The 144,179-nt window shown below is 33.4% G+C and overlaps 4 protein-coding genes and 1 long non-coding RNA gene across 12 annotated transcripts in view; 2 read left to right on the forward strand and 3 right to left on the reverse strand.

Annotated features, from left to right (window-relative positions):
* Positions 1-2,512: 2,512 nt before the first annotated feature.
* RhoGAPp190 (Rho GTPase-activating protein 190) lies at positions 2,513-48,587 on the forward strand. Of its 6 annotated transcripts, none has more exons than XM_089710164.1 (39): positions 2,513-2,643; positions 3,109-3,248; positions 5,036-5,148; positions 10,891-11,035; positions 11,322-11,527; positions 11,887-12,129; positions 12,373-12,473; positions 12,645-12,860; positions 13,073-13,235; positions 13,849-13,958; positions 14,541-14,727; positions 15,279-15,394; positions 16,035-16,184; positions 16,656-16,758; positions 17,093-17,231; positions 17,913-18,019; positions 18,169-18,263; positions 18,889-19,044; positions 19,691-19,835; positions 20,238-20,344; positions 22,617-22,807; positions 23,249-23,405; positions 24,361-24,479; positions 24,794-24,871; positions 25,785-25,829; positions 27,935-28,044; positions 28,634-28,726; positions 29,320-29,397; positions 30,564-30,654; positions 31,770-31,881; positions 37,267-37,379; positions 37,635-37,726; positions 38,061-38,168; positions 38,392-38,466; positions 39,158-39,293; positions 39,944-40,075; positions 40,810-40,948; positions 41,659-41,866; positions 44,954-48,587. In XM_089710164.1, exons 2-38 carry the CDS (start codon positions 3,185-3,187, stop codon positions 41,855-41,857), a joined length of 4,734 nt encoding a protein of 1,577 aa, XP_089566290.1. In that variant the 5' UTR covers positions 2,513-2,643; positions 3,109-3,184; the 3' UTR covers positions 41,858-41,866; positions 44,954-48,587. The 6 variants fall into 6 exon arrangements, with proteins under 6 accessions (XP_089566290.1, XP_089566296.1, XP_089566294.1 ...); XM_089710166.1 differs by having other exon boundaries at positions 2,527-2,643; positions 3,088-3,248; XM_089710167.1 differs by having other exon boundaries at positions 2,527-2,643; positions 3,114-3,248.
* Positions 48,588-49,047: 460 nt separating this feature from the next.
* On the reverse strand, positions 49,048-91,635 carry LOC149477650 (uncharacterized). Of its 3 annotated transcripts, none has more exons than XM_089710251.1 (7): positions 91,435-91,635; positions 57,846-57,949; positions 56,525-56,613; positions 55,741-55,871; positions 54,727-54,846; positions 50,140-51,339; positions 49,048-49,589 (listed from the first exon to the last, which is right to left on the reverse strand). In XM_089710251.1, exons 2-7 carry the CDS (start codon positions 57,914-57,916, stop codon positions 49,428-49,430), a joined length of 1,773 nt encoding a protein of 590 aa, XP_089566377.1. In that variant the 5' UTR covers positions 57,917-57,949; positions 91,435-91,635; the 3' UTR covers positions 49,048-49,427. The 3 variants fall into 3 exon arrangements, with proteins under 3 accessions (XP_089566377.1, XP_089566378.1, XP_089566379.1); XM_089710252.1 differs by lacking the exon at positions 91,435-91,635 and adding an exon at positions 69,443-69,964; XM_089710253.1 differs by lacking the exons at positions 57,846-57,949; positions 91,435-91,635 and having other exon boundaries at positions 54,727-54,841.
* Positions 70,553-73,951, forward strand: LOC149477651 (uncharacterized). Its single transcript, XM_089710281.1, has 3 exons — positions 70,553-70,876; positions 71,563-71,952; positions 72,291-73,951. Exons 1-3 carry the CDS (start codon positions 70,714-70,716, stop codon positions 72,776-72,778), a joined length of 1,041 nt encoding a protein of 346 aa, XP_089566407.1. The 5' UTR covers positions 70,553-70,713; the 3' UTR covers positions 72,779-73,951.
* A 5,861-nt stretch (positions 91,636-97,496) lies between the features above and the next one.
* LOC149477652 (uncharacterized) overlaps positions 97,497-144,179 on the reverse strand; it is a 166,813-nt gene continuing 120,130 nt past the window's right edge. Inside the window, exons 18-35 of the mRNA XM_089710302.1 lie at positions 118,489-118,569; positions 118,083-118,254; positions 117,344-117,463; positions 113,173-113,280; positions 112,249-112,378; positions 111,117-111,305; positions 110,245-110,448; positions 106,517-106,665; positions 105,973-106,035; positions 105,435-105,561; positions 104,854-104,982; positions 104,450-104,542; positions 103,705-103,822; positions 103,260-103,372; positions 102,944-103,016; positions 99,652-102,870; positions 99,077-99,152; positions 97,497-98,471 (exon numbers count right to left, since the gene is read on the reverse strand). Of these exons, the coding sequence (XP_089566428.1) occupies positions 98,441-98,471; positions 99,077-99,152; positions 99,652-102,870; positions 102,944-103,016; positions 103,260-103,372; positions 103,705-103,822; positions 104,450-104,542; positions 104,854-104,982; positions 105,435-105,561; positions 105,973-106,035; positions 106,517-106,665; positions 110,245-110,448; positions 111,117-111,305; positions 112,249-112,378; positions 113,173-113,280; positions 117,344-117,463; positions 118,083-118,254; positions 118,489-118,569 (5,195 nt within the window). The 3' untranslated portion in view covers positions 97,497-98,440. The remainder of the gene's footprint in view (positions 98,472-99,076; positions 99,153-99,651; positions 102,871-102,943; positions 103,017-103,259; positions 103,373-103,704; positions 103,823-104,449; positions 104,543-104,853; positions 104,983-105,434; positions 105,562-105,972; positions 106,036-106,516; positions 106,666-110,244; positions 110,449-111,116; positions 111,306-112,248; positions 112,379-113,172; positions 113,281-117,343; positions 117,464-118,082; positions 118,255-118,488; positions 118,570-144,179) is intronic.
* On the reverse strand, positions 108,662-109,353 carry LOC149477653 (uncharacterized). The gene is made up of 2 exons (XR_016317549.1): positions 108,900-109,353; positions 108,662-108,702 (listed from the first exon to the last, which is right to left on the reverse strand). It is a non-coding gene; the product is annotated as an uncharacterized LOC149477653 (long non-coding RNA).

Here is a 144,179-nt window from a genome sequence, read left to right on the forward strand (position 1 = left end):
GTGAAAGTCAAACGATTTGTAACAGTATGGCACTTATTTTTCCTGTAAGTTTGAGGATCAACGAATATAAATACAAAATTTCAAAGATCTAGGTGTTGGAAATCTTCACTTATATAAATTAATAATAAATTTATTTTTCAAGTATGACAGCACTTTTTCCCCCTACTAGAAGTATGGCAAATATAATAATGGTCACATTTTATCAAATACTCTCCAAAAAGCCAAATGCAATACTGGTACAAAAAGATAGGCGAAATAAAAAAATTTTGCAGATTTTCGGCGGTATGGCGACCATTTGGAATCGTCCGAAAAGTATGGCATGGCGATTTTCGTAAATGGCTGCACGACGATGGTTACCTGTGCAAAAGTTAGCTTGGTACAAATGGTTGAATAATTGTTTTTTTTAAATCAACACATTCGCGTCGGTATGGCGGGCTGTAAGTTATACCGGAAAAGTATGGCATGACACTACCGCCTACTTCTTTTTTATGGGCTATCGGTAAATTCTAAAATTTTTGTGTTACAAATCGTTTGACTTTCGCTATTTTTCCGACGAGTTCGACTAACGCCCACGCGACTAACCCACCGGTACCAGCGTTCACACCATCATTTTTCTTTTTGTCATTGCGTACTAAGACCCCTGTAGAACCGCCATCCTGTTACAAATGACTCGAAATTTTGTGTCAGTATCTCCCGGTCTATTGGTATATGTGCAGAAAGTACAATGTGCTGCTTTAAAAATAGTAAGTAACTATCTGTTTGCTCAGGTTTCGTCCGGGTTTTCTTGAGATATGGGTTTTCTAAGATCTAGAGATATTACTAAAATGTTGTATTGTTAATGATTTTCAATTTTTGAAGTTAAACTTCTTTAGCGGCGTTGGGTATTAAATCTTAAACTCGCGTCAGGACACGTGACCTGATCGAAAAAGCGTAAGACGGATGGATATCAAACATGCTCAACGTTAATAATCAAGTTTTCACTTCTGCCGGCACTCCTGGAGTGCAACCCATCTTTTTTTTATTTATAGTATTAATTATTTTATATGGCACGCCTTTTATACTGACTAGCTTTCCGCCCGCGGCTTCGCCCGCGTTTTCAAAGAAAAACCCGTTCCCGTAGGATTTCCGGGATAAAACCTATCCTATGTCCTTTCTCGGGTATCAAAATATCTCTATACCAAATTTCATGCAAATTGGTTTAGTAGTTAAGGCGTGATTGAGTAACAGACAGACAGACAGAGTTACTTTCGAATTTATCACTATCACTACATAGTATAAAACAAAGTCGCTTTCCCTGTCCCTATGTCCCTATTTCCCTATGTCCCTTTGTACGCTTAAATCTTTGAAACTACGCAACGGATTTTGATGCGGTTTTTTTTAATAGATAGAGTGATTCAAGAGGAAGGTTTATATGTATAATAACATCCATTAAATAGTGGAAAAGTACTGTTATTTTTGAGGTTTCTAATGTGATGTCGTAAAAAATTACATTTTCTCCGCTACACATTGCAAACGCAGGCTGAACCCTACGAGTTTTATCAAAATAATGTACTAAGTATTATACACATTGAAAAGGTCTACAGAAAAGTCCGCGATGGTATATGTCTATCTCTTATGGATAACCCACAATAACTTTTTTTTGTCATTTACTTTTTACGACAAATAATGGCTAATTTTCGATGCGATTTTAACCAATACAGCATTAATCTTTAACCAATTAAATACCTTGAATATATTGTTAATTTAATATAGATCTATATGGCCCTTTACACCGTATGATTTAAGTGAATATTTTCGAAGATATTACAGATTTAAAAATTGCGGGACGTAGCGTTTGCGGCGGTACCGGCCGGCGAAGCCGGAGCGGGCCGCTATATTATTTTTATATACTACGTTCACAGTTTTTATGTAGTGTATTTAGTATCAGCATTGCACCCGTGCGAAGCCGGGGCGGGTCGCTAGTAATATTATATAGTATGGATTATTAATATAATAAAGTCGCCAATATATTAATTGCCCAGTGAGTGATCAATGATTATATTTTTTTCTCGTTAAACATTTTCGTGTGTACCTTAGGCTGCCTTTTCATCTGCAAGAAAACTTGCGCAAGAAATGTCCGACAGTCTGTCTGACAGCAGCTTGCAAGTCTACTTGCAGGTGGAAACGTGGAATAAGACTTGCAAGCTGCTGTCAGACAGACTGTCGGACATTTCTTGCGGAAGTTTTCTTGCAGATGGAAAGGCGGCCTTAGGTGTGTACTAATTATTTATTAATAAAGGATTAAAGTCAGTATCTAATAAGTTGTAAGTGTGAAGTGAAAAATACATACATAATTATTTTTTTCTTATACTGTACATTTAGCTTTTTTTTAATTTACTATGAAATACATTATGAATATGTTGGAAAGATTAATTTATTGTTATCATTTTAGCGTGATTTTGACTCTATCACAACTAAAATATAATTTTATATGATCTCTATGGCTATTTTTTACGTTTTTTAATTTTTTAGTGGCAACTCTGTTCTGTACAAAGCAACGCGAGTAGTGTCATTTTGGAAATAATTGCGTTTTCTAAAAGAAATTAATCTCAATTTAAACATAATATAAATACCATCCCGATGTGATAAATAGTTACGTTAATGGTAAATCAAAACTATATTTGTTACATACAAAAACATTGTTATTGGATTCGAGTTGGTATCTTCATACAATTTAATGTGTCAAAGTATACGGGCATTTATTGAGACCACAATAAATTAACACTAAATTATTTCTACTTAACGTTATGATAAAAGCTCGTTGTTAACGATTTTACTGTTCGATAAATACCTAGCTTTTACCTTCATGTAAAATCATTAATTAATAGTCTACCGTAATTTTCACATCTGGTACATCAAACTCGAAATTCTAAATAAATCTAGCACACTTCTCCTTCATTTAAATAAAAATTGCTATTGTTACATTAATATTCATATAATAAAATACCTGGGAAGTGTTTCCGTTTCTCGCCTCTTATATTCTCGGTGGTGTTATCTATATTATCTTTTATATTTACTCTACGCCAAGAAAACATATAATTATCATAGTTTTTGTTTGTTTCATTCAAGTGCAGGTGTGTTGTGATGAATCTAACAAGTGATAGAGTTATTGTTGCTCTTATAGAACGGTTAATGTGATTTCAAAATGGCAAAAAAATCTGATAATACAGGGGGAAAATTAGTAACAGTATCTGTTGTTGGACTTTCTGGTAAGTGGAAATCTTTTTCATAGAAAATTTAAGGTAATAAATTCACACAAACCAATAGGACACTTGAAATTATGTATGAGAATTCATTCATTTCATTCATTCATTCAAGACCCTAATTAAACTATTTTATGTAATAATCATGATGAAACTGAAAAAGTCTCATATAAATTAAGCTATGAATAGATAGTATTGATAAAAAATATGAATAAACCATACAGATGATGTTAAAATTTTTTAATAAATATTTAAGCCCATGAGCTTGTCCACTTGAACATATTACTAGCTGGAGTCTTGTACACACACTTGATACCAGGATTGCCCAGGTGCTCATCTACATTATAATCTATCTCTGTAACAAAACACATTATTATGTGCTTAGCAGTTTTTGTATGACAGAATAACAAATATCCTCACAAACTTTCAAATTTATAAGCTTAGCTAGATAAGATGATAAATCCATACTATTAATATTATAAATGCGAAAGTAACTCTGTCTGTCTGTCTGTTACTCAATCACGCCTTAACTACTGAACCAATTTGCATGAAATTTGGTATATAGATATTTTGATACCCGAGAAAGGACATAGGCTACTTTTTACCCCGGGAAATAGGATAGGTTTTATCCCAGAAATCCCACGGGAACGGGAACTATGCGGGTTTTTCTTTGACTGCGCGGGTGAAGCTGCGGGTGGAAAGCTAGTAAATAATATAGGAATAGATATGTATAGCTATTACATGAAATATAGCCAGTCAATTGGCACCAATACTCTCCGTTACATCAGACTATTGTTATCTCATCTCACAGTTTGGACTTCCTGTCAAAGCTTCCTTTAGCACTTATCTGCTGTGATAATTTCAATGATTACTCTTGAGATATGCGGTTTATCATGTGATAAACGTCTCATCATAGTCTGATTCATCTCAAATTTGTTTGCAAGATAAGTCTGAATGAAATAATGTATTAGATTTCATATAGGTGGTAATTGAGATTGTATTTTTCATGTAATTTTGAGGAAAGAATGTATTAGATTTCATATGGGTGGCAATTGAGTTTGTATTTTGCATGTTGATTTGGTTCTTTGTAGAGTAGAGCTAAATAATTATTTTCTCACATTGGTAGCTGTTTACTGCTTTGATTGAATATTGAATTGAATATGTATTAATACAATAAGTATTATTTAAAAAAAAGGATAAAGTTTTTCTATTAATTTTAAGATTTAATTTACAATTAAATTGCATATTATCTATTCAACTTTTAACCTTATATTTATTGTAGTTTATTTGATGCACTAGCAAGTGCAACCCAACTTTCATATGATATGAATGAAGATGTAAATTATTGAAATTGTATTTAAACACATTCCTATCCTGTTAGGGACCATAGCGTTTTATTAATAATACTGAATTACAAATTTAACACATTACAATATTTCATTAACAAACACATGCAGGAAAAATATGTTCATTGGGAGAAAATTCAGCATTATTCATTTTTAATGTGCTGCTAACTACTGTTAAATAAAATATAAAATATTGATAAGGTTATTTTGACCGTCTCCTTGGTACAGTGGTTAACGCGTGAGGGTAGAACCGAGAGGTCCTGGGTTCGATTCCCGGTGGAGATGAAGAACAAAAAATGTCTTCGGTCTGGTAGGACACAGAAAGCTGATCACCTACTTGTCCCTAAAGAAAATCGATCAGTGAAACAGATGTATAATGCATCTGCCCCTTACCCCACTAGGGGACATGTTACTTCACTTTTTATTTAATGTAAATACAATTTGCAGGCACAGAGAAAGAAAAGGGCCAACTTGGAATCGGCAAGTCGTGTCTCTGCAACAGATTTGTTCGAACTGATGCTGATGATTATAATGTCGATCATATATCTGTGTTAAGTCAGGTAAGAATATTGTTATTATCTATACTTAATATTATAAAGCTGAAGAGTTTGTTTGTTTGAACGCGCTAATCAGGGGAACTACTGGTCCGATTTGAAAAGTTCTTTCGGTGTTAGATAGCCCATTTATCGAGGAAGGCTATAGGCTATAATATATCATCTCGCTAAGACCAACAGGAGCGACGTACTGCGGGTAAAACCGCAGAGCACATCTAGTTATAAAATAGCTTCCCACCAGTGTATTTGATAGAGTTATTTATGATTATAGAGATATTTACATGTTCTAATTCACCAAAATCAATTTATTACACACAATATCAAATCTATTATATGAATTAGAATTTTTACTTAATTTATTGGTTCAGTAATTAAACTTGATGGTCATGGGGAGACTTTGATGCCTCCCCGTCATGCTCACTGTAAAGAGTGCGAAACCTCGTGTTAAAAATATACTTAATGAATAAATTGCGTTCTAAATCATTCATATAAATTTTATATATTCATGTACAAACGAAAAAGAAATTCAACACAAAGAGTATTTTCATTTCATAAAAATGTAGTTCTCAAAATTTCGTCTGGAATTTGGCGAGCATCTATAAACTTCGTTGAATATTGAATTAATAATTTTAATTGTATGTACCGTTGGCTTTGATCAAGCCAGTGTAATCATGTGTAACGGATTAATTGAAATTGGATAATCAATATACATATATATATTTGATATTGTACTTAGATACTATATAGATAACTCCTTATTAGTAGGTTCTTTTTAAAATACGCGAAGAGAAGGTTTTAAAATTATCAATTGATTAATTTAATACATTATGAGTTTAAAATTTATCGTAATAGAATACGTAATCTTAGAAGTTCAAAGCCTTATCAAAGCATCGAAAACAAGTCAATAACTGCGTTAAAAACAACCGACTTCAAACTTGCACTTGCAACATTTACAAATACAGACAAAAATGTTCATAAAATAAAAACTACTGGGCCTATCCGAATAAAATTTTTATGGGACCAATTCGACACCATCCCGCATCGAACAAAAAAAGAATCACGTAAATCGGTTCAGAAACCACGGAGTAATCGGTGTACATACATAAAAAAAAAAAAAAAAAACATACCGGCCGAATTGATAACCTCCTCCTTTTTTTGAAGTCGGTTAATAAGCCTACTTGACATTTTTCATTAAAAGAATTGATATAGGTACATAATATGTATAGCCAAAGATATGCCCTATATATCGTCATATTATACGTTTTTATTACGACAAAGCAAAGTGTTTTTCTCCAATCCCAAACCTACTATAAAAATACGATGAATCTATTTTATCCATATAATTTTCAGACATTTTCATGCTCGAATTATAAAGCTATATTACCAAGTGTAACCTTGCACTCATTGTGCCGTGACCGCTGTCAGGCTGGTCTAGTGGAAAAATGACCAAGGGCCTGTAACTAATACCCATTGCCATGCCGCGCCGTAGAGGGTACGAGCCGTGTACGCTTTTAAAATTGTAGTTACAGTGCTCCAAAAAAGGTTTCTTTTAATAAATAGCCTATTTAACAAGGGGAAAATGTATCTTTCTTATAATTTTTAAATGCCGTAGCGTAGTTTTTACTTCGTAACAATATTCTAATCATATGTTCTAAATTTAGTAAAATATTCGTTTAAATTTCTATGCATACATGTATCATGGGCTGGCTGGCATGGGATATTTCTGCGTTTTACTTAGCACTTAAGTGATTCTGTATACCTTTTACTAAAAATACAAGTACATACATACTACATACTATCAAGAAATGAAATGAAAAATAAAACGTCCATAGACATTATACCATATAGAGGTTATTAGGTAGTGAAAGCACAGTAAATAACACACATTTTTACGATAAATTTTTTGTATAACTCTTCCTGTAAGAATAATACACAATTTAGGAATTGCCCTCATATAAATAACGTAGCTATTCCGGGCTTATTTCAACATTAAAAATATACCGTATACAAGCGAGTCCAGTTAACAAGCTAATGATGTTTAAACGACGTTTAACTTGTTGAGCTTAATTATGGTGTTAGTATTCTTACTAGAGCATTGACTGTTATAGTTCCTACTTGTTAAATAATATATTGAAGACCAGACCTTGCTACTACGTCTCTTGTTTATAAACTTCAAATAAAATATTCACGTTTTTTGCCTAGCGATTATAGCTGCATATATTTCTATTACTATGTATAAAAAGAAAAACTATACAAGAAGTACAAATTGTATACAATGATGTTAATTATAATTTATAATACTAGAACAGTTACAATAGCTTAGATGATATTTCGCAACTATAACGAAGAGAATAACCATTGTCTTCGAATTATGCAATACAGTTAACCCGAAATAAAATTCAACGGCGCGTAGGAAAGTTCATTGTTTTATATGAATAAATGATAACGTAATATACAAAACAATTACGTAAACGAAATATTAAGGTATGATTTATCTTTTGAAAATGTAGGGTATTTTCGCAGTGTTCTGCTACGGAAGGGAGGTCGTGCAGCATCCCGTGTGCGGGCATCCTGTTTGAGAATATAGGTGCTACAGAATTGCGAAATAAAATTCGCAACTGAATATGATCTTATACGAATTAGGATAAGAATTGTGGTCAAAATTCGACTCTCTCACTGTGATGACTCCCACGACTATCATACGTTCTTTTGCAAACATCGCGAACCTACGATATTTTATGCATAATACACTAGATACAATATAACGTATTTGAAGACGACCAAGTGGGTCGTAGTATTTAGTACTTATATAAATAGAAATACATTACTAATTCACGCGTAGTACACATTCACGATTCATGTAAAATAGTCCGTATATTTGTGACCCTCTCTAAAATGCCGTATATCTGTATGAAAACTTGAAAGGTCAGCGATAGCTATTTTTCCTCACGTACCGGTCAAATGTGGCTACTTGACCACATTTTTTTACTTTTTCTTAGCTAACTTATTTATATTAAACTTTTATTAACATTTTATGATTTGTTCATGTCATGAATGATTTCATCATTCACTTTTACTAGGTATTTCTTTAAAATATATTGAATCTGACATTATTTACAAATAAACGTAATACAGGTCAAGTTGACACTGATGTGGTATCTTGACCTTGCACATCAGTTTTCATAGGTAGATGCTTAACATTCTTGTTTTAGGCTAAGTTGCTATTACTTTTTAATTCTTCGACTTTTTAAATATTGCAGCCCCAAGCTTTACAATAAACTGTTAGGCTCTGGCTACTAGGTCAAGTTGCCACGGGATTTGTAATGATTTCATACAAAGCATTACATGTCGGATAGGGTTGTCACAAACAAGACACAAATTTTAATGAACTATTTATTTATTAAACTAAATTTAATACATATGTATATGTATATTACTTAATACTTATAGGTATTTATTAATAGGTAAGGAAACATTTATTTTTCATTAGAAATATGCTAAATCGTTGTCATCAAAGAGAGTATAAGTATCTGGATTGTCCGAAATTTGCAGCAAATTTATTGATTTTACTATGCAAAACTCGAAACAGATAAAAAAAGGAAAAAATGCAGTCACGTTATTTTTTGTGTCAACCCTAGGCGTAGGTCAAGTTGCCACGCAGCGGTCAATGGCAACTTGACCTAACCTGAGGCATCAATGCCCAAGCAAATATTTCGACAGATGAGCCTAAAGTTGGATAGTTCCCACTGTAAAATCAATCTCTAGGGTTTATTACACAACATATCAAAACTGTACTCACCTGAGATGTGCAGTTTAAGCTCTACAAACATAATAATACTGACACCGGCAAAAGATCCTTAGTCACAGTCACACTTCGATACGTTATATTGCGAGAACCAACAGCGTTACCGCTTTAAAATTAAAATATGTTGCCAATTAATATTTTAAAAACCTACCAACATCGATACGTTAGGTCAATTTGCTTTCAATTCTACAAAATTTGATATTTTGTTGTTAAACGGAAGGTGTGGTCAAGTTGCCAAGTAAAGGTCAAGTAGCCACATTTGACGGTACATGCTTGGAATACAAGGCTCTTATTCTCGACGTAACTACATCTAACATTTATACGATTCGTTATGTCCATTTAAAATACATGAATGTTGAAAAGAATGGCCAACTTTTAAACAATTATTTCTGTAAGCGGATTATCCGATTAGAAAAGATAATTATTTACTAAACCTTAAAAAAAGTCGTAATTTGTCTTCCACATAAAGAAAATTGTACAAGATTTATAACTTAACTCGATGTTACATAATAAGCCGTAACTTAAGAACTGTACAAAGCTAACAATGTAACTTATTATACGTTCAACAATAGGTTGTAGACGAAGCGAATCAATCGATTCAAGCGTAATCCGGCTTTGCTTTAATTCATGTTTTCAAAAGATCTTTCATTTAATTTGATATATGATATTAATTCACAATGTTATCGTTTTCGGTATCAGAATGGAAGAGCACGCAAATATTAATGTTCAGAAGTTCTGCATAATGAACATAATACAGTAGCACCTCTATAAGTCGAATATCAAGGGAGACGCCAAAAAATTCGAGTTATAGAGTTTTCAACTTAAGGAGGATTTCGACTTAGGCGGATTTTGATTCGACATAAAGAGTTTGAGGTTTATTCTTATAAATTTTGAGTTAGAGAGGTAAAGTACATTAAAATTCAACTTGCAGAGGTGACAAACATGTTTTTATTTATTATAAATCAACATTATTTCAAATCATTTAAAAAAATAAAAAATATGGCATTAAAAAAGTCAGTATTTTTTTTGCTTTATATAATTTTGTTGTTCTCTAGCATTGTCTAATCTATAAAGAACAGCATGGAGCGCATGTACTATTCACGTCTTCTATGTCATCTTAATCATTAGTATCGGTTTTCTGAGCTACTGAATCGATAATTTCGTCATCAGATACCTACTTAATGCAAACACGTGTTTACGTGAGTCATAAATTTTCATAAATTTATTATCGCATACTCCTAAAATGTTTTCTAAGAAACAATTATAGTGTACTGCACTGTCGGCAAGTTGTTAAAGTCCAAATGATCAAGTTATAAAGATTGTAAAATAAAATGTTGCCATGTTCGAGATACAGAGGTCAAATTTAATTTTTCGAGTTACAGAGTGAAAATATGTACCAAAATGGCTTGGAGGGACTCGGTGATTATTTCGACTAACAGAGGGCCAAAATTTCAAGTTACGGAGGTTTTCGGGTTTGAAGGGAAGGGAACAAGACATTTTTTCGAGATTTGGAGGTTTTTGACTTATCGAGGTTCGACTTAACGAGGTGCTACTGTATATTGACAGTAACTAGAAACTTTCAACTTTTACTCTTATAATATTCAGTATATAGACTACTTAAAATATAGCTGTAACTCTGACTGTTTTACATCCCAGATCAGGCAAGGCGTTATGAATACTTTCTCTAAAAATAATAGGTACATGTTTATATTTATGATCCTCTTCAATTTAACACATTTACATAAAATGTGTGAATACGCTAAAAATAAATTATTTTATAAGCTTTAGTAATAGCGCTGTTATCACTAAATTCGTCTACCCAGCCAGAATTTGATGACACGTATGATCGAGCCCACACTCGCTTTACCTACGTTCAATAACGAATCGCTTTCATTATACACGTTCACCAAATAACATCGCTACTATCAGACTATTCATTTCAGTCGGACTTCAGCGGTCGAGTGGTGAACAATGACCACTTTTTGTACTGGGGCGGGGTTCAGAAAGAGAACGATGAACAGGAATTCAGGTTCGAGGTGCTCGAACAGACGGAGTTTGTGGATGATGCGTGCTTCCAGCCTTTTAAAGGTAAAGTTGATCTATATTTTGATTTGATATTGTTCGCCGTGGTAAAGACGTATTAAGTGAGGGATATATTCGAATTTTCTGGATGTTTACATAACCAGGGAAACAAGATTTAACTTTAGTTTTTGTTTTACTTTCTTTATTTTTATTAGGCTTACATTACAAATGTATTCCATAGTTAGTGCAAATCTTGATATTTTCAGGATATTATTGTAGTTTTCTTGTGCGTATTTATGATACAAAGATCCGAACGAATAAATTTTGCAACTGGATTACGCTTTTTTTGCAGCGGTGGGTAAGACGGAGGCGTACGTGAAACGGTGTGTGGCCACCAAACTGCAGTCCGCAGAGAAACTCATGTACGTGTGCAAGAATCAGCTCGGCATTGAGAAGGAGTATGAGCAGAAGTATATGCCTGATGGAAAACTGTCTGTGGACGGGTTCCTCTGTGTGTACGATGTGAGCCTCGTGCCCGGGAGAACTTGGGAGAAACAGGTAAGATATCTGGTAGATTATTGGCAACGACTTGTATTATATTATATATATTGTGTATATATTCTTGTATATATTCTTCTTCGTAGGGAAAATAAATAACGTTATATTGATGTGTTTTGTCGTTTATTCGGAACTATCTTCTACGATAATATTATCGGTAAATAATCTGCTTATTGTTATTTTTAATAGTCACCAGTTGTGCCAATTTATCAGCGAAAAATTCATTCTTTCATTTGTCATTGTCCACCAATCGATTTTTTAGTGTTGTAAAACAATCAAAATATCGATTTCCGCTATCAGTAGAATCATAGTTTCATATTAAGTAAGTATTTCAATTTATTTGACAAAATCTTTTCCAGAACGAAATAACAGCGGCCATCCTGCAGAACATAATCAAGCTCAAGAAGCCTGTAGTTCTCGTAACATCTAAAAACGACGAGGCCTGTGAACAAGGGGTCCGCGAGGCGGAGCGTTTAGTGCAACGCAAGGAGTTCAAAGGCTCTATACCGATCGTGGAAACGTCGAGTCATGATAACGTGAATGTGGATCAGGCGTTCTTCCTGCTTGCACAGATGATTGATAAGACGAAGGCCAGAATTAAGGTAAATTTGTTCTGGTCGTATTTAAAAAAATAAAGCTCATGGACTGTGGTTTAGAACTTTATTTAATAAAAAAAAACTGTATATTGACTATGTATTATTTAGTATCCAAAAGATCAAAATGGGTCTGTCGTTAAAAAATGCGTGTGTGTCGTCTTTACACAGACATTTAAAGCGCTAGTCTATACCGTAATAACGCACAGACCGTTTACAAAAAACGCTCTTAACATTTTTTTATTGTTTTAGGTTGCAAATTATGCCGAAGCCTTGAGGATAAGACGAGAACATCTAGACTTCGTGACTGAAGCTTTCACGCAACTTATCAGAATACATGTGCAGGATCATAAGTGAGTAATAAAAATTAAGTAACAAACATCAACATAATTTGATTTAAACAATTTATATGCGTCCTGTTACAAAGATATATGTTTTATTGAAAAATGAAGAATGTTAAATTATTTTAGATTATTTACTCGATATTTTTAAAGGTATTTTATTATTATTTTTTATATTTTTAGGGAAATGTGGTCAGCTGCGAGTAAGCGATTATGCCATTATCCCGAATGGACCAAATTCGTACAGCAATTTGGCAATGATGGCACTCAGGTTGTCTTCCGTCGACATATACGCCGTTTGAAAGAGGAGCGATCGGCTAAAAAGCTTCGCAAGCAATTGGCGAAACTGCCGCAAGTTTTATCGAGAATGCAGCTATCTACTGAGGATTTGCAAGAGAAGTGAGTTTAAAGTGCTAATAATGACAGTTTATTTTAGAAATAAAGTAGTCAAAAATCATTAACAGATATATTGAAACATAATTATTATAATAACTGCAAAACTTTTGTCACACCTGAAAATATTGTAACATTACTTCAGTACGAATCCATCCATCTGAATAAATAAGGTACAAAAAAAATTTTTACTCAAATATATATAACCATTCCTATAGCGAATGGGGCGCAATAGTACGTCAGATACGCACGCACCGCGACTTCACGGTGTACTTCAGCGAGGGGCTCCGCCACGACTCCGCCTCGCCCTCCGCCTCCGACGCGGACAGCCCGCTGCCCGCAGACACCACGTTAAGAGTGGGGGAACGGGCTAGGTACCAGGTACGTGTGTAAACTGTAAAATTATGAAAAATAACAGGTAGGTATGAAAAAAAGATAAGAGTGTAAAAAAGAGGCAAAAAACCTAGACCCCCTTTATTTTTTTTGTACGTATTTGGGACATTGCGAGCGGGCGAGCTGCCAGGAGCGCATAGATTTGCAGGCAATCATGACGTATTGGGCGCTATAGTATGCTAGATTGCAAGGGGCTCCGCCACGACTCCACATTGTCAGTTGGAGAAAGGGCTAGGTACCAGTGTAAACTGTAAAGTTATAAAAAAAAATAGCTTAGACAGGAAAAAAAAATAATAATAGGGTAAGTGTAAAAAAGACCAAAAAGCTTCTTTATTTTGTACGTATTTGGCACGTTACGAGCAGGCGAGGTACCAGGAGCGCATAGGTTTGTAGGCAATAATATGGGGCGCTATAGTACGCCAGATACGCTACAGCACGCACCGTGATTTCACATAGTAATTCGTTGTTTAAAAATTTTCGAAATCTGTTCAATAAATCGATTATACAACAAAACCTGAACTTAGGTTTAGGATAGATTATTTTATTATCAACGTATCTGTACTTTTAATGTGAATAAACTTATTTTTAATACTTGTTACAGACATTGGGACAATCACAAAAAATCCCTTACGAGATCTTGGATACGAACGAAGCTGCGTCCGTCTTCAAAGCGTACTTGCATGAAGCGCAAGAGAAACAAAGGAATTTGGAGTAAGTTTTATTTATTTTTCTATTACAATATGATAATTATTTTTAATAACAAATGCCAATATTTGTTTTTCAAGCTTTATTTGCTAGAGACAACTTTTTAATTGGTTTTGGTCATTTATTTTACCTTCTGTGATTTGACATACTCTTATGCGATTTTTACTATCACCTTTTTAATTAGTCATGAACGTAATTTTTATTCAGAATTTATAAAGACGAATTCTTCTTTATTTTCTATCAACAATAGTTATCATTTTAGGTTACCATTTACATTTAGGAAATTACATTGAACTTAACTATAATCACTTATCAACAATAGTAATAATTTTTATTAGTTAACCATTTATATATTCAAATTTACTGTACTTAGGGCTGATTTTTCAATCCTTGGATAAAACTTATTCTTCGAATAATGTATAAAACTACCATTTTAAACACGTATTCTGATTGCCCGTATTTGACAGTTTACGTGACATTGTAATATTATCGTGTAATACTTTATTGGACGGATAAGTTTTATCCAAGCATTGAAATATCGGCCCTTAGTAAATTTTATCAAATTACTGACTATTCCTCTCACACTAGATGGTGCCAACAATTCAAGCGGCTTCTAGAAGAGACCGGTTACGTGACGCCGGGTAAGCAACTGTCGGAGGTGCGCGTTTTATTGATGGGTCGAGAGTGTTATGAGGCATTGTCAGAGGAACAACAGCAGAGGGTGTATGATGAACATCAGAGGGAGATACAGAGACGGGCTAAGCACAATTTTCAGGTGGGTTCGTGTGTTTGTATTCGTATAAAATTCAGATTACGGCCTTAATAATAAAAAGTTAAACAATGGATAAATTTCAACCATTTTCTACCATAGCTGTGTCCTGCTCTTGCTCACATGAAACGTCAATCATAAAAACAAGACAGGTTATTGCAATAACTAATCCATTGCATAGCGAATGGGTAACATTTTATTAGTAAGACCGTTAATGTATGAAAAGTTCTAATTTTTACAAAGTGAAAATATAAGCGCGTTGTTTCTATCCTGGGATGAGCAACCTTTTCCGAAATTTTCTATTGTCATGGCACAGTTCGTATGGCTTCTGATTTCCACATTTGTTTTTTTTAAATGTATATCTATACCAATTATTTTAAATAGTTTCCCACAATATTAATCTAAAATTTCTCAGGTATCATCATAACCTGTAATATTAAAAGTGTCGTCAAATTGATTTTCGCCAAAATATATATTTTTTTTAAGTATCTACATGTTTTTTATAATGTACTCGTTATTTATACGCAGTAAAACTATATTAAATATTTTTATTTTAGGAGCTATTACTGGAGCACGCAGACTTGTTCTATCACTTCAAGAGAATATCACCAACCGGGACCATCACACAAGAGGACATTAAGGAAATCACTGATGTACTGCAAGATGACTTCCGGTAAAATACGTACCGTAATTTTAAATAAGGGCTGGTTTTTCAATCCTTGGTTAAAACTTATTCATCGAATAACGTATTATACTACCATTTCAAAAATGTATTGTAATTGTCCGTATTTGAAAGTTTACAGGTGACATTATAATATATTCGTGTAATACTTTATTGGTCGGATAAATTTTAACCAAGGATTGAAAAATCGGCTCTAAATGTGTTGAAGCATTTTATTATACGACAAGATTAATTATTACTCTTAGCTTTAGATTTATTGTTGTGCACATGTTGTGCTTTTCTGATGTCAAATTGTTTTTTGGGATTTCTGTGACTGTCACAATTCATCGTTTTTATTTAAGTAACACAAATTTCGTTTATGTAGTGCTATTTTTTCGGTCTTTGAGCATAACATACGATACTTCACTACATAGTATAAAACAAAGTCGCTTTCTCTGTCCCTATGTATGCTTAAATCTTTAAAACTACGCAACGGATTTTGATGCGTTTTTTTAATAGATAAAGTGATTCAAGAGGAAGGTTTTAGTATATAATTTATTAGGTTTTAGACAAAGCGGGCGAAGCCGCGGGCGGAAAGCTAGTAGAGAATAATGTATTCGAATTTCCTGTATAAAAACATTTTCGTCCACAGATACAAAATGCTGGACCGCATGGAGCAAGACAGGAAGCTCATGCTGTTCCAACACCTCGGGTTCGTGCACTGCCCCATGCGGGAGCACTGCCCCGCGGGGGCAAACTGCCTGGACGCCACGCTGCCCGTCGTGCTCAATACTAGAGTGGGGTGAGTGACAGACAGACGGACATATACACAATTATAAGTAATAATTTATACATAACAAGTAACAAGTAAAATTCTATAAATATGAATCTTTTTTGCTTCGATCACAGCATCACGCGTGAACGGCTGGACCGGTTTCGATAGTTATTTTTTGTTATTATCAGGAGAAGGATCTTATGAAAGAAAATCTTGAGAAATATGCTCGATAAATACTTAAAAATGAAGAAAACTTAACGACTATTTAACTTCATGCTGACAGATCGTGCGACAAGACAACGTTTGGTGGGTCAGCTAGTAGTTTATGAAAACTATGAGACACGCTCAACTAATTTAATTATTGTATTGTCACTGATCCTTGAAATGTGTAGAAGTTTGAATAAAACAACGAACGTACAAAATTTACACAAATGTTTAAATTAATTTTCAAAAAATTAAATTAAGTTAATAGTTAATATTGTTATATTATAAAAATAGGTCGTTGACGTCAACGGGCGAGTCGCAGTGCACAGCGGGCCCGCCGGCTGCGCCTTGGGCTCTCACTACGGACTCCAATCAGATTAACGTCATCATATTGGGGGTAAGTTAATGGACTTATTATAATAAATTTGTCATTATATTATTTTATTTATTTATATACCTATTCTTTGTATAGTCACATAAAAAACACAAATTTTACACAAAAACAGGACATTATAAAATGCTTTATTAATAAGTATCAAGATATTGCCAAAAACAACATTTTTTACGGTTATATCATTTCAATCTTCTATTATAATGGATATATCTATAAAATGAAATGAACATGAATTGGTCGATTTTACAAATAATTCAATGTACTATAAACAACTATATTCACTTACTTACATTTTTTTAAGTTGCCCTGAAATAAAAGATTTATTTAATGTAAACAGGTGGACGAAATAGCATCGGAGTTCGGCAAGCGTCTGATAGCCGGGTGTGACGGTGACAAACGTGTGAGCGTCAACGGTGTAGCGTGGCGTTTGGATCAGCGGCGTCATACTGACGTGTTAAGGGATTATGCTCCTAATGGTACGTGGAAAGAGTAGTACTGTAGGGACGAGTATTGCTCAGCAAATATTTTGATAAATGTTGCATCAAGTGTCTCATAGACAGGTGCGACGGCGGCACAACAACGTGCTAAGGGATTATGCACCTAATGGTACGAGGGGGACGAACTGCTTTAAGGGCTATTATTTCTCAGCAAACATTTTGATAAATGTTGCATCAAGTGTCTCATAGACAGGTGCGACGGCGGCATAAAAACATGCTTCGGGATTATGCACCTAATGGTAAGTGCATGGCCAAGTGTAGTAGAGGCGATTATTGTAAAGCAAACATTTTGCAATATGTTGCAAAATGTCTCATGGCCTGGTGCGACGGCGGCACAACAGCGTGCTACGGGATTATGCACCTAATGGTACGTAGGGGACGAACTGCTATATGGGTTATTATTTCTCAGCAAACATTTTGATAAATGTTGCATCAAGTGTCTCATAGACAGTTGCGACGGCGGCACAACAACGTGCTAAGGTATTGTGCACCTAATGGTACGTGTATGGGGAACAGCTGTAGGGTCGATTATTGCTCGGCAAACATTTTGAAAAATGTTTAAAAACATTCGCAAAATTCGCTTCAGAGTTGGACTCTCAATGTAAATGCAAAACAAATGAAATAGTAAAATATTTGTAAATGATGAAATCTTTCTTACAGGTTATTTCTGTGTATATCAAGATCAAGAGTCATTCGAATTTATAAGAAATTGTGCTGAAAAGACACTCCTGTCGAGTTTAGAACAAGAAGATAAATTACCCTTTCAGGTACTTTTTTTGACTGTTTCTAATAAGCTTAGAATTGAAATTTAATATACTTGAAATAATAAAAAATTGTTATTTAATAAGTTACATTTCAAATCTTATTTTTTAGACAGTAAATATAGAGTTCTATAATACTATTTTCTATGATACAGGGTTTACCATTGGTGGTTATATTCGTGCAAGACGACGGTATGGATAAGAAAGAGGTCGCTCGCTTACAAGAGGAGGGGCAAAATCTTGCTGATAAGTGGGTTTGATGTTTTTTACATTTATTATCTGGTTGTCATAGTAGTGGTAGTAGTTAGACTCTAAATAAATATTTTATTTTCGCTATTTAAGACTTTAGTTGTATGTCTATAGACAGTAAGTAAAGATAAATTAAAATTGATAACAGATGATAATATATTATGTGTTACATCTTCATCTTACACTAATATGTGGAGATCGTAACGACTTCTTTATACAATTATTTTAAGCTATTGCATAGCTTCTATCGCGGGCCTTGAGCGCGGGGACCGAATCCAGAAATTCCGCAACGAAAAACCTCACTCTCCCCACTCCGACGGGCTCGGAGGTGTGGCTTGAAGGCATAGCATGCAATAGCTTTACCGCGGCAGTCCCCGAGTGACACACGTCTTTTTTAACGTGATAACGTTTTTAAAATCGTTTTAGTCGGGTGACATGTTCAGAAACTTGTGTCACACCAAAACCTCACGAGCGCGATCGCAGGTATAACGAGAGAGAGACGGACCGATCTCCCGTCTCAACTCGAGCGCTGCCACCAATAAGACGTTATCACGTAAACATCTCGATCGTAAACCTACTTTACAAACAACCAATTTTTGTTTATCTAATAATACATCGTGTTTCAGCCTACACTGTTCATACATGGAGGCGTCAGTCGGCGAACTCGGTACAGAAGCGTTAACAGCAGATGCTGTACAAGAACTAGTTCGTGCTAATCGTGATAAGGCGAGCTACGCGCACCTCTATCGTGACTTGATTGTGTGCTACGACGCGGATATACGGTGCGTATAGTGTGTACATACATGCAAACAAGTACGCATATGCATAGTTGTACACAAGTATAAATACACACGCACACAAACTCACGTAGCATACGCAAACATACACAAGTACGCTTTCACGCATACTAATTACTATTAACATTTACTAATTATACTTTACTCAACAATTTATATTCACGCATACATACAGACACAATACGGTAGTAAACATACGCACACATGCTGACCTGCACGACGTCACACACAAACATTCGTATGTGTACAAAAATACTGGCAATCCCGTTCTCACGCGCGTATGTGCGTCAATGTGTACGTCATACCAACGTACGTAGACATGCACGGGTTTGTGGTTATTTTGAAATCACACACTTAAAAGCTTATGGTCTTACCACAAAACAATTTAAACACAGTCTAAAATTAACAATTTAAACCAGGGACCTGTCACTTTAATAGTTGTCTATGTGAAATACGACGAAACCAGATTAAAGAGAACCCGCGCTTAAAGTTAAACCCTGTCTAAAGTTTTTTGTGGTAAGACAGTTATTCTCTGTCTTAACTAATTACTCCCGATATGGACGTGCTTATTCCAACAAATCCAGAGAACTATTCACGAACGTTTTTTTTTTAACATTTTCCCTAATTACAGGATAATGGTGTGCATGTTCTGCGACGACCCGTATTCGCCGGACCGTGTGCTCAGTCCCCTACTATTGCATAGAGCTTGTTTCCTCACCGGTGATAGGTCGATTGTGATTGAGACCTTTCTGGGCGATTCTAAGCGGAAAGTTGAAGTGAGTTAAAGTTTTTTGTAGCTCTTACGAAGCGTCTTGTATCATAAGGATTGGTAATCTTCAGTTATAAGTTTATCGACAATATCGAATAAAACGCGTTAAGAAATTGCAAGCGACGAATTTAAATTTTCTTGTAATATATGTATACAAAAATAAAACAAGTTTTACATGATTTTCACGATGCAAATATGCAGCATGCAGCAATTATTTAACTTATAGTACACGTGGAGTACACGAAGGATTAAATAACTGGAGCTATTAGATTTTTAGAAGTTTGCAATTTTGTATCACTGGATTACTCGGTAGACCACGTGACTATTGTAGCGTTAAATGAAAATCATAATGTGATTGATCGGCATTTTAAATAGAATAGAAAAATGTAACAATATGAAACTATTACAGGTTATAATATCAAGCTTCCACGGCGCCAGTCAGTTTAGAGAAGAGTTGATACATGGTTTTATTCTCATCTATTCCGCTAAGAGGAAAGCCAGCTTGGCTACTTTGAAGTAAGTGCAAAGTATTGAATATTGATTTAATTAAACCACGGCTTGGTTTTGTTGCAACACAAGCTCTTTCAAACATTGTTAAAAGTAAACTATCTTGTTTCTATATTGTAGGTTTTTATATAACGTTTATAATCGCTTGTACATTTTTGTGTCTCTAAAAAATTATAATAAAATCAATGATGTACTTGTATTATCAATTAGATATACTGAAATACTTTTATTTAGTCAGGTAGTAGACTGGGGTAGAAGCCTTTGAAAATAATGAAAAGATAAAAAAAATCGCAGTCGGATGAAACCCATTAGAAAAGGAGGAGAATATGATAAAAATGTAAGGAAAAATAAATTACGGTCAATCCGAGTTCGGGAAGCGGGAGGGGGGAGCTTTTAAGAGAAAAAAATGGTTTCTCTCGATTTCCGACAAAACTACAAGTCCTATAGAAAAAAGTTCAATGGCAAAGTTGTAGGTAATTAAAAGTTCTACAACTTTTGTATTCACAATTTTTTCACATAACCTAAAAATTTAGGTGAAAAATTCAAAAAACCAAGTTTTTGGTCTTTTATTTCTATCTACTTCAAAATTTATTTTTTTTCTACGAAATTTGGTGGAAACTTACTTTATTATGTCCCAAATACACTGTAATTTATTTGATTGAAAATATTTATTTTTTCGCCTTATTTTGAATTAATACCAAAAAAACAACCTAATTTTCAATCGAAAAGTCACCCGTCAAAATATCAGCTTTTTTCAAAAACTTGGGGTGCCTTTTATTCATTGAAATCTCTACTTTCATATGGTGTAAAAAAAATAAACACCACCATAGTAAATGTTCTCAGGAAATGCATACAAACAGTGTGATAATGAGCTTTTACTAAATCAGGCATACTTCTTGAACTCTATATCTTCTCTTGTATAGGCTTTTCGGTAATATTTCAAAAGAAAAATAATTATCTGTTCTAAGTTTAATATTTTACAGCATATTCAAAAGCAAAATGATGTCGATAAAAAAATTTAGGTAGTTCGAAAAGTGTGCCTGATTTAGTAAAAGCTAATTTTCAGACTGTTTGTATGCATTTCCTGGGAACATTTACTATGGTGGTGTTTATTTTTTTTACACCATATGAAAGTAGAGATTTCAATGAATAAAAGGCACCCCAAGTTTTTGAAAAAAGCTGATATTTTGACGGGTGACTTTTCGATTGAAAATTAGGTTGTTTTTTTGGTATTAATTCAAAATAAGGCGAAAAAATAAATATTTTCAATCAAATAAATTACAGTGTATTTGGGACATAATAAAGTAAGTTTCCACCAAATTTCGTAGAAAAAAAATAAATTTTGAAGTAGATAGAAATAAAAGACCAAAAACTTGGTTTTTTGAATTTTTCACCTAAATTTTTAGGTTATGTGAAAAAATTGTGAATACAAAAGTTGTAGAACTTTTAATTACCTACAACTTTGCCATTGAACTTTTTTCTATAGGACTTGTAGTTTTGTCGGAAATCGAGAGAAACCATTTTTTTCTCTTAAAAGCTCCCCCCTCCCGCTTCCCGAACTCGGATTGACCGTAATTTATTTTTCCTTACATTTTTATCATATTCTCCTCCTTTTCTAATGGGTTTCATGCGACTGCGATTTTTTTTTGTTTCAAAAATTATCTACTCTAGTCTATAGTAAACATTCTATGTCACATCTTGTTTGTGTTTGATTGTTTGTAAACTGTTATTATTTAATCATTGTCTAGCTATGTTATGATGGTTAGATTACGCGTTTCAATGAAATCATTCGTAAATATGTATACAAATGAGTTGGAGAATTATTTAATTGTAGGTAGTTAGTTGTGATACAGTTTTCTAGGTGATTAAACGCAATTGAATCATGTTAAATACATCTGAAGATATTGAGAAGTGCGTGAAATAATTTTATGAGTTAAAAGTGAATAGGACATATCAATTTTGTTGTTGTTTTTTGGATCATATAATTATTTAAAAGTAGCCTGGCAAACGCACCAGGCTGCGAAGAGGTTGCGGGCAGGTGAAAAACGGCAACCGTGATTTTTTAGTATCTCTATATAACTTGCAGTCTCAATCTTTATAAATTTTGACTGGCAACCTAGATATATATTGTCCTAATTATTATAAATATACATAAAATTTTGGTTTTAGCAAAAAAACTATGAACGCACTAATCCTGGTGTGGGATCTCGTACTACTAGAAGATTATGGTTTTAGTGTATTCTGAAAATTATACTAACCGTTGCTAACTTCACGTTTCCAGCGCGTTCTCCATGAACATACCGAACTTGCCAATCCAAATGGTGGCCGTCACAGACGGTGGTGGGTCAGCAGCTAACACGTTCTTCGGTACAGACCTCGGCCACGCGCTCATTACGGATGGAAATGCGACTGCGGATCGACTCGCAGCTCACTTCACTACGTACACGTATAGTAACACTGCGGAGACTAAGGGTGAGCGAGTTGTCACGTTTGATGGCAATTTTTTGTGTGTTTAAGTGTAGTGGTGATTAAAAAAAAGTGAAGATTTTTGTGACACAATCTTGATAGTTAGATGATATTTGAATATCATATAATTTAAAAACTAATTTTTCTTAATTATTTTTAAGTTTAATTATTTGTATATTGGTCTAATTTCGGAAATGAGTGTGTAAGATAAATTACATACATAAAAGTTTTACTTGTAATCTATTGTTTAGTTGACATTTATTTGCTTGAATTGCGATGAAAGCGTAAAGGTTATGTAACGTTTTCTTTTTTCGGTCCACTATTTGAACCATTTAGCGGGTTTTTTTTTATAAAAAATAATTTTTTATGTGCATTACGAATGATTGGCTCTATAAATTCTGTTTTTCTGTGCTCACGCTCAAAATTTATATCTTTGTCCCTATCTAGCGGCGTTCTACACGCCGTTCTTCAAGGAGGTGTGGGAGCGTAAGGGCGAGATTGAACGCGCGTTCCGCATGGAGCGGTCGGGCGGCGCGCGGCACAACCACAACCTGCCCGACGTGGCCGCGGCCCGCCCCGCGCCGCACCCCTACCGCCTGGACACGTGAGTGTGACGTCACCGCAACCTGCCCCCCACAGATCGAGCGCCAACGCGCAACCTGCAACCTGCCTCTAACAGATCGTGCGGAGTTCCGCATGGAGCTCGCAACCTGCAACCTGCCCCCAATAGATACATACAGGGTGTCCCAGGAAGCTGGCAGATAGAGGACCTAGATCCTATACCTCCTGGCTTCAGTATATCACTACTTTTTGGGACACCCTGTATAAAGCACATATCATATTTACCATTATTCACACATATTTCAAACTAGCTGCGCTCCGCGGTTTCATACGCATTGCTCCGCTCCTGTTAGTTTTTGCGTGGTGATATACAGGGTGTCCCAGAAACGGTATACTAAGCCCCAAGGAGGTTATAGTTTTGCATACGCTGAGTACGTAAAAAATACTTATAAAATTCCAGACGTATTTCTTTTTTTTTTTCAATTGGATGAATTCTTAAAACTCTATGTGTACAGTGTACACCCATAACAAGCAACCCGCCCAACTTTGCCACCAGCACGTGAGCTATCGTTTAAGATTATGTTTTCATAGACAAAATGCTCACATTAGAGAAGCGATATAATATACCGGCTGCGCGAAGCTAGAGACGAAAACATGGATTTTAAGGAAAAATTAAGCAAAAAATTTTTGACGTAATTTTACGTGATCAGTGTATGCAAAACTACAAGTCCCTTCGCGCTTAGTATACCAATAATGGGACACCCTGTATATCCTATTTCCTTCCTCGATGAATGGGCTATCTAACACCGAAAGAATTTTTCAAATCGGACCAGTTCCTGAGATTAGCGCGTTCAAACAAACAAACAAACTCGTCAGCTTTATAATATTAGTATAGATAAAGCTTAGCGATGAGAACACTTCAAATCAGCGAAAACAATCGATTTATAAAAGTAACAAGAACACCAGTTCAAACAATTCAAAATTTTTTATTTTTTCAGGATGGAGCACAAACTGACGAATTCACTGGATTTACTGATTGGACCCGACTCACGCGCTGACATGGAGTCAGAATACAGCGATACTCTAAATAATTCGAAGAATAGAAGTTTTCTTAAAGGTAAGAAAATAGGTATCACATACCTTTTTATTATTGTCGTTTACTATCAATGTAATATCTAAATAGCCTATATAAAAGTTACTTGGATACTTGAATAGAACTTCAAATAAAGTCACTGTTGATTTATTGAAAATTAATTACTTTTCATTTTTATTGCGCACTATTTACAAATGACGACTGTAAATCGTATGAATCAATGTGTTTTTTTTATATCTAGCAAGAAATGTGCTATTACATATACAAATCTGTCTCGTAATTGATTTTTCTAAACATATATTTTTATTTCAAAATAATAATACTAATGAATTTTGCAGGTTTCAGCGTATACCCGCCTCCGAGCACGCCTCCAGAGCCCGCGCCGCCCGACCACAGGATGCACGCGGATTTGTCGCGTGAGTTGAATATATACCTTATAGTAAAGTAACAAAGATGAGTTTTGTATGGATAATATTTTACGATTAAGGAAATACTTTATTGCGCAGTAACTAAATGGAAAGTTTTGTTCTGTCTTTGGTAATAGATTGTTTAGGTTTTTATTTAAAATTTACATTACAAGAGCGTCATTATAATTATGAAAAGAAATAGCAGAATATAGGTGCAATATTTGATTTGTAACTGTTTATCGTCGCTATAAAAAATTATCGGATGTTTTATCAAACGATTTCAAGTAACATTGTAGTTAGTTAGCGTGAGTGAGCGTGAGTGAGCGCAAGTTAGCGTGAGTGAGCGTGAGTTAGCGTGAGTGAGCGTGCGTTAGCGTGAGTGAGCGCGAGTGAGCGTGAGTGAGCGTGAGTTATCTTGAGTGAGCGTGAGTTAGCGTGAGTGAGCGTGAGTTATCCGAGTGAGCGTGAGTTAGCATGAGTGAGTGAGCGTGAGTTAGCGTGAGTGAGCGTGAGTTAGCGTGAGTGAGCGTGAGTTAGAGTGAGTGAGCGTGAGTTAGCGTGAGTGAGCGTGAGTTAGCGTGAGCGAGCGTGAGTTAACCGAGTGAGCGTGAGTTAGCGTCAGTGAGCGTGAGTTTGCCTAAGTTAGGGTGAGTGAGCGTAAGCCTAGTATACCAACAGTGGGACACCTTGTATATATTAAGGATATATTTTTCAATTTGGTTTATCAAACAGTAAAACAGTAAGAAATATAAAACTTGAATCTAGATACAGGTATAACTCCGTAACCGACAACATTATCCATAGATTAGATACACACGTTTTTGTGCGTGCAATAAATGCGTATCTATCATTTATTATACGTATTATAAAAGTTTTTGTTTTGTTGAATTAATGTTAAAAAAATGATATTGTTATAACGCAGCGGACCTCAACTGTTCGGAGGACTCACTCAGCACGCACGAGTCAGGTGATTGCATGGTCGCAATTGCATACCGTATTTTTATAGCGGGAAGGTTCATTTTTGCGTAGATGGTTGTTTCGTCGATTTTGTACTCGTGATTTGTGCATGATTATATTTAAGTAGAATAGATTAGATTATATTAAGTATTATTTTTAATATCACGAAAAAATTACGGTTTTTGGACTCTTGGTTTTTTTAAAGCATGCTTCTTATAATCTTATTTATGTAATAAGTGATTCGAAGTTTTGTAAAATAGTTTTTTTATGTAATTAATTGTAATTTGAAAAGCTTTCGTTAAGTTATTCACATAATGCGTTTATATAAATTTTGCACATTAAGGTACACCTGCAGTTCTATACGAGTACACAGCATTTCATAAGCGTATATTATTTTATCTTCTATTTAGATCTTTGATATACACCGTATCCGGTAATTAGTACGGCTGATGATGTCAAAAGTAAATTAATTAATTAACAAATAAAGTAATAACAATACCTCAGTTAAAGTTTTTCTATTTTGAAGATTCAATCTATTTAACATTTTATAGGAGCTTACTCTCCCTAAAGTCTAGACAACCTGTATTACTACTTTTAATTTGTTTGTAGTATGTACTTACTGGACACCCTGTATAATAACTTTTGCTATCTAATTTTTTTTTATGTATGTAGTTGCGTATACTACTTTATTTCCACAATAATTATAATTTTGCCTTATTAAAAATTAACTCGTATTTAATTACAATAAATATTTTTGAAGTGAAAACTTCTTTAGCGGCGTTGGGTATAAAATCTTAAACTCGCGTCAGGACACGTGGCCTGATCGAAAAAGCGTAATGCTACGGCCACACTACCTTACCGTCTACCGGGCTGTTACCGAAATAATTATGGCATTAAATTACCGTCTAAAGTACTGCATGAACTGGTGTGGTTACACTAGAGTTTACCTAGATATGCCGGTAATTATTGGTATTAACCGCAGCAAAAAATATTAGTTAATTAATATATAATATGGTTTCTGTAATAATTCACCAAGGATTCTTTTTTCTTTTTCAAATCATCTATTATACTTGGAAATGAAAAATTTTGTTTGATCCGACATAAAAATCGATGTGTAGTAGGTACACTGCGATTTTTATAGTTCTTCTGTCGGGTATCCCAAAGAGACGGTTCAGATTAGAATATAATGAATGAATGAATGAATGAATGAAAACGCTTTATTGTACACCATTACAAACAGGAAAAAGACATACATATACAGAAGAGAGACATGCACAAATGGCGGCCTTATGGCTTTAGTAGCCATCTCTTCCAGGCAACCAAACACAAGATAAAAAACATAAAATCATGACAGAGGGTGGTGGTAAAGCTGTATTAGATTAATAATTAAAAAACAAATTCAAAAAACAATATACATAAACATACACATACATAAGTAGGTACATAAAAATTATATTATTATTATAAATAAAAACATATATACATATATATATATATATATATATATATATATATATATATACATAAAGCATATATTAAATAAATATCATATTAAAAATATATACCTAAATACAATAAGTTATCACTTTTTAATGTAATGATTATTCAGTAAACGTTTGAAAGTCTCGAAAGTTTGAGCTTGAAAGTTTATAATTCCAAAAATTCGAGCGCCATCGAGCGCTTTTTCATTTGAACACTCCATGTCGATACGTGCGTCGCCGGCGAGCTCATATTGCACACTGGACAAACGGTAGTGTGGCCGCATACGCAATAATTACCGCGGTAATCTTCTTTGATGTGCGAAAGAATACCGCCGCCGGAGCTATTGCCTACCGCCATTTGTCATATTGATTGGCATTGTAGAATTATGGCCATAAGTCGTGGTTACACCTAGGTGTTGTTAAAGTTGTGGCAATAATTATTGGCATATCACGGTAGTGTGGCCGTAGTATAAGACGGATTTTTTTAGCCCTTATATTCCATGCGTAAGACGGATACCATTCCAAAATATCAAACATGCTGAACGTTAATAATCAAGTTTTCACTTCTGCCGGCACTCCCGGAGTGCAACCCGTCTTTTTTTTTATTAACATTAAATATATGTATTAAATACAGATGGCGGTGGTCTCTGGCAACCAGCAGGTTACGGTCCGCGTGCGTTCACAACGGGCCGCGCTCGGCCACACCCACCTCCGCATCGGCCGAGACATTCGCAGACTTTGAAGGTAATATATTACATGAGGAATAAGTTTTCATTTCTTTTTATATTATATTTACTTACTTAAAACAAAGAATATGTAACAATATGTTGTATAAAAACGGAAGCTGTCTTCGCAAAACTTTATTGAATTATTTTTAATTCCGTCTCGTCATCAATTTTTTAAATTTTTATAATACACTAGCGGTCCGCCCCGGCTTCGCCCGTGGTACATATTTACGTTTTCTCTACATAAAAACCATCCTCGTACTTCAAGGAATATAATAAAAAAAGAATTATCGAAATCGGTTCAGCCGTTCTCGAGTTATGCGCTTACCAACACATTTTGCGATTCATTTTCATATATAAAGATTTAGAATAATTTTAATGCTTAAAAGCTTAAAAATAAAACATTGTTGAGATAATCTGTATGATGAAATGTGTCATTTAAGTTTTCTATATATTGAGCAACTTTGGGCAATAAATATTCTCAGATTTTTTTACAAAAGTGCCGTTTTTGTTAGACCTAATTTGCTATTCAATTTCGAAGATTTCACTTCAACGCTATCAGATTCATAATGAACCTTATAACATAAGAAATAACGTCATTTTTCCAGCAACCGGGTAAACTAGACATGAACAACTACACGATGGTAAGCGATGCGCTCCAACACATTACCATTGGACCAGCGCATTCTAGAGATAGAAAGGTAATTATTAAAATAAATATATTTTCATGTAAATAATAATATCATGATGTAGAAAACATTTAATCGCAACTAAATTTTATAGGTGTTTGTGTCATAGCAATCCGGGTTTTTTCAATTCATATGTAAAATCATTTTATGCATTCATTAATACTGGTTTAACATTTCATTCGCGAAAACATTGATGCATTATATCACTGGGAGATAATTAAACAAATATAATTGATAACATTTTTTCCATACATAATTACGTACCAATTTCGCTGTTACTGTGGTCAGACTTTGTTACATAAATAAATATTAGTTTCTATCTACAATTGTAATTAAATACATAATCTTCTCAAAAATTTCTGTACTCGCAGGTGGGTTTGAATTTCGGGTGGGATTTTGTTGTATACAAGAAAAATATATTTACTTATATAAAATTTCAAATCACGAAATTACAAATTGATATTGTTGCTTATAAAAATGTGTTAAATACTCAATTTTTGTTTAATAAACGACTGGGACCTTATCAAGATAAAGAGTGTTCAATATTTCCAAAAGTTTTTTTTTAAAAGACGAAATAAATATATAAAAAACCTAAATCACGCCAGTCGTACGGGCCGTCCGGCGGGCACCACCACCCGTCCGGCGTGAGCTCGGAGACCGAACTCGACGCGCAGTACGCACAGGTGCATATATACATTCAAATGCATGCTTTATGTGTTTGTTCGCTTTACATTACTCAATTACACACTTACCCACGTACTTACTTGCTTTTGACGTGACAACGTCTTATAATTCGATTGAGCCGGCTGCACGCACGAAAAAACATGACTCATGCGGCGTTACCTCGCTCTGAGGCGTTCCATGTAAGGCTTGAAGTGCAAGCGAGAGCGCGGAGCGAGTGACAAAGAAGCACAATCGGACGTTGTCACGTTCAACTATCAACTAATTTTTTATTCATAAGTATATTTTGTGCATGCTTTTCGTGTTCGCTTTACATTACATTAATATGTATATTCTGATATGCTTTGACGTCTTCTAAAAGCTGTGTGGCTCATTTGTTATGTTGTTCTAGTATTCTGATGTGTCTTACATTTAGAACTTTCGAATTACATCTTTTTGAGCCCTCTCAACATTGGAGTTCATTTCCTTCGACGTTTATTCTTTTAGTACTTCTTAAATTTCCTAAAAAAGATTTGTTTGGCTCCAAATAAATAAATACAATTTGAGAATGGTACTGTATATGCTTATCTATAGATATCTATAGACAAAACAATTGAATTGAAGTTAGCGCTGTGAAACTGTGACAGTAAAAATTGCGTAAAGACTGTTCTAAATTTTTGTTATTATGCTATACTAGATTTCCGCCCGCGGCTTCGCCCGCGTTTGCAAAGGAAAACCCGCATAGTTCCCGTTCCCGTGGGATTTCCGGGATAAAACCTATCCTATGTGTTAATCCAAGTTACCCTCTATATGTGTGCTAAATTTCATTGTAATCGGTTCAGTAGTTTTTACGTGAAAGAGTAACAAACATCCATACATCCATACATCCATACATACTTACAAACTTTCGCCTTTATAATATATATTAGATTCTCTGTAATATTTGTATTTGCATATACCTTTTTACTTAAATAAATATTATGCTTATTTTGCATGATGACTTAATTGAATCTTTCTTCGAATGAATATTATTATTGATATTCTTAGATCCCTCGCATTTTCTATCAGTTTATTTATAGTGAATTATTATATCTAACTTATGTGAGATACAATTGCAATTCGATTTAAAATTTTCCGTGTAATTTTCTAGCTTTTATTTTCATGTTAATAATAATTTTTTATGTCATAGATTAAAGAGACAAACGAATATATGGAGGCGCCATCTATGACCAGACTGAGGAGGCACAGGAGACATGAAAAGACACCCATGCATCAACCATGTAAGTTTATTTCGATTATTTCTAAAATATTTATTCAGGAAATTAAGGTTCTATCGATTGAAATATGAAAATGAATGAGCAATTTAAATGATTTTAAAAGAAATACTATTTTTGTAGATTACTTAATGAATTTGTTTTGAATAGAAAACAATTAATTATTTAATAAATTTTATTGTTCAATATAACTTATTTCAACAGTAAATCAGAATATTTACATATTGCATTTATAATAGACTACAGGCCCGTGTTGAAAAAATTATGGGTCATTTGACCCACCAGGTGACCTATCTAGAACGATTTAAGAGCATAAAATAATAAGATTCAGCACTATGACGTCACTTGTAAGCTGTCCACCTGAGTGCAGATGAGAATTCGAAGGTTCAGGTAGAGATTTTCTCCCCTTGTCTCCATGATTTTTGTACGGCGTTGCGGAATAATTGATTAAATGTAGTATAGAAATAGTATGACACAGATGCCGTACAAAATCAAATGACCAAATTTACCTCGGCAACTGTCGAAAAATAAAAATAAATTCCGACTTTGTGGACCACCATTTTTGTACGGCATCTGTGTCATACTATTTCTATACTGCTTTTAAGCCATTATTCCGCAACGCCGTACAAAAATCATGGAGACAAGGGGAGAAAATCTCTACCTGAACTTTCGAATTCTCATCTGCACTCAGGTGGACAGCTTACGAGTGACGTCATAGTGCTGAATCTTATTATTTTATGCTCTTATATCATTCTAGATAGGTCAGGTGGTGGGTCAAATGACCCATAATTTTTTCAACATGGGCCTGTAGTCTATAAATACAGTTTCTTTACCTAGTCACTGTTATTATATTATTATACTAGCTTACCGCCCGCGGCTTCGCCTGCTTGGTCTAAAACCTAATACATTATATACTAAAACCTTCCTCTTGAATCACTCTATAAACCGCATCAATCCGCACAAATCCGTTGCGTAGTTTTAAAGATTTAAGCATACAAAGGGACATAGGGAAATAGGGACAGAGAAAGCGACTTTGTTTTATACTATGTAGTGATTTAAGAAGACATCATAAACTCAAATCCATGTGAAAAAACCATAATCGTGTGTGTGTATGTGCGTAGCGTTCTCGGAAACGGACAGCTCCGGTTCTAGCGAGGCGTCTGGCGGAGTGGCCCGCGTGCACGCGCGTCGCAGGCACAACGCTCACCACGCGCCCAGGCATTATAAGAAACGGTATTATTTTCTTTGTTAAATACATAATTATAATATTATGGTACTATTTGACTTTCTAAAAAAATTATGAAAGCATGAGATGCTTAGTTGTAATTGTTGTTTTTGAAGTGAATTTCTTTATCGGGGTTGGAAAACATTTTTTCGTTACGCGTGACATTTTTCCGTTACGCGCCATCTTTTTCTTATCCCTACTGTTGGCGACATAATTTGGACATATATAATCTGTGCAACTTACAGAGCCACCTGGCAACACTGTTATTCGGGAAGACATCTTTGATTTACATTTTACACGGCATTCTATACAATCCTTTCTGTTAATTACTATTTTACAATTGTTACATTAATAAAGTACATACGAAAGAATTATTACTTTCTATTATCATACAACCCGACATACATAACAGATTGGCGACGAGTAAGTGGAAATTCAACATAAATTATCAAGTGAAGAACATCGTGCGTACATTGACCCATGTGCTCCTAACACCTTTTCCTTTGTTCCAAGGGTTCCACATCCCCTGATGATAACCCGCTTCACAACCTCCTTTTTCCTTTACAATAATATACAATACATTACAAATACGCAAAATGGAACAGCAATTGGGGCAAGTATTATCGCAAATGTTAGAAACTATCCGAGGAATTCAAGTACAACAAGCGCAATTACAACAACAATTACAAAATACGGATAAATCGGTGAGTGGAATTACATTACAACCATACGACGAAAACAATGAAAGTTTCGCATCGTATTTACAGAGGTTAGAAAATTACATTAACCTAAAAGGCGTTACAAATGATAAAACAAAATCACAGATTTTTCTGAACTGCATTGGTCCTAAATACTATCAAGTTTTACAAAATATTACAGCACCTGATTCTCCGAAAACCAAATCATATTATGAACTGATACAATTATTGAAAAACCATATTGCACCTGAACCTGGTGAAGTAGCCCAACAGCACAAATTTTGTTTACGACAACAATACGAATGTGAAAGTATTGCAAATTATGTTGCTGGTTTAAAAGAACTAGGGGGAAAATGTAACTTTAAATGCGCAAGCTGCGAACACAGCACATTTGAAACTCATCTGCGAGTACAATTCATACGAGGTCTCCGGAATTCAGAAACAAAAGAAAGATTATTACAAGAAAGCTCATCTACAAAGGTTGATGATTTAATTAAAATTGCAATGGCGATTGAGACATCTAAAGCTGAAACAAAAGAAATGTGTTCTGGTCAAGTAAACATTAACAAAATTTCAACTAAATCAAATCATTTCAAAATTAATACAAACATACATAAACCTAAAAATATAAATACATACAAAGATAAAAATATAAATAAATCATACAGTTCATATAACGAGAAGAAGAGAGAAATAAAATGTTTTCGATGTGGCAAAGAAAACCATACAGCAAGGCAATGTCGTTTGAAACATAAACTATTTTGCAAGAAATGTAAGACAAAGGGACACATACAATCGGTATGTTTCAGAGAACAAAAACAAATTGAGTTAGTTCAGGATCAATTCACCGAGGAAGATGAAATATATGAAATACATAAGATATTTAACAATAACATACAGAGTGATAAATTTAACATAACCTTACAATTAAATGGAAAAATACATACCTTAGAACTGGATACAGGCGCTGCAGTTACTACATGCTCGACAAATTTTTATGAAAAATATTTTAATAATCTGAAACTTAAAGATACATCAGTAAAGCTAAGAACATACACAGGAGAAATAATACACCCATTAGGAACTTGTAATTTAAATATTCAGTATAAGAACACAGTTATTGAAGGAAGAATCTTTGTAATTGACCGCAAAGTAGACACCGTAGTTGGAAGAGAATGGCTTAGAAAATTGAACTTAAATTTTGAAGTAAATTCAATATACAAGGAAGAACAAGACATAACAGAAAAAGAATTCAAAAATAAATTACAAACATTATTAGAAGAATATAAAGAATTATTTACAGAAGAAATAGGTGAAATTAAAGATTATCAAGTCGCATTTAAATTGAAAGAAGATGCAGTTCCAGTTTATTTAAAGCCACGTCCAGTACCATTTGCATTGAAAAATCAAGTAGAGGCAGAAATTGACAGATTAGAAAAAGAAGGCATATTAGAAAAGGTTACATACTCACAGTGGGGTACACCAATTGTTCCTGTGATGAAACATAATGGAAAGGTACGCCTATGTGCCGACTACAGAGCTACATTAAATAAAAACCTAGAAAATGACAACTATCCAATCCCTCGAGTTGAAGAGATATTTTCAAAGCTCAGCGGTGTTAAATATTTTTGTACATTGGACATTAACCAAGCGTATTTACATATGAAGACAAATGATGATACAGCAGAGATGCAAGCCATAAGTACATGTAAGGGTACATACAAAGTAAGAAGACTGATGTTCGGTGTGAAAATAGCACCAAATGTTTGGCAAAGATACATGGATCAGACATTACAAGGATTAGAAGGTACAGCTTGTTTTTTTGATGATATCGCTTTACAAGGACATACATACATACAATTACTACGAAGAATCCGAAAGGTATTTAATAAACTTAAAGAATGTGGATTACATCTAAACAAAAAGAAGTGTCAATTTTTTCAAAAATCAGTTACATATCTTGGACATAAAATAAATGAAAAAGGATTACACCCTACAGAAGAAAAGATAAATGATATAAAGAATAGCCCACGTCCCACAGATGTTACATCTCTACGTACTTTCTTAGGAATGATAAATTATTATCAACAATTCATATCTAATTTGGCATCTAAACTAAATCCTTTATACAAGCTATTACAGAAAGATACAAAATTTACATGGAATAAAGAATGTGAAAAAGCATTTCAAGAGTTGAAAATTGAGCTATGTGGAGAAAAAGTACTTATACCGTTTCATGAGAACTTACCTGTCACATTAGCTACAGACGCATCTCCTACAGGATATGGAGCTGTTTTATCACACATTATGCCGGATAAAACTGAACGACCATGTATAGCATTTGCATCAAGATCCTTAACTAAAGCAGAGAGAGGTTACAGTCAGTTAGATAAGGAAGCAGCAGCCCTAGTATGGGGATTAAAGAAAATTTTTCCAATACTGTTACGGCAGGAAGATAATACTCATTGTAGATAATCAACCATTAGCTAGAATTTTACACCCAGAGAAAGTTACACCAGCTACCACAGCCATACGATTAGTACACTATGCAAACTTTTTAGCAGGATTTGACTATGAGATACGATTAAGGAAGACTACAGAACATGCGAATGCCGACTATTTTTCAAGAATACAGTATACAGATACAACTGAAAGGAATGAGACAATGACAGACGATGAAGCGTTCTACCTAAATCAAATTGCAGAAATGCCAGTTTCATTAAAGGAAATAAGAGAAGCTACAGCCACTGACCCTGAGTTACAGAAATTATACATAGATATACAGTCAGGAAGAGAAGATACAGGAAGACTATACGAATATTCACTACAAAACAATTGCATATTTTATGGCATAAGAATTGTAATACCTAAAAAGTTACAACCTCAAATATTAAAAGAACTACATACAGCTCACACCGGTATTGTGAAAATGAAGGCATTAGCCAGAAGCTATGTCTGGTGGAAGAATATAGACATAGATATAGAGAACATGGTAAAGCAGTGTAAAACATGCTGTTTAATGAAAAACAACCCTACTAAAGTACCTATACACATCTGGGAATATCCGAAAGAACCATGGAGTAGAATTCATATTGATTACGCAGGACCATTCATGAATCAATATTTTCTTATTGTAGTAGATGCCTACACAAAATGGTTAGAGGTAATACCTACTACTTCTATCACAGCTACAGCTACTATTAATATTTTAAAGAAAATCTACACTACGTTTGGCTTACCAGTTACCCAAGTATCTGATAATGGAAGACAATTTAGATCAGAGGAAATGTTAAGATTTTTTAAGGAAAATGGAATACAAGCAAAGTTTACAGCACCCTTTCACCCATCTACAAATGGTCAAGCAGAAAGATATGTACAAACGGTTAAAAATAAACTTAAAGCAATGATGAACGAAGAAGGATGTGTACAAGATAAGTTACAAAGATTTTTAATGATGTATAGAAAAACACCTAATAGTTCTACAGGGCAGAGTCCAGGAGAAATGATGTTTAAAAGAATATATAGAACAAGAATAGATTTAGTGAAAAGAAAACAAGAAGTTAGAGAAAGCAACAATGAAGAATTAAAGGTATACAAAGAGTTTAAACCAGGAGATAGAGTACAAATAAGGATGTATGATAGTAACAAATGGAAATTTGGAAGAATATTAGAGAGGAAAGGAAAATTACATTACAAGGTGGAAGTAGATGGAAAGATACATCACAGACATACTGATCAGATAATAAAGACATCATGCTTGAGTGAGAATATTAATACACCAGATACTTACCGACCAACTTACCTGCAAGAGAGTTCACCCACACCAGCTTCACCTGAAAAAGAATGCATACAACCTAGCCCTACAGTAATAACACATACACCAAGAAGATCATCTATACAGCCAGTAGCAAGTCCAGGAAATTACCAACCAGAAAACCTTGTACCAGAAACAATTCCAGATACACATGAACCTACACCATCCAGAATTGAAATCCGTCGTAGTACTAGGATGAGAAAACCTCCCAATAGATTGAACCTTTAAATTTATAACGAGGGAGAGTGTTGGCGACATAATTTGGACATATATAATCTGTGCAACTTACAGAGCCACCTGGCAACACTGTTATTCGGGAAGACATCTTTGATTTACATTTTACACGGCATTCTATACAATCCTTTCTGTTAATTACTATTTTACAATTGTTACATTAATAAAGTACATACGAGAGAATTATTACTTTCTATTATCATACAACCCGACATACATAACACCTACCACGCGTGATTCGATGTATTTCTGTTAAGTTGCATATAGTAAATTATTTTTTGAAAAATAAGGTCATAAAGAAGTTTCACTTCTTACGTGTGTACACTAGTACACGCACACATTTTTTTTTATATAAAGCATTTCGCTTCACCTATCATAGAAAGAAAATGGAAGACGCAATCTTTCGCGTCCTCCATTTTCTTTGTCTCTAGACTTTAGGTAACTGAAGTCTCTTTACAGTTCCAATAGTGGAAATTATCACGCAGCTAGATAGCTTATATTAAAGATTTTGTAACTTGTACAAATATATAACATCGTTCGTTCGTTCGTTCGTTACATATTGTGTTGTAGTGGTGGTAGTGGTGGTAGTGCTCACATATAGTTTCATTTTCATAAGAATGTAATTTTAATGAAGTGTTTTTCTACAGATCGTTGGGCAACTTAGTAGCGGTACAAAGCCCTCGCGTCCCAAAGCTGGGAATGTTTGTGGGTCCGCCGGAACTGCCCACTGGGTATAGGGCCAGGACGCAAGAGGATAAAGGTAGGAATGGTATTTATATTTAATATTTAGTTTTACGTATGTACCTATAGATAGCTACTTACTAAATGATTGTGTCATATTGAGGAAGTATTGGTGGGTTAATGAATTTTAATTATTCAACTTTTTAAAAGAAGAAATAATCTATGCTTCACACAAATAATAAAAAATATGACCATATATGGATGACCAATCCTATTTTTTTACTGTATGTCAAATTTATTTTTATCAATATAGACGGAATGTATTTTCTTATAGCGAGTGAATCAAGTGAGGGTAGTTCTGACGGTGAGACGTCTCGACGCACAAGACCGTTGCCGCCACCACCGCACCATGAACCACCTCACAAGGTAAATAGTTTATGTGTACAGAAAATTACATCCAAAATAGTTGCTGTTTTTGCGTAAAAAGCAATGATAATCTTCATATCAATACCTACACACGTACTCTTTACGTAAGTCATATAACAATTGTTTGAAGTAATAGGTAGAAATGTATTCAATGCCGTACGGAGTCAGTTATATTCCCCGTTTATTTTCGCCTATAAAATCTTTAAATTTCATACTTTTATAATGGTTGTTGATAACGCCTTTAACATTTCTTATCATTTACTAAATTTTTATCAACATATTGGTCCTTCGAGCCGGATCTTCCACAAACATACAAACAAACATTTATTTGCAGATGCTATCGGGTGACTATCCATCATCCGCACAAGACAACTCATCGTCTTCCGCGGCGGACTCGCGTCGACGCCCGCAGGCGTTTAGCAAACACGATCGAAGACATAAGGTGAGATATTTTATTTGAATTTTCATTGTATAAAAAATATGTCAGAATGAAGGGGATTCATTAATACAATCCAAGGTTTCTTTTAGGTATTAGGGTGCGTTTCCACCAATAATGTGCGAGGATGTGTAGCGAGGAATGTGTTTGTAAATAACCAATAGTATCGCTTCAAACAATAAACATTTAAACTAAATGAAGTAAAAAAAAAAAAATGTTTTTTTTTCAGGAATTTAAAAACAAGGACAAGAAGAATTCGTCGCAGCTGCAGAATACTGCGTCGCCGCAAAATTGGGGGCCACAGGTATATTTACAATATATTCTATTTACTGATTTTACTATCATTCGAATTAAAATCGTTTTGTAAATGTGATTCCCTAATCCAATTTGAAAAAATAAATAAATTACTATGTTGTTGTCGATGGCGATAATGATGATGAATAAAGTGGAAATTAACAATGTTCATGTCGACAATGATGATAATTTTACATTGTTCCTGATACAGTATTTTTTCCAAAATATAATATTACATTTGTTTGATGGTATATCTTAATGGTTATACGTGTGCGAATGTGTGTTATCTTCGAATGTAAACTTAATAATATAATTATTTAATTGACTCGTGAGTTTTTGTAAATGCTGAAGCGTCGTACAATGATGGTGAAGATGATGAATAGGATAATTTGTTTAATGAAAATGTCCATGTTAACGACGATGTGCCTGTTGACGATGATGATATCGTTATTAAAGACTATATCCCTAGTATTTTCTAGTGTTTGATTTTACGCGAGAATTATTCATTTAGAAATTAAAGTACATTTAGAACACTTTACAGCGAGCGTGGTCACGGGGAGACCGTGTAAAGTAAAGTGTTCGAAACGTCGGGAAAATAATAAAATGAATAAATCGCGTTTAAAATCCGTTAAAAAGTCTTTAATTTCTAAATGACTATATCCCTGTTGACGGCGATCATGTTAATAATATAGTTGTATCAGGGCGCTCACGGCGTGCCGCTGTTCGTGGAGAAGTGCGTGCAGTTCATCGAGCGCGAGGGGCTCGCGTCCGAGGGGCTGTACCGCGTGCCCGGCAACCGCGCGCACGTCGACATGCTCTTCAACAAGTTCCGCGACGGTCAGTCTACAAACATCTCGAAATGTTTTCGTTACAGACCATATATACAACTCTCCGACGTCATTCATCGGGATTCAAAAATAGAAAGCATACCTAATGGTCAAAGAGCCCGTGGGAGATCGTTCTTCACCGATCTGATAACCAGATGAGACGTATTTTTATTAAAATATGTTTTTTATAAACAAATATGCCTTTTTAGCTTTATAACATATTGTCTGTTTCTTTTTTTACATGTATTTACTTGGTGCTGAATAAAGTGTATTTATTTATTTATTAGGCCTATAATTGCTTGCTTATCGAAAAGTGGTCTTGGCTATTTTTAATTAAATTAACTTTTTAGATTTTTTTTCATCACCTTCTTACTTTTGATAACCAAATGAAATTTATTTGACTGATAGTTTTTGATACACAGAATATTTCGATAGGCAATATCGAAATTATAGGCATAGCATAGGAAAATTATAGGCATATTTGTTTATAAAAAATATTTAATAAAAAAATACGTCTCATCTGGTTATCAGATCAGTGAAGGATGATCTCCCACGGGCTCTCCTACAATAAGTGTCAATTATTTCATTTCAATTTGTTAATTAAGACTTCCCTAATTTGAATTTGTTTCGTCGTATATTTACGTGTATCTTTATTTTCAGATCCCAACGTAGATCTAGACGCGCTAGATATTCCAGTGAATGCCGTGGCGACGGCGCTCAAGGATTTCTTCTCGAAGAAATTGCCGCCTCTATTGGACGAGGCCAGTATGGCGCAACTTGAAGATATAGCTGGTAAGTTTTATGTCAATTAAAATGATGCAAAAATATTTTGAATAGTCTTGTCAATTTAGACTGAAAATAGAGGTTAGGTAACGATCATTTGCATTTAGTTAAAAATTGGTAGGATTGGGTGATGAGCAAATAAGGCATTATTAGAGTGCTCTGGCTTGGAAATCTGCAGGCTTCTCTATTACCTCTTAGGTCAGTGATCTTGCGAAGTTAATACAGCTCTTGGGAAAAAAAAATATGTTTATTTGCCAAAAGAAGGTTATTAAAATAAGTAAAGATTACGGCAGCGGACCCCGCACTAGGCACATCCTGTCTCGCGGGGCCATAAAACGATTATACAATGATAATGGAGGTTCACCTAGGGTCCAACACGTTTAATACAATGCAACTTTGGACATCACTGTGGTATGATCACTTAAAATAAGGTACATATACATTGGGGGAATTTCGAATGAGGGGTAATTTCAGAAAATTGTGAATACCACTTTAGAGCATCGCTTTATCATAAGTATCGTGAAGGAAGGGCATGAAGATATATAGGATTTGATATTATTAGCATACAATATATTTGATTAATGTATCGATAGTTACGTATTAATTTAACATAATATACGTATTTACCCTGTGGCCGGAATTACCCCAATGCGCCTTACAGGAAATTGGTCAATAATCACTCTAGAGAAGACTATTTCATTACTTTGGAAATAAGAAAATAGAGTGATTTATGTTTGTTTTAGCGATGCGCGGTTGCATAGCGGGTGGAGTGGAGCTCAAAGACCGAAGCTGGCGGCTGCTGGCCCTGCGCGCGCTGCTCAACTCGGCGCTAACCGCACCCGCGCGGGCCACGCTAGACTACCTGCTGCATCACTTCGCCAGGTACACCCCTTTTTTTAGGGATCCGTACCCAAAGGGTAAAACGGGACCCTATTCAGTAATAGGGTCCCGTTTAGGGTCAACGAGCAAGAGTCTCAGTAGACTTCGTCGTCTATCTGTCTGTCTGTCTCCAGGCTGTATCTCAAAAACCGTGATAGCTAGAAAGCTGAAATTTGAAATTTTTCAGGATATTTTATGTGTTTATCTTATCCAGGGTCACGGACAACTCCAAACTGAACTCGATAAACAGCAAGAACCGTGCGATATGCTAGATATTTTTACTTTTAACTTTACAGTATGCCTAATCCTGACCTCTTTAATATGAAATTTCTGACGAACGTTTTGTCACATATTTCCTTTATCCAGGGTCGCGGACAACTCCAAACTGAACTCGATAAACAACAAGAACCTTCCTATACAATGCCCAATGTTTCTTCTAAAGTTATCATCCCATCCATCCATCTTTTGTCAGGATAACACATATTTTATAATATACTAGCTGCTCCGCGCGGTTTCACCCCCGTAGCTCCACTCCTGTTGGCCGTAGCGTGATGTTATATAGCCTATAACCTTCCTCGATAAATGGGCTATCTAACACCGAAAGAATTTTTCAAATCGGACCAGTAGTTCCCGAGATTAGCGCGTTCAAATAAACAAACAAACAAACTCTTCAGCTTTATAATATTATTTTATAATATATTTCTTTTATCCAGGGTCGCGGACAATTCCAAACTGAACTCAATGGACAGCAAGAACTTAGCCATCTGCTGGTGGCCGACCCTCTTGCCGGTGCAGTTCTCGGACATGGGCCGGTTCGAGATGACCCGTCCGTATCTGGAGGACATCGTGCAGACGATGATCGACCAGCATCCGTTCCTGTTCCGCGGCCAGGAGGCGTTCGTCATGGTGTGAGGAACGTGTGTGAGTAAGCTTTTATTATATTTTATACTATACAGGGTGCCCCACTATTAGTATACTAAGCGCGAAGGGACTTGTAGTTTTGCATACACTGATCACGTAAAAAATACTTAAACAACAAAATTACGTCAAAATTTTTTTGCTTAAGGCAATTACACGGTTCAACGACCTTAATGATTCTGTCACTACATTTGAATTTGTTTTTTTAACCGCCCTCTATAAATATACATCGTTGTTGAAGTAAAAGTGACCAAAGATTATGGAATTGTATACTGTATCGTATTGTATCGTAATGTGTTAGTTGGTTTCTACCTAATTTATGTTTTCTCTGAGAGGCAGTAACATATTACATTTATGAATAGTAAATATTGTGTAATGTAGGAAGACTCATCTTTCAACATTAACCGTTATAAGCAAAGTCTCTACTACATGACCCATTCTGGAGACCTTAAGATGACTAAGCAAGTAATTATAAGTTCTAGAGTGGGGAACAGTTAAGAAAACACCGATTTAGAAATTAATTTTATTCAACACGGTCTCTACTATATTCTGGAGACCTGATGATGGCTAGGGTGGAGAACATCTCACCTACAGAGATATAAAAGATGGAGTACATTATTTGACGTAATTCTATAGAACGGCCTCTACCATGTCATGGTGTATCGAATGGTAATGGTGACCAGGCAAATGTATTTAGCGTTCTCTGTATATCTCTTCATACCTAGTAGGAATATATGCATGCAACCTACACACACCGAAAAAAATAGGGGAACGGACAAGAAATCACGTTTTTTTCGACTTGTTATGTATTTTGTAGTTAGTTCGGGGTTAATTTTTGAAAAACTCGCATAGTTCCCATTCCCGTGGAATTTCCGGGATAAAACTTATCCTATATTACTCGTGGATAATGTAGCTTTTGAATGGTGAACGGAATTTTTAAAATCGGTCCAGTAGTTTATGAGCCTATTCATTACAATCAAACAAACAAACAAAGTTTTCCACTTTATAATATTAGTGTAGAAGAAATCATCGGTTCACCCAGTTAAAAGTGCGGAGGTAACGGAACCAACAAAAAATTCAGTTGAATTGAGAATTTCGTCCTATAATGGCGTCGGCTAAAAATGTTGCTATACGTTTATGTCAGTTTTGACTTTCCTACGATTTTATACAATAATATAAAATTAAATGATTTTATACAATATTAAAAAAAATTGCTGATTTTCGGCGGTATGGCGACCATTTGGAACTGTCTGAAAAGTATGGCATGGCGATTTTCGTACATGGCTACTGGACTATGATTACCTGTGCAAAAATTAGCCTGGTACAAATGGTTGAATTTTTTTTTTTTTAAATCAACGCATTCACGTCGGTATTGTGGGCTGTAAATTACACCGGAAAAGTATGGCATGACACTACCGCCTACTTCTTTTTTATGGGCTATCGGTAAATCCTAAAATTTTTGTGTTACAAATCGTTTGCCTTCCGTAATTTATCCGACGAGTTCGACGAGCCCACGCGACTAGTCTGCCGGTACCACTGTTCTGACCATGATTTTTCTTTTTGTCATTGCGTACTAAGACCACTGTAGAACCGTCATCCGGTTACAAATGACCCAAAATTTTGTGTCAGTATCTCCCGGCTTTGGATTGTTTTGGACCCTTAAAATATACGATAGAACAGCAATTAATCTTTTTTAAAAAATATTCAAGGCACAGGGAAAATCTGGTTACTGTTTTATAGGTAGGTATGTGTTTTCCGATAATATTTTACTGTCAAAAATTATCAACACTGGATATTATTCAATGACGCCTTTCAAAAACAAAACTAATTTACAAACAGATTTTTATATCTTTACATACCTATTTTTAACTTTCATTTCATGAACTGCTCATGTAAATACCTATAACAATCTGGTTTAATTTAACAAAACATTCAATTCGGTGAATTTTAGCGTTATTTTGCAAAAAAAACCGCACGTACAGTCCCCCGTCCGAGTCGAACTGACACCGTCAAATTTCGTCGAAAATATGCAATAGAGGTGAGGTTTTATGTGGGTTTTATTATAAATTCGAGTTTTTTCTTGATAATTTAACGATAATAATGAAAATTGAAAAAACAATCAATACAAATTGTTACAAATATCATAACATATTTTTTGGTATAAATTTCATGTATAAATATGTAGCCGTTTTCCTAACAAAATGCGTTTTATGTTCAAAAAGGGGTTGATTTGTATGTATTTTTTTTATGTTTAGGCCGTTCTAAACTGAAAAGTAAACAATACACTTTGTTAATTATATCCTTGAGTATCACATATATTTTTTTTAAGACAATCGTACCAACAGTTTCCTCAACAAAATTCAATATGTATAAGGTGTTTTCCGGTTTTGACCATAGTAATCCCCTTAATTTTTCCTGAAAATTCATGTTTTCTTCTCTAGCTTCGCGCAGCCGGCATATACCGCTTCTCTAATGTGATCATTTTGTCTATGAAAACATAATCTTAAACGATAGCTCACGTGCGGGTGGCAAAGTTGGGCGGGTTGCTTGTTATGGGTGTACATATAGAGTTTTAACAATAATTCATCTATTTGAAAAAAAATGCGTCTGGAATTTTATAAGTATTTTTTACGTACTCAGCGTATGCAAAACTATAACCTCCTTTGAGCTTAGTATACTAATAGTAGTGTGGGACAGTGGGACACCCTGTAAAGTGCGATGTTTTGTGTACAGGGTGGATTGTAATTCCACTTGTATATTGTGTCCGTTTGCCTCATATAAACCTAAGATAAATTTTGTTTTAATTTCAGTGATGGCAATAATTAATGTCTATTCTTACTTTGAAGAAGAAAAAATAACTTTCTTTCACTTGAAGGGAAATTATTGGTGTTGATTGAAATTTTATTAAAAAATGACATCCATTTTATTTCAATAAAATTTGCTTACCACAGCCAAAACGGAATCCGACTAAAATTATTAAATTTAAGCTCAATCTTTATCTTATTGAATCGATCGTTTGGGTAAATTTACGTTTTCAACTTCACCATATTTTGTTGAAAGAAAATAAATAAAATAAGAAAAATATTTCAGGAACCCACAATGCAGGTTGCATTTGTGATGGACGACGTGTGACGTCACCCAGCAGTGACGTGACGTGACGTGGCGTGACGCAACGTGACGCGTGTCGTCGCGGCATCACACGCGACACAGTGCGGTGGGCGGTGTCGAGGACGTTCGTGGGTTCGATTCCGGATGGACTTGTTTTGTAATCGTTCCAGCTATTGTTATACGTAGTTATATTTGTGTACGCGATGAAATTATTTTTTACAAGTGTTGTTCATATCATGACGTCGCGGTGGGACTGTTATACTGTAATAAACGATAAAATGAACGTTATTTTTAACGTTCCAAACGAGTAGCAGTTACGTTATTTTTTAACGTGAATAGCGCAATGTTTTAACGGTATTTTTCACTGTATAATAGTTGTACGGTGATCCCGCTTTGGTATAACGTAGCGTATGGCTTGTCGATGTTCTGCGCTTTTTTATCGAAAGTTTTATATTAGGGATGGGACTCGGAGCAGTATTTTATCGATCGAGATGGTATTCGTATTAAGTATTGCACAAATATTATGTATTTAATGGGAGTTTTTGTATTATCGATATTTATTCGTGTAATCGACGTGACATCACTTAAGCACATTCCGTTCAGTCGAGAGTAATTAAATAAGTATATGATATTAATGTAATAACGTATTAGCGTATATCCACGTGATGGTCTGATATTTTTTGCTTTTTTAAATTACTTTTTTTTTGTATATTTCATTTTTTTTAATCGTTAGCTACATACTGCTAAGCGTAATTTATTTATATTAAGCTTTGTTTTTAGCCTGATTCTCGTTTATAGTATAGGATTTTAATTATTTACGAACAAAAATGTTGCCATGCATAAAAAGGGGAGTGTCTTGCCCTATGTTAAAGTATAAATTATGGTTCCTTAAAAATTTTGCCAATAAAATAATTCTTATTTATGAAATAATACGAACACGCTTGCCCTTATAAAATTTACATTTATAGGTGGGCAGTTACATTATTGGTGAATCTATTATTATATATTTTAAAATTTATTTGCCGTGTGTTAAAAATTGGCAGCTTATGTAAATATTTATATTATTATAGTTTAATTAAAATACGATTTGCATCACAATTATATTATTTTATTAGAAGCTATTTTATGGCCAAAGAAAGAAATGGTTTGATTGTTTTTATTTCGACTTCATGTTTTAAAACGGGAATAAATAGCACTATCTATTGTGTTAAGGATTCGAAATTATGAAGATCATCTTTATATAACACGTTAATAATAAAAATATAATAACAAGGTATTTTCAAAACATTTGACAACATGAAAATTAAAAAAAAAATATTTATGGGTAACGTATTTCAAAAGGGATAAAGAAGGAAATCGAGTGTGCTTAATAATTCAAAAGTGATATTAAAGAAAGAATTGGAATGTGGCTGTTTATTCCCGATGTCATCGATATAATTTATGGTACGAATAATATAAGTATCATTAAAAATGAAAAGTAAAGGTTAATGGTTAATGGGTTATTGCAGTTGCAAGTTGCATTTTGATATCCAGCCATATATGGTCTTACGTGTAAAGGGATACCAACGTATCTTAATGTATATAAATCTCGTATCACAATGTTTGTCCTCAATGGACTCCTAAACCACTTAACCGATTATAATAAAATTCGCACACCATGTGCAGTTCGATCCAACTTGAGAGATAGGATAGTTTAAACATGTAGGTACCACGGGCGAAGCCGGGGCGGACCACTAGTAGATTTATATGGTCCTGAACATTCCAAAACCAATAGTATAAGTACCAGCAATATACAAAATAGATCTTATTTTCATAACATTTAAATTCATTTTCGCATACACCCATAATGGTCTGGTAGTTTTTTATTCGTACCTACAAATTATATCGATTATATTCGATTGTTTACATTTTAAATGCATTTGATGGTAAAAGTTATTTATGCACATATAAACATTTTCGGTTTTTGTAAATGGCCTAATATTAAGTATTTTTATAGACTGATGATTTTTTTTGTCTCATTTAGTTTTTTATAATTTCAAAGAGATTATGTTAGTGGGTTTATGCTATTAGTTTTAAAATTATGTGGCTACTAACACAAAATGGCTTAGTTTTATTAAAAAAAGGCATTTTTGATGTCTTAAGATCAACTTCAAGTAATATTTTTAACATGTAGTACTTCGGACCTCATTGCGTTTATAATTCGTAATGTAAGACAATGCATGCAATTTTGTGTTGATAGCAATGTAATTTTTCTCATAGAAATACCCGTATGACGTTGTAGGTCACTCAATTTTATCACAGTTGAGATTTCCTCGCTTTGAATACCAAAATATAGACTCACAGAATATGCCTGAAATTCCATAAGTTTTAACTAGGCTAGACTTTTAAGTCCTTACATAAATAATAAATAGGTTTAAGTACAGTGATCTACAACGTCATACACGTGTTTCTGTGAGGCAAAAGATAATTTTATTTTTATATTGTTTTTAACGAATTTGCATGTGCAATCGAATTAAATGTTCTTTTTTATGTTTTCAAAGTATATTTGTGTAGCTGGATTATAACGCTTTTTATTTTTTTACATAATATTATAATCTTTAAACAAATCTATGTAACTATCAATAAGATATATTTAATATAGATATCACCATTAAGCTTAGTTAAGTGGTAATCGTGTAAGTTTTTAATAATTATTCATAATATATTATCGGTCCTTGTCGCACGTCCGGTTTGTGTGCGTGTGCGAGAGGGACGCATATATCATGTCCAATTGGGGAACGAAACGAGGGAATTTTTTATATTTTACTATGAATCGAAAAAGACATAGAGCCTACTATCGTTTCAAGTTTATTTTCTTAAGATTTTCGCTTATCTATGGATCTCGGAAACAATTTCAAATAACCCTTCTCGTGAAAAGCGTCCTATATAAATATTCGATGTAAATATTGTACATTCATTGATTTTTTTGCGTAATTTATTTATTATTTTGTTCGAAAGAGCCATATTTTTGTTACTCGATGCAATATTATTTTTTGTAATTTATTTTGTATGTGAGCACATGGCTTTATAAATGTGCCATTTGAAGTGTTTGGTGATTCCTATGTTTTATTTACGGCCAAAATTCTTTGTAGGTTTTCCAATGTTCTATAGTAGAATCGATGTACGCTTGTCCGATACAGCATACTGGCTACTTTTAAAAAACCTTGTTTATGTAATACCAATTACCTATAATTCTTCCAAATACATACGTTATTCTGTAGAACTAAATAGTTCTCGTTGTTTTATCCTACTAGAAACCTAATAAATGATTTTTATTATTTTACGTTGTGAATAAATTCTCCAAAATATTTTTATGTTAATGCCCATTTTCAAAACTTCTGTTTAGGTTATCTGTCAGTTAAAATGACATATAAGTTGATAAAAATTAAGCGTCAAAAAATTGTGAAAACAGTCCTTTATCTTTATTTAGTTTTTAAATGCATATAAATTTGAATTTAAAAGTGGCCAGTGTTTGTTGTCCCGGGAAATGAATTTTGCTATGTGCGTTTCAATTAACTGTGAACACAGTTCAAGAGAATGTGTCATATTTTATAATAAATAACCATCTATGTAATAATACCTGTCTTTTTATTTACCCTTCCTTTATGATCTACTCGTATCTTTCATGTGAAGATGTTAAACATTCAGAGGTTTTTGTGAATTTATAATTTTTATACAGACGTAACTACATTCGTATAATGATAATTTTTTCGATCGTAATTGAAAACAGTGCAAACAAGATTCGCATTCAGTAATACAAAGTATAATATTATCTGTAGTGATACAAAGCTCACCAAAACGTGACAAAACTCCACCCATGGTACATGCGAATAAGGTTGAATATATTTTGGCCTATACTGCTCAGCTTATGATATAAAAGGTTTATTTCTGAATGATTGCTATGAATATTTATATGTAGGTCGCATATTTATTTATTTTTATGCTTTATTGTACATACATACCAGGGCAAACAAACTTAGACTATAAATAATATTGTTTGAATATGATAAAGGATTTCAAATAAAAAACATTCATAATTGAAATAATTTATTCAAATTCTCCATTTTCACTTCAAATTATGCGTTTAACACACGAATCACAGAACAATACACTATATACAGAGCTATCAATAAATAAACTATTCAGACGCAACATTTCTATAAGAAATCATTCGATCGAAAGCAGGAAAAGAACTACCGTACGTCGCTCTACAGCTCGCTGAATCTATAAAGATCTATTTTACTACTAAATGCACCACAATCGTAACCGATTACGTCTCGACCCCGTTCCGGTATCGTATCGGAAACTCAAAGGATTCTCCGTAGATTCCGCTAAGAGTCGCAGATGGTTCCACGGTGGGAGCTCAGGAATGAGAGGAGATTCCGTCAGAGAAGCACTTGGAGTAGTTCCGCGGCGGTCACACGCAGCCGGCGCCCCAGCAGCCGCACCACGGGATGGAGTCCGACTGCGGCACGGCCGACAGCTTGCGCGACTTGTGCGTGCACGCCGAGCCCAGGGAGTTCATCGACGAGCACATGCTGTTCGTCCGCTCGTGCTCCGAGTGTGAGGTCGTTATTTCCTGTGAACGTTCAATTAAATTAAACAATATATAAGCATATAAAGAGTATCTTCTACTAGCACGACAACTAATACTACGATACGTTTGAAGTGCAAATAGCGTTGTACTAAGGATCCACCGGCTTACATGGTGATTGTCTATAGAACACACGTCTAAATAACCTAGCAGGGCAATCACACGCGAATGCTTGCCCCGGGAAACGTGAAGGAGGGAGGGGAAGGTGGTAACAATAAAAGATTTGTACGTAAAAAGCAGGTATAATAAATAAATACATATACTACTATTACAATACAATAATATACTCACAGGGAAGGTTAGCGTGTGACTGCCCTGATAGGCCAAGCGGCTATCTAAAGAATTCCTGAAAAATTGTGACGTTGCATATTTTAAAGGGATAATTTTGAAAATTAACAATCGAACACTCACACCACGATTCTTTATTGACGTGATTAATTATTTTCTACGAATTTCAGTTTTTCAGGAATTCCCAGAAATTTGTGGGTTAGCCGTTCAGCCTATAAGGCGAGTCTCTACATAGTCCAATATATACCTGATAGCTGTCCCGCTTGTACCGCGGACACGAGCTCGACGACGACATGGTGTTCCTCGGTCGGTGTCTTGTGCAATGCTTGTGCTTCTGTTCGTGCTCCTCTATCAGTCTCTCATTGTCACTCTCCACTTGTACTGGGCCGCCATTTTTCGTCCCATTCTTAACCTCCTTTTTCTTCTCTTTTCTCTTTCTCTCCCTCTTTTTAAATGTTAGTGAAAATCGCTTCCGCTTCTTTGCTTTCGGCGATTCAGGCCGCGGCTGTACAGTCGACTTTTCTCTCTCTGAACGACTCGTGTCATCGTCTGGCGGTTGTGCTTGTGATTCTGAATCAGTTTTCTGGGTCACTTCAGTGCGTGAAGAGGAATCTGCCTCCGTCGTTTTGTATGCAACCTCTTTTTCTAAATTAGCTAATTCCATTCTACGTAATCTCTTTGGTAGTTTGTTTACAGTTGCATAAATCGGTTCCTCATTTTCCCCAACAGGTGCTGATCGCGATCGAAAGAAGAAATCAAACTTTTTTGGCTTGACTGGTATTCGTCTTTCAACAAAGACGACCGTGCTAGCCACTTCCGTGGTTGTTGTTTGTATTTCATCACTAGATTTCGGACTGGGAGTGCTCGGTATTGGTGTCGTTCTTGGATAGTCGTATGTTAACTCGATATTCTTCTCTGTGACATAACATTTTGGTTGTTCCTGACAGGGTTCCTGTTTGGCACTTTCATCTCGATTTTGGCAGCAGCAATGGTTTTGTAGAATCTTTTGGGTATTGCACATGAATACTGAATTCTGTTGGATGTATGTTGTGTGTATTGTGGTTTGGGAATGTGTAACGTCTCCTGCTAATTCTTGTAAATTATCAGCAGTAGGGAAGCGCGGAGCTTGATAAGGAGCCATTACGAAACCAGGTGGCGGAGGTCCCGCGATATGGCACGGGTGTGCCGTCACCGATTGGAAGAAGCTCGGCATATTGGGCGCGTCGTGCACTAATACATCAACAGTCCGCTCGTTTTCATTGTCTTCTGTATTTGGCTGTATTTGCACATTGTTTTGGGATTGCGTGGGTTGTTTCGTCACCGGTTCCTTGTCATCTTTTTGGCTCGTTCTCTCCTCTATGCTCGATTGTTTCTTATCTTTATCGTCGAATTTGCGTTTCGTTTCTTTCTGGCATTCTTCACATATACAGGGAGTTGCGCTGCCGCTCTGAAACGGTGAACGAAATATATCAATTCGTGAAAGCATAAAGATGAATATTGTTGCAAGAAGCTGTTTACAATTTAGTGCACATAAACAGTGGGAATATTACGGCTTTTCGTTTGTGGTATGCGGAATTTAAAACGAGATGTTTATTTCGAATAGGCACGTGAAATATGTGCATACTATATATTTTTATAGATCGGTGCTAGTTTGAAGTACCTACCAATATTAGAAAACACACTGAATTAGATGGTCATAAAATTCATGCAGTGCTGTTAGTTTAAAGACCGGTAAATGTTTTACTTTGTGAGTATGAGAACACTAGAAAACATCTCATTTTATGAAATCTATATACTGTTCTATAGGTACTAATTTTCCTTCGTTTATTTTATATAAGTTTTAAAAATTAAAATAGTCTTCCTTTTGAGATAGTTCATAGAATAATACATTTTCGCGCCACTGATTTGAAAGTACCGTCGTACTTTTACGTTAAGTATACCCGTTACTTTGAAAGCGTGTACATAACCAGCGATTTCGTCCAGCTGTTCCATGGCTTTCAGAAATAAAAGGTGAACTCACCTCGTGTTTGTCACGTCGGCAGTATATTATGATTTTGAGGACAAGCCATGCGTCACATTTCCGAAAGCAATCGGTGTGAATATTAAACAGACGCAAATTGATTCTGTAGATTTGTTAAACATTTATTTAACTATTTTATTAAATAAGTATACAGTTTAAAATTAAAACTATATGTGATGAAACTAACAGGTATGCCGTAATTTGTATTGGATACAACTTATTTATCATGAAATAGAATTACAAAGACTACCTAATTAAAATGAGCTTTATAAATAATTACAGTCCATGCACATTACGACGTATAATTATTGAATCATTCTGTATCAAATAATTCAGTCAAGTATGACTGAATTATTATGTGAAATATAATAAAAAACACATAAATATAAAAAACATACAATATTAACTATACTAAACACGCACTACACCACATCACACTTCATGCAAAAAACAATAGAATGTAAGAAACAAACCACCATAATTTTCTAACAAACATTGGAACCGTCCGTCCGTCACACCGAACCAACACCACACAACTGAGTTTATTTATAAATCCATCATTAGGTACAATATTCTTATAACTCATGCCCGACCTTGACTCATTTCTATACCAAAATCTTTTGACTGTGCTCTTATCAAATTAGAGTTCAAATTCAATTCGCTAAACATTGCGTACGAGGCAATTAGCAGAAATCTTGAAATTTCTCGTAGTGGTTACAAATAGACGAATGAATCAAGTCTTTGATGTGAATTTCGCGGTCAAACTGAAGCAACACGATTCGTAGCTCAGAGATGGTCAACTATAAAGTTTTAAACACTATTATGACTGAGAAAATGGGTTTGAATGAAAGTATATATTATATAAATTTTACAGAATATTGAATATGTTTCAGCATAAATATAAATAAAACCCAAACGTAGGAATGTATGAAACAGATATCTTGCGATGAAAAGTCACACAAACGAACTCACGATAGAAAAGCTCTTTATAAAAAAGTTCCAGAAGGTGTCTCACTGTTGGTATACTAAGCTCAAAGGAGGTTATAGTTTTGCATACGCTGAGTACTTAAAAAATACTTAACCTATAAAATTCCAGACGCATTTTTTTTCAAATAGATGAATTTTTAAAACTCTATGTGAACACCCATAACAAGCAACCCGCCCAACTTTGCCACCAGCACGTGAGCTATCGTTTAAGATTATGTTTTCATAGACAAAATGCTGAATGAGAAGCGGTATATACCGGCTGTACGAAGCTAGAGAAGAAAACATGGATTTTCAGGAAAAATTCAGCAAACAATTTTTGACGTAATTTTGTTGTTTAAGTATTTTTTACGTGATCAGTGTATGCAAAACTACAAGTCTCTTCGCGCTTAGTATACCAATAGTGGGACACCCTGTATAATGTAAAAAATAATAAATGGCTACAATATACTATTCCAACAAATTTTTGAGTACGTATGATCCGTATTAAATACATACTATATTACAACTCATAGAGCAATGTATCTTGTTATTTTGTCAGGGTCTTTTTGAACGTTAGCCCTTCATTTTTATCACGTTGCCATTAAAAATAGATTTTATGTCTTCAACATTAGAATCCGTGGGCTTTAAACGATGGTCAATGTTTTATAGATATATTTTCCAATAAAAATAATACAAGAGTATTTAAAAGTATAACGAAAAATATTTTCAAAGAGAGTTGCTGTTTAATAGAAACTAGGTCAAGTTTGTACTTGGCTGGAAATCGATGGACTTTTAATGAAAAATAGAAATGGTAAAAAAGGTAGACATTTCTTTGATATACCGATCATTTTCTACTTTACTTAGTTAATTTTATTTTTAATTATCATACAATAATAATTATCAATTGATTGTATTTGAATCTCGTGTTCAATGCTTTGGAGAGCTAGGTACAAAAATTAATATGGACCTAAGAAAATGTTTTCCACTATCTATAAATATCAAAAACAGTTCTACAAATGATCAAAAACATGCTCTATATTAATTAAAATATACCTTTGATTTTTTCTTTTTAATTTTCACCGATTTTGACGGCTAGAAGATAAGATAGTGAGCATATTAATATTATTATTATATAGCCAAGTATGTAAAAAATTGCGGTTACGTACCTAGATATTATAAAAATATCAGTTTTATTTGAAGTTGTTTCCTTACCTGCGCTTCTATCTCCCAAAAATCGAACTCAATAAAGAATTCTAAATATAACATACAATTATTCTAAATGCTTGTAGGCTATCTAGGCTATAGACAGGTCAGTTACCTGTCTACTCCGAATTTGTTTTAGGCTTTGGACGTTTTATACTAGAAAATCTGTATACATTTTATAAATAGAGCTTCACAGAAGCTAGTTGAATTACAGTCTATGAAATTCGGTAGTGTCATAAGAAATCAATAAAACATTTACTTTTATTATAACTAGGTACTTATAATTCGAATATTTTATTTTTATCATTTGTCAATATTTAAAATTTAACTCTAAAAGTACCATTGCTCTACAATGTAGAGTTTAAATCATTGATGTCAAAGCCGATATTAAAAAGCTCTAACTCATTACTTTTTTATACTTGTGCAAGTGTTAAAGTATTCAATTGTACAACGACCACCGGCATGTGCCATTTTTTTATCTATCAGCCACTGTGCTTCTTCCGAAAAGAATAGTCCAAATAAACCAATTATAATTAGTGCCGAAATACATAATTTTCTTCATTATGTACTTAGTACGTAAATTCAAGGTTCATTATATATATTTAAAACCTTTTATTATATTAATAAACGTGTTCCCTTAATTACCTTATTCTCCTGCTCCCCCTCTTCCGGCACGACGGTGAGGTCATGAAAGGCGACGACAGCACGCGCAGAGCCGTCGACGCTCGTGCACTCGGGGCACGCGCTGCACATCGACGCGCTGTCCTGCCAAACGATATAGTGCTTTATTTATTGGATATATGACTCAATATTGTGATGGAGTTGCGATGCTGAAGCTGAGAAGCTTTGGGAGCATGCTTTGCCATAATTTTGGGAGCATGACTTACTTTAATGTTATTTTATTACAGAACACTTTATAAATACCTACGAGAAAAACGCAGATCGATCGCGGGCAAAAGCAGTTGTAAGTAAGTAACCTACTAATAATCCTTTCGTTATTATTAACTTAATCTATCACTATAATATTTTTACCACAACTTACCCACTCTATAGATACTATAGGATACCTACCTACATCCAACATCAAAGTACTTACTGCATTATTTATTGTAAATGTGATTCTATGTATTTTTATTCTTTTTATAGGTTCACATGTAGGAGCCTATCGGAATGATAAAACCAAATTATTGTATTGAAGGTAAGTCACATATTCGTGTCTATATTGGCTCATGTTTATGAGCAGCATAATTGGCTATCATAGCACATACGCTTAACAACTATGGAGACTTCCATTCAGACGAATCAAATTAGTTTCCGGTAATATTTGTAGTTAGTCTAATTTGGAAGTCAGGGTTGTTGAATCTCTGTATTTAAAATATCTCAAAAGCTTTTACAAAGCTTTAAGCAACAAGCTTTACTAGGATGAACCTTTTTTATGCTGTTTTAATGGGACTAAATTTTATCAATAAGATGTTGTATCTTCTGTTTTAAAAAGTTCAAAAGGCGCAGGCGCCCCTTGTTACCGGAACTTTTTTTACAGAAATATAAATTGCCACTAAACAATATAGCCACCCATTGCATTATGTCTTCTGTGTATATAATCTTACGATAACATATACATAATATAGTGAGGAATAAATAATAAGTGATATTACGTACGTCCGAATGTTCAGGTGAGGAGCGGCGCTCGCGCAGCATACGGTCGAGGCGGTCATACTCGTAGCGGAGGGCGGATATCTCTCGCTTCAACTGTTCATTCTCTCGTTTTAGCTTCTTTATGTCTGATTGCCCTGGATTTTATATTGAAATTAATAATAAATAAATAAATTCTAGATTAACAGTATTGCTTTATAAATTTGATTAATTTCTGAAAATATAATTAATCTCAACGCGTATTAGCTTTTGTAGTAATAGTTTTCTAATTACAAAAACTCACTGAGGCAGTATTTCAACATAACAATAATTGTACTATTTGTGTTTTTGATTAGGTACGTATGGTAGAGCACACAGAGAAGTATAGGTGGTAAGATAGGAATAGGTAGAGCTATTTGGTAGAGTCAGAATCAAGTTGGAAAGAATATAGCATACCTACTAGCTTTCCACCCGCGGCTCCACCCGCGCAGTCAAAGAAAAACCCGCATAGTTCCCGTTCCCGTGGGATTTCCGGGATAAAACTTATCCTATGTCCCGGGGTAAAAAGAAGCCTATGTCCTTTCTCGGGTATCAAAATATCTCTATACCAAATTTCATGCAAATTGGTTCAGTAGTTAAGGCGTGATTGAGTAACAGACAGACAGACAGAGTTACTTTCACATTTATAATATTAGTATGGATTCGCGGAGATGCTCTTATAATTTCCCCGTCTTAAATTTATTACTTTTTATATTATGTCTGAGTATTCACTTTGTAAGTTTGGAAAACTACCTACTTAAATAATAATTACCTCTCTCAATTTCTGCATTGATATTGATTGTACGCAAGCGTAATTCTTCGTTTTCGTATAGCATGCCCCGCGAGGACTTGCGGTCCAATCTGAAAGTATTATATTTACTATAAACAAAATAAATAAAAATAAATAAACTTCCAATAATTTGGTGAAATGAATATTTAAAGTTTCACATGTAGAGTCAAGTCAAAGGAAGATAGAGTAAGACTTCAAAGAATCAAACATTAATTAGTTTAATCATAATTGGGTACCTATCGAAAGAGATATTAAATAAAAAATATATATATTTAGATAGATACTTGGTTCCACAATATAACTACAAAGTTATAAAGAGGAGATATATAAATAATTTGGAAAGTGGACATAAAAATTATAATATATAAAATATTAATATAGTAATAGATAGCATAAATTCAAGGTACATAATATTATATAAAAAGTAATAAAATACATTCTAATAAATACGTAAATACTTAAAACATGCTCTAGATAAAGCAATTAAGCGAAATACTATACGAATAAAAATATATAAAATCTATGATAATATAAAATACGTATAAACTATAAAGTCTATGATAGTATTTAAATATAGAGTAACCGAACAGCAGAGAGTTTTGTTACATCTGAAAATAACAATTCTTTGTTCTTTGTCATTATTTTACACATTAAACTCGTCTCTTGACAAAAGAACAATAGACACTCGTCTAGTTGTATTCAGGCACAAATGAAATAATTCTGACCTTGAGCTTTGAGATTCAAGTGGCTCGTTTGAGAAATCCCCTGTTTTCAGACTTCTAAAGAATATTAGACTGAGATTAATCTTGTTTGACAAGGCTAGTCTAGAAACTTAGTAGGTATAGGAATTTTAAATATTCCTAATGTTAAATATGCTTCAATTTTTTTTTAATCTTACTCATTACTTACACATACGATTTAGTTGATACAAAAAAGTACAATCCCATTTTTCCTGGATAAAGATGTTGGAGTGAGAAATCATAGTTTATTTATTTTTAATTTCTATGATGATATATATTTTTAATTTCTATGATTGAAATTTTATCAGGCATCGTTTGGATAATAATTAGTACCTATGTAAATGCATTACCTTTTTAATCTATATTCCAAACATGTAGTATAATTTATCCTTTAAAGAAAATATATCTTAGTTGGCCTTCTTGTATCGTACCTACCCCCTTCTTACCCATAAGGTAAGTTAATAAATAAATAAGTAAAAATATGTATCTACTAAAAAGCAATAAATAAATACATAATACACAATGCTGTTCAGTATACTAAGTACTATCTATTATTTTCTTACTTGCGGTTTGGCTTGACGTTGACATCTTTTCTGCGCGTGCGCAGCATGCTCGCTCCCGTCATGCCCGACATGCTGCTGTTTTCTCGCCATGCGTCGACTAATACCTGTTGAAATGGAGGTCTACATGAAATAAGAGAATGGGACTAGCGATTTATGTGTATTTGGAATTATAAAGAAGTCTTTTTGGATTAGATGGTGTAGATCAATTTGAAATATTTTTAAGTGAAGTCACTGTCAACAATTTGGAAAAAATGCATAGGGTAGTTTATTAGGTCGCGGAAGAATTCTAACCAATACCCGCGGCCCCATCATTAAAGCTTCTCGACGGAACACAGTGGGGTTTTAGTCGGTAAGAATCCGACATAACCCACGGCTCCTTCCCCGCGGGCCGTGGGTATCTTTGGAAGATTTCCCCACTATAAAAAAAGGGTAGTTTATTAGAAACCTAGTGTTAATACTACTTTATAAGGGTCATTTATATTATAGGTAGACATTGTAAAGCATTTTTTCATATGAGTTAAACCAACTGAGGGTACACTTGCCATTCTTGATAATGCTAAGGTAATTGCCCCTTCTTGCCTATACAGTATACACATTACAATAAGGAACCAATTAAGGGTGCAATTCCAATATTGCCCCTGCTGCAGGTACGTGAGTAGCGGGCTTAAGGTACTATATTACAGAACGAGTTTCAGAACCTACCAATAACACTATTGCCAGCAGTTTATTGACTTTCATCAACATCACGATTATGTCAATATAGTCGATATAATCTTGTTTTCAGATACAAACATTCAGAAAACGAATTCGCAATTTTTTAGTTCCAAAACTACATAGCTCATAAGAATAGTACAATAAGGTGATGAAGTAATCAATAAACGTATAAATTATTTTGTAGCCACATCACAAGGACAACCTCACACGTGTTTCCAATAATCCTTTTAATATGAGATATAACGTGGATTTAAGGCGGGTATTAATTTTATAATCTTCTTCGTAATTAAAGTTTTATATAGCACATTATCCCTTATTAATATGATCGATTCTTATAAAGCTTGGAACATAAGTAGGTACTCTCCATTGATGGCAATTCAGATTTGTTGTAATGTTTACCGTGATATGCTATTAAGTCTTTAGAAAAAAAATCAAGGATAGTTCTAGTCTACAAATAAAAATATCTTAGATAATAGAAGAAAAGGATTACAAAATTTACAATCTATCATCGCTAAGCTGAAAAACTATTGAGATTCTCCGACGTTTTTGGTAACATCAGGGGCCTTAGACAAAGTAACAATAACAAAACGATAACGAAGTTAGAAATCGCAAAAATGTATGGGATTGACATTAGATAGACCACGTGATCTAACGCGGCGTATGTCAATCCCATACATTTTTGCGATTTCTAACTTCGTTATCGTTTTGTAATTGTTACTTTGTCTACTGGGCCAGGCAACATTTTAATGTCAATTTTAAAGCTCTTGACCATCTCGCCTAATGGTACGCTAGGATGTGGATAGATCTTTTCTCTGCAAATAAAAAACAGCAAGAAAAATGACCATCATTTATAGCAGTGGCGCTTACATTTCCCCGCTACCATATCCATGGTAATTGATTGGATTACTCCGTTACACTGCTCACGGCATACGTCACAGTGCAGCTATGACACGAGTTGCAATAATCACGTGTAGGAAAATACTCGATTACTTGCGACTGTACAATCAATACCGAAATATACTAATAGGTTACTAATTGAAAATATTTATAGTTATAAGTCATTGAAATAATTGTATAAGCTTTTAGTTGTAGAAGACGGAATGACTTTTGTAAAATCCTCCCTATTATGTTTTCTATCACGAAATATGTACTAATAGACCTGTGTAATAGACAAATAATACACTGATTAGATTCATATGAAATACGCATTCTCATTCGCGAATTTGTTATTTTCTCTACCAATTAAGCAAAACAAGAGTTTAATAAAATTGGCTTGCAATAATGGGCATAAGGAATAACTTAATTAATCTTGGATTTTTAATAATAAAAGCGTATAAAGTCAACGTAGAGCTTAAAATAATTCCAAACTAAACCCAGTAGAAAAAGATTATGTTGAATGCGTTATGTGAGAGTTGCTTTTAGTAGTCGTTTTAATCATCGAACAATTTATTATACAAATTGAATCTTGTACTAGCTTATAAACGATACAATTTAGGAGAAATATGGCTCTAAACCCATTTTTGTAAAATGACAAATATCGCATGACTAGACCTAATTTTAAAGTTTGTGCCTGAAGTTTTATTTTAGGATTTACAGCTATATTTGAGATCGCGTGATACTAAACTCTTAAACTAAAGCAAATATTGGTTTAATTTATTTCCAGAAAAGATTGTTAATGTGAAAACTTTCTCTGGCAGGTATTTTTAGAGATAATGAAATGCGAACGAAAATATATAGGAATTGCTATTAATTCTAACAGAAATCGTTGAAAATGTACTGTATGATTTTACGTCTTTAGAAAAAGACAAACATTTCCTTGAAGTATCAAACAAATTGTTTCTCATTATAAATCTTCTTATATATAAAAATGAATCGCAAAATGTGTTGGTAAGCGCATAACTCGAGAACGGCTGAACCGATTTCGATAATTCTTTTTTTATTATATTCCTTGAAGTATGAGGATGGTTCTTATGTAGAGAAAACGTAAATATTATGTACCACGGGCGAAGCCGGGGCGGACCGCTAGTGTCTAATAATTTTTCTATTGTTCCCAGTTTTACCATAGTAAAAAATATTGGTAAGTTTCATGTCGAGAACGCAATAAACATGCTCCAACCACTCAGCTATGTGTATGCGATGTCTTTGATACGCGAACTGAGCTTTAGCGATATCAATAATTTGTTAAGTATGTGAGCAAAGGGATTACCGAAGTTTCATTTAAAACAAAATTGGAGCTCATCAAACGTAGACTATATGACGTTACCAGTATTTAATATGCAATTAACTTTGTTGAGATAGAATTTGAAGGAAATAATGTAGAGTCGGTATTATTAATTTTTTTTATTGCATTGCACCCTTGATGGGTTATACTACTCCTTCAGCATATTGGTCGGTTTGGTAGACATCAGGCTAATTTCGCCTTTTCTCTGTTGGAAAATAATTGATAGCGAAGCAATAATTACTTGAGTAACTTTGTATAAGTAGTAGATACCTAATTCCAAAATTTTTAGGAATAATATTTACAAACACAACTCTAACACAAATTTTATCATACTATGTTTTTGACCTTACTTCCAAACATTATTTTGTACATAAGCAAGTCGCAAATACTCTAAAAGAAGGTAATTCTAGAAACTTCTAACCCACTCGCTAGATTGGTCTTTCCTAAGGTGAGTGTTTGACCGCAATCCCGTCCTCTGCGGAGTGCCGACCTAATTAGCACTCTTGGAGCTGTAGATCTGAATTAATAACACATTGTTTATTTGCCCTAGATCTTGCGATACCTGGATCCTTGATAAGGCATGGGAAGGGAGGTTTTGATGTAAGTTTGTAAAAAAGGAGGAATAAAATTTCTAGGAAGTACGATGAAATCAGATTATTACAAATGTGTTGTATAATATACTAGCGGTCCGCCCCGGCTTCGCCCGTGGTACATATTTACGTTTTCTCTACATAAAAACCATCCTCGTACTTCAAGGAATATAATAAAAAAAGAATTATCGAAATCGGTTCAGCTGTTCTCGAGTTATGCGCTTACCAACACATTTTGCGATTCATTTTTATATATAAGATTAATAGGTAGGTATGTTGTATGTTTTATAATGTGTAAAATAAGGAACTGTAGAATTTAAATCACTTTTATAAATATTAAAAACGTATCGACATTTCACTAAGCAGACTTTGTGAATTTGAATTTTAACTATCTTCATGAGCCGAGTTATCAGGAATTTCTATGGGCAATTCTACGATTTATGCCGTTTCCTAATTATCTACAATTAATTATGCTTAATCCCTTCAAAAGGTCCATCACGTTGTTTTAATACTATCTATTTATATGCCACCAGTTATGAAGTAAATTGGACCACAATATCTAGCTTATTCATTGTGCTTTGCATTCTATTAAAAGAAACAGCGCCTTTTGCAGAATCTCACTTACAATGGCTGCTTCGAAGCCTCAAGATGGCAGGCGTGACAAAGAATACCCAATGAAAATCAGCGTGAGCATTTATGGTAATTCTAGCTCAGTTATAAACGAGTAAAATATTAGGTTCGTTAGAAACGGAACAAGGTATTTCCAGACAGTTTACGCTGTGAACTGACTGGTAAATTCATATAACCATGGCTGGTTATTGCGTTTATAATATGAATTTGCCAGTCAGTTCAATTCACGCCTCAAACTGTCTGGAAATAAGGGATACCTACGGCCTATGTACGGATTGAAAACAGGCAAAGTTATGTAATAATAGTTGTATGTATTGACGTAATATAAGCGGATTGTATTGAGTGACTGTTTTATTAATGTCTAAGCACATTAGACTGTTTTAGTTTTATGTTTCATAATTGGACCATTTATGTTGAAAATTAGCATTCGAACTGGGAATAGATTGTACCCTTGTTTAGCTCTTATTACATATACATTTTATATGTACATATTATATTTTAATGACTAAATGTCTACCTCCGGCTTTCGTTGCGTATATACCTACGGCGTTCTCAATTGTCATCGCATGCGACATCTGTTCCCCATACTTTCCCTTCCTTATTTCACTCTCTTTTATAAAAAAAAATCATGACTTACTAAAATGTTGTACATCTAAGTATGTCTATATAACCTTAAAATTTGTTTCATAGTAATTTCTACTGAAAACCATAACAACTTCATTGTTTATCGAGTGTTGTCAGTTTGTTATAACCTTCCACCGCTGCGGCCGTGACAAAGTATATTTAAATGAAACCGTATATGTATAAAGATTAATCTTTGCCATTTATTCACACTTATTGTACAGATAAGATATCATTTCACTGTAGATATGTTTATTAAATGCACGCGCAAACGTGTCTAGAATCCACTTGTAAATATTTTCATGAAACTGGTTTGATAATATTATGTATTTCTTGATATATATTTTTATTAACACGTTCGCTGCATTACGAGATCTATCAGATCCCTTGCAGGACTTTCGTTTTGTGCGTTGAATATAATCGTGTTTTTTCACTCCTTGCGGGAGGATCTAACTTGTAAAGTTCTTTAAGTATGAGTAGGACAAATATACATATTTGCTTCCTACTTAAAGCTGAGTTCAATAACATTAAAAAATAAATTAGAGATGGATTAGGTCCCTAACGCACAGTACTGTAATTATATTCATTCCTTGCGTCAGGAGATATGTCGGTACTCTTGGAATCGTAGGCCTCGTAGACGCAAGACAGGGAGGGTAGGCGGCGCGGGCGCTGCGTGATTCGGTTTAGTGTTGTCCTAGCATCGATGTGGGAGCTCGCTCGTTTTGGAAATAATACTCGCGTATCTAGGTGTTGATTATTTTTTATAAACTAATGAGTTCTTTTAAAAGAAAAAAGTGTAAAAAATCTATTTATTTTGGTGAGATTTCTAACAAACTCAAACTCAAACATTTATTTATTCAATTAGACTTCTTATACAAGCACTTTTGAAACGTCATTACATATTTTTAACATTTACCACCGATTCGGAAAGCAGTATCTACGGAGAAGAACAAAAAATCAAAGCCGGATTATACTGCTGCATCGTGGACGATGCAGCAGTATAATAAAAAATTTTGAAAATGTTCGGAAAACGAATTGTTACCATATGCGCGCAATGTAAGCAATCAATGTGCTTACCATGTTTTAATGAAAAACACTTTGCATAATTAATAAAACTATTTCAATCGACAACTGGTATATTATTTTATTCCCATCACTACTTACTATATTGAACTATCTTCGGTTGCGGTACGAGATACAATCGATATCTAATTTTTTTTTGGTATTTGTAGTTTATTCAAATGTCATAACTGCGTGCGAACCTAGCAAAATATAAAACAATAGACTATCTTTCATCCACAAAAACTTCAAAGTATATGTCATTGTTTTCTGGAAGATATAAATTATTTTCAAAACTGTATCTTTAGGAGACTGATTAGGTCTCAAACGCACCAAAGGGTTGGTAAGTTTCGAGATCTTTTAGGTCTCCAAAGCACCAGCTGAAAGTTCTTTGATAATGATGGCGCAGTGAACGTGTTAAATTGTCAAAAGAAAACCGTGTTAGTTACCCCAACGTTACACCATTGCAATTGATTAAAAAAAATCATCATGGACTCTTAATATTCGAAAATCGTATAAAACACGAATAGACGGCCGTGACTGGGGCGAAAACCCAGTATTTGATAAAATATCATCATCACTACATAGTATAAAACAAAGTCGCTTTCTCTGTCCCTATTTCCCTATGTCCCTTTGTACGCTTAAATCTTTGAAACTACGCAACGGATTTTGATGCGGTTTTTTTAATAGATAGTGATTCAAGAGGAAGGTTTATAGGTATAATAACATCCATTAAATAGTGGAGAAGTCCTGTTATTTTTGAGGTTTCTAATGTGATGTCGTAAATAATTACCTTTTTTCCGCTTACATTGCAAACGCAGGGTGACCCTACGAGTTTTATCAAAATAATGTACTAAGTATTGTACACATTGAAAAGGTCTACAGAAAAGTCCGTGATGGTATATGTCTATCTCTTATGGATAACCCACAATAACTTTTTTTGTCATTTACTTTTTACGACAAATAATGGTTAATTTTCGAAGCGATATTAACCAATAGGTACAGCATTAATCTTTAACGAATTAAATACCTTGAATACATTGTTCAATATAGATCTATATAGCCCTTTACACGTGAATATTTTCGAAGATATTACAGATTTAAAAATTGCGGGGCGTAGCGTTTGCGGCGGTACCGGCCGGCCGCCATTGCACCCGTGCGAAGCCGGGGCGGGTCGCTAGTAATATCATATTCTGAATAAGAAACACTGCCAATTCTTTGAAATAGTTCTCGATTGTCATTCATCAATATTCATTATTCAGTTGATAGATTGCCGATACTTAGAATGATTTATTTGAATTGAATAATTTGAACTGCAGTAACAGCAGCTTATTCAAAAGTAAAAGTAAAAAGTAATTATCACTCACCCTCAAAGAAAGAAATAAAAAAGTGGCAACCTCTAATCTACAATGCATAAAACCTTTGTCTTACCACAAAAGGCGGGTTATATTATAAACATATTATACATATAGGTTAATGAAATACTCAAGTACGTATTTATCGACAAAGTGTAGCTCTCAGCTGAAAGAAACAGCTGCATCGGCGGTTCCCAGTGGTGCTATAATGCTCTTCTCCAGTTAAAACAATAAAATGTTTTACGATCACGACATCGTAGTGGCCATGGCATTTTATATGAAGATCTGAAACGTCGGCCTATTTCTCTGCTCATTGTGCAGACAGGCATGTATAAAGGTTTCAGACAATTCACTACTTTGTCTAATTGTTCTAAATTGTTCGGTTTGAGGTTCATATTCTGTTTTATGAAGATGCATTTGCATGATGATGTCGAATGTTCAAATACATAATAGTTTTTGTTGAAACTATTCCAATTTTCATTGAAACCTAACCTAATTTCTGGATTGTCGCTACTTTAATTAGATTATCATTGAAAGCGAATGGGAAGAAAAAGAGATTAGGTATATATATTATATTATGTTACATATATGTATATAGTTAAATATACTTTGCTATTAAATTCAGCCGAAACGTAATAATTATGTTGGCTGTATTTTTAGATTCATTCCCTAGTCCCTAACGACAGTGAACCTTTTGTACTTTTGCGAATATTATTTTTATACGTTTGCGGTTCGCCCGAAAAAGGTTTCCGGGGTTAATGTTGGTATGAAACATGTCACAAAGGTTTTTTTTCGAATATATTTTTTAAAGTTAGTCTGAGAGAAAATAATTTGCACACATTTCCACTCAACAACATTACATTAATGTCATAAGTGAAGTTCCTACTTCAGTCCATTCAGGATGATTTTAGCCGAGTCCTTATGCACCCTTCTTTTTAGAATAGAGGGGTGGTAATAATTGCTTCTACACGTACCCTCTGAAGGAGCCTCGATAGCTCTTTTAAATTCAAGTTTTTGAAAAATGGTAATGTTTAATATTCAGAATTGAATATTCATTAAATGTTTGAATAAAGAATTGGGTGCTTTTATTGTTTTAATAACATCGATCTTGATTTCATTTATTTGTAAATTTTTCAAATATAAAAGTTTTGGTAATACGTAGGAGATTCTACTTTTGACGACTTTTTATAACAGTTTAAAATTAACTTTAACTTTACAAGTAAGAATATAAAATAGTAAAATGTGTTTTAATAGGACATGGAAGAAATAAATTCTACAAGGTCTAGACTAAGTCTAGACTTTGGAGTTTACATCTAGATGTGCTGGCTGACATCTAGACAATAACTCTAAATTAATATTTACTAGCTTTAACTCGTCACTCTGTAGTCTGTGCAAATACAAGATTGAATAATATAAGTTTGCGGATAAATAAACTGAGGATGTAGAGTTCTTTATTGCGGAAGAAAATTAATATTTATATACAGTTAAATAAGTAATTTTTCCTTCTTTAAATGTCTTATTTTATAATTTAATTATCTCTATTTCTATCTTTATACTATTTATATAAATTACCCTCGATATTGTATTCTCTCTATAATCTATAATTTTTCTCTCTATAATCTATAACTCCTCTCTATAATTTTTGTATTGTTTGTGCCAGACATATCCATCCAGTGTTGCCAATTCAGCTCTTTTAGAGCTAGATTTGGCTCTATTTATCAATTATCAGCTCTAAAAAAACCGTTTAGCTCCTTAGCTTCTTTTTACGACTATTCTAGCTCTTTTTCAGTTAGCCATACGACGGTGGCTTTTTGGCTTCGAATCCACTACCGAAGTGCAGGTTAATTATAATTATTGAACGCAGCCATTTCGTATTGTACCAAACCATAGATCATAAAGATATTTTCCCCGCCCGCCCGAGGGAATTCCCCCACATTCGCCGTACACGATCATAGAGTAACTTATATATATGTACACGATTTCTTTCTTGTGCTTCCATTACAAATGGTATTCATTCATCTTATGTATGTGGAAACTGGAAATTTTAGTCATTTGAGAGATTAGTGTTTGTTTTGTGATAAAGTTAAGTTTGTTATATGAAAGTGACTGAAGTGAAGACTTTATTGTGAAATTATGTCCTGTAGTAAACCATACACCCAGAAATTCCGCCAGGAATGGCTCTCTGAGCCCGATTTTCAGGGCTGGTTAAAAGAAGTCAGCAATGATAATACAAAAGCCTTCTGCAGTTATTGACGATGCGAAATAAACGCAAAAAAAAATGACTTATTTAATCACATAAAGCGCAAAAAACACTTGAAAGCTGCGGAGCCCTTTTCTTTGAGACAACAAAAATTAACCTTTCAGGCAAAGCCAAAGTTCGACGAATCGAAGAGCTCATCTGAGGCTTCTCTGACATTGTATATTGCCGCTCATTCTTCAATATTACCGGTAGACCATCTTAGGGCTTTATGTAAAAAAGAATTTAAAGCTGATATAAAATATAATAAGTTCGAATGGTTTTATTTAGCTCTCTTTAGTTGATAAAGTTAGCTCTTTTTCAGCTCTTTTTTGGCACAACATTAGCTCTAAGCTTGACTACCAAGTTGGCAACACTGTATCCATCTGGATATGGCTTTACGCATTTGCCCTTCCCCTGTGTTTCAGGGTGTATTTAAACGAAGCCCTAATGTAATCTCCCAACAGCGGCTATCTAGTTACGACTGTAGCCTGTCCCTTGCTTCGTTTTGGGATATGGGGTACGGGGCAGTTGAATTTCACATCAATTTTAATAGTTGTTTATCAATTGGTTCAGCAGAGAACGAACCTAGGAATTATTATTAGTTGAATAGGTTTTTATTGTTTTTTAATAGATTTAAAATAATAGATTTGTAATAATCTTGAATATATAAACGGTATAAAATGTAAAAAATTTTCATGATAACAACGCGTAAACTTTGATGTTTACGCGTTGTTATATGGTTATTAGAATATTGATAATTTTGTTTCAGAAACAATTCAAAAAATATTAATAGCTCTATCTAATATGAAAATTAGTGAAGTAGTTTTTCAAATTTAATCTAGTTTAAAACGTGGATCAATATTTTGGGTATTATTATCATAGTAAGCGTTAGCTACTATTAAGTATTCTTTGTCATTGTCTTGTAACCAAGCAAAGCCGAAACAAGCGCTTAGTATATTAACGTCAGAATACAATAAATAAAATACATTAGATATAAAAGTAGGCTATATCGCTTATTGCGATTTCTTCTAAGTCACTAAAATCATAAAATAAAGTGTGAGGTACCTAATAAGGCAGGCTGAATATAACCAAAAAATTAGTATATAGGTATAGTTAGTTAAAATAATTATATAAATTATGATATTAAAATAATTTAAGTGTCTATCAATTATTTATAGATACATAAAGTAGACACCACAGAGAGAAAAAAACATACATTTTATCAATAATGAAAACGATAGAGCGAAGAAAAACAATAAATTGTATCGTCCAGGTGAGTATTATATTCATAACATACACAAATTCTATATTTTCAAAACTCTACATTTTATATTTTGTTTTGATGTACACAGTTTCATAATGTTGAAACTAGATGGCGCTGCTTAAATATGCATAAAAATTGGCTCTAACTTTATCAATTAATATCATTAAATTTATTAAATGCTGCTTCATTAGTATTAAGATACGACATAATTTTTAATAATATTTATATTATGTCTATTAGATAATTAATAAGTACAGCTAGCCTGTAATATATAAGGCTTACTCATTTTTCTAATTCGATGAATATTGTATCATGAAATTAAATGAAAAAGGTGTAAATGAAGAGATGTAGCGATAATTAATAATCATTATTTATAAATTACATTCGTAAAATCTATGTATATCCAAATAAATATAAAGTTATTATTTTATTTTTCTAAATTAGTAGTACTGCCTGTTTAGTTTAATTTCAATTTACTGTAAAATGGTAGGAATTAAACATTTTTATAGTTCGTCATTACAATACAATTTGAAATGTAGAGATCACATTTACCGAACAAACAAAACACTATAAAATGACAGGGTTTACTTAAGTATTGTCAATATTAAAGAGCACATAAGATAAAAACCATAATTACATAAAACCAACAACATTGAAAACGTTAAACAAATAGGTACCTAAAATCGAATAAACTTTAAAATGCAACACAACCCACGTCTAAGTGATAATGAAACTAATAAAATTACAATTAGCAATGTCAACCAACATCTACAAGTTTTCGAAAAGAGAACTCGCTTGAAAACCGAACCTGCTACACACTAAAGAAACTTTCAAAAAGGAACGCACTTCAAAAACCGTGTCCAAAGACTAAATAAACAGATGCGGCACTCGAAATTCGACTAACCTTAATGACACTCGTGTTTGCGACGTGTTTATTTCTCGGGACAGGAGGCCGCTGACTTGCCGGTCTCTGGGTAGACTGGGTGATGACACTTGGCTGCACTTGACTTCACTCATGCGCAGTGGTGGCTTGACCGAGTTACGTCTCAAGGTAACGAAACACGATTATGTTTTATCGAGAGCTGTTTTCACTGTTTTTTGCTTATGAATATATTACTATCGTTGACAATTTGGCAATTAAAACTTTATCAGTTGCTTACGATTATAATTATCTATGTAATAATAAAGAAATACTATGTTACTTTAAGGTTAACCTTACACGCATGTTATTCCTACCTCCAGAGGACTGAGTAATTATCGTGCACCTTATAAAAAATCGTAGCACTTAGAAAATACTTCACTGTAAAATTTAATTTCAAATAGAAAATATAGGGACAAAATATATTTCACTTCACTTTTGTTAAAATAATTATTAAACACACATCGACTCACAATTGACGTGTATGTCTAAGTAAGAATGAACCCTCAATAATAGCCGTTTAGTTCATGTTATATAAATAGGTAGTACAATATTATGTTTTACAAAGTATGCGTCTTTATTAATTTACGTCATCTTTGAGGCTTGGTTTTTATTCTATGTTTACTTTTCACATAAAATGAAAGAGAGAAATTCATAGAGTATTTTTCTGCATCGGTCATATAACGATATTAAAAATAGGTGCAATTTGAATTATGTGAAGCTCTATGTAGAGTTTAATAAATCATTAATTTTCTACTTAAAAGTGAACATTTTATCATTTATAAAAACTAAATTATTTGACTAACTTAAATTAAAATAAATATTTTATTAAGTTTATTAAAACTTAAATGATTCAACTTCAGATTTCAGTAGGTAATATTATGCTCATTCATGTTTTAAAAATTTATCATCGCGGTTAGCGATTACAACACTATCGAAGAAATTATCAAAGATATCAAAATAAATCAATACAAGTACTTTGAAGTATGTAAATATTTGCATTCATAGAATAGACAAATGTATACCCAAGAATACGAAACGAACCATTATTGTCTGTTTAGTACGGTCAGCAGGTAACAGAGCGGATTTAATTGGTCACGAAAGGAGAGCGAGTAGCGATGAGGAAGGCGCGGGCGGGGGCGGCAGCGGGGTCGCGAGCGGTGAGCGGGGGGCGGATGCGGAAAGCGAAGCCGCTCAGTTTACAGCCACGCGTCACTTACGTTCGTCGCCGCTCCCGCTAGCGCGTCCGCTCCGCTATGAAGGTGAAAGGCAAGGGTGCGAAATCCAAAAACATGGACAAGCTGATCGCCGCCGTCCAGGCGAGAGAGTGCTTGTGGGATAAAAGTTATAGGGGACACAGGAATCGCTTCAAACTGGAGAGGTATTGGAATGAAGTCGCAGCCGAAGTCGGCACAACCAGTGAGTATTGAGGTGAACGCCCGTGCGAGCTTGCGGCCATGTTTACGTTTGTATGGCGAAGCTGTCCGCTAGCTGCGCGAATGCAGCGCCGCGTATGGCGCGTCGTTGATATCACCGCAATGTTGAAACGGGGCAATTTGTTGTAGTTCACGCTTTTACACATAGATGGCGTTATATTTAATAAAAGTAAACTGTAGAGCAGCTGGTGATGAATCTTCTTTAAAATAATAATATTCTTATAATACGTATTTTTTTAGAAATAATAATTAATATCGTATGCTGTTTTATTTTAAAGTACATAGACATATTATAAGCTCCTACAATTTAAGTTTGAGTTACAAAGCGAGTAGCGACTTTTAAAGCGATTCGTCAAATTTAAGCTACATCGCTCTTTGTATAAAAATTATATTCAACAAAGTTAATTTAATAAACTAAAGTTTATTTTTCAAGTTAAAACTTGAAAAATAACTTTAATCACAATCATCCAAACAGATAAGTTCTCCTATTATTGCCCTCATTATTTTGTAGAGTTGTAGAGTATAGGTATTATTTACCTGTTAAAAGTTTTGTATCATAAATTAACAGCCTTTAAAACACACTTTAAAACAACGAAGAAATTGAATTACCTACTATGTTAAATTTGCAATCAACATTTTTGCAAATTTCAAAAATATTCTTACTTTCAGGTCTTAACTGTAGAAAGAAGTGGAAAAACCTGAAAGACCAATGCCGGAAAGAGATGAAGAAAAACCCCAACGATTCCGAATGGCCACACTTTCCAAAGCTAAAGTTCATTCATCACCAATTCATAACAGAGGACGAGGAAGGTGATGAAGATACAGCCGAAGAAGTATTTAATTCACTTGATGAATCGATTAAAAGACCAAAACTTGGATATACAATGCGCAAAAAGTTATTGATGAATAAGAGAAGGACTATAGACGTTGATATGAATAAGTTGATAGAGCTGGTAAGAGTGAGGGAGATTATATGGAATCGACAGTTGAAGGGACATCACAATTGGTATAAGTTGGATGAAGCGTGGAAAGAAATTGCATTGGATTTGGGTGTTACACGTAAGTACAAATAAATACTTTGTTATAGTCGTGCTAGACAAGTTAGCAGGGTCTTTTTGACCAAAGGACAAATATTTAACAGGCGTCGTTTACTTGATTGAGGATGTAATTAGTAATTAACTAATCAGCCCCTCTAATTATTTTCGTAGGTATAGAACAATTACACGAAATCCCTCAATTGTCTTGTTCCTATTAATTAATTCAAAGCAATTAAAAATACATAACCACAACAACGTAATTATTTATGGTATCTAAAAATTTAAATATATGAATAATAGATTTTCCGGATGAATAATATAAAAGATATTGAATATTCTATAGCACATATGTTTTTACAGGCGATGAAGCACGTCTAAAATGGAAGTACCTACGAGACCAAGCAAGAAAAGAAGTGCGCAAACAGACCTCCGAATGGGAGTTATTGCCCAAACTGCAGTTCCTATCAAACCAGTTCTTCGACAATGACGGCAACGACATCCCTGAAGATTCATACAGCCAAGACTTCGACGTAGCTGACCAGAGCAGTAATTATTACACAAACGTTGAACCCACCGAAACAACCCATGAAGAAATAAATGATGAGCCAGCGGCCAGAGATGATGACTTTGATGAATTCGATACAAAACCAATCGTCATGGAAACAGACTTTTATGACGACGATGATGAAGTTCAAAAATGTAGTGAAGAGCCAGAAGTAGCCAAGGATGAAGATATAGGCTTCTTTAACAGCTTGCTACCACATGTGAAGAAATTGGGACCGGCTAAGAAGTTGATGTTGCGAATGAAAATACAAGAACTAGTGTATAATACAGTGTATAATACTTAGTATTGTTAGATCTATAGGTTTCTCTTATTATGACGAAAGATAATATATATCGTAGAATTTCGTCACTGCGGATATGAGACGATAGTTTCGACATAAGGTAATTTCAACACAAAAAAAAATTTAGTCTTACCTGTATGGTACATTATACTTTTGTTATTATTGACATCTGTTAGCAAAATGCCATGACAAATAATTAGAAGAGAAATTCTTAAAAGTGGAACCCTAAAAAATTAGTTAGTAAGAATGTGTTAGCAAAAAAAAAGCGCTTATAAAAAACTTAACACATCACAGCAATAGGTTCAATCTAATAACCATAAATAAGTACCTATATACTGTAAAATCTATTTTTATCAATACTTGATTAATATTTGTAATTTTCTATACGTTTATCGTAGGCACAACACAATAAGTAATAATATTAATATCATCAAATTACTTTCTATCTGTTTATAATAATGCATGTCAGTAATTTTCATTTGTTTAAGTTATATTTCGTGTAATTATGATAGATTCTCAATTGAAATGGCAGCTTATGTGAAAAATAAACTTCTTCAATATCTTTCATTTATTTATGTAAGAAAAAAGTTTCTTTATTACGAATATTATGATGTGTGATGACACGCGGACGAATAATTTATACAAACATATTTATTTTAAAATCTCTAGTCTTTACTATTTGTATTTTTAAATCCATCTTGTATCTTTTTAATATATTTTTAAATACTAAAAAGATAAGGGCTCAATGTAGAGTCTCGGACCGCCTATTTGAGTGGTTTTAACTTTAAACCTTATTATAAGTGATATTTCTTTTATTAATTTAAATAGTCTGAGTCTAATGAAGAAAGCCGTTTATGAAGATTATTAGTTACATATAAGTTTATTTACTTGCCTGTAAAGAAATTAGATCCTAGAAACGTATCTGCCCCATACCCTATAGGTAATGCACAAATATTTTTTAATGTTAGCTCTCTGAATATTATAATAAGTAATGCTTTTTTATGTCGAATAATAATTGTCCTCATGGAGTATGGGACGAAATGTAACACAAATACCTTTGATCATTTGATTTTCTGAAGAAAAAAAAAACCCTTTAAATTAGGTTTAAAAAGCTATGCCAATCAATCAAGGCAGTTATAAATATTCTGTATTTCCTATAATTTTGTAAAAGCTGAATTACTTAGTTGTAAGAATAAATTATAAGTGAAATTATTTATTATTTTTTGTTATAAGTGTAAGTCTCTCTTAGCTTTTTTTATATTATCCTGAATTTTCTAAAAGCTAACAATATGACATAGATATTACAAATTGCCTTATAACCATTCCAGACCTTGTATTATAGATATAAGAAATATAAAAAGATATATTGATTACATGTGTTTCATTTTAAATCCCTTCTAATATTATAAATGCGAAAGTAACTCTGTCTGTCTGTCTGTCTGTCTGTTACGCTTTCCCGCTTAAACCTCTCAACCGATTTTGATGAAATTTGGCACAGACAATCTTTAGACCCTGAGAAAAAACATAGGCTACCTTTTATTGCGAAAAACACCACGCGAGCGAAGCCGTGGGTGAAAGCTATCGGTTATAATTATTCGTAAGCTTTGCACTTGACAATACGAAAGCTTTCAACAAATAATGTTTGATTTCATTTAACAACACTAAAAACATCTTACTTTTGGATGAATGAACATTGGCTTACCTTAAACATACAAACATAAATCTAAAAATACAATACAATAAAAAGTACATAAATGTAATGAAATCATAAATATGCCGTAAACCTTGAAACTTTGTGAAACACAAACTACAATAGAATAACATAATTTTCACTTATGACAACCCTATAAATCTTTTTTATTACTACATCAAAGCGTGCGTCGGTCGTTCTTCAATTAGAAACCGTAAAGCAATTGGTATTTCGAAGCTTATTTTTAGGGTTGTCACACAGGTTGTAAATTTCGAATTTATTTACAAATTTGCAATTTAATCTGCAGTTTTTGTTATTATCGATTTAAATAATGTATCGATAGTGGGCAGCCCTATTTCTTAAGCAAACAATAACTGCCAACAGTCAAAACAATCGATATTGAAGTAATGTTTCATGTATATACGTCTTATTTAGGGCGGCGAATTGGGGCGGGCTTCCGCAAGCTGTAAATTACTTTCTGGAGAACAGATTGCGATTTTAATTGATTTAATGATACAGCATGTCGCGATATTTTTAATTAAGTGCTATAAATTCAATGACTCATATTAAAATATAGGTGGCTAGTTGATAGATGCGATACTTCATGCCTACAATAATTTTATAATTGATATTAATGAGCTCGAAGCTTATATAAAGCATCATGATCATGAAAGAATAAACTACTTCCATTAAAATTAGGTGCATTTATCATAAAAACAACATTCACAGTTGTTTTCAAATCGAAAACGAGATAGTATTCATAGTTATTTAGTGTAATGTAGTTTCCCTTGTCCAAAAAATAAATAAAAAAAGACGTGTGGCACTCGGGGACTGTCGCGGTAAAGCTATTGCATGCTATGCCTTCAAGCCACACCTCCGCGCCCGTTGGAGTGGGGAGCGTGAGGTTTTTTCGTTACGGAATTTCTGGATTCGGTCCCCGCGCTCAAGGCCCGCGATAGAAGCTATGCAATAGCTTAAAAATACCTACAAATACTCGTACGTAAGCAATACTCTGAGAAAAGTAAAATGGTGACTATCTGATGCAAGCGATTTCATAAATTCCTTTGTGCTTTTAATACAAAGGCGGTATTTAATCGGAGCAAAGAATGTCTCTCAACACACAGTTTTATAAACAAAAAGAAATGAAGAAATGCATTGTTTACTTTTTATTTTCTTACATTTCGCTTCGACTTTGTCCTTTCGTTTCGATTCAGTAGTAAAATATACCAAACATTTTCTTCATCTATAAAAAATTATTTTACCTTAATTTTTTTTCATCATCATCATCATCAGCCCATATACGTTCACTGCAGGGATGCGGGCTTCTAATAATGTTAATTATTTTACTCCTTATAAGTTCAGAACAGATGTATATTATATAGTTATATTATTACTCAACTGGCTATCAAATCGATTGAACGAGAGATGCTCTTCCAATCCTTCAATATTAGTACATTCACCTGATATAAAGCGTCTTGTAAGTGGATATATCCATGACTTGAGGTTTGCTTTCAACGGATTTAGATTATTAATCATGGACACGAAGCAAAATATCTTAAAATTTTCATAATATAAGTAAACCTGCATATTTGAAAATACGAAACGCGTAATGTACAAAAAAGTTCTCAGGTCCAATTTGATAAAAACAACGACATTAGTGCTGCTTAAATTTTAAAAACTACGCAACGGATAGTACGAATTGACGAGTTTTTTTTTAATAGATACAGTGGTTCTCGAGGAAGGTTAGATAAGTATTTAAATTATTAGGTTTTAGACAAAGCCACGGGCAAAAAGCTAGTTAAATTATAAAAATCCTCCGCACATACAGACACACGGACGTCCAAGACAGAACTTTTTTAAACTGTTTTTTAACTAGTTTAAATAACAAAAATGACATCAAAAATATCATGAATGTTAAAAATAGTGTTTTTTCTTAATATGTGTGTGTATGTATTATCTTACAAGTGCAATGTATGAAACATAAACACATTTTAAGTTTGAAAAATCAGATGTTTTGCGCGAAGTGACAGTAGTACCCACCTCAACGCTTCGCTTATGAGGCGTGCAATATAGGTATATTGACATCCATTTTGTTCTAACGCCGATTCAACAAGTTTGTGTATAATTTGGTTCAGAAATGGTTCTGAAGCTAGTATATAATTCAGTTCCAAAGTAGCATTCACTGGAAATCTTGAACGCAATAGACAATAAAACTGTTTACCATCATTGTTTATCTACAAGCAGATATTTATTTTCTTTCACGCAAATAGTACTATCAAAACACAATTGTCCATAAATACTGCTCAATTAGAAGCAAACTAACCTCGTGAATTATAGTTATTATATTTGGGCTTCCATTCAACGCTTTGATTGTTTTACAACGATTTTGGCGTTTGTTCAACAAGGAATCATTACAATACGTGGTGATCAAAGCGGATTTTCGTATTTGGGGATTTATCTATGATTTGAGTTGAATGAAGGATCTAAACATGAGCGAGTATTTTGCATGATGAGTCATTACTATTAAAATTATTCAAAATTATAAATAAGAAGGATTTAGGTAGTTTAATTTTAAAAAGGAGCGTTCTTTTTATTGTAAAATAATTGATCAAGTTGAAATAGCTAAATTTTGTTAATTAGCTAAGATTTGAGTTATAGCTGACGTTGCATTAATATCAAACGAACATAGAGCTAGAGCTAGAGCAAGAGCAATATTTCGTGATATTTTAGTGTAAACGCAAACTCGTATTCTGTGTTGTTCAGTATTAGAACATTGTATAGAATCTTTTCGAACGCACTAAGAACAACTAAAGAATGCTCTACGCGTTTACACTAAATAGATAAATAAAAATACACAATACTGACATAGTGGGGTTAAAACTTGGTTAGAATGAGCTTTCGATTGTCTGATGTAAATGCACGGTGAGAGCATAATAAAGTTTCATCTAGAATTACGAGCTTTGAAATTTCTTTCAGGATTTTCTCTTCTTATTCTTTTATCAATAAACATAAATATGTTGTACGTATATAATTCTATAATACATGTTTGAAATATATCATATATTATATTCGAAATGATTTTTAAATAACACTACCTGCGCCCCGCGATTTCAACCGCTTGGCTCCGCTCCTGTTGGTCTTAGCGTGATAATATATATAGCCTATAGCCTTCCTCGATAAATGGGCTATCTAACACCGAAATAATTTTTCAAATCGGACCAGTAGTTATCGAGATTAGCGCGTTCAAACTTACAAACTCTTCAGCTTTATAATATTAGTATTTTAGGAGAAAACCCAACTTACTTTTCTTTCATAGAAATTAATGATGATTTTCTGAATAAGTTGATATCAAAACTTAAAACATTTATGCATGTTACGATAGATATTTATTATTTCATATATTCTGAAGATATTTCAATGTTATTCTCAGTTCGACTGATTTGTTTGGAAAGCATTAAACGAGCGATGCTGTTCGCACATGCAATTAGTTCTGACAAGGAAATATCATATATTCTGTAAATATATGTCTATTGTGCATTTCCGATTTGATAACTGATTTATAATGTGTATCAAGAATGCTATAAACAGCGGCAAGGACAGACAGGGCTTCAGAGGTTAGCTGTTTGAATCAACTGTTTAAATTTTCTCATGATAAACATGTTTTTTTCGAGATGTTTTCGTTAACAGAGTTCGGAAAATGTTGAGATTATTTAGTTTCTTAAATAAGATTTATTCCCGTTCTTGCTCAGAGCTAAATAAAATAATACATAATATGTTTCACCCCTAAAGAATATGAATGAGAACGACTAGGTATAACCTCGATCAATTTTCCTTGAAACGCCAAAGCTTAAGGGATTTCCTTTTATCCTGCTCGATACGATTCAGAATGAGTTATTAAAGTGAAACTTTTATTACATCGTCTCAAACTTTTTGGTCTGTGTAGCGCATGTCGCGTGTATCGCGGCTGCCGAGTAGGTATACCTACTCGGCAGCCGACCGACACGCGACATGCACTACACAAAGCAGTGTTCGGAACCGTTCGAACAGTTTCACTTTTACCGTGGTTTCATAAAACCACACAACATTCTTTTTTTTATGCTCTCATTCTTGACTTGACAACTTCTATAGATGATTGATATTACTTGAAGACTTGAAGTATAATGTACTTATACCTATCACGGGTAACATATGTACGTTACTATAGAAGGCTTAGGATATAAGATGTATAAGAGCGTCTAACGATGTTACTTTTGAAAGTATCGGGTTAAGAATAAAAACAAACCATAAGATAATATGATATTTTATTCCTAATGGACACAGCAAGACTATTTCACCTACCTATATTATGATAAAATTTAGTAATACATTATATTATATAATTTAGTTTTCAATCCAGTTTTCAATCTAGTTTTCAATTCACCATGTATAATTTAGTTTTCAATCCAGCTAGAGTCTGGGCGATTTGCTGATAAAAAAACACAATATAAGACTGAAATCTGAATAAACATGAAACAAAATTAACAAGCGCATATTGAATGGCTTACTTAAATTTATAATCAACGAAAAGAATTTAATATTGTGTAAAACGGTGTCACATAACTCAGTTCGCAACAAAACGAAGTGCCAACAATTTTTTTTATAATAGTCACCTAAAGTTTATATTTAGATAATGTTAACAACTGGAACGATTCCCTTCATTATACCTGCTGACAAATTAATCTATTTTTCACCTTACTTTCTTAAAATATCACTTCAAAAGTGAGTATTTTTTACGCACGCAGTTGGCAGATTATTTTTTTGTTAACAACTACATAGCCTAGTATACCTACAGGTTATGTAGTTACAAATATCCAAGAAAAATGTCAAATAGTCAGTATAATTCTAGTTTACGATGAATAGATCTGAAAATAAAATTTCGATTATTGAAAAATTGTGCTCCAAGTTTGCTTGTGTGTTATTAACTAGATATGAGAATAATTATTATGCCTCATCTTTTGTTAAAAAAATCATAATTTATGAATCATAGGATTACCAATAAGTACAAAATAATTTAATAACTGTTGTTTTTATTGCACAGATAATAATTGGAAAAATATATTGTATTTTTCATTCACTATTTTCGCACGTTTTAGTAGAGAAATGTGAAAGTCGATATGACAATGCCCTTTCCACCGCAGACGGACAGTTATTTTCGACGAGAATAGATGCAACTGACCGCATCTAGGGCGCCATTTTGTATCCGTGGTAATATTTTATGACGCCGTTATACTTAATAGTACACTTATAGATAAACGATCTATTCAATAAAACCGTATTGAGTTTAATCGATAGTTTTCAGCTTTTTATGTGTGTGTGAATTTCTTTTTGAAGCGCGAAATAAAATATATCTGGATGATTGATATTTATACTATAGTGTTCTTTGTAGCCAATGCATATATTTTTGTTGATACGAACAAAGAGCTTTTTAATAAATGGAGCTTTTAAAATTATAAGCTCAATTCTCTACCGTAGAGCGTATGCTCTACGGTACATATTTGAGCTTTTAATTTTGGAAAGCTTTTGTGATGACCTAATTCATTACGAATCTTGTTTTTTGGTAAAATGCTGAAGTTATTAAAATATAATCATTAATTGTTATCAATAGATAACAAAACGGTGCCCATACAAGATACTCGTACATCTTAATAATATATAGTTCGGTATTCAGCTAGTATTTAAGAAAGTTTTTTTAAGTTTTGTTTAACCATTATTAGTTTTTTTATAGGTACTTATAACAGTTTTCATGTAGAGGTATTAGTACATTTATAAACCACCGAAAGACGAAAATTACATAAGAAATTTTAATCATAAAACTGGAAACGGAACTGTTAATACCCGACCTCAAAGCAAATATATAAACTTGCATATCAATCAATGAAACAGATTTCAGCCATACAATACGAGTTCTCTTTCGTCTCCACAGTTTTATTGATCGTAAAAATCATACTTTATTACTACATTTTGTGTTAAATTGTTTTGCTAAGTGGTTAAACGAATATGTAAATTCTTGGCACTAATAGTTAACTTTGACAATATTTTTAAAGAATTACGGCTACGGTTTCATGTGTGTAATCAATTTTTTTTATGAATTCGCTTTCGTATAAAAAGCCACATTTAGATATGCTGTAGGTATCACTTTTGCATGATGATTCATTAAATGTATTATGAATGGTTACATACATTTGAAATGAAAAACATATTATTTTTCATGTGTAGAAAGAAGAAAATACATCTTTCTGAGGTGGGAAATGAACTCGTCTTTTATTTATTTATTTATTTTAAACACTTTATTGTGCTGCAAATATAACAATAGTAGGTAGGTACAATAAAAACTTAAGCTAGGACATACAACACAGAAGGCGGCCTTATTACTTGTTAGTAATAAGGCCGCCTTCTTTTGTTTAAGTTTGCTTTTGAAATAAACGGAACAAGAACCATAGTTTTTATAATATGTAAATAGATTCGTTCTGTTAACCCTTAAGCCACCTCGTCTTTTGGTAGGTTCATACATTACCGATTTTATAGATATTCCAATATTTGAACGTTATAAATTATGACAGTCAACAGAAATTTGTTTATACATATATATATTGATAAATATTATCTGGCTTTTCTTTATACAGAGTGATTTACAAAATACATGTACGTAAAAAATATAGCACAATATAGAAATTTATATTTTTCTATACTTAAAATAATCTTAAACATATTTCACGATTTATTTTGATCGTTCCGTCGTATATAGGTCATTCCCAAAATATTTTTCGCACATGCTTTCGTATTGATTCCCAATAAATCCTTTGTTTTTTAAAACAACACCAGAAAGCTGTTATTATTTTACGAGACTGTAAATCGGTGGAAAGTCGGTTAAGCAGCTATACAGATTTATTGCCCGTACTGAAAGTTCAGAAAACCGACATGTTTCATCATTTTACTTTAATTTAGTTTTTTCTTTTCCCGACCGAAGTGTAGGAATATTACCTACCTAGAGATGGATTTACTTCGAAGAAAATACGTTATACCTACGTACGTAGTAAAAATGTAGTATGCTATAGGTGCACTATGACACTCAGGTGACTCTATTATTATAATTGAATGCATATATTATAAGACGCAGTTTGAAGTTGCTGCAAGTTTTCACAGGAACAATGAAATTGTAGCAGATAATCTATACCAATATTATAATTTCTAAATAGGTATGTATCTAAGTCTATCCGTCTGCTTAGCGGCTAAACTCCAACAAGGTAATGGATTTGAACGAAATTTAAAAGAAAAAGAAACTAATACACTTCAACTACTACTACTTTTTCCACATGTAAATCGCGGGGCATAGATAGTACATCATAGGCATGTCATCAACATTAAAACTAAATAGGTTGCCAATAAATATTTTTCATGAAAATCATATCGTAGCAAGTAATAAACAGATAAATTCATGAATTTAACGAGGTTCCAAATCATCTGCCCTTCCATAAAAATATTCACTCCACTGTTTATTTATGGTGGAGATAAAAGAGAATAAAACATTAAATATTCGACGTAAAAAAATTCGTTTACTAGCGTTTTACATTAAAATCTACGTACTCAAGAACATGGCTGTTAAAAAGTTTCGATTTAAAAATATTTGCAAACACTAACATCTATTAATATCCATACGTTTATGTTAAATCGCCGAATCAGTGTGAGATTGAGAAAACAATCTTTTAATAGTTATGCATTTAATCGTAGGCCTGAGCATCGTGTATTTTTTATGTCTTAGATAATTTTTTAACGTAGATATCGAACGGAAATATAAATAAGTATGGCACCGACTGTTTACACATTTTTCAGAAGCTTTTTTATGTTTGAGAAGGTAACATATTACAGCATAAAGCGCGTCACACACGGTGAAGATACTATAATATTTTATCTTAAGATACTGTTATATTTTATATTACAGTATCTTAACGCATCCGGTATCAGCGTTCGGACCATCATTTTTCTTTTTGTCAATCCGTACTAAGACTCCTGTAGAACCGCCATCCTGTTACAAATGACCCACAAAATTTCGCGTCATTATACTGTAATATAAAATATAACAGTATCTTAGCATCTTCACCGTGTGTGACGCGCTTAATGATTTAATTATGTTTTTAAGCTCTGCAGAAAATCCTGTTATTTTCTATCTAGGTTTGGATGTATAACTGAAATATCTATTTCCAACTAATATAAGACCGTACCATCGTTGTACGGTTGTACGAAGGCACGTATAATATTCATGTTAATTATATTTTATTGTATTAAGAAGGGAAAACGGACAAACAAGGTAGAGATGTGCCGTAATACTCCACAAAACGTAACTCCGTAGGTCAATCAAATTATAGTCCTTTTCATTTAGGATGATTCCTGTGACACTTCATCGTGTTCCGAATTACATATTTTATGTTTAAAAAGTCAAAATAATTTTAATGCATAATATTTTTATTTGATGGCGGCATTATTACCAAAAATATAAAAATGAAACATCTTAAGCTTATAAATCAAAAACAGTATTGTTTAGTTTAATATAATGAAAAATAAAATAAAATAACACAAAAATATAGTACCTACGCAATTCGTGTACATGAAATGGATCGTTGAAAAATCATAGAGTTGGAAAATCATATAATCGGCGCCCATCTTGTGATCATTTGTCAATCGAGTTAATCGTCTGTACGAGTACGTCAGCTTTGTATACAAGTTGCATTTTTATATTGATACTTTACGTGGTATTCTGTTATTTTTACTAATTGTTATTGTTGACTTTTTGTTGCTGTTGTTTGCTAAGTTTCCTTAGTTAATTGTTGGCGAAATGCCGAAAAAACTAATTTTGGTACATCGAGATATATGTACTACTAGAGGGGTTATTCCAAACAAAAACATTGCGCGCGGCCGATGTGGTGGGGTACGTGTGGAACGAGCGAGGCGTGGCTTCAAGTTCAAAGATTAAGCAATGCGTGCAGATGCGACACATTGTGCAATCTGTTTACTCGGTACTATCTGGTGGTACTGATACTAGGGAATTAATAAAACGAGAATTTTATATTAAACTATGTATTTTAATTTCCTTTAAATAATATCAATTTAGTAAGCTTTTGTCGTTTTGTGTAGTAATCAATAGTTTTATCAGTTTTTGCTTCATGATGTAATCGAATTTTGGAGTATTGGTTTATAATAGCCCTAATTAAATGGATACGATGATTCAATGTTGATGGCGTTTACGTATAAGAAACTCACATTTTGAAAAATCTCACGTGAGATTCGAGGTTGGGGGAGGGGTTGAATAAATTCTCACGACATCTCACCAGGGGGGCAGGGAGGTGCAGAAAATTTTAAAAAACACCTCACGTAATTTATGGACGCCCCCTTACTCGATCACAATTTTTGTAACTTTACTATAAACGGAACTACATTTAAAAATATACTTTATTTATTGAGTTATAAGGTTGCTTCCATTCTGTTTATTTACATTCTCAAAAACATCAATCGCCGCAGAGGTGGCTTGCGACAAAGGCGGCTTGTGTCAAAGGCCTCGGCGATATCATTTAAGAACATAATATTATGTACTTTAGGCAAACTTGTAATAAGATCTATTTTACTTTCTTATTAGTCCATTTGACAAGGATATTGGGTAAGATACCTATTGGAATAATTTTATTATTATGTATGTACTTATTAAATCCGCGAATAGTGAAAACACGAATAAAGGAAGCGTGATTAAGGAACTTTTACTGTATTAGTTTCTGTGAATGTTGTGTTTATTTGTAATTGTTGTGCATAATAATTTATAAATCCTATTGGAACAACTGTTGATTAACCTTTTTTTAATAAATAAAAATAGGTAAATAAATAAATATTACTTAATATAACCTACCGTTTTACTTTGCGTAGTCGGGTAAAAGTATAAATATTTAGGTACTACACCACGGTAATCTTTCCTAGTAGATATTGTATATACATAGTTAAAAAAATCCAGTTACATTTTTTTAACAGACTCATCGATAGTGTCACGTCTGTGCTGTTAGTCTATGAAAAATGGCGCGAAACGCAGATAAACGCGCAAAAAAAGATAACGCGTGGTGATTTTTCGCAAAATGATAACAATAATAGTAAAATGCATGACTTACTCATAATAAGGAAACTTACTGGTGAAAAGTCACTCCTCGGGCTTTGTTTGTATTATGGGAACTGTTAAAACAATATCTAAGCAAACACGAAGGCATTTTGAACAGAGCAATAACACGTGTTGACGCGGCAAGCGGGGGGCACAGTCCGACACAGACTAAAGAGACTTGTGATTCTTACCTCTAGCTCGTGTTAAAGAGAGTGTAGTAGCGATCGCCTCTCTAGTACGAGTACATTCTATCTCGATGTTTTGGTACTTTATTCAAATCGATTTCCTTTCCATATAGAATATTATCGATTATCGGAAACAATTGATACGATTTCAGTAACCGACATCTCTACACGTGTCAAAAATCGATGTGTCACAGAAATCATCTTAGGTGGAAAGGACTATAATCACAAACAACTAAACAGAACAGGCCAATACAAGAAAAAGCAAATTTCGTCCAGAAATAAAGAATTTATGTCATAATTAGAACAGCGTGAACTATTCTACGCGTAATTCACGCCACGAAAATATAATCTGAGAAAAATCGAGACAGCTGAGTGGTATGAATGTCAGCGCGTACGATATTTGTTCGGAAAATTTATAGGAATTGTAAACGCCTTGAAAACATGGGATAACATATTGTGAGATGTCGTTCTTGTTTGCTAGTTTTTAGTTTTTATCATAACTAGAAACGTTTTGCACTTTGTTTATTATTTAGGTAGGTACCTACTCTATAGGGTAAAATAGGTTAATCAAGGGTTTTGAATGGTTCGTACAAAAATTGGTATTACAAAAAACAGAAAAAAATAAATTACAATATAGGTGTTATAGGTGTTCAGGTAATATTAGTTTACTAGTTGTAGCTCGCGGCGTACCTCGCATCGTGCTCGGAATAATAGTCTATGCACTATGTAGCAGGAATATTTCGAACTAAGAAAAAAAGGCAGAAGAAAGGAAGACAGTAAAAACAAACAAACCATTAATAATACGCGTACAAAAATAAATTTTACATATTACTCTGAAACATATAAAATTCATTACTTTTATAGTTCATTAAAAACCGAAATTACGTAAGCATTACATTATATAATCACGAAATATTCGTAAAGTAATTACTGAAAAGCATTTAAATCCATTAAAACGTCACACATATCAGACAGACTTCCGTTGGATAATTTTATAATTTGCAAACGCACAAAAAATATTTATCTCCCAAAGAAATAACACGCTTAAAACTGTTTATAAAAACGTCAGCTGTACCAGGAAAAGAGTTTATTAGGTGTCATGATATAACGGGCTAATAACTCTATTAACATGTGTACAATTTTGTTTTTAAATGCTTCCTATATCGCGAATATATCCCAGTTTTTTAAACAAAAGATACGTTGTATACCGATATGTCTATACACAATATCTTGTATGATAAAAGCACATGGAACATTGTTTTTTGTTTGTTGGATGATTTATTCATCATCTCTACATTTCTTTGTTTTTATTTGAGTACAGAGTCTATACAGTTATTAGATTCACATCTAACTTGTAATTAGTACAGTAATTTTTCATTAAACAAAGTAGTCTATTTTTATATGCGTCATTGATACAGTCTATTTATGAGAATACATAAAGAAAAGAGAAAATCAAGAGTTACGCATACGTTAATATAATAAATACTTACTTCCTCTGAAAAAGCACTTCCCGCCTACAGCGCTACATTTACTTTAATCAAAGCAAATTCATTTTAATTTCGATCTTAACACGTTCGCTGCGAAACAGGGCTTGAAACACCCTGTCCGTGTCTCGTCGTTATAGCGGTAGGAAAAAACTTAAACTTCTCTGTCGTGCGGGAGGCATAACTTCCATCTGGTTCAGTGTAGGAAAGTGATATCTATATATCTGAGATGTGCTATTGATTCCTAGTTCAATGGTATACCGACCTTAATACCGGGTTTCTTAGACCTCGTGCCGCACTGAACAAATAAAAATTCTAACACAGTGCGGAACGAGGTTGCGAACACCTCGTAACCCGCGCACCTCGTACCGCACCCTAAGCTAGCTTCACGCGGTTAGTGTTGTGCAACGCTTTCGAGACTATTTGTGGAACAACTTATTGAAGCTTTTACAACGAAGGACCTGAATGTGGATACAGGTAATATTCAAACATCCTAACTACTCGTTGTAATAAATATCGTTAATAGAAACGTGAATGTGACATGTTGAGTAACTTTCTACAAATAGGTTGATAATCATGATTACTATTAGTGTGTTTGTTCATTGAATCAACTAGCGGCAAATCCAAAACACCCGGCAATCGGTGTATGGCTCATCAAAATTTAACTCTTGCCTAAGTCAACAAGCCAACAAACAAGGCACATCATCTCTTAAAGGGATCAAAGAAGAGGAGATGTGTAGGATGTTACGAAAAACTCCGCACCTTCTTAACAAGTCGTAAGGCCGACAAAAAAGTAAAGGAAATTCTCACAGAATGCACTGGTTGCAAACAATATTCTGGTTTGGCCTGTTTTAATAAAAAAACATCCATAAGTTTGATAAATAAATACAATTAAATAAAATCGATATTTCTTTTCCCATCACTAAATTATATGAAAAACTGCTATTGTTCAGTGCGGTATGGGGTACATCAGACCCCACATTTTATTTTACCCATAGAATCTAAACTAACTAATCTAACCACGGGCGGCGGTAGATTTAGGTTAATGAACTCATTGTTAATAATAATCACGACAAAAGCCGCACACTTTGTCTTATTTGGCGCCAAAAAAAGGATTTTGGTGTCTTACGGGCGGTGGGGTTTAATATGCCTCGTGCCGCCACAATCTCTGGTATAGGACAAGGTTTAAAACGACCCGTAACGCAGTAATGGAAAGTACAGATATATTTGTGCCGCAGCGAACGTGTTAACAGGTTTTCCATAATTCACAACGTCTAGAACCATCCACGCGTATTTAAATATATCGTGAAATGGCGATTTCAAATTCATCGTGTTATACAGGAAACCGTTTTGAGAAATTAAATAAACAAATTCGTATCGTAAATAGGTATCTGGTTATCAACCTTGGCACCTCAGAGCGTTTCAACACGCACTTTATCGAAGTATATGTGCTACGTAAAAATAGGTCAAGTTCTTGATTAGAAAGAGGGAATAAAAGTCTTAGAAAACTGCAAATCGTTGAAATGCTTGTAGGAAAAGAATCGAAATTGAATGGGTTGATTATGAACCACTTGGTTATGCAAAACTCTTCTTAACTAGGTTGGAATTAAAGTTCTTTGAAACCTAATTAAAGTGGACTCTCACTATGCTTCGGTATTTTTTTGTGGAACAGAATGCAAACTGATTAAAAGTTAACAAAGTTGTGTTGTATCTATCTAGGTTAGGTTAGGAAACCTAGGCATATTTATTACAAGCACCTCACTACATTAATGTATGTTTGAAAACGCCTCTAATTTAAATTATCCTACATGTTTTGGTATTCTTATCAAAAATAAGTACGGTCTAGTACCTTCATTTTCTTTCGAAAAAAGGTCCAGTGATATAAGAGCAAACCACTTAAAGGAAATGGTTTTTGGGTAAGTAGGAAGAATATTATCCAGTTAAATAGATCTTGAAACAAAATATCGAAAAATGCCTTTGATATTCAAGTATTATAAATATTGAAATATATAAACACTAATAAATAATTAACATTTAAAATGAGTGAATATTTTTTTTAATATTTTACAGACAAGCCTATGGCATTTTCATCTATGTAGCAAGTCATGGGCTTTTTTGATTGAAAAGGCACGAAAAGTCTTAAAAGCCTAAAAAATTTCGATTACTCGATACTTAAAACAAGTAACTTACATTGAAAATTAGTAAATTAAATGTTTTGTAGAAAAACCTACAGCATTCTCAGTGTAGAATGTACCTACTTAGGTGTATCTACGTAGCAAGTGAGCTTTTCTGCTCTGATAACCACGAAAAGTATTAAAAGCTAAAAGGTTTCAGAAATAACATGCGTTTTACCAAAATTAATAACGTAATACAGTCTAGACGTAAATCATTATAAAATTAGGCATTTTAAAACAGACCTTGATACCGACTTTGATCTTCAAGGAAGAATTTAGATTAACTTTATACTGTAGCGATTGTAAAATCGATTTTATTAATACCATGAACAAACACTTTTAGGCCTCGTTTTAAATTACTAACTGGAATATTTTATGAGCGTTCAGTTTTTCATTAACTGTTTCATTTTGCGTCCATTTCGTAATCTTAAATTATTTGATAGTTAGATGAATCCCCAGTAGAGTGGCTTTAAGATTCATCCTTTTTGTTATCTTTACCAGTCTGTATCTAATGTTTTCACTAAGGAGCAAAGGTCAAAATTCACTATGGTAGTTCGAACTACAGACTTTAGGAAATCCAAGACCTTAACTATATTTATCTCAAATAACACACTTTAAAATGTTACAAAGGTTTCACAATAGCATACCGTCTAGTGATGTATGCCTCCGATGGCATTGAACCCGCTGCCGCCATGAAATGACAATAAAATCGACTCAATGGGCCTCCGTGACGTCTGCGATACGACTTCGAGCGAATTAGTATATCCGATTGATCTAATTCTTGTCTATTCTATTCCTTAGTAGGTTTTCTTTTAGGTTGCGTTGTTTACATATTTTAATTATACCTAATCAGATTTCGATTACCCTTACCAATGGTAGGAATCTGTAAAGTCTGAAATCAGGTATCCTGCCTTTTGCAGAAAATTGTTTGCCAGTTTATCACTTGCTAACCAACGTCTCGCGGAATTATATTTCGCCGAATAATCATTTGCCAACTTATCATATAATTTTGTTTTATTTCCCAACCTCATTCAAGTAATCATACTAGTAAAATAGAGTTCCTACAACACTTTTTCTCGATCTCTAGTGTCTTGTCTTTTTCAACATTAATTATGTATTTTTATAAAATTAGTAGGTTATTCTTCGAAGTCTCGAAGATTGTTAAATTATGGTCAGTGGAAAGAATATTACTGTAGTAACTTATAAGTTTGTGTAAAAAAGTTTTCAAGAAAATTAATTAGATCGGTAACGGAGAATGTATAGAAAGGTACTAAAAGTAGGTACGTGCGAATTGAAAACAATGCTTTTATTCTTGTTTACAGTAGCTGCTAATGAATCAATTATCACTACTACACTCTACAACAGAGATCATTGTACCTATATACTTATTTTTTAATATGGTAAATAGTAGATAACTAGTTAAAAATATTCTTGTATTGAGATAAATTATCAGTACAAAGTATCAAACAAAGTAGCTTTCTCTGTCCCTATGTATGCTTAAATCTTTAAAACTACGCAACAGATTTTGATGTGGTTTAATTCAATAGATAGAGTGATTCTCGATGAAGGTTTTTTAGTATATAATTTAATAGATTTTAGACGAAGCGAGCGAAGCCGCGGTTGGAAAGCTAGTAATATAATAAGCAGTTAACTTATTGTCTCACGAATAACTTATGATTCATATTAAATTTGATGTCAATTAATATTTTGAAGATATTGAATAATTATATTTTGTGTTAACTAAACTTTATTAAAATTTGATTTAAATCCCCAAGTAGGATACATTTTTGTATATATAGATTTATTGAACAGAACAAACACTTTAGTAATTTAAGACACTGTTTAAAGATGCTTGTATTTTCTTAACAAACAATCCGTTAGTTATTATTTTATATAAATTAAGGTTATTTTAAGTCGTAAATGAGTTACACTCGAAACAATAGATGACTCAACGTAATTTCGTAGTCGTGATTCATAAACGGTATTTGATATATGTACATACGTCAATTTTATTGGATTATTTATTATTATTATACACCGGTTGAGATAGGATCTGTGTACTTTGTTATTAATCTATTTTAAATGCTATTAAATTTAATATGTGGCTTCCCAAGGGAATTTTGTTTGCAATATGTTACTCGATAATTATGTATGCGATATTTTAAGTGCATAAGACTGCAATTTATAAATTACCTATAAATTTAGAGGATTTGTACATGAAATTCGTTTAAATAACATAACATGCCTACTTAGGAGATTGTAAGAATATCTATTATTGAGATATCTTTGTTGATATTAATTTAAGTATAAATATCTAAAGACTTTCATTTTTTACAGTTTTCAAGTTTTTTATTTATTTATTGCAAAATTTTAACACATTTCGCCTCCAGGCTCTACCTCTATACTTTATACGTACAATACTCAATTTATGTAATTTATATTAGGTAGAAAATAAAATAATATGTACTGAGAATAAAATAGTAAGTTAGATCATTCTAAAATTAAGATTTGCAGACAGTTAAATCTATATTTGTAATAAGACTGAATGGTATGTAATAAAGTTAAGCTTCATAGTTGGCTAATAAGTATTTATATATTTTAGACATTCTGTAACTACCAGAACTCTGATTATCATCAAATACTGTTTACGTTTTTTGACATTTATGTATTATCCGCTGTCTGCAGCATTCCACATATAAATTGACGTCATTGGTTTGTAGTTCAAGATATTTAATCAAGGTTTAGTGACGATTTAAGATAAAATATTAAAAAATATAATTACTTTCTTTAATTACTAGTTGCTTGAAGACTTAAAAAATTATACAAAAAAATCTGTAGCATAGTTATTTTCTATTTTATAATAGGAATCTCTACAATAAGAATATTGTTAATATCTTCTAAACTAAAAATAATGTAAAAGCTTTTTGTAAAAAAAAAAACTATGTCTAAGTATACCTTAATAGTTGAAATGACTGCAGTAAATCCAAGTTACACTTACACATCACAATACTTGTTTAAAATAAGTTAATATACGTTGCCGCAAAACTTTACCGCTCGCAGTGCTCATAAAACGGAACGAAAATTCCACGATTTTCACTCATGAAATTGACAAAGAAAAATATCTGGAAGCTCCTCCAGTAAGTGCGATATCTTGGACATCGCGATTTCGACTGGCTAAATTTAAACTTTGTTGATTGGAGTCGGATGCAAGCCAGGGGTGCCAACTTTTGGCAACAATTTTTATATGACACACTTTTTAGATCGAATTTTAGTGATTACTGTTTATTATTGAGTGTGATACATGTTGGCTTCGTTCATCTTTTTGTCACAGATAAATTAATTTATTTTGTCGTATCAGTCATGCATTGGTAGGTATTTATTCATGTTTACAAACATAAATGTTAGTCATACGGTATTGGAAACTAATTAAATCCTATTTGATTACTGTTATGCGCATATTAAACTATTTTGATCTAGTGAGAGAGATCTTATTGGATATCTTGTAAAATAGCTCGTCGGCAGCCCTATGCCTGTAAGTCAATTACTTCATCAAATACATCTTAAATTTTGATTTGTTTGTTCTTTTTATTGAATTTTTCAGGGATAATGGATAAAATAAAAGTTTTGATATCGTCTATAAAGTCTTTGCAAGTTTTTCACCACTTAGTGGCGTAGGTAGGTACTATAAGGGTACTATCAATCATTATTATTATATCAATTTTCAATTCAATTTATTCATAATCAAAGAAATGCTATATTATGTAGAGCAACTACATAATACCTAATATATATATAGTGTTATTCAGTCGTGCAAACGGCTGATCGGTAATGCTTGAAATTCAGTATACCTACCTACCTAGATAAAAATTATCTGTTTAGATAGTAAATAGACTACATTTTACCTAGGTACTATTGCCTATACAGCCATAGGTGTCTGAACAGCGAACAGCTTCTGAATATTTTATTTTACCTAACTCTATGCGGCATCAATAACTTACAGGCGCTATAAATTACAAAACCAATGTTGTGTGCCGCTGGCTAATTTCGTCAAACGCTGTCTTATATCGCTCAGGCCTGCGATGTAGTCGATAACAGAGCGTCTGTTTTTTAATCAATTGAAACTCGGAAATAACTGGAACGAAATGCATTAGGGTTTGACCGACATGCAGTTTTTAAACGAATGGCCAATGCACTTCCTTTTTATGGACGTCACTCGAGATCGTATAATCGAAGTGGCGCTCCACATTTATAAGTGACATAAAATTTGAGAAATTGGTCTCGTGCTGAATTGAATAACTCGGCAGTATAGAAGTGGGATTGAAAATCGCTAATTTAAAAGTTTGAAACTAGATATTAGAAAATACTTAGGTATAAAGAGAACGGGTTGACAAAAAAGCATTATGTGCGCTCGGATATGTCTGTTTGCAGCATACTCAATTAATGTAGCTTTAAGAAGCTTTTAGTGGGGATTACCTACCTACATAGATTTCTAACACATATGCTTTTGCTTATAAAATCTTATGGAATTTAGTATAATGCAAAGAGGCGTTATAGTTTTTATTACTGTCTTGTAATTCCCAGTAATCGACAACAAACATAGAAATGGTAAAGGACTTGCAACGGATCAAATTTAAATTTCACAGGAGTATCCGCGGCTTCTACCCTGTTACAAAAATACAGTAACTAGTTATAATGATACTGCTGTGTAGGTACAATATTAAATACTTTTTGACCATTTGGTTTTCTTATTTGGTTTGAATTTGAAATGACGCTTATGGTGAATACCAATAGAAGGTACTTCTAATATTTTGTACAGGTTGAAATTAACTTATGACTGCATATCAGGATGGTTTAGGTATACCTACGAGTACATTTTATGTAGGTACCTTCTACGTAGTCTACACCAGTCAATAAAAGCCTACATTAGTATCTAGGTACGTTGTCGTAATTAAAATTTGATATTAATAGCTTAAAAACAAAACTTTAAATTCGTTCAGTCTGTACCTTTGTCGCATGAAAAAAAATGGTGTTTGATTTACAGATCTTGAAATTCAAATCAACTAGATTTCCACCCGCGGCTTCGCCCGCGTTTTCAAAGGAAAACCCGCATAGTTCCCGTTCCATGGGATTTCCGGGATAAAACCTATCCTATGTGTAAATTCAAGTTACCCTCTGTATGTGTGCTAAATTTCACTGTAAACAGTTCAGTAGTATTCGCGTGAAAGAGTAACAAACACACACACACATCCTCACAAACTTTCGCATTTATAATATTTGTAGGATTACTAAGGATTACGTATACGTCTTTCAATAAATTTGGAAAGGTAAAGTTATTAGTCATTAAAACATAAAGAACTTTATAAGCATACTTAATAGTATAAGTGTCTCGATTCAACAGTTTTACTAGTAGGTACTTAAAAAGAGTCACGAAAATGACTCTCCTTATTTATATAATTCTAAGATAAGCTTTCCAACCGATTTTTATATATAGGATTTTTTGCTGCCTTCTATTTAATAAAAGTGTCCTGGTTGATCAATGTTTGCTTGTAAAGGTCTTTTAACAAGTTATTATTACTAAATAGATTTATTATTATTTCAGAGGAGTTATAGTAAATTTGAATAAAACGACATATTATAATATAATTATTTATTACTAAAAGCATTAAATAGGGTGACGATAAACTCTATCAATAATTTAACAAAAAATCAACCTTTTCTACATTTCTTCAACTTTTTGGCATCACAGTACTTCGAAATTTTATTCAGTTTTAATATTTGTAAGTAATAAACTTATTGAAAAAACTAACAGAAATACTAATATTTTATATTATGTATTTTCATATCACAATGGAATCCGTAAAGGGGTGGGTTCAATCGTTACACTGATAGGCTTTAATAAAATGTTATTAAAACTTGTATAGATGATTGTGATCTAAGTTATATAATGAATATAAATTTATAGAGAATATAAAAAAATCGAACACAAGGCGGGACTCGAACCCGCATTTTTCACGCCAATCCAATATAAAATTATGACTTTTACCTAGTCTTTGCCGAAAAATTATCGTTGAAATAAAACACTAATAGGTATGTATGTCGATCTAAGTGATGTACCTAAGAAAGCCTTATAATCTAGTAAAACTATAGAATATTTAAGTTATGACGCTAATTGGCTAAAAATAAATATCTATTTACGATTCCTTTGTGATACAAAAGTACATAGTTTAAAGATACAAAGATAAAAGGTACTCTGAGTACATATTCGCGTTCAAAATCTCACTTGCCCGTAAGGACTTGTTTACAGTTTAAAATATATTGAAATTAGATCAAATATACAATATAGATACAAAATAAAGGTTTCTATATGATTTTTCTTATGACAAAATGGCCTTTTGTCGAAATATGTAACAACGTTTAAGATTTAAAAATGATACACGTAAACAATTACATATGTAATAGTTTAAATAATTTTTTTAATGGCTTATGAAGTAAGGCTTCAGCCTAAACTATGGCTACATCATATAGTCTATGAAGCGACTATTTCCTTACTTGTACTTCAGTAATTGTAATCTACAATTAGTTAGAGAATCCTTCATTAAATTTTGGGCAATTTTTTCTCAAATATTTCGAATTGGGGCCTTTGAAACACGCATTTGTGCAAATCACAATAACACCAATTATTATCCAATCAACAATCTCACCTTTACAAGAAAATATTTAGAAAATATAATATTTAATTTTAAGTGCATTTGGGTGATTACGAATGTAGGGTAGTTTGAAAAATTATTATTTCTTTTAAGAGGGTAGTTCGATTTTAAAAATCATACAGAACATAATAAAATATATAGTATAAATAGCAAAAATTAGCACCTACATGGAAAAAAAAAGTTTTTTTTGACTACCCTCATTCGTAATGATCCTAACGCTCTTTTACAACGTTACCTTAATCTAAAGGTGCAGGATAAGTGAAAAGGATATTTTAGTGTTTCTTTGAATAAACGCAATAAATTTGGCAATTTAGTGTCAATAATTAATTACATTACATAATTTCTGGGTAAATAGCTTACCATAGACTAATTAATATTTTTAGTAACATATGCAATACATAATATTATGATAAAATATATAAAACAAATTACCATTTTTTACCAACAATTCTCACATAATATGTACTACTGGAATATATACTATAATTTTTATATAAAACTCATAATTATATGATTTAGTTCTATACAGGTACGTGATTCTTGATTTGAGTATATAAATTACTATATTTATGTATTAACTCATGGTTTTGTAGACGTTGTATTGAATTTCCAATACTGGAAAAACTAACCTATTGCTTTAGAAATTTAAAATCTATTTTCTATGATTATTTCAATACCATTAGGAGCATAGCAATAACATTACACTATATATTTAGTTGATTTGAGCACCATATTACCGAATTCTCAAACGTTACTCAATTTTGAGTTGAGTTTATTATTTTTATTACTGGCAATACAATTTTAGATTATCGATATTGCTTCAAAATATCGATTTAAATCGACTTAAAATTGAGTATCGTTTAAAAACACAGAGACAAGACTGGTAACTCGTGGGAAAAACATTATTTGGAAGAATAAGTTATAATTTTAATATTTAAAATTATGTAGATGTTATCAATTGATTCGCCATCGCGCTCCCGTTGCTCAGTGGTTGCGCCGCAACTTTGAGAAAAACCTGTGAAATAATGTGCATTTAAAATATCACGTTTAATACGAATAACTCCAACCTTCGAACGTTTGTTATCGAAATACAGTAAAACTTCACTTAACTTTAGATGCTCAAACATTGTGAAATGAAAAAATCTTAAAAATCTTGTTTATAACATTTTCAAATAATAAAGAGAGTTTATAAACGCATTTATTCGTATTATAAATTACTAGATCATAGAATAAATCCTCTATAATATAGATACGGCATTTTTTCAAAACTATATGATAACCAAACTTAGACTTTCCTGGTTTAGCATTAATTATTTAATCACAAATAATACATTTATATGAAAAATCGGGGACAAAAAATTATAAAATAGCGCAAAGTAACTTACCCAAGCGACTCGTGCAAGATGCAGTGACAGGCGACTTTGTGACATGTACCTCTGGCATAGAATATATTCGTAACTTTGCTTTTTTATAGATTAAAGATATTTAAGAAAATCCTTTACTATTTTATATGGCAATAAGGCCGATACCTGGTATTTAGTCACGGTTTTATCATAACAGTTTTTAAAAATAAGAAATTTTTAAGATCTAATCATCAACTGTTTTTTTTGAACAAACTATGGATGGTTAAAAACATTCTGTTTTCAACAATACATAATAGAGCTTTTAAGTACATTGTATAGTTTCAGAAAAAGCTTTATTCACAAAAGTACTGAAAAAATATTTTTTTTTAATTCAGAAAAAGATTTTTTCCGTATATTATTTTTAATATCCATGTGAATTTTTTATATTTTTCTGACATTAAAACATTGTTGTTGTGTAAAAACAAGTTTTTTTCAATATATTAAGTAAACATCTTAAATAGTAAAGTTACGATTATAATTCTTTAATAACTAGTGACATTTCGTGTGTGACACCATGTGTTGGTGATGTGAATCATGTAATTACTTTACCTGACATACATCTGTAGATAATGTCGGATTATTTTAACATATGCTGCAAATATAGATCTTATTGAGTGTTTAAACCATAGTTAAAAATGTCTTATTTTTTTAAGTGAAACTTCTTTAGGCGCTTTGAGAGTAAAATTTCAAGGTCACGTCATGACAATACCATCACGGCATGGAGCAAGGCGACGATTTTCATATCTTTGAATCTTGCCAAAGAAGTTTCACTTCTGACACGTATGCACTCGGCACACACGCTCTTTTTTTCTTACATGTTTTTTTTATCAAACACAACATCAAGACATATACATAGGCTCAGCAAATAAGCTTAACAAAACGCTAAAGTACTAAAAAAACAACAAAAAATGTTCAATTAATATTTATTCTCAAATAATTAAAGTAGCACATAAAATTGCGTCATTTTGTGACATTAAATATACATACATCTATTATTTAATAATTACGAAAGACAAAATAGGACACAGTATAAAAATAAATAACCTAGCAGATCTCAAACTAAAGCTATGGCTGAATCCATAGTATAAAGTCAAAATTGAGAAACTTATAAAAACAATTCCTGTCGAATACTGTACAAGCGGTACACTTAGTTAAAATAAATTATGCAACACAAATATACTATTTCACAAATTGCAAATAAAAACAATATGTCGCCTTAAAGCCAATAATATATACGATTGAATAAAATGTCAAAATGATTAATAGAGGCAAGATTCAACTTGATTATTTGTATAAATAAAGGGTCGATTTAATAAAAGCGATTTCTATGAAACCGCAACTAGATTAATTGTACTTCTTTGTACATTGGAGATGGCTTTTATAATCTCTTCAAATAATATTATCGAACAAATTGGACGCTATACTTCTACGAGTCTAGGTCCGTATGACGTCACGTCATAAAATTAACAGAATATAGAGAATTTACAATTATTTGCTTCACGGAGCATCGATTAAAAATAAATTAAAAATACAATACAATAGAAATGTTACGATTTTATATAGATACATATATTTATTCAATTCCTTACTGTATTAACACTTGGAAAATATAAAAATTAATAGGTATATATCGCTTTTACATGATTTAAATACAATTGATAAAAAATTCAATATATATTCACGATTTTTTCGATTCAATCGAAAATTCTCATATGATTATTCATTAATTTATGAATTATCGAATTAATTTATATATTAATAATCCGTGAAACAAACAAACCGCAGAACAATTAACAACAATAAATATTAAATCTACACTCATACGTTCGTTCGGCTTCGCTCGCACGCTGCTTATTTCTTCTTTTTCTTAAGTTTCGGTATTCTGTAAGCCGGTGCACGTGTTAGACGCAGGCAATGTGTAATAATATCATTTGAATTGTATGCAATTCTCAATACGGCATTTTTATATAAAACAATCTTATAAATCAATTTAGCCTAGATAAGAATAGGTACACCATTATGTACCATTGAAACATTTAATATATGTTTAAGAGTCATAATGAAGATTTTTAATAATAACCAATCCATCATAAATAGAACAAAATAATATATCTTCTGATATATTATATTCTATTTCTCACAATTTTTTTACTTCAAGTTTCAAAAAAACAATTGCTAAGCTCCACGACTTTAACTTCTCTGTTTACTATTAAAGCTTATTACTAAGTAAATTAAATAAAATTTCCGTATCTTTATTAAAATATATTTACCAAACATATTACCACTCTAAGTAATTCTTTAAGTTTTATATAAAAATGCCTTCAGATGTTTTCTATTGAGAACTGAATAAAAACCATTTAATTTAAGTGTCTCATTGACATGATTCATGTGAATTAGTTGTGCAATTCGATATTTGAATTGTTATATACATTAATGTAAAAATAATTATATTTATAAGTAATATAAAATAATAATTTAAAATCTTACCCTGAGCCCTTCTTGTGTGGTGAGGATTGTGATTTCTCTGATTCAAGCAATTTTTTACTTGAATCTTTCATAAAACCTGTGAATAAAGTTCATAATTAAATAAAAGTACTGAAATTCAAATTAAAAAAATTAATATAGTTATTACAAAACAAACAGAAAAAACGTTAGGTCAAAAGTTAGGACTTCACAAAAACAAAAATTCATGTTTATTTTTATTATTATCATTAAATGAAAAGCAACGTAACGTTAAGTTAATTTTTAATCTTCAAAAAAAACTCTGTTCAAAGTTTATAAAATTTCAAACTAATGCACATAAAATTAATCACGTAAAATAATGCTGTTTTAAACAAAGAAATTAATAACATCATCAATGCTGAATATGAAACCAATGCCTTGTGACAAAGTGCGATTTAGTGCAATACAATGCGAGTTATTTACAAATTACATTCCACTGGCAATTACGAATTATGTTCAAATTACGACTTTATTTCCGTAGAAATACGATTGAATATCAAATGCTCAATACTTCTTGAATTAACTGTGACAATATTTACAAGGAATAGCCAAAAACATACCTTTACCCGATGATCCAAACACAGTATTGCCCAAATCGTTGAGATTGCTTGCAAATTTATCGACCTCTGACGTCACGCCTTGCGCAACATTCGATCCAGTTTTCTTTACACCCTCAGTGACGTCACTTTCTATCTTTTCCAAACTTTGCCCAGTTTCCTCTAGCCTTTCATTCGCAGCACCCTTTATGTCTTCGAGTTTATTTTCCGCCGTTATCGTGAAACCTTCAAAGGAATCTTTGACACCGCCGAATAGTTCTGTAGAAGCGTCTCCTGCTTTGTTCGTCGTGTTTTGTACATCTGCTATTATTTCTCGCGTTGAATCATCTAAACTGTCGAAAGTATTGCCAGCTGAACTCTGTAAGCTATGTAACGTGTCCTGCGCTGAGCTTTCCAACCCGTGAACCTCATCTTTCATCTCTGCGAAGGTATCCCTTGTGCTACTTTGCAGATCCTCCCAGTTGTCGGCAACGTCGTTCACTTTGCCCTTTGCCGCGGTTTCGATTGAACCGAAAGCGCCCAAGGACGAATCTTTGACGTGTCCGAACGCTTGTTCCGCTGACTCTTTAGCTTGTGAAACTTTCTCACTAGCAGCCTGTTGCACGCTGTCTAAGCTATCTTTGCCAGAATTTTTTATTCCTTCAAATTTCGTGCTTATATCCGCTTGAATTTCGGATTTCTTTTGTGCCGCCGCGTTAATAGCTTCCTCTGCTGTTCTTTTAATATCTTCCGTAGTGCTCTCTGCTTCTTGCCTTATCCTATCCATATGATTACTGGCTGCGTTTTGAATGAAATCTGCGGTGTCTACTAAATCACTCTTTTTCTTTTCCACGACTTTTTCAACTACAGTCTGTGTGTTTGTAAGTGCGTCTGCAGCTGCATTTGTTTTATCATTAACAGCTGAAGTAAATTCGTCTTTTTTATTGTGTAAGTCTTCAACGATTTCATCTCTTTTCGACTGTGCAGCTTGAATAGCTCCATCTCTTTCCTTGTTAATGTTTTCAATAACTTGAGCGCTTTGAGCCTGCACTTCATTTACTGCGTTGTTCTTGGCATTGTCTACGCTGTTCAAAAAATCTGTGCTCTTGTTCTGAATAACTTCTATTAAATCATCTTTAGCACTCCCTAATTGATCTTTCTGCTGATGAATGCCATCCAAAATTTCACTTGTCTTGTTTTGAACATTATCAACGACTTTTTCTTTTTTTTGTTCGATATTTTGAGTGACTTCCTTTGTTTTACTTTCTACATTTTCAATTAGCTTCTCAGCTTGTTCATGTGCACTTTGTATAGCTTGTTCTTTTTTATTTTCAATGTCTTTTATTACGCTATCCGTTGTTGAATGTATACTGTCTACTGCATTTTGCTTCTTCTCATTAAGTTCTTCGGCTATTTCATTCCTTTTACCTTCAATATTTTGTACTAGATTACTTGCTTGTTCGTTCGCATCGTGACTTACTCTGTCCTTGAATTGTTCGAGATTATTCAAAGCTGCCTGAGCATTTGCTTGAACATTTTGTGCTACAGATGTAGCTGTATCATGTAAATCTTCCTTAATACCTTCAGCCGTATTCTGTGCGTTTGAAATTAATTCATTGCCCTTGTTGATAGCCTTTTCCTTCTTATCGTTTACTTTTTGTGTTTCATTTTCAAGAAAATCAACACATTGTTCTTGTTTCTTAGCTGCGGTTTCTTCAACATCTTCTTTCATTTGTGATGCCTGTTTTAATAGTTTCTTAGCGGATTTTTTGCCTTCAGATACACTATTTTTCACTTCATCCTCAACTTTTTCTTTTTCGCCAAATATATTGTGTACAAGTCCTGTGAAAAAGTTTTTGCCTTCCTTGGATTTCTTTTTGCCCTCAGCTTTTATATTTTCTTTAGTTTCTTTAGCCTTTGATTTTACATTTTCAGCTGCTTTTCCTGTTTTCTCCTTTGCAGAGTCAATAGCATCACTCAATTCATTCACTCTATCATCGGTTGCCTCTTTTAAATTATCCATCTTATTTTTAGCACCTTTCTTTATATTGTTCACTTTATTGTTCAAGTCCTCACCGATATCTGATATTTTTTCTTTGGTAGAATCCTTTATTACTTCAGCTGTATTAACAAGATCGTTTTCCTTATTTTTTACTTCTTTGTTTATATCTTGGGTTACGCCGTCTAATGACTTAGAAGCTTCCATTTGTTCAGCGGCTAAAAAGTCCATTACAAGCGTTTTATGGTCTTTATGTTTTGAATCAGCTTGATTAAGTAGATTATTTACAATATCCTGAGCTGTTGTTTTAATATTTTCAATTTCGGCGGTCGCTTGTGTACGAACATCTGAAGTTAAATTATCAACATCGTTTTCTATATTTTGTGTTGTATCAGCAACTTTATCAGCTTTTTCTTTGATGGCATCTTTCAATTTATCTTCCCCACCATGAACATTTTTCTTCAATGTTTCCTCAACGATGACAAGATCGTGTTTAAAGTTGTCTCCATTTTTAGATACATCATCTTGCACTTCAGATGTTTTCTGTTTTAGATTATCTTTCTCTTTGTAAAGTTTATCTAAAACATCTTTGGACTCGTTTTCAGCTCTATCAGCGATTTCTTGGATGGTCTCATGCACGGTAAAATTGACATTTTCTATTCTGTCAGCTAACGTTGAAGTCTCCTCGTGGCTATGTTTTTCACCTTTTTTGTATAGGCCTTTGCAGCAGTCGTCATAGAACTGGAATGGATCCGTTTTTTTACTACGCAAGGGAGTTTCAACGGGTTGCATGTTTTCATACTGCTCATACACTTCCTCAGTCTTTTCCTTTATACTTGGAGAATCTCCATCGTCGATAATTAATTTTGTTAAATACACTTCATTGTTGGCATCTTCATCGATTCGTACGTGAGGTTTGACTTTTAAGTCTTTGAACATATCGTCGACTTTTTCAAGCAGATCTTCATTGATAATTCTCGGTACTGGTTTCGGCGGTGATTTATCTTTAGATTCTCTTGGTTTGGGTTCTGGTTTAGGCTCTAGTTTGGGCGATGACTCTTTACTGTCTTCCTTCTCCTCACTGTGGCTAAACACGTTCTTAACTTTATCAGCGAGGCCTCCTAAGAAACCGCCTTCTGATTTCTTTTTGCCTTTTTCCAATGTATTCATGGGAGTTTTGTCTTCATCAGAATCGAATGTTGCTTTCACTTTATTCGAATCAACGTGCACTGAGTCACCATTCACTGTAAAATTAAATACGTTTTCAATAATGTACTGATATATTTACATATTTATGATGAAAATTTATATATTTACCTTGAACTTTGGGTTTCACATCATCCGCGTCCTTAGTAGTGAATTTCACATTACCATTTGCAATGGTTTTGTCCTAGAAAATGGAATAGTTTAATGTATTTAATGGCGGATGAGCGCAAGCTTGTGAATCGAACCCATGTCTAATGCACAATGGTAAACGAGACTATTCTATCGAAATGGGCTGAGACTACAGGACAACAGGCACATTGTTTGGGTCTCTAGAAACGTAATGGAGTACTAAATAGGGATATAAATGTATTGAATATTAGCATAACCCTTGCATATATAATTTTAAGTGTAATTATAGTGAACTCACGTGTCCGTTGAGTTGTGGTGACGTTTCGTGGTGTGTGGGGAGCGATGGCGGTGCGATACTGTGGTTATGGTCACCCCAATGGAAGCTCAGTTCGTCTTTTAATGCGTCAAATCCTTTAAATAATAAAAAAAATATATAATTTACAATGATCCATTTATAAAGACCGGAAAATAATTAAAATGTTATTCAAATAATTTGTAACATAAGTAAACCCACGAAATACAAGTATTCGCAAAACTTCAGACGTCTTCGCTTATTAATTTAAATTGCATTATACTTCAGAATGTCCTTGTTTTCATTCCAATGTGTAATTATTGATATAATCGTGTGTGTGTGTCTTTCGCTAGTGTCGGTATAACTTTGTGTGCATGTATGTTTTTAGTGTCTTTTTGTGTCTACTGCGATGAAATTTATATGTCTCTCTGTGTGTGTATGTATGTCTTACCGGACTGGTCGAGGTTGAGACAATCGAGTTGGCTCTTAGCGGCTCGCGGTGCGATGCGCTCGGGCAGTTGCACGTCGAGCACACACGCGGGTGTTTGGGACTGTTCACCCTTGGCCACCTGCAATTATATACGATTATTATTCATTTTAATTAAGTATCACTACATAGTATAAAACAAAGTCGCTTTCTCTGTCCCTATGTCCCTTTGTATGCTTAAATCTTTAAAACTACGCAACGGATTTTGATGCGGTTTTTTTTAATAGATAGAGTGATTCAGGAGGAAGGTTTTAGTATATAATTTATTAGGTTTTAGACAAAGCGGGCGAAGCCGCGGGCGGTAAGCTAGTTGGATTATACAAAAGATTAGGTTATTCATGAAAGTTAAAGAAAAATTATTGATTTTTTATTGAAAAACCGAATTTTAAACACTTTCTATAAAGCCTTTACCTGTATAGATTGGCCAAATTTACTGACCAATTAAAACAATGTTATGGCAAATTGTTAATTATTGTGGTTTGATTTTTAACGACGCGATGGCACCAAAGTATCATGCAGCAAACGTTAAGGAATGTGAAAATGTAAATTTGGATAACTTAAGCAGATAGTCGTTTTTGTACATTAAATACAGAAATGGCCCGAGAATACTGCCCTATGTCACCCCGGAATTCATAAACCTATGTAATTTCGTTCTCTTTTAGTTTATTTTCGATACATTCATTTGTCGAATAATAGATTGTCTTCTTACCTTAGGTTCGTTCATGAAATAGATCCTACCGGATGGGCTCTCTTCATGGTGTTTGACGCGCACTGTGAATTCCACGCGGTTGTCTTTGAACGCCTGTAATTTTGAAACAATATAATCAAGAATTTCTTTCAAACTTAGAACAAAGAAAACTAAGTTATGAGCATTAATAAATATCATTTGAGACGTTAGCTTCAGTATTATATGTATAATTAATTATTATTAGTCAAATCGTTTAGTAAATAGTAAAGGGACGCTATAGGTACATTATTTTTTTACGTTAATTTTTCGAACATGATTTCCGTCTGGATTTTAAATATTTAGGGGCCAAAATGTAACTGTTTGTGTTACGGCAACATTATTTCCGATATTAAAATAATATTTTAAGTTTATCTAATTATTCTTACCTCAAAAGTAAACAGCGGTTGACTGCCGGATTTGGTTACCGGAACGAGGTTTCCAGAAAACTCTAGAAAAACTTCTTTGCCGTCCAAAAAGCGTACGGACGTCGAATGCGCTATCTCTGTGTAGTGTTCCTATAATATTCAAATCAAATCAAATCAAATCAGTTTATTTGCATGCATATGGTCATACAAAGGTGTTAATATACAATATTTATACACATATACTGCCATTGTAAATGGCGTGCAAAAAAAATTTTTTTAAAGTACATATTAAACTAATTAATAAAATATTTTATTGGCATAACAGTTGAAGGAATATTCGAAGCTTAGATTTATTAATTAAACAAATGAATTTATTGGCAAAACTATCCTGGTATTCTAAGACATAGTCAAAGAGACAATTCTAGTTATTATGTCAGTATAGTATTGTACGATTTGAAAAACACATCATTAGATTGAAAAAAATAAGCTATTCCATTAATTAAAACTCAAAACATATTTTAGGTTGAAATAAATAAAGCACATTTAAAAATTTAATTATGTAGGTACTATAAGTACCTACATAATTAAATAGATATACATACCTGTTGCAACAGAGTTTCATACGCGTATCTGTCTGTAATATAGAGCACGAGCAAGCGACCTTCCAGCGCGTCCAAACGTTTGCCCAAAACCACGATACGCACTTCGAATGGCACTACTAGCATTTGTCTGAAAGAAAATTTATTTTATAGTTGTTAATTTTTTTGAAGTGAAAACTTCTTTAGCGGCGTTGAGCACTTTTTCTTTAATGGGTATAAAATCTTAAACTTGCGCCAGGACACGTGACCTGATCGAAAAAGCGTAAGACGGATACCATTCCAAAATATCAAACATGCTCAACGTTAATAATCAAGTTTTCACTTCTGCCGGCACTCCCGGAGTGCAACCCGTCTTTTTTTGTTAATATTTCGGGTAACTATAAAATTACACATTTACTGGACACATTAGATTGTTATTATATTTTTCCAGTATATTTTCAAATAAAAATGTTAGAAGTAACTAAGTCGGTTTTAATCGCGAAGAAAAGATACAAAAAGTGCACAATATGTTATTCCAATAAATTAATCTTTTAAAGCTCACCTGTATAACTCCGTAGCCAATTTCGTAGCGTCGCTGACATTTTGACAGTTCATCAACCAGAATCTGTAACACAATATGGACAATAGTTAGAATTTAATTTATTGTAGTTCTTACCCTAGCTGTGCCCCGCCCGTTTTACGCGCATTACTCCGCTCCTATTTTATGATTTATATTCCTCGATAAAATAGACTATGTAACACATAACTTATTTTTCAAATCGGACCCGTAGTTCCTGAGATTAGCGCGTTCAACCAAAGAACGATGGTGATGAGTGATGACAATTATCATCGACATATAGGATATCCCGTATGTGATTAATTATGCTCAATGGAACATATAGCGTACGCAAAACTTTAACTTCCATTAAAAATTGTAATGATAATAGTAGTGACATCGAAAGTGATGTTTTTGATAGTGCTTGTTGTCGTGCATTAGTTTTTTATTAGTATATAAAGGTATATTATGCAATATAAAATATTTGATATCTTTTAAATCAAAAATATAGAATACGGTAGTTTTAATAACATCTCCTTTTCATAATTACCTTGCAGAAACCGTGGTGGTAAATGACGCACAATCATCGGTGATGGTGAGCGGAGTCGAACCCGTGACATCCTCCCACACGGCTCGCGCTTGACCGCCCATGATCGAGCAGAGTAGGCGTAAGTTCGATGTCGATTGTTTTTCTACCACCTGCAATTGATTTAAGATAGTGGTAACTTATGTATCGACGATGGTTTAATGTATGGTATCCTATATCTTTAAAGTTCAATTTTTTGTTTTTATAAGTTGATTTAGAGTTTGGTGACTGTCAAAACGATAATTTTGTATGGAGTGTGAAAACCTTATGAAATACATCCGTAAACAGAACAATATTTAACTATTTTCTACGAAAAACGATAATCACAATTCCAAAATAATAAAATTACTTTATTGTAGAGCCATTTTAATAGGCAACATTTGACAGTTCAACAAAATTCAACAACGTAACCTAAAGTAACCGTCATGAGAAGCTATAAATTTTGTAAACAAGTGTTCAGGAGTTCACAACATTTGGACCAACAAAAAAAATGAATTTGTTTAAGATTTAATAAATTATTAAGTAACAAATATTAATTAACATAAATATTATTTAAGAATAATTATTCGTCAGATTCAGATGTTTCCATTTCTGTGTCAGAATCAGTGACATGTATCACGAAGCTGTCTACAGTTTTATCAATCATCTCATCGATTTTGGAATAAAAATTATCTTCTTCCTTGATAACATGCTCCACACAACGCTTCCAATTTTCCGAAGTAATCTGCTGCAGTCCCTCTTGTAATAATTGTTTTACCTCGTCAAATTTAAAATTTGTATTTTTGCGAGCAACATATCCTTTTACGTTGGCCCAAATTAGCTCAATTGGATTAAGCTCACAATGATATGGCGGGAGTCTCAATACTTCCACCTTATATTTTTTTGCAAGCTCGTCCACTACATAAGTTTTAAAATTGTCTTTAACATTTTTTACTTTTAGCAGTAATTCAGTCTTAATTTCATTGTCGTCGTAAGAAATATTCTTACTTACAAGCCAATTTTGTATATCATTTTTTTTCCAGGCAGTAGTAGGAATTCTTTCAAGACGCCTTGAGTGGTATGGTGCATTGTCCATTACCACTACTGCATTTTCTCCAAGTTTTGGGAGAACGTTTTCGAACCATTGTTCAAAATGTGTTGCATCCATTGATTCATGGTAATCTCCCGTCTTCTTGCATTCAAATATATTTTCACCGCCCTCTACAAAACCGTTCTCATTGCCGATATGGGTAATTATTAATCGTTTACCTTTTGACGTTGGGTTACGTGCACCAATGCTAAGTCCTTCTAGGAAAGCCTGCTTCTTACTTTTAACTTGTTTGTCTACCCAAGTTTTATTTACGGTATGTCCTGTAAAAACAATTAAACATTTGTTAATTAGCGTCTTGCGCAGTAAAAGAGTTGAAGTACATTATTATTAATACACACTTGTGATAGCCCTTAAGAACTAATGTCTCAAGGTCGGCGGCGCGTGGGTTATATTTATTTTGCAAATAGATTTGCAGTATCATACACATCACTTCACGGTAAAGGCGACGGTATTTGCTTACAATCAGGCGAACCGTATGGTAGTCTGCCGTTTCACTGCAATAAAAAAAAACACACTAACCTGCATTCACCCATGTCTCATCCATGTAAAATATCTGGCGATTTTGTTGTCTATAGTCTTTAATAGATTTCAAATATTTTCGCCGCCATATTGTTATGTCATCTCTATCAATAAGTGCGTTATTTCGCTGTCGTTTTATATATTTAAAGTTTAAATGCTTTATTAGCCGCCTGAGAGTTGTTTCGCTAAAATTTGGCATATCTTCATCGTCATTGACTGCCTGAAGAATCTTGGGAATTGTTGGTAATTGGCCATTTAAAAAGAAACTGTGAATTTTTTTCCTAATTACGGATTTATCAAAATCGTCTACTTTCTGATAAAATTTAGGCCTGTCTTTAGACTTGATAGGTGATTTTATTCCCTCTTCTGATTTATATTCTTTTAATATATTATACACAGATGCTATGCCAATTCCCAAAATCGATGCTGTTTTTTTATTTATTTCGGTTTTGTAGGGATATTCATTCGATGGCCAATTTTCTTTCACGTACTTATATACGTTGATCACCATATTTTTCTCATTAACCGTAAAGCTCGTCACCTGTAAAAATCACCGGTAGTCACTTGTCACACGAAGCTCAAGCTATATCTCCAGGTATACCAATTAACCTAACCAATTACTTCACAATTTAAAACCTACTTCTAATATTAACCTTAAGTTTCCAAAGATTAGCGCGTTTGAACAAACAACTCTTTCTTTTTACTTATTATATATTTTAGATAAATTGTATTACGCACCTTTTGACGTTTTTTTCGTGGCGAATTTATTTCCTTAGATGTACTGGCTACTGGCTCCATTATACGTAATAACAAATAAAATTAACGCAACAATTAAAGTAACAACAATAAAAAAGTGATAACGAAACAATAACAAAATTAACAATAACAACCAGATCCGCGATATATGCAAAGCAATGAAACAACTCAAATGATGCGTTTATTTCAAAATGGCGTCCCGATAGTTCACAATCCCTGCGACGGACGCGTTCCGGTACCAAGAAACACAAACGATAGCGCTTTGCGTCGTTAAAATATGATCCGACTAAATTAAATAGGTTGTTACTTTCATATAACCCGTCTATATTTCATGTCGATTGAATATGGTCAATTTATTATTATCTCGCAGTATAAAATGTTTACTTAGTAAAAGATGTTTGTTTACATAATTTATAGCTTCTCGTGACGGGTACTTTAGTAACCACGACATAGAATAACATGATATTTCGTTTTGTTAGAACTGCACATTTGTTTAACTTTGTTCAATTACGATTACATATTTATAATAATAATGGCCGATACAAGTAATTTTAGGATTTGATTTTACTGATAAACCATTCTAAGCATAATAAACAATTTCTGATTTAAAGAACTGACGTCGCTACAATTTTGTGTCAATAAACCTTTTTACTTTTTAAATACCAGAGACGTTACTCTAAAAATCGAAATCTGACATCTAGAATCGAATGCAATAAGTACTTGGGAATAAAAATTATCATAAATTATTGACATGTGTTTCAAGTTCGATTGACAAATGTTTCAAGTCCGTATTGATTAATTCACTTTAATCGATGTTTTTAAGCAGGTTACCACCCTATGAAGATAAAATTGATAGACGTCAAATGTTGCCTATTAAATTGGCTCTACTATAAGTCAATTTGATTAATGTTGTCAATCTTCGTTGCGTATCGTCCCTGTAGAAAAATGTGGACCATTTTTAGACTGATCGTGCGGGGTGAGGTAAGTGTTTAATTTTGGCGGGAGGCGGAGAGTGTTCGTTCTGTAGCGTATTAGCTAAAGTCCATTTCAAGAAAGAAGTCCCGCAGACGCAGCGCTGTATGCGGTCGTAATAATGTTGGCAGGGTTAAATGTGGGGAAATCTGTGTGGGAAATTATGTATCGTTCATTTAATTTAATTTTATAAACTACTGCGACTCGAATATTTAGATAAAAAAATTGATATATGTTATGTATTGGCCGATCTCCCCATCTGTTAAATTAGTTTCATAATTGTCCGCGGGACTTCTTTCTTGAAATGGACATTACTATTATGTATTCTGTGGTAAAAGTAAGTAAGTAAAATAACCTTGTGATCAGGCGAGTGCGGCAACGGCACGGTGAGCGTGATGCTGCGGTGGAACTTCCTGCGGCGCGGCTCCACGGTGAGCACGGGCGACACGGCGGCCAGCCGCGGCAGCACGCGCCGGGCCAGCGCCGCGCCCGCGCCGTGCGCCTGCAGCCCCACGCGGATGCGCTTCGTTAGCGCTTGCGGCGGGAATAGCGCTTGCACCTGGGTTTGAAGAAAAAAAATGTATGCGTGTACTAGAGTACACACGTAAGAAGTGAAACTTCTTTATGACCTTAAAAATGTCACGAGTATGGCGCAACGCAAAAATGTAACGCGTACGGCGTAACGCAACAATGTCACGCGTACGGCGTAACGCAAAAATGTTACACTAAATTTTTGTCCAACCCCGATAAAGAAGTTTCACTTCAGCAATGAAATATAGATAGTGTTTAGAACTAGTTTCATTATTAGCTTTCACACTAGGAATACTTGTAATGTATTTTAGAAGTAAAATAATTAGATGGATTCATTAAGTGATAACGCTTCCGTAAAATCTATTTATTTTACTTTTTTCTCCGATCGTTTTGAAAACCCTTTCAAGATGAATATGATTCAGTAAGGATGCTGTGAACGCAAAATATACCCATATTTTGCGTTGTTGACTAGGCTGCATCGAAATTAGGGCGTGTATTCATTAGCAGAAGCAATCGTTCTAATAATCATATTTCACTAATCACAAAAGTTCGCGTTCATAAGTACTAACATAAGGACGGTAAGCACCGGCGACTCGAGTTACTTAAAACCGTATGTCCATCAGCCACATAAAGACGCGTACCACATAAAGGCACGTATCCACCAGCAACTGCAGCTACATAAGGGCGTGTACCCACCTGCGGGATGTGCGCGGACGACACGGTGCCGCCGTCGGGCCCGATGATGTGCACCTCCTGGCGCACGCGCGACACCACCGCCACGTAGTGCGGGAAGTCGCACGTGATGATGCGCGTCACGCGCTCGCCGTTCTCGCCGAGCGCCTCGCCGCTCGTGCCGTGCTCTTGCCGCTCGCGGGTCAGCGCCTCCTGACAAATAAATAAATTTAAATTCATTATATGCCACCAATACAAAAAAAATGTATGCGTGTACTAGTGTACACACGTAAGAAGTGAAACTTCTTTATGACCTTATTTTTCAAAAAATAATTTACTATAATATGCAACTTATACGTCCAATCACGCGTGGTAGGGATAAGAAAAAGATGGCGCGTAACGAAAAAATGTCACGCGTAACGAAAAATTGTTACACTAAATTTTTTTCCAACCCCGATAAAAAAGTTTCACTTCAAAAATTAGAATGATGACAATAGTGATGCCAAGTTTTTGTAACACTGGTTTTCAGTGATGACCAGACAAATACATAAATGTGAAATAGAATAAAGTACTATAGCAGTATTATTTACATAGATGTATATAGATAGAATAAAGTAGAAGAAATAACAAACTTAGTGAATCAGAAATAATAATGAAATGACAAAGTTGTAAATGCACATGTTTATGCACGCATTGAACCGCAAGCACGCACGAATACACGTACGTACGTGCCCGTTCTCTACATGCATAGGTCTATGTGTCTACACATGAGCACGTAAAAATGAAAACATCCAGACCTAGATTTGACGTGACATTAACGCACATCCACATTTCTAATCATACACAATTGCGTAGGTACAAACATGCACACATACGAATATCCACAACCACATACGTATATAACTGAACGCCCGCATGAACACGCCCCCTTATACAACACATCTATCGACACATTTCATTAGTTTTAAGTGCTAGGACACAATATAAATTCAAATTCCCTATTTGTTTACAAAATAGGCATTAACAAGTTTCCGTTTCAATAATATACATTATACACCCTTAAAAAACAAAAATATATCAGGTGTATAAAGAAAATCAACATAGCATAATATATAATTTAAAACCTTATTACCAACAGCATAGGAACTATATTTACCTGTATCATAGCATTATCGTTGTTGTGCAAGTAGTGATCTTGCCACGTCTCCCCCGTGTCGGAGCGCAGGATGACAATCTCTCGTTCTGGACAGGATGCCGTGAAGATCGGGACTTCGATTATCACAGGTCTGGAAGGGTATTTATTTATTATGTTACATTCATATTATGTAATAGTTAACATATTATGTAATAGTTAGGTATTTAATGTTGCTGGTTTTAGTTGAAATGAATATCCGGCTCGAAGGACCAAATTACTTTCCTAGCCTCATTGATTCGTAATTTTTGGAATTATATTGTGTCGTGTGGTCTGCGAATGTACGAAAATTACGAAATTTTTTGATTGAGAAGATTTTATTTCATTACAAGAATCGCTTTGACATTTATGCGCAAAAAGTAGTGAGAATAAAAATTACATTGATATTCGTTACAACAATAGCTACGTGTTAATATTACACTATTTATATGACCACACTAACCGCATTTTCTTCGAAGCATATAATATTATTTCAACACAATCTTTGTAATTAATAATAACAGAATTAACTTCAGTTAAAATAGGTCTGTTTACTTCAAATATAAAAGTAAAGAAAAACATTTCACGGATCATCAACAACAATAAATCAAGATCCATGAATCTTATGAATTATTAATGTTATTATTTTTAGTTAACGAGTTGGGTGCTGTGTTCTTATTATACAGTAATTTTTATTTTTATGTTCAGCGTCTGTATGAAGTGATTTACTATTATTATCATTTTTTTACCATTTGGTAAAAAGAAACTTGATTTATACTGTATTAGAATATTATAGTATAAAATTATAAATCCTGTCATATTAATCAAAACTTGGTCCTTCGAGGCAGATTTCATAAATTACCATAATATACATAAGTACAAATCAAACAAATAAATAATTAAACTTACGCTAAAAATTTGGCCCCTTGTGGCTGCAGTTCCAGAAGTCTAGAGGCTAGAGCTTCGCCCTCCATAAGCGGTGGTGGGGCTGCGGCCGGCGCACGCCGTGTGGCTGCTCTGTAAGTTAGAGAGGATTTAAATTATTTTCCTAGAAACATGGACGTATAAAAAAAGACGGACGCCGTATTACGAACAAACAACGTGAAGCCACCATAGTAAGCTAGCGATTGTGTAAAGACAATAAACACGCACACACTCTCACCATAGTAAGCTAGTCGGCCGCCATTACGTCGTGAACTACCGACTGATTAACTGCGTCACTGTTCCACAAAAAATATTTAAAATGCCGTCTTGCGTGGTTAAATGGTGTCGCAACAGTACAATTTTAAATAACAAAACACAAGGGATTACATTCCACAGGGAAGCAAGTTATTTCTTTTATGTTTTAATGACAAAATTATTACGGCAAAATTTATAGAAAAAAATACAGCCGCCATTGTCATCAACACAGCTGTTGCCATGGCAACTTGGCACACACACATGGATGTTTCGCCGCCATTACTAGGCTTCACTCAATGTTTAGGCGATATACCGTCCGTCTTTTTTTATACGTCCATGCCTAGAAACATATTGCTCATTACTTAATTTTTGCATAGAAATTTAAAGCAAAAAGATTGTCGATCAGAGTCCTGTGCTGTGCTGTGTGTGTGTGTGTGTGTGTGTGCAAAGTTTTGTCTCATTTTCCCGTTTTAAAATATTTTCAATTGAATAATATTTTTGCTATAAAATCCATAACGAACAGAGAGTATCGTAATTCTATTATGATACAAAAAGTCTGAAATGGTCTGATAGGACTTTAGATAGTCCTTTCCAAATCAACGCTATGAATACGCTTTACATTTTCTTCAAACACATAAGTAATACTTTTAAGAATCCAATCGATTCTCAAGACACAAACATAGCTGTTTGCGAACAATACAAGTGCCAACTTTAATGCAAGACAAAGAAGTCATCAATTCGAAAGAACCATGATAACTGTCCGGCTCCTTAGGTACCATCTTTTTATAGGTCCCCAAGTAACATATATAAAATTTAGCTTTTAAACTATAATGAAAGTGAGGTACTATTTTATACACCTTTACTACCTGTTTCCTGCCAAAGTAACCACAACCCAAACTTGATAGTCGCTGGTCGTTCTTATCTGTATAGGAGACATATACAGAGAAACTTTCAACTTTCCGAAAGAAAGGAAAGTCTGGCCGTCGTGGGCTCTTGGATTATAAGGGTCAACTTTTTCTAGAAAAAAAACATAGCATAGGCTAGATAGAAAAGACATACAAGCCTTTTTTAATAATATGTACATAAGGGACCTTCATTGCATATTCCTAAGGAATTATCGTACACACTAGTTCAAAATTAATCAAATTTTATACAAATGACGTCAATTTCCATTTTGAAATAGGGTGATTTTAGGGGAAAAGCTGTAGCCTGCTGGTAAGCGATCATCATCTATAGACATTTGTTGACTATGTCCTATTTAGAAATATTTAATAAAACAACCTCAAAGACATTCATGATAATTCCTACGTGTTCAACATCACATTACGTAGAGACACTCGAATCAAAGTGCACTTTAGCACAATTGGCAATCAACTTTTGAAAACCGTTTACAAAAGTAAACGATATGCCCAAGCTACTGCCAAGTACCAAGTTTTGGCACGATTTGAATCTAATTATGGCTGTTTGTTTATAAAATACATTGTAACGATAGTGAAAACTTGTGTCGAAATAGCTTATGCGTTTAATGAGTGTTCAGTAATAGGTAGGTAGTAAACTATTTTTAATTTTCACTCGAATTTTGGGTAACATCAACAATCGTTTAAAATAGAAGTTGTTTTTATTTTGTATGTCATCGACATAAATACTATCCCAGTAACACCTAGCTTTTATGATACTTTGGCTTAGAATTAGAACGATAAGGTATCGGTAAATATAAACTCATAAAATTCAAGAGCTTAATATTGTAAACATGTTATTTTGCTCAAGATTTTGGTAGCGATGGGAATGGAAGATTACAAACAAAGAAGCTCGGGTTAGTATTTCCATTTAAATTAATCAAATTTAATTTAAGTGGGAACTTAATCTTTTTTATCAGGTTGAACGCTGAGTCACTTTGGTTTAGTGTATTTGTTAAATTATTTAATTAAATAAATCTTACTTCTAGCACCTCGTATTTATTGATGTTTATTTAAGCAAATTGCGTCGCTCATAGACGTCTATAACGAAGATTATGGGTGTTGCCTACCAGAAAATTGTATTGCAATTTATCAGTTTTTCCGACTAAAATAGAAGAAGAAGAGACTTGGAAAAAGCAAGATAAAATTACAGTCCATGGCAATCGAACAAAAAAAAAAAATATCAAAATCGGTTCAAAGGCAAATTCTTACTTAACATTCAGCAAATACTCTTCTGAAGAGCCAGAATCACGAAGATAGGCAATGTTTACACCATGTCCACGATATATTTCTTTCGCAACAGTTATTAGGCGTGGCATGGATCCAAAAACATCCATTTTATGCGTCATTCACTATGACTTTAAATCTTAGTAACGTAGTAAATTTCGTTATAGATTATCATATAATGTAACAAATATGTTTTCTTTTGAGACTTTTATTTTATAGATTACTTAAGCATTTACAAACAGTAAACTCTAGACAAGCCCCATGATGCATTTCATAAATGTGTTGCTATAATATGCTACCTTGTTTCGAAATTATAGTAAGTAATAATATATAATTATAACAAGGGCTTGTGGAAAAAAAACCTTGCAGTTCTGAATTAAAGTTTTCCGTTGTATTCCAGAATTCAATCTCAGTATATCAAAGTCAAACGCACCTAAGCTGATATTTAATTTAAAATAGATAGTAATTGGTATGCATTATTATATGGTAACACTAGGTGTAACACTATCATTTCTATTTACAAGGATCACTAATTAAATCCAAAAATAAAGCCCATTACATCAATCCTTCCAATAAGCAAGAAAAACAAACTTCTAGTATATATGGGGCAATATTTCAATGTGAAAGCTAACCATATATTACGTCACGATTAGGGGATCGAAGTGTGACCATGTGATAAGAATAGGGGTCATAAGTTTGAAGGTTTCTGTACGATATCTGATATTCCTGCCTCTTTCTATTAGTGTGAGATATTGGGGGTGTATATATTTGGTGATATATCCTCATTATATCCTATTGCCTATTATAGATTTACTTGACACTTTACCAGGGATAAGATGAACTAATAGGGAATGACTCAAATAGTAGTTATAGCCCATTTATTATTTAAATTGATATTTGTTGATACAAAATATAATAATAAGGCATTTGCAAGTACGATAGCTTTTGGTACTTTATCGTAAAAACTGTAAAGTAGAATTTACTTAACTTTGATTGCGCTTTACGATTTCTCTGTCCTAACAATTATATTACAAACAATTTCTATAATTAAAGATGAGCGATCTTTACTATCTAACCTACCTATTATTAAATCCAGCCTATCCAATAAAACAAAAAATCCAACCCATTAAGTCGTGTTAAAATATCGCTTGAATAATTCGCGCAATAAACAACAAGGTCACTTACGTAATATACCTTAGACAATGAGGCTCATGTTACATCTATGTATTGACCTTGATTTGTAGATTAGATAATTTAGCGTGGGTAACATTTCCCTATTATCCAGCTAAAATGGGAGGTGGGAGGGTAATAGAGTCCATTCCAATGATAGATGCACATTTATATTGTGAATGCGAAAGTTTATCTGTATGTTTGTATGTTTGTTTCAAGTTTAAACCGCCGCTTTTTTATAAATTTTGGATCCTAAAAAGTACATATTGATTTGGGTCACTAAGACATTTGCTCGTGGTTTTCTTGCAAACGAAACCGAGTGTGTATTACAATTAATCTCATTCCGATAAATATTGCACCTGATCAGCAAAATTGTGAGTTTGTGTGTGTATTTTATTATGAAAATTAATCATTATTCCATCGTATTTAACTGTAACTCTCGTATTTAGACCTTATTTCTTCCGCATTGTTATACTGACAAACTTGTTTGTGTGTTTTAATTAATCTTCTTTTATTCAATTTATTCTTCTTTTCATATTGCTACTAACCTGCAAGTAACTCTAGTGGGAGCGGCACACGCTGCTGGTGGTACTATAATCCTGACACCACCACGTCGTTTTGCCTTCATAGCTCCACCGCGAGCGTCAACCACGAAGGACACCAGGAATCTGGGAAAAATGGGTTGTTTTATTGAGCATTTGTATAGATAGAGAAGATATTTTGGTATGGTTTGGGGTAATAACATCTTGTCATGTAACAAGTCGTGTAATGAAACAGAAAATGCTTGAGATAGATATCTCCAGATATTTGTCCACGTACTATAAGTGCAGTGGACTGATGTAGCTTTGTTTTTAGATAACTCAAGTAATATTTAATAAAAAATGTTAATTCTATAGTTTAAATATTAAAATTTTATATGTACAGTATCGGGTAGCCACATGGTCCTGACACACAAAGCTACGGTTACGCTACGGTACGACACACAAGCGGTAGGTTCATCGCGGTGCATGTAGGGGCACTGCTGCTGCTGTATCACTGCACTTCTGCTGCTGTATCGCTGCACTGCTGCTGCTGTATTGCTGCACTTCTGCTGCTGTATCGCTGCACTTCTGCTGTATCGCTGCACTTCTGCTGTATCGTTGCACTTCTGCTGCTGTATCACTGCACTTCTGCTGTTGTATCACTGCACTTCTGCTGCTGTATTGCTGCACTTCTGCTGTTGTATCGCTGCACTTCTGCTGCTATATCGCTGCACTGCTACTGCTGTATCGCCCTGTCTGCACTCACCCGATGTCCAGCGGCTGCCGCTCGATGGTGGCCACTCTGCTGTCATTGTTGCTGGGCCACAGGTGGCCGTCCGTCACGCTGTCCTCGAGCGGCTTGGCGCGGTTCAGCGTGCCCGCTTCGCTGTTCATGTAGCGGTACTGCTGCTGCTGCTGGATCGGGCATTCCACTTCTCCTGGTGGAAACAAGATAGTTAGTCAAGTTTAAGAGCTGATTGGAGTCACTCTAATTCAACTTCTTCTTTTCGAACGGGAGAGTAATAAAGGTAGGACGCAAGAAAAGATGGAAGTAACAACCCATGGCTCCGACAAGCCGTAATTTTACGTAAATAAATTACATTTATACATTACATTCATACGAATTCAAATACAAAATAAATAACAATGCAATTATATAATGATATGCTTACCTCCCTCGTCCTCCGAATCACTCATGAATGTGTCCTGCATTAGTTCTGGGGCTGCCACTCTGTATTTACCCTCAACACCACCTTTAACAAAAAGAAAATTATATTTAAAAACTACACTCTATTGAGATTTATAAGATTTTAAATGACGTTTTTTCTGACGTCCCAAAAAAGGATTACAGTTTCGAATTTCGTAATGTAACATTTCTTTTAATTAATTGTGAGTGATCTTCATTTATTTAGTCTAATTCGTGCTTTAACATAATCGTACCAGTTATTATGTACTTCATTCATCGATTTATCCATTCAAACTTTCAAATGCATTATTCAATACTATCAGTTAGTTTAACCAATGCATTATAACGGAATATGTATAATATAAATTCTTCAACGAATCTAAAGTTCCTGCAAATGAATATAATAAGGATCGAATTGCCATATGCTAGAAAGGGACAACACATGTTTGTGTATATCTATCTCGTGTGTCTCTAAAAATGGTTTATGTAAATGCAAGTTAATTTGCATTTTGTCAATTGTTACAGTTAAGTGCAATGACTGTGGATACAGATGAATTTAACTACAATATAATTATGTAATGTGCAACCATAATTATTGTAATGCCATATTATTTAAACTTGTGTATTATGAGCGAATTTTCTTGTAGCACCTACCTAAAGACAATGATATACTTATATAGTTTGTGTAAACATATTACGCCTAGTTGATATTCTAGATCTAGATTCTAAACAATTTATGTATGACAGGTCGATGCATACAAATCACGGGATTCATTTTGATGAATTTTTGTTATAGAGATTTTAATATGGTTAGGACATAAGCTACTTTTTTTGAGAACCATGAAACATTTAGAAAACATGCATATTTTATCTTTATTTTAATAGCATTTTTCCTATAAATACTCTTCTGTCATTCGTATTAAAATGAAATTAATAATGAAGCCAATAAATTCGACCTGACGTCAATTAAAAATTTTCTCACCAAAACTTAGAACCTTGGCAGTTGACCAAAGTGCCTATATGGCACTATCTTGATATCATTTTCATTTGAGGCTTGAATGCTTCTGATAAAGCGTCTGATTTTTTCTATTAATAGGCTTTGGATATTGTTAAAAGTTTGTTGTGTTTATTACGGATTGGTTTATGTTTCAATAAACATATAAACCATAAATCCTTCAATAAGGAAATGATTTTTTTTTACGCAATGTTTCCTTTTCTAAGCAATGAAAAACAATAAAGCTACCATAGGTTATTATGGAAATCAATACATATTTATTGATTTAAGTGATAATTTGATGTCATAGAAATATCAATGTATTAAAAAGTAGTCATCCAACGTCCGACAAATCTAAATTATAAAGCGAAAAGAACAAATTATCACTGCCATAATTTATACATTAAATCCGCAAGAGAAGACGACAAACTACGTATTAAATATTAATACACATTAGCAATCATCATCATAATTAGAATACCACTCTGCCAATGATACACTGCAAAATCAATTGCCTTTAGACTGGACAAATCAGCCAACATCTTTACTCAGCAGGATAATTAACTACGATTGTATCACGTCTAAAATTACGATATTATCAATGTACAGACCATCGCATGTTTACACGCTCCTTGCCACGTGTCACAATTAGTACTACGTATATCTCTGATTGCATAATCATGATGTGCATGAGGTCACGCGTTGGCGTCCAATTGACTCTACCTGACATCAACTTCTCAATGGTTTCACAATGCTCTTTAAGTTGTTACCGATTGTAATTGACTGCCCTTAATTTGGCATTTTTTTGGCTGAATGATCGTTAATTAAGACTGTTATTTCATTAAATACTCGGTTGATTTGTATTAGCTATATAGAAAAAAATCTTGGCGTAACTAAGACTTTACAATGCGTTTCGGAAGCAATGGTTTATCAATCTAAGTTTTAATTAAACCTGCATTCCAATAAATGTGGCGACGACTTTGATTAATAAAAGAGTTCAGCAATGTAGAACTTAACACGATTATTTAAAATCATAGCAAAGTGCATTTTCTAAAAAAACGAAGTTTTTACAAGGTAGCTAACAAGTTGACGACATATTAGTTAATAGACCAGTCAATTTTTTAAAGAGATGATGAACTCTAAGCAATGCTTTCGTCACAATTCTTAAATTAACATCTTTATCCACGTAGGTCTTCCCTTTATAATAGCATTAATGGGTTATCTATGTTCTACTGAATGAAGCTTTATATATCACATGTGCGTTATATAAATCACGGTGAAGTAAGGTTGTCCGGTCAATGTTAATAGTATTATAGTGAAAATTTAATTTAGTTGTTCATCTTAATCTTAATCTCTTAATTCTTAATACTATTATAAAGGCGAAAGTTTGTAAGTATGGATGTATGGATGTTTGTTACTCTTTCACGTAAAAACTACTGAACCGATTACAATGAAATTTAGCACACATATAGAGGGTAAGGAAAAGGAAACATTGGATTAACACATAGGATAGGTTTTATCCCGGAAATCCCACGGGAACGGGAACTATGCGGGTTTTCCTTTGAAAACGCGGGCGAAGCCGCGGGCGGAAATCTAGTTCTTTAATAAGTTATTTGAACCCAGATTGTAACATATCAAATCAAGTATTTTATTTAGAAGCAAGGGTGAATAATGGTAGTCAATTTAATGTATCATAGAATTGACTCTACCAAAACTTTTTCCTTAAAATGCAGTCCCCTTAAAGTTAACGAGCTTCGGAATTCTTACAGACAAGTTCTTTATCAAGACTTTAGGAAAAACAAACAGTATATCTACCTATTTCTCTCGATGGAAAAACAATGTACATTGAATCGCCCCTGAAATCATACCAAGGTCGTCTAACACATACCAATGTCAAGATTTCACAATAATTTATACGAATGAGCGATAATTCGTTCCGTGCTATTATTTATAACATATCGAATGTATTTAGAACGTAATTTCATTCGCACATATGAGTCAAGCATCGGGAATAGATTGCTTTTGAAATTGATGTAAAACCTTGCAGTGATTTGTTTTGATGTTATGATTTTAGTGCAATTTTTGCAATGTAAATAAGAAAATTCAATTAGGACTATGAAATTCATTTAAAGATAGATAATTAATATCCACTATTTTATTTTAAATTTTACTGACATGTAAAGTACCACGTTATTTTCTAATTGTGATATTTGTTGGATATTTCACATCTTTGTAATTGATTTATTGGAATGTAAGTGATTAGTTATCTTACCATTCAAGACTTTATGTTACGAATATGTAATCAAACCCAGAACCGCTCATTTCTGAAGTCATATGTTAACCACTGAACTTAAGTGGCTATCAAGTAGTACAAATAATGACATAGCAATATATACATGTACAGTATATAAATAGTACATACTTGATACTACACATGCGTGTTGATTGCATTAGAACATCACTTGCATGCAGATCAAATGAATGGGTTTTACCTAACATGTACTTTCAAAGATTTTATTTTCAATACTTATGAGGGTACCGTAAAAACTATTTTCAAATCATTAGAGAAAAACTACGGAAAATCATAATCGAAAAGTGTAATTTTACTTACATTTACAAAAAAAACTTATTGTTAACTCGTATGTGTTTATAATTTATGTCCAAATTGTATGATAGGTACATTGTATCTAATTAAAGAAACGCTGAGTTCACTCGTCAGTCAATGAAAACGAAATCAAGTTTAGAAAATCACTTATTATATTTAACAATAAACTTTACAAACAAAGACATAAAACTGAATAATAACCAGTGTACAATGTCTTATTCATTCTTACATCACTTAGCACGAGTGGGATCTTCAAAATAATTGTATTTTCGTTGATTACTCATTGTTATTTTGGTTGTGAATGAATCTTTTTGGCATGAGACTCGCTAATAAAGTGTACCGTAAAACAATTGAACGCAGAGAGTATAGAGGAGATATTTCGGTTTTAAATACACCGCAAATAACTTTATTTACGAGGCTCTACCACTAGCCGTGTATATTTTGTCTTAGTAAAGTTAAAAATATTTCTTTCCTCGATAATAAGTATAATCAGAGTCGATTCAATAATAATTGAATGGATTTATAAGATGATTTACATACTAAAGACAATAAAAATGAAAAATGAAGAATAAGTTATACCTTTAAAAACATTATTTAACTATTTCAGTGCTTAGTAAATGTAGAGACGTTTCATTTTTCCGTGTTATAAGTTTTATTAATACATTATAAGTGCATAAACTGATTATATACAACGTGTTCTCAATCCTAAACCATTTGAAATCGTAAAATATATAAAAAGCTATAACTGGATGAAATCTCACCGCACCTTGGTGTCCACCTACATAATCACTTCTATGTAGAGGGTTGACATCACCACATTAAAACTAATGTAGGTAATATTACCAGTTCTGCATACTAATAACTGTCGGTGCTTACTGCATTTTCCATGTTAAGATTAAATTGTTTATTTTTATTCGGAACATGAAGGTTATTAAATATACTTAATATTATAAATCTGAAGAGTTCGTTTGTTTATTTGAACACGCTAATCTCAGGAACTACTGGTGCGATTAGAAAAATTATTTCGGTGTTAGATAGCCCATTTATCATCACGCTAAGACTAATAGGAGCGGGGCAATGCGGGTAAAACTGCGGGGCACAGCTAAATTTCTTAAGATATTGTTAACGAGAAATAAATCATGATAATAAGTAGAAGGTTGAGGAAAACTGAGAAGAGATTTATCCATATACATGACAATCTGAATAAACTCTCTCATATTTCGTCAGTGTATTCTAAAATACTTAACTATAGCTACACATTTTGAGATCTAGATCTCTTTAGATCCGTTGCTATTAATTCTATCTTAATAAATCTTATAAATACCGTATTTATAACGAGAAAAGTATGTTTAAATTGCGTGTAGGAAAGTTAAAACACATGACTTGGTCCGTTGTTATCAAGTTCAAATAACTGTATCTATTAATAATTAAGCTAAAAAATCGAAACAATTATTTTGTATTATTACTATAATAAATGATTATTTCTTAGTATATTCTTATTTCTTAGTATATAGTTTTCCATTTTATTCATAATTCCGGTGTAGGGTCGAAACAGTTGTAATCGAAAAATAGGATTGTGTTATAATTGTGCGATTGACCCTTTATTTATACTTTTTTATACAAGTATTTTATTGTTTTATAGTTAGACATTTATGCACGTACAAAAATAAATTGCATTAATTTTAAAGTACCTACATTTACCGTTGAATCAATACAATCCATACTAATATTATAAATGCGAAAGTAACTCTGTCTGTCTCTCAATCACGCCTAAACTACTGAACCAATTTGCATGAAATTTGGTATGGAGATATTTTGATACCCGAGAAAGGACGTAGGCTACCTTTTATTGCGAAATATGTACCACGGGCGAAGCCGGGGCGGACCTCTAGTTATCTATATAATTAAACGTCTTTGGGTTGGAATCATACACGTTTGTGTATGTGTTTGTGTATATGTATTTAATTGTAGAGTTCTAGTATTAAGTTTTACTTTTGAAATTTTTTGCCTTTCATAATATTAAGAGTGTAATTGCGAAGATACATTTTTACAAAACATATTCATTCATTATCATAATCACGCCCATAGCATCAAAACCGTTGAACTCTGTCATTGCCCACTAACTGTGGTTCTTAATTAATATATCCTTTAACCCAAATAAACCCATTATAACTCACCTCGACTTTAATTCGCTGGCATTTGTTATCTTTTATAAAAGAATAGCTCACAGCACAGTTCTGTATATTGTGCTCACAGCCTGCGCTATGTCATTTGTAGGTTTTGACACATTTACGAGTGTATTTCTCGTTTGATTTATTACCAAGATGTTTTTAAATTCGCCTTGAGGTATATTTCATATTATTTCGGAGGAATTCGTAGCTGTTATTAATTGATTTTTTATAAGATTCGCGAGATAAGACATTTGTATTTTTTTGTAAAGTAAGAACATTAAGTCCATTAACTGAATTTATGGCGTTGATTCATTCTTCTATTCTTTCTAAATCAAAAGAATAAAATGAACGCTTCAAGACCCTCTTCATAATTTTTTTTTGTTTGCCTTTATGTACAATACTGATTAAAAATTATCTATTTAATATCGCTTATTTAATTATATAATATTTAAGTTATAAGTAGACTCTACTATTTATTTTACGTTACATCTATCCTATACATATTTTTTCATGTACGCTTCCAACTATGAAGCCAGTACCATTTTATATAACAATAACCACGGTCAAGGCCATATACCATAACCATACATAAAATCACTGTACCGAACACAACACATGTTAGTAAACAGTGTAATTGTTTCAAAAGCACAATCATATCAAAATGTTTACATCAGTAACGCATGTGGCAGGTGACAGGCGCAATGATTGTAATCACGGACTATTCCACTGTTTTGCCCTTGAAGCGAATTAATAATATGTACCTATACATACGTATTAGTTTGTTTGTTTGTTTACATGACCAGGACTAAACGTTTTAAATTTGCTCTAAATTTAAAGTAGTTAGTAAATATATGCAAAATGAATAGCAAAATAGTTAAATAAGTAGATTTTATTTTCTGTAAGTAAGCTACCAATTGCACGCCTCATAAGCGAAGCGTTGAGGTGGGTACTACTGTCACTTCGCGCAAAACATCTGATTTTTCAAACTTAAAATGTCTTTATGTATCATACATTGCACTTGTAAGATAATACATACACACACATATTAAGAAAAAACACTATTTTTAACATTCATGATATTTTTGATGTCATTTTTGTTATTTAAACTAGTTAAAAAACAGTTTAAAAAGTTCTGTCTTGGACGTCCGTGTGTCTGTATGTGCGGAGGATTTTCTTGTTAACACGATAGCGACCGAAATACTTTACTAATCGAGTCTTTTTTTTCTCTTACGCTTGAGTATGCTCAGGAATAGAACCCTTTCATTTTTCAGGGTCTGATTCGATGTGGTTTAATTGTTATTAAATAAACAAAAATAATAATTAATAAATAATTATTAAAAAAAAATTATGAGGCGTGCACTTTTGGATTTTCCAAATTTTTTAATATTTTTAAATTTTTTTTAACGAATTTTTGGGAATGTCGGACACAAATAAGACATTATCACAATTTTTTACTACTGTTAATGTAAGAAAATATAAAGCACCTAATAAATAATAGCCTATTCCAAGTCTCTACGTAACAAGTAATAAATTTATTACGTGTTAAATTACCATAAAGTTCACTTTTTCATTGTAATGACCTGAAAATTGCTTCTGACATGACTTTATCAGATTTCTAAATATATGCTAAAAGATAACAAGTTCAAGATAATTTTAATACAAATACTTATAGTTTTTCCTTGATATAAACGACACAACTTGACCTATAAATGGTTCATCTTCAAGATAAGTGTCATTATCATTGATCTGGTATATTAATATTGCAAAATCTTTGAAAACCAACATTTATTCGTTTTTAACACAACTTATAATGGTGCAGTTGTAAATTTTGTTTATTTGTCATCGGTAACCTCGGAAATTATTGAGAGGAGCATTGCACCTTGCATCGGTATAATAGTGAGTTAGTAATAGAGCGAGCGCGCACGAGCAACTTTGTCTCCGCAACAATTTTGTCTCCGCAACTATTTTGTCTCCGCAACTATTTTGTCTCTCCAGCCATGGGCTAGTATGAAAGTGCGCGTACGTAGCGACGCAACTCCCGGGAGACTTTTTTGTCCGCGGGTTCGGAGACAAGCCCGCGACGCAACTGTCGCCCTATCTATTGGTTTCAATGCAAGTGCGCGCACGGCGACAAAAATGTTGCCTGTCGGCGGCCGCCGGCCAGTTGCCGCGTAACCGGCGTAGCGATAGTACGTATATCAACGTATTTATTCTCGTACACAGTAGTTTTTAACCGACTTCAAAAAAAAGGAGGAGGTTATCAATTCGGCCGGTATATCTTTTTATGTATGTACACCGATTACTCCGAGGTTTCTGAACCGGTTTACGTGATTCTTTTTTTTTTTGATGCGGAATGGTGTGGAATTGGTCCCATAAATTTTATTCGGATAAGGCCAGTAGTTTTTATTTTATGAGCATTTTTGTCTGGTCTCGATGACTTAATTGAAATGTAGCAAGTAACTTTGATTCATTTCCAGGAAACCGATTGAGCTGAAATTTTGTATACCTACGCATGTAAATTGGATAGCGATGAAACATTTTTATGAGATAGAGCTGATTTGATGATGGAATCGGAAGGTGGCCATAGGAACTTAGTAATATATTGACTCAACTTTATCGAGGTTGAGCTCGTTTGATTCGTGTTGAAAAATACACTAAAAAGTATTAAATAAAAATAACTTTAATAAAATAACTTTGCCTGGCAGAGATGGCTTTGAGCCATAAGGCCGCCGTTTGTACATTTTAAATGGTTTTGTTTTATGTACTTTCATTGTAATATGTTGTACAATAAAGAGTAAATAAATAAATAAATAAATAACTTCGCTAAAAACAACCGACTTCAAAAACGGAAAAGTAAAAAATAAAAAAGATTGATATTGATATTATTAATTACTACATATTATTTAGATGTGTTATTTACTAAAAAGGTTTGATGTCGATGCACGGGCTTAATACTAAGTGCTTGGCACCGACTTCAAACCTATTTAATAAATTAATATGTAATATTGTTTTCAATTAAGTTATTTTTATTATTAGTAGTTTTCTGTCTATAGTAGAGCCATTTTAATAGGCAACATTGACAGTTCAACAAAATTCAGCAACGTAATCTAGTAACGACGCCATAGAAAAATATGTTATTTCGTTTTGTTGGAACTGCACATTTACTTAACTTTTTTCAATTACGATTAGGTACATATCTATACTAATATTATAAAGAGGAAAGGTTTGTATGTATGTATGGTTTTCAGTTTTCACGCATAAACTACTGAACCGATTACAATGAAATTAGCACACATATAGAGGGTAACTTGGATTAACACAGAGGATAGGTTTTATCCCGGAAATCCCACGGGAATGGGAACTATGCGGGACAAGAGCACAGACCACAACCGTCTCTTCGAAAACCATGTTGATAAATGCAGAAAATTTTAAAGAAAAAGTTGCGTTGCTGTCGCTTTCGTGTGCGCATCGTTCAAAACTTTGCGAGGAGACAGCGACAGAGACAAAATAGTTGCCGGGCAACTAAGTTGCTTGTGTGCGCTCGCTCATAAAGTAAAAATCATAATTGTCAATGTCTTTAACTTAGTACTGACTAACTGGGAATATAGTTACCCAATCTCCAACTAATTACAAATTAACCAAACATTGATCTATTTCCAATACTATCTTTAAAAAGTAACCTATCAATCAATACACCATCGAGATGTCACATCGCCATACGATATGTTGCTGCATTGAATCACAATTCATGTACTACACTCAATCACTGCCAAATATTGCTCGTACATCAATTGATGCTTACATAGTACATACTGTGTTACGGATGTCGAGAATATCTGTCATATTAAGAAAACTCTATATTTAGACCCAGACCCCATAGATCCAGTGAGATAATCAACGATAGTCATGACCAGAAAATTAGTAGATACATTTGATGAAAAATATGCAGATTAGGTAATTATTCTGTTTCAGGATCAGACTTGATTATCTAATATATCTTATATCGATTACAGTCTAATTAATCACGCATTCACGCATCATTAAATATGTATTTGTAAAGAACATAATATCTCATCACTCTGTACAGATATCCCTATATACATATTATTAAACATTAACGGAACTAAAATATTGATAGATTTCATAACTCTACAAAAATAAATCCAACTAGACATTTCTCATAATTCCTCGTTCCACCACTTAACGAAACACAAATTAGCTTTACCTTGACAAGGTCATAGTTTTTAGTGTGGCAACTACCAACATAGAACTTTTGCTATTAAGCGTTTCGCTTCCGAAACCCATATATAACCTAATGAATACGTTTCCGAAGAAACATTAATGGGTCGATAGATAGGCTCTTTTATATAGGAATAGAGGTTTATTTACGTTTTCAAATGTTTGGATAGAGACAAATACATCAGTCGAATAGCAATGTAAATTCATATACAAATATTGTCTAAATACCGGCCTGGTTCAGGTTGAATAATGTAATAATGTGAATCACATAATCGATTTTCATCTATAACTATTAGTTCACAACAAACATTACATATCTAACATGGTAAATACCACCAATTTTACTACATTACGGTAATTTTTCAATCATAGGAACTTTATTAAATTTTTGGTGTTATGGTTTATATTTTCTATACAACAATATGATAACCATATATGTACTAGGTATAGTTTTCCATATTTAAGTACTAGATTTCCGCCCGCGGCTTCGCCCGCGTTTTCAAAGGAAAACCCGCATAGTTCCCGTTCCCGTGGGATTTCCGGGATAAAACCTATCCTATGTGTTAATCCAAGTTACCCTCTATATGTGTGCTAAATTTCATTGTAATCGGTTCAGTAGTTTTTACGTGAAAGAGTAACAAACATCCATACATCCATACATCCTTACAAACTTTCGCCTTTATAATAGTATTAAGATTAAGATAAAGGCAATTTCTCATAAATATTGGTAACATTAAATTGTTTTAACCACTTTTTTTAATACAACAAATTTACATACTCGAACCATTAAAACTTGAACTCCTTTTGAACAATCGTACAAAAACAAAACAAAAAAAGAAAAAGATTACAATAACAATATGGAATAAGCAATTAACTAATAAGATTTATTAGCAAATACCGATTCATTCATTCATGACAAAGAATTTAGATCACTGACTAGCTATTACTTAATACCTACTAGAAAAACTTCGTGTAACATTCATCATTGTAATGTTATCCATTTTTTTAGATATTACTTAAAAACGTGAGAAAGCACTACTTGTTCTTATTATATTATTTTAAGTAATTTATTAAATTATGCAAAAATATTAGCAAAGGAAATTCGACATCTTGCTAGAAAATTAAAAATAAAGGTATAGATTTATAGCATTCAAATGCGAGATTTTTTTTAAGAATAGAAAATATTCGATCATCCCGCCGAATTATTAAAATACTCAATTATAGAGATATGTATTTTACTTATTTTTATAATCGTTATTAAACGAATGTCAAATAATTCATTTGTTGAATTAATTTGACATTATACGAGTAGTTTCTGAATTATTAACCTAACAGCACATACCTATTCCAATTCTTTTATTCATAAGTTTCCTGCAGGCAATGGCTCTTCATTATTTGTTACCCTTATGTTACGAATACCAACTTATCTTGTAACAAAAATATATTTTATCAAACAGATAACTTCTGAATGGTTATTGTTATTGTATTAAACTATTAGTAGAGTAGGGATATAAATCTCTTCTTTTTCCCACATAAATAATGACAGTAATAAATTATGCATGAGTATTTTTATATAAGTAACATAATATCTTCCAAGAAGTCAATACTTTAAATAAATAAATAAAATAAAATAAATCTTTATGTGAAATAAAGAGGATCTTTAGGATATACAATATTGATTATGAGGCTCTGGCTCTCTTGCTAGGCATAGCCTGTGTTGAGAAAGCCAGTCCCTTCCCTAAATACTTTGTGGTCTTGATAAAGGTAAAAATAATAATTTAGGAACTATTTTGAAAATCAATTCCATTTTAAGATCATCGCTATCCTTTCAAGAAGCAGATACTACCTTACTACCTACACTTATTGACCAGGAAAAGTATACTTTTCCTATTCACATTCATACCTCAATAACATCTCACCAAATAAGTCAAAATTAAAATTAAGACGCAATTCAAAATTGTGAATCACTGCAGAGGTCAGGTGGGAGGCCATATTTATTGACACAACCAAGTCATTGTGTGAGTGATCTCACATGTAAATTGGTGTTAAACTGCGCATGTTAGCTTAGAACCATTCTACTGTAATCTTTATTCATTGTTGAGATTTTCCTACTGTTGCGTAAGTTGAATCTTCCATGGGGATTGGAAATTCATTGCTTCTGTAATATGGTGCAATTTCTTCATACTGCTGAACTAGTTTAAGCATATTTTAACGCATTATTTGATTGAATTGATGCAATAACGGCCTTTGAACAGAATATCTTTGGTTCGATTTTCAACCCATTACCCATATATATGGTTTTTTCATGAGCAGTAGTGTGCTCTATATTATTTTTTTACAAAAAAAAGATAATTGACAAAGTTGGTGAGCTATTTGAGTTCATAATTAATATATATTTCCTTATCTTTGAACCTATATTTTTTAAATGTTCGAAGAAGCATTCGGGAAAAAGATTACCATTCTAAAAATAGTGAAGTCCGTATTGATCTACTGAAGGGATCGGTCTATCTATTGGATTAGGTCATAGCTATTTTCTACAAATACAAACATACCTACAAACCATTTAACGTTTCTTTAGAATTTCTTTGGAATATTAACGCAGAGGTATAACAAAAGAGAGGTCGAAAAGATGGTCGATTAAAAAAAATTGTATAAGTAGAAAAAGAAAATGGTTCGGTCATACAAGAAATGTATATGTATAAAATCCTACATAATATTTGTAATAAACTAAGCTAAGTGAGCTTAGTTATAGAGTTGTTTTGAACATTGCCTTATACAATGTACATAATATAATACAGATGTAAACACAAGCATCTACCCACAGCGTCCTCAGATCATCTCAGGTGCGGTCACACCGTCCAAATGCGATGTGATGATGTAAATCATATTTGGGTAACCTTGACTCGCGTGCGTCAGATACCAGTGGTTGTGGGGCGCGGCTACGTGCAGCGGTTGCGCGAAAAGCGGAACGCGGGGAAATTAAATGAATAAAAAAGAAGGAATGACAAAAAGAATACGAGGCCGAGACTGACCAGTTATAGAAAGAAGATGTGATGTGTGAACACAGTTTCTATTAAGATAGATGCATCTGTTCCACCGATCGATTTTCTTTACGGAGAAGATGATCAGGCTTTTACGTATTGTACAATGAAACTTATCAAACATCAGAAAGTGACACTGGAATTAACTTTACCGCTTCTATTAAAGAATGAGTTTCAAATGTTCGCAAAATCGCATAAAATGACGATTCAATGAATTACTATCGCAAATTGTATTACAATACAAGAAATATGCATATATAACTCATAATGTGTTATAACAAATCTCTCCAATGAACAAACAGTACATCACTCACACTTAATACACCGTCAATACACACAAAATAGTGTTATGATCTAAATTAAATGATATCCTCTCCGCTAATCGCTACCGCCTGTTCACTGACCATGACTCCAGTATCTATATACCATGCCACTGCTTATGAAAGCGAAATCTTAACGTTATTCGGAACGTAAACATTCAATATAGGTCGATGTTCGGACTGTTTTTGAGATTAACACAGTTTTATATCAAATTTTATATATAAACATGAGTTTGCGTTTAGACACATGATGTAATAAATGTGTATGCGGAACTCTGTCAAGTTATATTAAGATCTGAGGCGACCCTTTTAATATTATGCCTTTTGATTTTATGTTATTCAGTACATATAAATGTTGCATATGAATTGTATTGATGTAAGTATTTAATACTAGCTATGCCCCGCGGTTTTAAACGCATTGCCTATGTAACGTGATGATATATAGCGTTCCTCGATAAATGGGCTATCGAACGATGAAATAGTTTTTCAAATCGTTTCCGTTGTTACTCAGATTAGTGCTTTCAAGTAAACACACTCTTCAGCTTTAGAGAAGAATTGATAATTTATTCTTGGAAATAATCAAATTTGCGTCAGTGCTTTGTTATGGATCATAATTTTAATTCAATTGTAATAAAGATTACAGAAATACTATTAATAGAAATAGACAATCGATTTAATTTAAAATATTCATAGACTAAAACATTTGAAATTCATAACAATAAGAAGTATTGAAGACTAAATAAATTTCACAAAGCCACGTGCTAAGGAAGTTTATTTTTGTAATGAATCTTAATATGTAATACCAATATATTGTTTAACAAAATTAAGTTAAAACTGTGTTAATAAGTTTTTAATTTATGTCATTACTTAAGGACACGACATATTCTATTAATGTGTAAAGGAAAGGCATTTTATTATTAATCTTTATAATACAGATATAGTTTACTATATATAAAAATGAATCGCAAAATGTGTTGGTAAGCGCATAACTCGAGGACGGCTGATCCGATTTCGATAATTCTTTTTTTATTATATTCCTTGAAGTACGAGGATGGTTCTTATGTAGAGAAAACGTAAACATGTACCACGGGCGAAGCCGGGGCGGACCGCTAGTTTACTATAAAAATGGACTTTATTTCCGAATTTACATACCTAGGTATTAAGGCATTATTACTATTTAAAGACGTAGCAGGGTTTAAATTTAAAATTGTTCTGAAAAATTATGTCGTTTTTGTAATCAAGTTTTAATAAAATATATTGCTTTAACACGTGGAGGTTTATTTTGATTGTTTATGTATGTTTGTCATTAAAAATGTATTAACATAAAACCTTAACCTGATTAAATGTGTGGTATTATAATAAATAAATCAAATTAAGATCAGGTTAATGTCTTAAAGGGTTTTATTACGTTTAACGAATTCTTTAAAATTATCGATACATGATTTAACGATCGTAAGTATTTACAGATTTTACTGTGTTGTTATGATTTAATAATCTATGTGAAACCTAATCCTACTAATATTATAAATGCAAAGTTTGTGAGGATTTGTGTGTGTTTGTAACTCTTTCACGCAAATACTACTGAACCGATTACAATGAAATTTAGCACACATATAGAGGGTAACTTGGATTAATACATAGGATAGGTTTTATCCCGGAAATCCCACGGGAACGGAAACTACGCGGGTTTTTCTTTAAAAACGCCTGCGAAGCCGCGGGCGGAAAGCTAGTTTTTCATATAGGTAAATAACCTCATTGATCTTATTTAAATTAAGTTATACATACCTACATACATACATGTACTGGAATAAATTATTTTTAATTCAACAAAACAATCATTCAATTTCATTTAAATATCGCTTGGTTTTCAATGAGTACATTTTTTTCAAATATTTGTAGAGCATATAATAAGCTGTAATATGTATTTTACAAGCTACAATATTTATTTTATCCATATTTGAAGATTTAAATTGCAGTGAAGTAAGTATTTTCTTAATTTTCTTTCAGGAAAATTTAGTTTAAATTGCATAGGTACTAGTTATTATAATTATTTTATTTATAATAATTCTGCTTGAGTAATTAAACATTTCTAGATTTCTATTTAATTTTTCGAGTCAATCTGTTTTGAATACATCAAGCACAAAACAATGATCTTTTTTCATTAGAGCGCAAAGTCAAAGCAAGATTCATGAAAACATGCCATTGATTTTCTCCGCAGGAACCTGAACAAATTCGTTTTTAATGGAGGTTTATTTCCGATAACACTATCGCGTGTTTCATAGAAAACACATAGGTAGCATAGGCCATAGCTAACATAAAAACTATATAGAGTAACTACCATCATCGGGCGACTTGAAGCATTGTAGGCACGACACTTTTTTCTTCTTTTTCACTTTCCCTTCTGCATCCTTAACTTTTCCATTCAAATCATTTTTCACTGTATCTTTTTTCGCCTTCTTTTTATTTTGATTTTTCACAACACCCATTTTTGTTTTGACAGCGAAAAGCGCGCGCGAATTGTTTTTTTTTTAACGCGGGCGTAGACACGCGGGCGGCGTTGTTTTTTTTTTATAGCGGGTCGAAGGCGCGCGCTGCAGCTGTGCGTTCGGTAACTAGTGCCGGACTAGCAACGCTAACTGCAACCGCGTCCGAAAGGAAATACTGGCAGCCAACAATGAAGCATTCGTCTATCGTCTGTGGTACGAGGCGCGGCGCGTGAGCTCACTATCCGCCAAATCGGGACGCCTGTTTGGGAATCAAGGCCAATACACGGATTAATATTCCGTCCGCGGGAACTTCCTAAATGTAATGTTAATTTCGCCTAATTATTATTTCGGGAAGTTGGTCTAATGTGAAATTACGTACACAGTTATATGAATGCGACATTAGCGCGTGCTCGTAAGGGACTTGGCATGTATTTATGGTTTCAAAGAAAAAATTACAACTGTATTTATTAAATTAAGAAATACACATGCAAATGCACGTAACTCGTAACTATGTACAAAACATACCTATTCGTATTCACATGTTACTCTACTGAACTGATAAATAACTTGACGTAAAAATCAATAACCTATATCGAAACAGTTCCCATGTACCTACGCGATAGGATATTAAAATATTGAAGTAATTCAGATACTAAAACGATAAGTCCATTTATATTTGAAGTGTTTCGAATGTATGTGGCTATATCGGGACCGCTAATCGATATAAAAAGCTTTTGCGGTTTCACGGATATAGCCTTCTGTTGGGGCTATTTTTATTTAGGGCAGATCCTTATGTAAGATATATGTTTTCGTATAGAAGGTAGTATGTATGTTTCATTTTGTGGAATACGTATTTAGAAATATGATATATAGTTTTATAGACTTTTTTGTATGTAAGAATGTAGTAGGTAGGTAGTGAATGGTTTGTCCGAGTGTAATCTGTTACACAAATATTGATTTTATCATTACAAAGGAATTTTCGCGTCGTCAATAGAGCCTTCCGTATCAATATGTAAAAATGTACAATTCAACTTTATTTTATATTACCTAGTGGCTCGTTTTTTGTTGAGATTATTATGTATTTTAATGTGTGATTTTTAATATATTTGTTTAAAAATTAAAACCTAATAAAAAATAACAAAAAATACATTTCCATGAGTCATGACAATCAAACTGATCAAATTATCAAAATCAACAACATATGATTGTGTTTAAAATCCTTTCCTTTTACAATAAAAGTAAAACTCGAATTTATTAAAACCAGGTCATGTTTATATTTAATTCTACACAGAAGCTGCTGTTGGAAACCTCCTAACGGCTTTATACTTAACCTTCTCATCGATCCGTGTTACAATCAAGAAAATACTATTAAATAAATAATTCTAGTGTTATTTGAATAACATATAAAATTTATGGATTTTTTCATGTGTTCGCAGCTTTATTGTATTCTGACTTATCTATAACACTTATTTAAAGAAATACGTTTAGATTTCGGGCTAAAAAATTGCGTTTTCCTCGAATTTTTCATATCAAATGTAAACAATAGTATTGATGTTATTTCAAGTAGTATTTTATCATTTCAAAAAGAAAAGTGTGTCCCGCTTTACATTCGATATAGAGCAGGAATTCATTTATTACACTTTAAAAATTGCTTATATTCAACAAACAAACCACATCTAAGTTTAAAAATATTCTTAAATGTATGTTCTTAAATTCACAAACAAAAAAAATCAATCAGTCAAAAAAAAAACTTATAAAACAAACACCTCGCCCAAATCAAACCAATACCATTAATTACCATAAACAAACAATAATTAACTGCTAATAAACATAGATATAAAATACTAAACTATAGACAGTCACGCATTTCCCTGTTACACCTAGTATTTTTGGCCTTGAAGGCTCTATAAGGCTCTATAAATGATACTTCTTATGGGAAAACTTATTTATCGTTTTCGGAAAGTAGAACTTTATTTGATAGAGCTTTTTAGAACTTTACCAAGGCTTTTTGTGAAAAGGAACATTCTAGGTAACATTAAATATTAGTAAAAACTACTTAAATGTTACATTCAAACGAATTTGACGACAATATATTATAGAGAATCTCTCTGCCTTCCGTTAATGTTCATTAGTTAAAACATTTTATTTTATCATAAGAAATATCTATGTTATTCTTCATTATTGTGACTTCTCCACATATGCGACATTCATATTATGTACATACCCCTAAGCAGTTTTGTACAACTCAGTACCAAATATCCTTTTCATTTACAAACCAAATCTATACTAATATTATAAAGCTAGAGAGTTTTAAAGTGAAACTTTTATTACATCGTCTCAAACTTTTTGGTCCGTGTAGCGCATGTCGCGTGTATCGCGGCTGCCGAGTAGGTATACCTACTCGGCAGCCGACCGTCAAGCGACATGCGCTACACAAAGCAGTGTTCGGAACCGTTCGAACAGTTTCACTTTTACCGTGGTTTCATAAAACCACACAACATTTTTTTTTTGTTTGTTTGTTTGAACGCGCTAATCTCAGGAACTACTGGTCCGATTTGAAAAATTATTTCGGTGTTAGATAGCCCATTCATCGAGGAAGGCTATACGCTAAGACCAACAGGAGCGGAGCCACGCGTGAAACCGCGGAGCGCAGTTAGTTTATGATATTTAAAGGATTTTATTCTAGGCTATACCAGAAATGAAACTTTATAACAAGTCAATAACTGCGTTAAAAACAACCGACTTCAAACTTGCACTTGCAACATTTACAAATACAGACAAAAATGCTCATAAAATAAAAACTACTGGGCCTATCCGAATAAAATTTTTATGGGACCAATCCGACACCATCCCGCATCGAACAAAAAAAGAATCACGTAAATCGGTTCAGAAACCACGGAGTAATCGGTGTACATACATAAAAAAAAACATACCGGCCGAATTGATAACCTCCTCCTTTTTTTTGAAGTCGGTTAAAAAATAGCGTTTTCAACACAATTTGGCATATTATCCTGTCTAGACTCTAGACGGAAGTCTGCCGATACCCATTATGTCTTACGTTTACATAATATAACATACAGTTGTAATTCAGCAGGATATTATTTGAACGTACGCCAAGTTCTGTTATAAACAGGATTAAATAGAAAATAGAACTTGTACGATATAAATATAAATATATTATACTTAAGCATCGAGATATATGTACTACTAGAGAGGTTATTCCAAACAAAAACATTGCGCGCGGCCGATGTGGTGGGGTACGTGTGGAACGAGCGAGGCGTGGCTTCAAGTTCAAAGATTAAGCAATGCGTGCAGATGCGACACATTGTGCAATCTGTTTACTCGGTACTATCTGGTGGTACTGATACTAGGGAATTAATAAAAAGAGGATTTTATATTAAACTATGTATTTTAATTTCCTTTAAATAAAATCAATTTAGTAAGCTTTTGTCGTTTTGTGTAGTAATAAATAGTTTTATCAGTTTTTGCTTCATGATGTAATCGAATTTTCGAGTATTGGTTTATAATAGCCCTAACTAAATGGATACGATGATTCAATGTTGATGGCGTTTACGTATAAGAAACTCACATTTTGAAAAATCTCACGTGAGATTCGAGGATGGGGGAGGGGCTTGAATAAAATCTCACGACATCTCACCAGGGGGGGAGGGAGGGGCAGAAAATTTAAAAAAACACCTCACGTAATTTATGGACGCCCCCTTACTCGATCACAATTTTTGTAACGAATGTGAAAGACGAAACAATAAATACGCAAAGTGGCTTTTACTATAAACGGAACTACATTTAAAAATATACTTTATTTATTGAGTTATAAGGTTGCTTCCATTCTGTTTATTTACATTCTCAAAAACATCAATCGCCGCAGAGGCGGCTTGCGACAAAGGCGGCTTGTGTCAAAGGCCTCGGCGATATCATTTAAGAACATAATATACTTTAGGCAAACTTGTAATAAGATCTATTTTACTTTCTTATTAGTCCATTTGACAAGGATATTGGGTAAGATACCTATTGGAATAATTTTATTATTATGTATGTAGTATGTACTTATTAAATCCGCGAATAAAAAAAAAATTTAGTCGCGAATATAGAAATTGGGTCGCATTTTTTTAATCCGCGAATAGTGAAAACGCGAATAAAGGAAGCGCGATTAAGGAACTTTTACTGTATTAGTTTCTGTGAATGTTGTGTTTATTTGTAATTGTTGTGCATAATAATTTATAAATCCTATTGGAACAACTGTTGATGAACCTTTTTTTAATAAATAAAAATAGGCAAATAAATAAATATTACTTAATATAACCTACCGTTTTACTTTGCGTAGTCGGGTAAAAGTATAAATATTTAGGTACTACACCACGGTAATCTTTCCTAGTATATATTGTATATACATAGTTAAAAAATCCAGTTACATTTTTTTAACAGACTCATCGATAGTGTCACGTCTGTGCTGTTAGTCTATGAAAAATGGCGCGAAACGCAGAACGCGTGGTGATTTTTCGCAAAATGATAACAATATTAGTAAAATGCATGACTTACTCATAATAAGGAAACTTACTGGTGAAAAGTCACTCCTCGGGCTTTGTTTGTATTATGGGAACTGTTAAAACAATATCTTAGCACACACGAAGGCATTTTGAACAGAGCAATAACACGTGTTGACGCGGCAAGCGGGGGGCACAGTCCGGCACAGACTAAAGAGACTTGTGATTCTTACCTCTAGCTCGTGTTAAAGAGAGTGTAGTAGCGATCGCCTCTCTAGTGTACATATATCTCGATGTACTTAAGCCTTTTAATGCGATTTCTAATTCTTTACGTTGCAATTATCTTCGTTCGTTCATTATTTTTATTGACTTAATACCCTTGGAATTGATGTCATCTTTATTAAAAGTTTTTTAGATGTGGTAATTAAATGCTCTAATTTCTACTTGACTAGGTATTATAAATGTGTATTGGATTGATTTATTTATACTGCCTATATGTTATTCTTTCATGAAAATAAATGCCTACTTATTTCATATTTGGCTATTTGTAATGCAGATAACCAATAAAAGATAATATTAATTACACGATTATTAAAATCAATCGAACCTCTGAAACTGAAAACAGGAAACGCAACCTCTTTCTTTCAGCATAGAGTATAATAAATAATTCTCAGAAAAATAAATTCTAAAATAATTAATTTCCACTTCTAATAGTAAACATTATGACACGTAATTAAATCTTTACACAAGCGGTGCATTCGCAATAGAGACCCCATAACCAAACATATTTGCTATCCAATATAGCAATAGAGATCGGTTTAGTGAATTCATAGCTAGTGCATACCTAAAGGTGAAGCCACATTACTATGTAATGGCATTTGAGCACAAATGGTCTGGATAATTTATAATGCCTTGGAAATACGCAAAGCTACTGCATCGTGGCTCTATATCTTGAAATCGATTTATATTCAAGGAAATGTGGAAGTAAATGTGAATGCAGGATTGTTCCTGTTTCCCCCTTTTTATGTTCATACAGCAATTGACTTAACCATACAGGCATAATCTACAATTAGGAGACACTACTAAGTACTAATACCTATACATTTAACGTGAAACTTAAAAATACTGACACCTCGATAAGAACTAACAAAACATAATATGCTTGCTCTACCATACAAAATTTTGACAAGATATAGCTCAAAAGTCAACAAGGAACGTAGCCTACTAACCACTAACCACGCATCTACCACGATCAGACCACGCGAACAAGCCAAACTTTCTATACTTTTATGAACCCAATCTGACAGTTACTATACAGGGTGTAATCGTTAAGTGTGCACAGGCGATTTTTCCGTAAGTATTACAGATAACAAAAAACTTTAAACTGATATCGAAAGTACCTAACTTAGTACTTAACCTAATGAGTAAAATGGCCGTAATAAATTTTTAAAAAGAAATCGAGAAATATCAAAAAAATTATCTTTAATCCCTCCCATACATTAAGTATGAAATATGAATATCCCATATACATTTAATATGAAAGATTTTAGCTTTCTTTTTCTTTTTTGGTTTTCTGCTTTAATTACTTCGCAAATTCCTTATCACGAATACGATATTAAGATATTTTGAATGTATTTATTGTATTTTAAGATTTATTTTTTTTCCATGTTAAGTGTTTAGTTATAAGTCAAAAATTTGTAAAAGTATTTGTGATTAAACGTATTTTCTTTCTTCTTTCTTTCTTTCAAATTTGAAATGGCATTTTCCACGCTTTTTCCGGACATTTTCACGCATTTTCCGGATATTTTCCAGACATTTTCCAGGGATTTTCCAGGCATTTTCCACGGTTTTTCCGGAATTTTCCACGGTTTTTCCGGAATTTTCCACGCATTTTCCGGATATTTTCCAGGGATTTTCCAGGCATTTTCCACGGGTTTTCCGGAATTTTCCACGGTTTTTCCGGAATTTTCCACGGTTTTTCCGGAATTTTCCACGGTTTTTCCGGAATTTTCCACGCATTTTCCGGATATTTTCCGGATATTTTCCGGATATTTTCCAGGAATTTTCCAGGCATTTTCCACGGGTTTTCCGGAATTTTCCACGGCTTTCCGGAATTTTCCACGGTTTTTCCGGAATTTTCCACGGTTTTTCCGGAATTTTCCACGGGTTTTCCGGAATTTTCCACGCATTTTCCGGATATTTTCCAGATTTTTTCCGGATATTTTCCAGACATTTCCCGGTTATTTTCCGGGAATTTCCCAGGCATTTTCCGGGGATTTTCCGAGCATTTCCCGGGGATTTTCCAGACATTCACAGGCTATGTCAGGGAAATGTCCGGAAAATGCGTGGAAATGCCTGAAAAATCCCCGGAAAATGCCTGAGAAATGTCCGGGAAATGTCCGGAAAATTCCCCGGAAAATATCCGGAAAATGCGTGAAAATGTCCGGAAAAACGTGGAAAATGTCACTTCAAATTTGCGAAGTAATTAAAGCAGAAAACCAAAAAAAGAAAAAGAAAGCTAAAATGTTTCATATTAAATGTATATGGGATATTCATATTTCATACTTAATGTATGGGAGGGTTTAAAGATAATTTTTTTGATATTTCTCGATTTATTTTTAAAAATTTATTACCGCCATTTTACTCATTAGGTTAAGTACTTTCGATATCAGTTTAAAGTTTTTTGTTATCTGTAATACTTACGGAAAAACCGCCTGTGCACACTTAACGATTACACCCTGTATATAGTTAGATTGCAATGTGGCGAAGCCCTAAAGACATGCACGTATGTTACGCCAGGTTATGTTACCGTAATAGGTAGCTTCAAAATAGGCGTTAGGGAAAGTAGAGGTACAGATTCTAATTTTAAAACCTATTTGTCGCTCCACTTGGCGTATGATAAATTGTAAAACTTACATATTAAGTAGAGTTTTAGTATGGATAATGGATTTTTTCAAAAACGATACAATAGATGAATAAAGAGCTACTTGAATTCTAGACTATAGTTGGAAGGGCAAAAGGTTGGTCTCAGCATAAAACATATACAATTTTTGTTATATCGACTGAAAACTGGGTGATAGGGAAAATATGCCCTGAATTTCAAGAAATCCATTTCAGCATACTTATACCCATGCTTATACAAATCTAATGTATTTTTAGTGTTCACAACAAACTGGACCTAATTTAAATTCAATTGGTAAAAAAATTCAATTCTTTAATCACATGTTGTTTAATTATCATATACTTATTTCTTAAAAAAGTTTTAAAATACATACAAGGAATCGTAGAAAATATCACCGTTGCGCCATCTAGCGACACGCGGTCGAACCACACACTAACAAGTTGAGGCTCTGAATTAGTTCCATATATACGAACACAGATGGCGCGCAAATAAATTGAAATTTTTGTAAGGCTTTAATAAATAACTCTACAAGTGTGACCGCAAAGGATTTCCTGTTTGTGGCAAGACTGTTAAAAGAAATACTTGGTTTACTTGAACTAAGCTTTTTTCCGTGAAGGTTGATTGGTTAAGCGACACCAAATTATAGGTGTAATATACCTACCTATACCTTATCTTTTCGGTCTCGTAAATAGATAAAAATAGAGCTTATTTTAACGCAATACCGAATATTATGTACAATTATCTATTTTTTAACTTTTTAGTTTTGTACCAGTACTTAAATTATTTAAAGCGTTTGTTATTCCGTTTTCAACTCAGAACTGTAATAGCGACATATCTATCAATAAGCAGTTTGAAAAAAGTCAAGGATGGAAAATTTTATCTTAAAATAACTGTTTATTAATTTACCGTGTTCTTAAATACAACAATGCAAGACAAATTTAATTAGACACGGCGTTTATTTATGGACTTATTCTATTTTCCTTTTGCTCTAGCCTCTATCTATACGTTGATTATACATATTACATACATATGTATGTATAACCACATGAGTAGAAAGACCGTCTTTCTACTCATGTGGTATAACTGCGTGTATCTTATGAACTTGAAATCCGCTGTATGCATAATACATAATAGGAAGTAGGAAATGACAGCATCATTGCATTAAGATTAAAGGTTTATAACATTTACATTTTAGAAATAGATTTAATAAAATACTTTTAAAAAATGCAGTAACAATGTGTAACAATTATACAGTTGTCTGGAAGAAATCACCACTAAGTGATAGGACCGCCAAATAAAGTACTTATAAAGTACAATATTTTGGTTTGTATATACAGGGTTACAGGTTAAGTCGACCTATTCCTGTTAAGAGCGTGTAGTAGGGGTCAAGGTAAAACTGTACATTATAGGGCGTGGAATTTGGGGGTAGTGGGGGGTGGAGAGAGGGGGGGTGGGTACTAGGAACTTCCCCTGTAAAGGGGGGGGCGCGAAAATTAATAGTTTTCGAGATATTTACAAATTAAGTTTTGGTCCGCCTAAAGCAAAGGGGGCGCAAAGTAAGGACTTAGAAAATTTTTGATCTAAAGTGAAAATTGTATAGGAATCATAAAATACATAATTTTTAATCAAAACGCTAAAATAAGCATGTTTTATAAAAAAAACTTTTTCTCTAAAATATAAAATGGCCGAGATATTCGCCCTCAAAGATTGATGATAAAACCTAACCTAACCCTTTCCCTATCTCCTCATGTCTTTTTTATATTGTCTCAGACACTGCCTTAGCTCCGGCGCTACGGGAAGTGCAGCCCTTCCGCCCTTGCGTGACAAAGCACGGTCGCCCGTACTCCACTTCGCAGCTTCAGCTTATTGGTCGCCTTCGGCGACCAGCCTCAGCCGCTCCGCTCCGCACGGCTCCCGAGCTTTGTCACGGCGGGCGAGGGCTGCTCTCCCTCCGTGCCTCCGGCTTTTTACATACACTCTAGGGGTAGGGCAGACAAGACCACGTGGAATTCGGGGTTGACAGCTTCGGTTCTGTGGCAAGTCTTATGATAATGCAATGCTTATTTTAGCGTAACGTTTTTTAGCTAGATTCGGACTTTCGCAGCTTAATATTGAATACATAATATTCCATCATTGAAAAAATTTACATTTTACAATCCGTCATGTATCTTGGTAATTATCAAGTTTAGAGAAAAGTTGCCCCAACAAAACATGCTTTTATTAGCGTAATCTTTACGATAAAACAATAATAAATAGGTGTTATAATGATACCAACTCCATCAAAAATTTTCTAAGTCCTGCGCCCCCTTTGCTTTAGGTATTTTTTTCCAGTTCCACATTGATCTGAAGCAATTAATATTAATTATTACTTTACAATAATAGTTTTCAATACTAGTAATATTGCATTAGCTCTTTGA

The sequence above is a fragment of the Colias philodice genome, chromosome 24 (genome assembly GCF_061535455.1).
Source record: "Colias philodice isolate Cphi_HAF_F1 chromosome 24, ilColPhil1 Martin Lab GWU primary, whole genome shotgun sequence".
NCBI lineage: Eukaryota > Metazoa > Arthropoda > Insecta > Lepidoptera > Pieridae > Colias > Colias philodice.

Coding starts and splice junctions, on each gene's coding strand:
- LOC149477651 (XM_089710281.1), top strand. CDS start 70,714: ATGAAGGTGAAAGGCAAGGGTGCGAAATCCAAAAACATGGACAAGCTG. Junction 70,877..71,562: donor AGCCGAAGTCGGCACAACCA/GTGAGTATTGAG, acceptor TCTTACTTTCAG/GTCTTAACTGTAGAAAGAAG. Junction 71,953..72,290: donor ATTGGATTTGGGTGTTACAC/GTAAGTACAAAT, acceptor ATGTTTTTACAG/GCGATGAAGCACGTCTAAAA.
- LOC149477650 (XM_089710251.1), bottom strand. CDS start 57,916: ATGTCGGGCATGACGGGAGCGAGCATGCTGCGCACGCGCAGAAAAGAT. Junction 56,614..57,845: donor AACGTCAAGCCAAACCGCAA/GTAAGAAAATAA, acceptor TAATACTTTCAG/ATTGGACCGCAAGTCCTCGC. Junction 55,872..56,524: donor CAATGCAGAAATTGAGAGAG/GTAATTATTATT, acceptor TATAAAATCCAG/GGCAATCAGACATAAAGAAG.
- RhoGAPp190 (XM_089710164.1), top strand. CDS start 3,185: ATGGCAAAAAAATCTGATAATACAGGGGGAAAATTAGTAACAGTATCT. Junction 12,861..13,072: donor ACTGAGGATTTGCAAGAGAA/GTGAGTTTAAAG, acceptor CCATTCCTATAG/CGAATGGGGCGCAATAGTAC. Junction 19,045..19,690: donor TGCTACGACGCGGATATACG/GTGCGTATAGTG, acceptor CCCTAATTACAG/GATAATGGTGTGCATGTTCT.